Genomic DNA, 109,937 nt, shown 5'->3' with positions numbered 1-109,937 from the left:
CCTGGGCAGCTCCGCCAAGTACAGCCCCGTGCTTCCAATAAAGAGTTTGTTGCAAGTGCTGGCTTGTGCCTGCCTTCCTTCCAGCCAGGCCAGACTGTGTCTGGCATTTGCCTTGCAGTCATCCGTCCCCGTCCCTCCTGCAGTCTCTGTCATGCTATGACCCCATTTTACAGGGAATCTCATGTAGGGAGGTGAGAAGCAACCAGCATTTTCATCACACCTGTGCTCCAGCCCCTCACCAGCTCTGTTCCCTTCTCTGAACTCACTCCAGCATCTCAAGGACTCCTGTTGTGAGGGGCCCTAAACTGACCCAAGGATTCAAGGTTTGGCCTCCCCAGTGCCCAGGACAGTGGCACAATCACTTCTCTAGTCCTGCTGGCCACACTATTCCTGATACCAGCCAGGATGCTGGAGGCCTTTTTGGCCACCTGGGCACACTGTGGCTCATGTTCAGCCGCTGTCACCAACAGCCCCAGCTCCTTTTCCAGCCGCTCTTCCCCAGCCTGCAGCGTTCATGGGGTTGTTGTGACCCAAGTGCAGGACCCGGCCCTTGCCCTTGTTGAACCTCAGGCAATTGCCCTCGGCCCATGGATCCAGCATGATGAGACATACGTCGCTATTCCTCCAGTCGTTCTCCAGCACTTTCTATGCTAGAGTTCTCTGAGACAGCAACTCATTAAGCTTCGGGAACACCTGGCCAAATTAGAGGATGCTCCCAAACTGCAGGGGATGATCGACACTTCTCGCCTGCGAGAGTGGCTGCTGCAGGAGCAGAGCAAGAGTTTGCCAGGCGGAGAGAGGAAGAGGAGGCAGAAGTAAGAAAAGGCCAAGTGGCGCTTGCTCTAGAAGGGGCCTGTGCTCCAGGAGAGAAGTGCTGGAGCCGCATGTTCCGGGAAACAAACCAGGACCAGTGGTGGAAGGAGCTGGAGCCACCGCTGCAGAACACTGCGGATGTCACTGGTGTGTCGTGCGCTTGCTAAGAAGAGCAGCCAAACGGCCACAGATGTTGTTCCCAAGGCCTTGCTCGTGCCTGCAGCGATTCACGCCAGGCCCTGCTGTGTCTGGGCATTTGCCTGCAATGTTTTCCTGCCTCTTCCTCCCTCCTACAGCCTCGCTCAGGCTAAGACCCAGTTCTACAGGGAATCTTAAGTGGGGAAGAGAAAAGCAGCCCAGGCTTTTGCCTTGTTTGGAAAGCCTTGCGGCCGGGCTGTTGGAGGGGCAGGTCCAGCTCTGTAAAGCCGTGCTCGTGCCCTAGGACAGTCCCACATGGCGGTGCTGTTGAAGGCTGCGCCTTGTTCTGGCCATTGATTCTCTCGGCCCCTCAAGGCTCCTGATGGCCCTTTGGGTTCCCACCCAGGGCCCTCGCTGGGCCTTTCGCTGTCCCACCAAGGGACCGGCCTTCGGCTTGTCATCTTTCCCAGGGACTCCTCCTCTCGTCTCCTCAAGCCGTCTCTGTTTGCCTTTCCATGTCCCCAGGGATGGGCTTTTTGGGGCAACCAAGGGGCCACCAAACAGCCTTTTGGTGCCTCCCAAGGGCCTCCGTTTCTCTTCCTGTGCTTCCTGGGGCCCTCCGTTTGCCCTTTGGTGTGGCCCAGAGCCCTGCGTGTGCCCCTGGGTGTCCAGCCTGAGCCCTTTGCTGCCTCTGGGTACCCCCATGGCCCTGCGCGTGCCCACGGGTGCCACCCTTGTGAAGCACGGATTAAGCGTGAGGGGTTCTAAGTCAGGAGAGCTCCCGACCCGAGGGGTGAATAAGTGAATTCGTGCAACAGACCAGTCTGGCCAAGGGGACTGAGCCCCGTGTGTCATCTTTGGTTCTTGTATTTCTTCATGAGGTGATGAAGTGTAGTTCAGAGAGCACGTGGTGCTGTGACTTGTCCGTTTTCTCTGGCACCCAGGCTCTTCTCTACCTGCTTGCAGTCTGTCCCGTTCATGCTGCAAAACAGGGAGGAAAAGGTTCCCAAGTGCCACCCGTGTGCGTTTGGTTTGCGCCCCAGCCTGGAACTCCTGCGCCAGGGCCAGTCCCGGGCTCAAGTGTGAGCTTTAGCAGAAAGCTCCGGCTGCTCCGTCGGCTCCCCTGGCCCACGGAGCTTTTGCGCTGTCCCTGCGCTGCCCCCTCCCTGCCCCAGTGTCCCCACACCCCACGCTCTGCTCTCGGGACCGTTTCCTCGCTCCTTCTCTCCCGGGCTCCCGCGGCAGCGCGTGCTGCCCGCACCGTTCTCCGGGGCCGTTACCGGTCCCTGCGCAGGGCTCGGTGGAGCAAAGCGCTGCCCAGAGCAGCACCGCAGCCCGGCGGGCCCGGCCAGGAGCGAGCAGAGAGAACCGAGAGCCGAGGAGAGAGGAGACAGAAGCGAGAAGAGCAGCGGGGAGCGAAGCGCTGCCCCAGAGCGGCCCCGAGCCAGCCCGGCTCTCCCGCCCCGCGGCTCCCGGTCGCGCCCGGCGGGCAGGGGGAGCCGCTCCGCCCGCCCCGGAGGCGCCAGCCCGCGGCCCGGGGCCACCTGAGCGCGGTCCGCCGGGCAGGGCGCGGAGCAGCCCCCGCCGCGGGGCCCGGCAGGGAGCGGGGCCATGGCGGCGCCGAGCCAGGGCTCCCTGCGGCGCCGGCTGCAGAGCTCGCAGGAGGCGCAGCACCGGCAAGCGCTGGTGGTGCGGAAGCTGCAGGCGAAGGTGAGGAGCGGGGGCGCCTGCCCGGGGGGAGCTGTCCGGGGCCGGGCCGCGGTGCTGGGGCCGGGGTGTCCGGGCCGCCCAGAGAGGGCGCTGGGCCGCGGCGATGCCGGGGGCGAACGCGCGGCCCCAGCGGGTTCCTTCCCGGAGCTGCCGCGGGCGGGACGGTGCCCAGCGCGGAGCTCGGGGGAGGCGCCGGGAGCCGCCCCGCTCCGCCCGGCCCGCCCAGGCGTGCTGGGCGCTGCTTCCCCCGCCGGCAGCCCCGAGCCGCTCGGCAGCCCTTGGCCGCCTTCGCTGCCGCTGCCCGGCCGGCGAACGGGCCCGGGCGGCTCTTGTGCAGCTGCACAGAAACCGCGTTGTGCAGCGGCTGAGCGGGGCTGGGGCAGAGCTGACCTGCTCGGCGGGGCTTGAGAAGCGACGTGGAAACTCCCTCCTTGCCCTCCCTTCAGGGCCCGGGGGACCTTTCCCCCGTGGGAATCTCGAGTTGGGGTCCGGGTGCCCATGGGGCAGGTGCTGCTGGCCAGCGCTGCCTTAGCATGAGCAGACAGTGCTGTGTGCGACAGAAACCCTGGCTGGCTGGCCTGAAGATCAGAGGAGGTGAAGCTTCCCCGTATGGTCACGACTTCTCGTTGCTGTATCAGCAGCGCCGTGAAATGTTCCGTGCTTGGGCTGCAAAGACTGAGAGAAAAGGGGATGCGGGAGGAGCCGCGTCTGGGAGAAGCTGCATTCGCTCATCTTCCTTCTCTGTATCCTCCCAGGTCCTGCAGTACCGGACTCGGTGCCGAGAGCTGGAGCAGCAAGTGGAGGCAGCAGGGGTGAGTGTGCAGGCTGCTGACTACAGACAGTGCACACAGCATTCGTTAACACCGGCAAAAAACACCTCTCCAGAGTGACAGTGACAGGAAAACAGGCTTTTGCTACCGGAGGGTTTCGGGAAGCGCTGTAATTCTGCCCGTCAGTGTGTGTGCAGTTGCCGTTCTTGGAGCAGCCAGGAGTCCCAGAAATGCCAGTCCAGAAATCCCCACCAAGAAGGATTTTAGTTTTGTGAGAGAGCGCTTTCCTGCTGGGGTAACGCGCTGTCCTCGGTCTCAGGAGAGGGCCGTACTGCCTGTTACGTTGTGGGGCCGTCTCTGAAAGAGAACCGGCTGGAACACGGCATTTCGGCAGGCGGGAATGCTGGCGTTCAGCACACAGAGCTGGCTCTTCTGTGCTTTTCTTTCTGCTTCGCGGCTAAAGTAAACCCGGGAGAGGAAGAGTAGGAGAGCAGGAGAGCATTCCTGGGCTTCAAGTGCAAGTGAGCGCTTGTGGTGCTGAGCGGAGGATCCCGGGCTGTGAGAGTGCAACAGTGGGAGACTGAGCAGAGCTGTCCCCTGCAGTGACACCCTTCCCCTTCCTCTCTGCTGTCACGACACTGTTATGCCTGGAAGAAGCCACGAGCTGCAGAGATACCAGCAAATGGAGGGGAGAGCGATGGATGCTGACAGTAGTGAAGGGAACACAAGAATTTGACTAATCTTTTCCTTTCTGCCTTAGGGATCCCTCCCCGGCAGGCGGGAAGCCACAGAAGACCAGAGCCTGGAGAAAGCACTGCTGCGGCTGGAAGAGGAGCAGCAAAGGTACAAGGAAGAAGCGTTCCCTCATAGCCGGTACCCTGGATGCTCACGGAGGGGAGGGAAAACCTGCCAGTGCCGCCTGCTCTCCCCAAGGGAAGTGGCTGGACGAGCCGCTGTGACAGGAGAAAGGTCCACGATGTGTTTTCTGTGGTGCAGTGACAGTGTTGTGTGCCGAATGGCTCTGTTCTGAGCGGGGGGTTGTTCCGGGTGAGCTGCAAAGGTCCCTTTCCAGCCTCAGGTGCTCCAGGGTTCAGTAGGTGAGGGCTCAGGACAGTGGTAGAGAAAGGTGATGGATGATGCAGTGATCAGACAGCACGGCGGGGAGGCAAGACGTTCACTGTGGGCATCATCAGAGTTGAGAGGAAGGGAGAACCGAACCTGTGGATGGCAATGGAAGGCTTAAAGCCAGGAGAAGCAGCTGAGCTGGCCATCCCAGAGAGATCTTGGTTAATGCCAGGAAGCGCTTTTGCTGCCTCTGAGTCTGACAACAAAGCCAGTGTTGAGGGAGCTGGGAAATCCCGGGGCTGCTGCTTGTGGGCAGCAGTTGTTGAGCGACCTCTCTGCTGTTTCTCCCTCTCCCAGGTGTGAGAATCTGGCAGAAGTGAACGCTCTCCTGCGGGAGCAGCTCGATGAAGCCGGTGAGGTTAATTCAGCCCTCAAAGAAGATGTTGCAAAACTGACGGCGGATTGGATGAGGGCCCGGGAGGAGCTGGGGTTGAAGGAGAGTGAACGGCGCCGTGAGCGCGAGGTAAGGAAAGGCTACGGGCTCGTCAGCCGTGATGCCAGAGCGGCGTGAGAATGGATTTGATTTCTGGCCGAGAGGTCTTGCTGTGTGGCAGCGGTGGCTCTGCTGAGCTGTGCTGGTGCTGAGGAGCAGGAGACAGGGCTGGGAGATGGAAGAGACCTGGTGCTGGGGGTTGCGCTCTCTCCTCTCTGAAAGACTCGAGCAGTGTTGGCGAAGGCTGGACTGGCATTTCTTTTTGTCTTGGCACGTTTAGGTGTATGACAGCTACGTCAGGGGTGAACACCAGCGTCTCCTCAGCCTGTGGTGCCAGGTGGTGACCTTCCGCCGTCAGTTCCTGGAGATGAAGACTGCCACTGACCGGTGAGTACGAGGGAAGGCCAGAGCTCTTGCAGGAAAGCTGTAGCTTCCTTCACACCTGCTGGGTGAGCCTCCGTGTTACAGTAAGTGTGGCTCAAGCCATGATTTCTCCTTTGAGAGTCTGAAGCAATGAAGCCATGAAGCTGTTTAGCTGTCTTTGGAATGATTTGGTTTGATGCAGGTTTTCAAACCAGACTGAGGGGCTCGGGCTGTGGGCAATGCCGAGGCCCTGAGCGATGAACTTGCCTGTGGTGATGTTTGGGCACATTAACTCGGGCACGGGCACACATGGACATGCTGGAAGAGACTCCCCACAGCTGTGCGTGCAGCAAGTAGAGCAGTCCGTTTAATAGAACGGTGGAAATCTGCCGTACATCTCACTGAATGAGAGTATGTTAATAAGCTAGAGCAGCAGCAACAGTCAGTAAGAGTCAGTGGAGGTCCTTGAGGCCTTCTGGCCGTCCCACACATTTCTTCTCATCTCTGAGGAGAAAACAGACTCATCCTCGACGATCACGCAGACTCATTGCTCAACTGTCCAGATGCGTCCTGGTCCCAAAGTGCCAGATGAGCGGCTCGTCCCAGCCAAGGCGTCACCTTTCCTGCCAGCTGGGACTGGTGCACAATGATGCGCTTCAGAAGCGAGTGAGCTGATAGAGATGGTGCTGTGAACACGGTCTCTTTCTTGATTCCTCTTCAGAGATTTGTCTGAGCTGAAGGCAGAGCACATGAGGCTTTCTGGAGCTGTGCTTGTGAGCTGCTCCCGTCCAACCTCTGGCGACCTGGAGAAGAAGGAGCTTCAGGACAGGTGAAGCTGTTTTAAACTTTGCTGTTACCAACATGATCTTTTGTGGCTGCTGCTGTGATTCGTAGATGAGCTGTGTTCATGTTTTAAACACACCCATTCTGCACAGCCCTGTTTCTGTGCCTGGTCAGACTGTTGCCTTCAACAGGATGGACAGAAAAACCGTCAGACTGACAGAAGCTGTTCTGAGTAAGACCAGACTGGCAAAGAGATTGCATAGCACAGTGTTTTTGCTGTTAGCTGACTCTTGGTGAGAAATGGAGAGCAGCATAAAGAGAGCTCTGTATCTGTACAGCCCTTTTCCTCCCCAGGGCTGCATTAAAGCAGTTGGGAGGAATGTGAACAGGAGCATCATAAGCAGTGTAGCTCCTCTGTGCTGACGGTTCCTTGCAAGACTGAGTACAGAAGACCTTTGGGGCAAGAAGGGCCATTTGGCACCCTCAAGCTCATTACCCCATAGAGCTGGATGCTGCCTTTGCTGTATTTCCTGGCTTGAACTTTCTCTGCTGTGCCTCTGGGAGCTGCTCAGCTCTTTCCCAGGCGATGGTGTGCTGTGCTTTTGGAGTGGCACGTGGACCTTCTCTTCTCAGGGTGCTGGAGCTCTCGGCCTTGCTTGTACCCTCCCAGAAGAAGAATGAGGAGAAGGAGAAGCCCATGGAAACACCTGACGACACCGTGGAGATTCTGGTGTGTTTTCCCTTGATCTGGGGGACAGCCCAGTGTTTGCTCCCCAGCCGTAGCACACAGAGGTGCGGTTTCCTCAGCAGAAGGAGGGGTAGAGATGCCACCTGCAGGGGAACATCAGGGACATTGCCAGAATGTTCCTTGTGTGTTTGGCACAGGTGCAGTCAGTCCGGGTGCAGCAGCGGCAGGGGAGCTGCAGACAGCTCCGGTGTCTTCCTCAGGGGTTGCACCAAGGCTGTTGTGCCTGGGGTCAAAGTTCCTTGGCACTGGCAGCTTCCTGGCAGTCTATGGAAACGAGCTGTCGGTCTTTCCCTTCTTAGTTTTAGCGAGGATGAAGTGGAATAGATGTGGGAAGGAATGCACTGGAATGCCGAGGGCTGAGGCTTCTGGGCACGGCAGTGCCGCTGAGGATGGGAACGCTGCAGAGGGAGCAGCTCTGCCCTGCCCACCCTTTCCTCCTTCTGTTCTCAGGAAGCTGGTTGGTTAGAGAAAGAACATGAAGTTCTGTGGAGTAAAAGTGCCAAAGAGGAGAACCTGTCCCTGCAAAAGCTGATAAAAGATATAACTGAGGTGTGTGCAGAGCTGGGACCTTGATCTCCAACCCCCTCCCAGCTTTTGCCTCCAGCGGAGCCGTCTCTCTGCTCACTGCTTCTCCCGGCTGTCTGGAGCCGCCTTGGCCGCTCCTCACTGCTTCTTTGTGCTCTTTCCCTGCCCGTTGCTTGCAGGCCCTACAAGAAGAGCTTTCTGCCAGGCAGGACTCCATCGATTCCCTGCTGCAGCAGCACAGGCAGCAGGAAGAGAAGTGCAGGACGCTGCAGCAGAGGCTTGAGCAGCTGCAGGAGGAATGCGCCACGTCCAGCAGCCAGCGGCAGCACCTCCAGTCTCTGGTGCAAGCGCTCAGAAGGTGAGCGTTTCCTCCTTCTCCTGCGGTCCAGAGGCAATCTGCTTCCAGTTCGGGAGCCCAGAGCTGTTGTGGGCAGAGAACTTGCCTGCCCTGCCTCGCGCGTGCCTCTGTTTGGCACCACAGCATCCTCCTGTCGCTGCTTTTCCTGCTCGGCTGTGCCTCCCAAGGCTGTCTGGGCGATTCAGAGCGATGCTGGCATACAAGGCGCCTCTCCCTCGACATGCTGCGTCTGCTTCTGCTCTTTGGGTGCCCTTTCCCGGGCACCGCTTCTCGCTGGCTGAAGGCAGCAGCCTGCCCGCCTTTCTGCTTCCCTCTTCAGTTACCCTGGGAGGGGAAGAGCAAGTTCTTCCTCCCCGTGCTCCCCACAGCTCCATCCTGGGATGAGGAAAACGGGATCTGTGACTCTCCCGGCCTCTTCATTCTTGTAACGGAGCCTTGTCTCTGCAGTGACTGTGCCAACCTGGAGAGAACCAGGGACGAGCTACAGCAGCAGCTGGAAGTAACGGAGCAAGAAGCCTCGCGTCTGCGTCAAAGGAACACGGAGCTGCAGCTGAAGGAAGACTCAGCCCAGGGGGACAAGGTGGAGCAGCAAGAGGCGATGGAGAGAGCGCGTCGTGAGCAGGAGCTGCTGTGAGCGTTCGAGCTTTCTCGGGGCAGGGGTGGGCATGGCTGGACCTTAGGGGCCCAGCGCACAAGGCTGAGTTGTGCCTGCTCGTCATTTGCAGCACAGAAGGGCGAAGGGAGCCCGCGGGCAGGGCTGGCTGCCATATCTGGACATATTATGTACTCTTGGTTTGGAGATGACAATGCTTTTAGGTTAAGAACTTGTTTGTCTTTCCCCGTCTCCCAGGCTGAAGGACTTTGCTGCGCTCGAAGGAAAACATTCATTATTGCAGAGTGAGCTGGTAGTGGCGAGAGAGACGCTGGAGGAGTCGCAGCTTCAGAGGGATCTGCTGGAGCGAGAGAAACACGAGCTGACCATGGCCCTGGAGAAGGTACGGTCACCTTATTCCTAGGGAGCACCTGTGGGAGAGGGAGCTGTGACAGCAGGACCAGCACCGGTGCTGTTCCTGGCAGGAGAAGACAGGGAAACCGTTGCTGTCCTTCTTGGGAAATGGGGATCCGAGCATACAGGCTCTTTGGGTGTTCAGTCCCCACGTGCTCATTGGGAGCGTGAACTGGGAGCGTGTCGGAGACACCCAGGGGATGGGAGTTGCTGCTGGGAGTCAGGCATTTTCCTGCCCTTGTTGTCACGTTGTTCTTTTGTCTCTGCAGGCCGAGCAGTCGGTGGCAGAGTTGAGCAGGACTCAGAAGCAGCTGAGTGTAGAAATAGCTGATCTCCGTGCTGCAGCAGCCAACATGAGCAGTATCAATGAAGCTCTTGCAGTGGAGAAAGTGCAGCTGAACCACCTTGTGCTGCAGGTGAGCAGAGTTGCCACAGCTCTTGCCAGCTGTTTGTCTCCAGCTGCTGCTGCTTCTCAGCCTTCTTGCCTTCCAGCAGTAGGACTGGCTGGCTGTGCAAACGTTGTTCCTTGTCCTGTCCAAGCCAAAGCTCCTTCCTAGGAAATGTTCCTGTCTTTGATGTGCTCTCTGCTTCTGTGATTGTAGCTGGAGCAAGAGAATGAGGTTGTGTCAGAGAAAGTGGCCGGGCTGGAGAGAGCAAGAGTCTGTGAGCAGGAGCGGCTGAGCTGGTGTGAAAGAACCAAGGCAGAGCTCTGTGCGGAGAAAGCCCAGCTGGAGCAGCTGCTGCAGGAAGCAGAGGAGCAGCAGGAGGGGCTGCGGGTGCAGCTGAGGAGACTGGCAGAGGAGAAGGAAGAAACCCGAGAGCAGCTCAGTGAGGTGAGACCAAAAAGCTGGTGCTTGTGGGTGGGCGTTTGGCTGCTTGGCTGAGTGAAGCTGTGTCTGCTGGCTGCTGCAGGCTTTGTGTCAAGGAGACACTCGGTAGCCCTGCAGGGCAGGGGGTTTGTTCCCTTCTTTTTGGCACCACGTTGATGGCTTGCGGAGCAGCTCTGCAGTTCTCTGCGCTGTCCTCTGCTTCTCTGGGTTCTTCTAATCCACCGGTCCGTGTTGGGCTCTTCCGTGGCTTTTGCTGAGCTGCAAAGCGGTGATCGTGTTGTCCATGGATCAGAGCGGGGCGACTCCTGTCACCTGTGGCAAAAGAAACAAACTGTGTAGCTCTGAATCCTTTTTCTGAGGCAGAATCCGGTCGGCAGCGGCTGAACATGAGCCGGCGTGTGCCCAGGTGTCCCAGAAGGCCAAGAGCAGCCTGGCTTGTCCCAGCACTGGTGTGGCCAGCAGGAGCAGGGCAGTGACCGTCCCCTGCACTGGGCACTGGGGAGGCCACAGCTGGTCCCAGGCAGCCCAGGCTGGCCTTGCACATCACTCGCCGGTGAGCGGGGCCAGCGCCTTTTGGCAGCCCAGGCTCTCGGTGCGGGACCAGCAGCTGCTCTCACACTTGGAGCCCCCGGGACAGGAGCTCTTTCTCCTCCCGCCCCCTGGCCAGCGGCGCTGGCTGCTCTGCACACAGCTGCACAGAAAGGGCTCCAGCTGCGGTTTGTCCCGTTCCAGGTGTCCCGGCAGCAAGAGTCGGCCAGCACTGGTCTGGAGCAGTTGCGCCAGGAGTCCTCTCGCCAAGGGCTCGCCCTGGCCAAGGTGTCCGAAGAGAAGGAGGTGCTGGTGCAGGAGAAGGCTGCCCTGGAGCTGCGCCTGGCAGCCGTGGAGCGGGACAGACAAGGCCTTTCCGAGCAGCTGGCAGAGGCCAGGTAAAGGGCGAGGAACCCTGGGCACGACATGACTCGCTGTCGGGAATTACAGAGCTGGTCAGCATTGCACGGGGCTTTCTTGCGTCCCCTGTGCTTTGCGGATGTTCTCACCTTCCAGGGACAGAACAGGGAAGAATCTTGAGGGGAGAAATCCCCTCTTATTGTGTCCCCCTGCAGAGCAATTGGAAGTGCTGATGGGATGCACCTGTGAGCAGAGGTTGGGCTTTTGCTGGCTGGCACAGACGTTGTCAGGAAAACTGCTACCTGTGTGCCATCCAGCAGGCAGCAGCCATTTCAGATTTGGCTGTCGAGATGAAATTCGGCTGGGCTTGCTGTGTTACGCTGGGTCCTAAGGAAAGCCTGGGCGTTCCCTCAGAGGGGCCTGCATTGCTAATTTAAATGGCAGAAATATGTTTGCTGTACACGGGTGTCCATGCAGCCCCTTTTCCGTTCTCAGGGGCAGGGATCTTGAAGCACTTGTCACTGGGATCCCTCCCTGTGGGTGTCAGGAGCAAGAAGCTCATTTCTCTCCGTGTCCACAACCCGCAGGCCGGTGAAGGAGACCCTGGCGCGCAGCCTGTTTGAGGCTCAGCAGCGCGTATCTCAGCTGGAGATCGCCCGGAGTCACCTGGAGATGCGGCTTCACACCGTCACGCAGGCCAAGGACGTGATACAAGGTGAGGCCCCATGTGCTTTGTTTCTGGTGATGCCCTGCCTAGACAAGATGGTATAAAACCAGCTCTCTGTCCGCAGTGCTTGTGAGGAGTGAAGGAGCTGGAACAGACCCCTCCAGCACTGAAACTCCAAGGGCTGAAGGTCAGTAAGGCCAGAAGCAGGGTCTGGGTAGACTCTGACTCTTGCCACTTGTGGGGTTTGCAGGGGAAGTGAAGTGTCTTCAACGTGAGCTGGAAGCAGAGAGATCTCTCCTGAGGCAGGAGCGGGAGAACGCGGCACAACAGCTCTTGCGGAGAGAACGGCAGCATGACGATGCCCTCAGACTTCGGCAGAGCGACCACGAAGCAGAAACACAGAGGCTCCTGCAAGACCTGGTAGGAAACAAGAGGTGTTGAATTCCTCAAGCACGCTCGGTGGGCTGGCTTTAGCAGAGGAACGGCCCGGGGTGTGAAATGGCAGCAACCGCGTGTCGCAGGCCGCACGTTGCCGGGCCAGCAGCAGAGCCGATGGCTCGTACTCGAAGGCACGTGGAGCCCACAGGACTGTGCTGGGACAGGAAATGCAGCCACAGATGGAGCGTGGGCGTGAGATGAGCTCAAGGGCAGGTTGGGGGCCCCACCCAGAGCGTGGCAGCACAGGGGGGCTCTTACCAGCCTCCCGTCTCCCATGGGGCAGAGTCCTGACCCTCCTGCCAGCTGCAGTCACGGGAGCTTTGTTCCTTTCTTGCTGCCCTTTCTCGGTGGACAGAGGGGTTTTCTTTGGGCCTGAACCCCAAAGGAGGGTGAAGCTTCCCATGTTCTGAGGAGCTTGGCTGGGGCTCCATCCTGAAGCGTTTTCCTCCCGTTGACCACTCTAATGTAGGGAACTCGGTAGAGTTTTATACCGATGGCTGAACAGCAGCGACACCGATGGTGCTTAGAGGATGCTTTCAGAGATGGAGATCTCTGGGCAACAGCTTTTCCGCTGTATTAAAATAATGGAATTGGTACTGTTGCGTGATCCGGTTAAAGGCTTCATTGCCATTCCGCATGTACTTGTGCCACAGCCCCAAAAGCAGGAAGGCAAATGAGTATGGATTTCTCCCAGGTGATCTGCAGGGGGCCCCTGGGAAGAGAGTTTGGGGCTGTTTTGGGCTGTGGCCCAGGGGGAGAAGAAGGCACTTGGCCCTGTCCAGTCCTGAGCGCGCTCACTCTCCCCGGCTTGTTCATTCTGGCCCTTGTAACCTGCGTGTGGCACCAGCTCCACCATCTCCTCTCTGAATCCCCAGCAGGCTGCTGCAGAAGGGGAGCAGCTCTCCTGGCTCTCAGAGAAGAGACGCCTGTCGCAGCGGCTGGAATGTCTGCAGGGAGCAGTTGCAAGGCTGGAACTGGAGAAGACGGAGCTGAAGCAGTACAACGCTGAGCTCAGGAGGACCCTGGAGCAGGTGAAACAGGCTTTCCCTGCCTCTGCAAAGCCTCCCGGTGCCCTGGAACACCACACGTTTCCCAGACAGCACTTTGGAGCCCTCTGCTGCTTTCCTGCCCTCTCCCCGTCCCCCTGTGCACACTCGCTGTCTATTTTCTCTCCCTTCTGGCACCCGTTGCCTTCCCAAATGCACATTCACTGGGGTACCACCCTTCCTGCCCCAGTGTCCCCATCCACACACACTGGACTCTCTCTTGCCCTTTCTCCTCCATATTCTGCTTCAAGTGCGTTTTGCCCCAACGTTCTCAGGTGCAAGTGACAGTCTCTGAGCAGAAATCTCCTTGCCCTGATGTGCAGGGGTCCTTCTGCAACTCGTTTGGTGGCCCGAGTCTGTGACCCTTTCTCCTTCCCAACGTGCAGGTGGAACGTGAACGGAGGAGGCTGAAGAGATGTTGCCGTGGTCGGTCGCTGCCAGATGCGTGCGCATTGTCTCTCTCTGACCAGCGGAAGGTGCCGGCTTCCAGACAGGTGAGAACAGGATCGCACTGGGTGGCAGGAGGGTCTGGCCATAGGGAGGAACGATGGCAAATCCCAGTGGTCTTTTGCCTCTTTCAGGTGGCCCTCCTGGAGACACAGCTGGTGCAAGAACCAAAATAGAAGCAAGGACTCCAGGGGCAGTCACACCCTTGAAGATGAAGGAAGGGAATTTTAACCCCCAGCTACTGGGGGGGTTGGGGGGGGTGGGTGGGGAGATGGGGAGCAGGCGGATCGGAAAGGTTGTACCCTCCGAGTACCTCAGCCCATGGGGAAAGGAGGAGGGATCATTGCGGCCGGGAGCTAGGGCTGGGGAACTGGGGTCAATGGGGGCTGCGTTCCCCGCGTTTTGGAAGAGACCCCACAGGGAGATGCCCGGTGGACTCTTCCCTTTAGTTGAATAAAGTTTTTCTTTTGGTTTGACTCCTCTGTCTCTTTTTCTGAACACGGAGCTCTAGCGAAGTGAATTTCTGTGCAGCTGCCTCTGGGTACCCAGCACGGCGCTCCCTGTGCCCTGGGTGCCGGGCTCTGCGTTTCTCTGCCCCGGGAGCTCCTTTTCTCCTTTTTTCTGTCTCAGGCCAAGGGTGATGGTTTTAAACAAAAAGAGGGGAGAACTAGACTAGATACAAGGAAGGAATTTTTTTAGAATGAGGGTGGTAAAATACTGGCAAAGGGTTTCCCAGAGAGGTGGGATGTGGGGAAGCCCTGCTGAGGAGAGGGGAGAGAATTGGGTAGTCAAGTGGTGGGCTATGGAGATGATTAGGGGCCTAGAGCACCTTTCTTATGAGGAGAGAGCCGTGTCTGTTCAGCTGGAGAAGAGAAGCTGAGAGGGGATCTCATCAGTGTTTATAAATATCTCAGGGTGGGTGTCAGAGGACGGACCAGACTGCTTTCAGTGGGGCCCAGTGACAGAGGAGGGGTGACAGAGCACTGGAAGAGGCTGCCCAGAGAGGTTGTGGAGTCTCCTCCTATGGCTGGACTAGATGATCTGCAGAGGTCCCTTCCAACCCCAACCATTCTGTGACTCTGTGAAATCTGCCAGGATTGGCTATGATGCTCTTCTTGTGTGTGCCCAGGCAGTGGCCTGTTCCGTATCTCATGTCCCGCAGTGTGTCCTCAAGGCCTTGTGTCACAGTGGACACTTGCCCTTGCTGTCAGACCAAACGTGCAAAACCCCTGACGAATGCCAGGGCCACGTCCCCAGCAGCAGCCCAAGCTGGGCCGAGGGCCACTGTGCTGGGGAGGCTGTGGCCAGACACCACTTGCATTATTCCTGGGTGCTGGTCTCCTGTCCTGGGCTGCACTGCAAAATCCTGAAGAATGTGGCTGGGGCAGAAATCTGCTGTGCTGGGACCTTTGGAGAGCAGTACCTGTAGTTCCTGTGTTCCTGTCCCTGTCTCCTCTCTCCCCCGCTGCCACATGGGCAGATTCCTTGCTCCGTAAGCTGCTTCTGACTTCTCTGGAGTGTGCCAGCACCAGCGAGTGGGATAGTATTCTGGGGTACAGTCGATTTCTCCTTGTCAGATAATGATTTATATCGGAAAGGGACTTCTTGAGACCATCTACTGCAACCTCCTCCTCAAACAGGGACAGCTGGAGCAGGTTGCCCAGGACCACGTCCAGTTGGAGACTCTACCTGTGCCAGTGCTTGAGCACCTTCAGCCTGGTGCAAGAAACAGGCAAAGATCTGTTGAGACTGGAGAAGAAGGAGGCTGGGGAGGAGACCTGTCTTCTCTGATGGTCGGAGCTGGGTCCTGTGCAAGGGACAGCAGCCTTTGCTCTTCCAGGTCACCTGGCCATAGAGACAAGAGGTTCCTACGTGACGAGGGACATGAAAAGAGTCAAGGCTTATGGGGAGGACCCAACAGAACTTGGTGACTGTGACCCACGGATTGGAGTGGTCTGTTCTGGTTATTACAGGTGTAAGCCTTTGTTGCTACCTGGGAGGGTCGTGGTTGCTCATTTTCGGTCCTATCTAGCAAGTTACAAATTGGAGGTTGTTTTGCTGGCACAGGAGCACTTGAACAATGGAGAGTGGATAGAGCAGGTGATGGCAGAGTTTGATCCATCCCACTGCACACGCGCGTGCGGTTTTGATCTGGGCCTCTCTTGTGGCATTGTTGTCACTGAGCTCTCGACAAGCGTGAGGGCTACATGATCTGGTGCCTGTGTTTCCACAAAGAAAAATGAATGATTTGGGGTGTGCTGGGGTGTGGATTGTCAGCAGAGGTGGGTGTGCAGCTCTGTGCATAGAGGGTGAACCCAGGAGAGGTTCCCTCAGAGGCCATCCATCCACCCCTGAGCTCTTTTGAATCTCTTTTCCAAACTCTTTGTTAGCTTGCTCTTTCTTCCCTTCCCTTCCCTTCCCTTCCCTTCCCTTCCCTTCCCTTCCCTTCCCTTCCCTTCCCTTCCCTTCCCTTCCCTTCCCTTCCCTTCCCTTCCCTTCCCTTCCCTTCCCTTCCCTTCCCTTCCCTTCCCTTCCCTTCCCTTCCCTTCCCTTCCCTTCCCTTCCCTTCCCTTCCCTTCCCTTCCCTTCTCTTCCTTTCCCTTCCCTTCCCTTCCCTTCCCTTCCCTTCCCTTCCCTTCCCTTCCCTTCCCTTCCCTTCCCTTCCCTTCCCTTCCCTTCCCTTCCCTTCCAGGTGGATGAAGAAGCCTCGATGTGGAGTTCCAGATCATCCCCACCTACGCCATAGCCGGAGGAAAAAGCGGTATGCACTAACTGGACAGAAGTGGAGGCAGAAGCATATAACCTACAGGTATAGAGCCCTCCATGCGCCTTTTTTTTTGTGGGGAAAAAAGGTTCTGTATTTGTCTGGTAAGCAAATGTTGTAAGTACTTTTGAAAACGGGATTTTTGCTCCGCTGGCTGCGTGAGCCTTTAGATGCTCAGAACATGCTGGGGGGAAACACTTTGAGAGCACTGGAGTAACTGAAGAGTCTGTTCTCAATGGGAAAATGAATGATGAGTGAAGATGTGTGCTGGGTTCCATTTTAGCACAATGATTTCAGACAAAACCCAAAGTGATTTACATTTTTAAACTACCTTGTTTAGCTGTGTACACCAGGACTGAAAGGTTCTCAGGTTTTAAGGCAGGGATGCAAGATTAACCAAAGCGTTGGGAAGATTCTTGTTAGTAAATGCAAAACGTAGTTTTGTTTGTAACTTTATTTGTAACGGCAAAACTTTGCATGCACAAAGTAGTAGGTGCAAAAAAGAAAGACCCTTTGGAAATGGAAACCGTGTAGATGTGGCTGTGTACTGGAATTATAATAAGAAATCTTCAATGTGTTCTGCAAGTTTAAAGGACGCTTCTTTCTCACCCGCACAGCGTACACAACTATACCCCCAAGGCTGGAGAGGTCGGTACGAGGAGAGCCATCCGACAGGCGTTTGACGTTTGGCAGAGGGTGACGCCGCTGACCTTTGAAGAGGTCCCCTACCACGAAATTAAAAAGGACAGAAAGGAGGCAGATATTATGATATTTTTTGCTTCTGGTTTCCATGGAGACAGTTCTCCGTTTGATGGAGAAGGTGGATTCCTAGCTCACGCTTACTTTCCTGGACCAGGAATAGGAGGAGCTGCTCACTTTGATTCCGATAAGCCCTGGACCCTGGGAAATTCTAATCACGATGGTAAGAGCGCAGGTCATTTTTCAGAACAAGGATGAGTTCAATGTAGACGCATTGACAGGCTTTCACCTAGAAAATGTTTGGGTGGTGGAGCTTTCACCTCCCATACAGTGGTTCAAATGTTTTCTCAAACGTGGATTATATCTTCAATGGGTCAATAATTTTGTCAGTAGGTTTGTGACTCCGCACGCCTCTGTGCACGGGTGTGAATGTTGAGGTGTGGGCACAAGTGTGTGTCTGCTGGCTTTTTCCTTCTCTCAAGATTTGCACCATAGTTGCTACAGAAACCACAGCTCTGGGGGGCAAGGGTGAGCAAGAGAGAGTTGAGAAGTGAGCCCTGGATCTCCTGGAACGCTTACCAAGGGCCAATGGAGTTGTAACGGCGAACAGGGAGTTGAGAGAGTGAAGACCTTTGAACGTCAAGTTGTTTGGATCAATATTTGTCTTCCCACAGTCTGAGTGTGGTCCCAGTTCCTCCCGTCAGACACTGGGACTGGCTGATTTGTTAGGGAGGACTAATGTTTTCGTGATATTAAGCAGTTTCGGTGTCTTTCTAGCTTGATCTTGCTCTCTAATGGCAATGAGCACTTTCTCATCTATTTTCAAATCTTTGTTTGAGAATAGTGATGACTTGTGAACAGTTTAAGTTGGAAAACTAGAATTTTACAGTGACCTTGTAAGGTACCACTCAAATTTCCTCTAACCCTAGTGGTTTAGGAGGCGCAACGTGTCTTTAAACTTTTGAGGATTCAAAATCAGGTTTTGAAATGTTTTCTAAGGATTGAAAGTTTATTTTGGATGTAGATATGGCTTGATTTTTTTCAAGTATCTAGAAACACAGGAGCATTGCTGTGGCCGCGATGTCTAAGGACGCATGCAGAGGTGATGTCTGTCATTAGAGCGCACGGTCTGAAAAGTAGAAAAGCTTTCAGGCATGCAAGCCACCTTCAGGCCTGAGCTAAAAGTGCCAGCTTGCTTTCCGAATGGCATGGAAATGAGAAAATCCCTGGGAGTTTTGAGTCTGTATCCATCAGGTCCTATTTGAAAGGAAATGGAGCTGGCAAGTTCAGCATGGGAATGCTGATTTGTAGGGCAACAGGAATGATGTGATACTTGTCTTCTCAGGGGAAGAGAAGTGCTGTTTCCTGGCGTGGTTAAATGCCCGGATGAGCTGTAGGCAGAGAAAGAGAGAGGTGACAGCCCGTGGGGTGTGGGGTTGCGGTGTGGCAGAGCAGCACAGTTGCTGTCTGGAAGTGTCACGGATTTTTCTTTCTCGGTTTGTGGCTGGAGGGCAGTTTGTGGGTTTCCCTGAGGATCGGGGTTGACAATGGGACTGAGCGCCGACCTTGCCAGAGCTGCCTCTGCAGCAGTTCGGTGTGTTTGCCCTTCGCTAGCGATCTGTGCGGGCTCAGTCTGCTCTCGGGAGTTATTTCCTCCCATCTCTGGGGTGTGAGGGTCGTTCATGCACAGGATGTGACTTCCCAGGTGTGAGACCTGCGAGTGCTGGCTCTGGGACAGAAGGTCCTTACGGGAAGGTGGAAGGGGAGGGTTTGACAACATGTGCTTGGTTTTTCCTCTGTTTTCCTCACAAAAAGCTTCCTCTGATGACAAGCTTCAGCAAGATTGGGAGACAGCTTAAAGACTGGCAGGGATGACTCTGGGGAAAATTCTCCACTGGCCAGGATGTTCTAACATATATTATCACTTTTTTTTAATAGTTTTTAGGATGGTGTTTGAGAGCAGTGTATACAGTGAATAGAGCATCTCTTACTTTATAAAAGCACTTTGCATGTGGTTCTTTCAGAAACATAACGTGTTTCTCTGGTGTGCTGAGTGTCATGAGTAGTGTCCTCCAAGCGCATGTAATTGGTATTTGAGGAGCCGATGTGTGTGAAAATTGATAGAAGAGTTGGGATTTCCATTCCAGAGGATAAATGTCGTTTGTGTATTTGTTTTCAAAGAACCAGCTGGCACGCTCGTTTGAAAACTCTTCTAAAAAAGTCGCCAACGAGGATGTTGGGAGTGGCAGGGTCATATTTGTCCCCTCCACCTGTGGGAAGCACTGATGTTGGAAAGGGAATTTCGGGTGTTGAGGATGAGGGGGTAACCTGGAGTCAGAGCATTATCCATGTGAGTGTTAAATGTGAGGAATTTGGTTTTGCCCGTGTTCTTAGCCTTGGTTTGCGGATGTGAAGATGTCCTATTCCCTCGCTGGGTGATCCAGGCCTTTTTAGGATGGATTTTCCTTCTGTGTCACCAGATCCAGATTCTCACCTCTACCAGGTCTTAAAGAGTTTCTTCTTGGTCAGAAGTTTCCTGCACTGCTGGTTTTCATTGGCAAGAAGATGTTAGCAAGGGCAATACTGTCTTTTTAACAGGAGGTATTTCTTCAAATACGGTCTTTGCGTGTCCTTATGACGTGTGTTTTGGGGCAATGGGATTGTTCTGTCTGGAACTGAAGAAGTGTCTGAATGAAAGAACAAAAATACCCTACCAGTAGATCAATAACAAAACTCGCCTTTATTCAGATGCAAAAAGGAACTGTTCTGGCTGTTCAGCATCCATTCCGTGACTGTGTAAGTCTTAAAATAGCCATGAAGTAACAATAGTATCCTTATATCAACCCACAGAATATCAGCGTGTAAAACGTTCCCCTCCTGACAAGAACGTGTATTGGTTGGAGGCAAAATTTGAAGAGTCTGCCTCTAAGCTCTCTTAGCCTTGCAGTGATTGTGAAGATAAATGCTCTCCATCACGTGGCTCAGACAGACAGGTGACTCTTTGCCGACTCTTTGCCGAGGAGCTGTCTGCAGCCAACCTGGTGGTCACTGCTCATGTCCTTTTTTTTTGTTTTCCCGTGAGGGTGAAGCCAAGTGGGGCCTTACCTCAACTTTTTAACTTGTACTAGTTTGATTTGGGTTTGACCTTGAGGCCAGTGCCTGGGACACGCTGAACTCTGGCCAACCCTACCGTTGACTTTCTCCGCAGGTCATCATCGAACGCTCTAAAGGGGAGAAACAGCTCCCAGTGCTGGGCAAGACCAAGTTCCTTGTCCCAGACCATGTCAACATGAGTGAATTGGTGAAAATAATCCGGTGAGTGGGGTGGCCCCAGCTGGCATGCCGAGAACCTGGGCACAGAGTGGTGGGCGAGGGTGAGGCAGAGACAGCTGCTGAGGGTGGGGATGGGGACATGACAACCACAGCATCCTTGTGTTGTGGTACAGGGGGCTGGAGGGGGCAGGTTCTTCACATCTGGTGAAGGACTGTGACCTCTCCCTGCCAGGGACACTCCATGAGCCGATGGGGGGACCCCAGTGCCCTTCTCTCGTGCGTCAGCTCAGATGGAAGAGGCTCCTTGGCTTTGCCCTTGCCCGCCAGTACTTGGAGAAAGGGGCTTTGCAGAGTCCCAATTCAGGGGGCCACAGAACCCCGAGCAGCTCAGCTGGGCTCATAGACACCATGTCCTGGCTGTGCAGGCCTGGCCCCGCGTGAACAGTGTTGCTGGGGGAGGCAGAACTTGTTGTCGCGGTGCCTGCGCGGTGGGCTGACCCCAGTCCTCCTGCCCTTGTCCCCACAGGCGTCGCCTGCAGCTGAATCCCACCCAGGCGTTCTTCCTGCTGGTGAACCAGCACAGCATGGTGAGCGTGTCCACCCCCATCTCGGAGATCTACGAGCAGGAGAAGGATGAGGATGGCTTCCTCTACATGGTCTGTGCGTCCCAGGAGACCTTTGGCTACTGAGGCCTGCTGAGAGGTGGCGTGTGGAGACAGATGAACTGTGGCACACGGGCCCCGGCTTTGGAAGACGACACAGCCAGAGGCTCACGAGACGGGGGCTGTGCTGACCCCCCTTCCCTCCCTCCCCTTCCCATCACCAAGAGGCTCGTGGCGTGTGGTGGACCAGCACAGCCCTTCAGCTCTGTGTGCATTAGTCCCGCTCCCTCCACACACACGCACCCACGTGCAGACACCCAAGCGCGCACGTGGGGCCTCAGCTCCCTGTCCCGTCCCCTCCGTGTCACCCCCTGCTGCTCTCGCTGTGCTCCGCGGCTTTGTAACCCAGTGCCAAGACGGCCCGGCCGTGGCGGAGAGGGGACAGGACACTGTCGCCTTCGCTGGCAGCGCAGGGAGAGCCGCCTCTCCTCCGACCCACTAACAACGGGCAGGAGGTCTGCAAAAGCAGCAAACAGATGTTACCGTTGCTCCCGACTTTTAATTGATTTGAATTACACCCATATCAGATTCTTGGTGCTACTGATTAGATGTAGGCGTCTCTATAGTGCTGTGGATAGTGTATATCCTTTAGATTTATTTTATTGGGTTTTGGTTGGTTGTTTGGGTTGGTTTTTTTAGGGATAGATTGGAATGGGGAGAGGGGGTAATCTTTCCTGTATCTGTAGGTAAATAAATCAGGCTTCATTGCACTTTAAAGCACAGTAGATGTCAGAGTGGAACTTCATTTTAATTTATACAGGTCGCCATATAAAGTGCTGCTCCTCTGTTGACAGTTGTACCTAGATTGTCTCATTTTTGGGGGTTTTTTTAGTAAAATTGGTTTCCTTTCTGTCTCCCCATTGCATGCAACTTTACAGTCTCAGTGTGGCAAAGAGTTCACTCAAGGAACGTACTGGTTTATACTTGCTATGTTCCCTTTCCTGTTTCTCGTGTATTATACCAAAACAATGTATATGATAAAACCCCACCCAGTTTAATCTATACAAAGGTATATATATCTATAAATATATATATAAAATAAACATAAATTCAAGTCGTGGTTGGTCCCAGCTGTGGCAAAGGCGACTGGCTGGGGTTGAGGGGCTGCGGCAAAGGTGGAAGCCCAGTTTAGAGGACAGATCATTGGACAGTGATGCGGGAAACGTGGTTATCATTGCCCTACCCGTGACACAGGTAAGTCTCTTGTCCCACGACCAAGTTGCCTCACCTGGGAAAAAAGCCAAACCCTGCGGTGGGGGGCATTTGCAAAGTCTCTGCTTTTAAAGGAAACTTTGAGCAGTGCAGGAAACCTCCCCGAGCGCTCAGTCAAAACTGTTTTCCAACCAAAGGCAGGGGCCGATGGCCATTTAGCATCTCAGTGTGTTTTGCTGCCCCTCGGCTCAGGCCCTTTGCACTGCCCAGCAGAGGGGGGGTTAGATACCGTTTGCCTGAGTTGCAGCTGACCGTTGTGTTCATGTCCTACGCCTGCCGGGAATCATGGAATCATAGAACACCAGGTTGGAAGGGACCATGAGGATCATCTGGTCCAACCTTTCCTGGCAAAGCACAGTCTAGACAAGGTGGCCCAGCACCCTGTCCAGCTGAATCTTCTGTCCAGGGCAGGAGCTGCGGGTGTAAGGGACAGGGCCAGCAGAGCGCAAGCGGGTGGTAAGTGCTGAAGAAAGATGGTGGGAAGCCAGCTGGAAGCTCAGCATGCAGCAGCGGGTAGGTGAGAACAGTTGCCTCACTGGTCCTGGCATCTGGAGCAGCAATGCGGGTTGACCCTTGTTAAGCACCAGCCTCACGGTATTTAAACTGTGGTCCCTGAGCTCGGGACCTCTCTGAACCGCCTCCTTGCGGCATGGGTGATGGGCCTGTGCCTGCTGCACTGACCCCACAGCAGTGTCAGCCCTGCTGGGGCTTCTCCCTGTGGGAGCTGGCAAAGGAGCAGCAGATGTGCTCAGACACAGCGAGCTGGAGCCTCTGATGGGCTGTGGTGGTGGAGCCGAGGTGTCCTGTTGTCAGCACCGTGAACACAATCACTGGAGATGTGCTGATTGCCTTCACCACTGTAGCTCTCTGCTCCATGTGACCTCAGCCAGCAAAAGGATGCTTTCAAAAGGCAGAGCTACGGGAGAGGCAAACCAGGGCTGCCTGCGTTGGCGAATCTTCACAGAATAGTTTGGGCTGGAACCTTTGAAGATCATCTACTCCAAGCCCCCGAAATGAGCAGGGACACCTTCAGCATTTTAGAGCACAAGTCTTACGAGGAACAGCTGAGGGAACTGGAGTTGTTTGTGTGTGTGTGTTTGTTACCTATGGAAGAGCAGTAAGGGCAGACCAGCCGTCTGAGGGCCGTACCAAGGTCGGAAGTTTCATGGCAATGTCCTTGACCCCGGCCCCAGGGAGGCAGCAGACTTCTCTACGGGGAAGGTCTGTCTGGCATTTTGGACCTTCTGTTCCTGACAGAAGCGAGTCACCTACAACTGTAACCCATTTTTTCCTTCCTCGTGTAGCTGGTCTTGATACAGCAGGTATGCTTCCTGCCCCTGTCAACACCTCTGGTGTGGATGGGCCTTCGTCCTCATGATCCATTGACTGGTCTTCCACATCCAGAGCCTCATAGCTGTTGTACAGAGGCACCTGGGAGGGCGAGGTGGGCAAGGAGGGGTTTCACCTGCTGCCCCAAGTGTGGACTTGCTTCCATTCACTCCTTTCCCTTGAGCTACGGCCTCCAGCCCGGCAGGGTGAGGGTAAAGGGCCCCCTTGATCTTGGTGGGTTTGGTTGGGTTTTTTTTGGTGGCTGTTCCTGTCCCAGGGAAGCCAGAGCATAGTCCCACCAGTCTCCTCAGACTCCCTGATGCCTCTTAACCTTTCTGCTTCCTCTCTTAGCTCTGCCACCAGGCTGAGCAGATGGACGCCCGGTCACCCCTCCCACAGCTCTGGTCTCTACTGCCATCCCAGCCCAGGAAAGGCTCTGGCACTGCCGGCAGCCCCAGGCCTGCAGGGCTGCATGTTTCCCTGGCAGCTCTGCCTCGGTTGCTGCAGGACCTTCCTGGCAAGTGCCGAGGACACAACTTTCTGCTGGGTGGATACCATGGCCAAGCTCCTCCTAGGAGGGTGACAACCACCAGCTGAGCTCGGCTCTTGAGCCGGTGGGGTGACGGCGCCCTCCCCGCACGCACGGGCCGTGCCACACGCTGCGGGCTGGCGCTGCTGCTGACAGGTGGGGGCGAGAGCGGCGGTCAGCGTGGCTCCGGCCAGGCCCAACTCTCCTCGGCGCCTCTGGCCAGAGCTGCCGGCTCCGGGCGGCCTCTCTCGGCGTTTCCCGCCCAAGGAAACCCCTCAGCGTGGCAAGGTCTGCCGCTCCGCCGCCCGTCGGGTGCAGGAGCAGCTCCCTCAGCGAAGAAGGCAGGCACAAGCCAGCACTTGGCAACAAACTCTTTATGGGAAGCACGGGGCTGTACTTGGCGGAGCTGCCCAGGGCTCTACGCGTCTCTTGCCGCAGCCCTGCCCAGGACATGGCCCGCAAGCCTCCCAGCTAACGGCCTCGCTGCTGCCGCGGCTGCTGGGGCTCGCCTCCCACCAGCTGGCCGCGCGCTGCTCTGCGTCGTGCTGCTGTCTGGGCAGGGGCCCTCGGAGCTGCCGGAGGGACGGGCTGTCTGCAGAGCTGTGGGCCCGTGGAGGGGCGGGTGTCCTCAGCGGGACGGCTCTCCTCTCCGCCTGGAGGTCCGGGCGACTTTGCTCCCTCGCCGGCTTCCAGGCTCTGCTCTTGAGGTGCGCCGGGGAATCCTTGTCCTTCCTCCACGCCTGGGCTTGAGAAAGGCGCCCGGGGTGGCTGCGGCCGTCTGTTGGAGAGAGCTCCCCTGAAAAGCTCCAGCAGTCCAGAGCATGGGCAGCTACAGCCTCCTTCAGCCTGAGAGGCTCCGATGGCTTCCAAGGTGCTGCAGACAACGTTGACAACTTCTGTGGCCAGACGGTCAAGCGAAGCCCCTGAAGTTGCTCTGTCGGAAGCTGCTCTTTCCGCTTGCCCCGATTTCTCTTCCTCAAATTTGCCCGCTTCGGTGGTTCCTCCGGCAACAGGCCCTGGCTCAGGTGTGCCGGATGCAAAGTGCTTCCCCAGGCTCTCCGACACGGTCGCTGTAAGCTGCTCGGCCGCCAGTCCGATTTGCTGCCGATGGCGCAGAGAAGAGATCTCCGGAGGCTCTGCAGCTCTGAGCGCACCGGCTGCACCTTCGTGTCCCGGCTCGGGTTGGGAGGGGCTTTGGCCCTTGCCCAAAGCTGCATCCACTCTCAAGCGTCGCCCCCATTTCAGGGAGTTGCTTGCTCCTTTGGGTGGAGGTGGGCACGATGGTTTGTGAGGCAGCAGCAGCTGTTGTCCCAGACCAGATGGTATCTGAGGCAGCAGGAGCCGCTGTCCCAGAGAAGAAGTGTTGATGTTCCCCCGCAGTTTGGGAGCATGCTCTAACTTGGGCAGGTGTTCCCGAAGCTTCTCCTGCAAGGTGACAGCAGGTTGTGTCTGGCTGTGGGCTGGACAAGCGCTCCCGGCCCTGCGTGCTGAGGCGTCCCGCGGGCCCAGGACAGGGCTCTGCTCCAGCCCCGCGACGAGGGCGGAAGGGAAGGGCTTCCCTCGGGACCCTGCGTGTCTGGGAACACCCCGCTTTGCTGACCTGCTCTCGGATGAACGCTTTCTGGGCCTCCAGCTTGAGCATGGTCCGGTACTGCCTGTACTGGTTGAACTCCTTCAGCGAGCAAACCACCTGTGGAGAGCCGGGGGCAGAAATCCCCCAAGCGCTGTGAAGCCGGCTGCGCAGACTGCCTTCCCGAAACAGCCGCCCCGGCGGGAGGGGAGCTGCTCCCTGCACACCCTGCTCTGCGCTCAGGAACCCCGCTGGGAGGGAACCGTTTTGATCAGCCCCATCTCATCCAAACCTACGTTGCCATCGCTGGTGACGAAACCCTGTCTCTTCAGCCACTGCACGTTGACCTTGCGTTGGTGGTAGGCCTTCAGATGCGGGTCATGCAGGCTGTTGTACTCGTTGCTCATCCGGCGGCCCAGGGGATCCCCAAGGTCAAACGAGCCCGAGGGCCGGTGAAGCTGTGAGAGATGTTCCAGAGTGTGAACGGGGCAGGAAGGAGCAGCAGGGACGAACGCACCTCCCAGCTCCTCAGGCACACAGGCCGGCATTTCCAAACCTGCGAGGTCCAGACTGATTCCTGGCCCTCCCACCCCTTTCTTCTGCCTTTACCTTTTCCCCCAGCTTTCCCCTGCTGAACACAGGCTTGGAGCCGGGTGTCACGGGGATCTTGACACCGAGGGTGAGGTCCAGCAGCTCAGGGTCCATTGGGCCAGTAGCTACTTCTCCCAGGTGTTGTCTCCTGTGTCCGAGCTAGGAAGACAGAGACCCTCAGGCACAGCTCAATGAGCCTCCTGCCCAGCGGCTGCAAGAAAGGGCCCGTCCCAATGCCCCCGAGCAGCCCCGCCGTGTCCCAGGCTCCCCGGCTCAGCCCTCTCCATCGCCCCGCTGCTCACCTCTGCCTGTTTGACAGTGCACTGAGCACCGCGTCTGCCTTTGGGACAGCAGCGGTGAGACTGCGCTGCACAGCTCCTGCACTCAGCACCGCGTCTGCCTTTGGGACAGCAGCGGTGAGACTGCGCTGCACAGCTCCTGCACTCAGCACCGCGTCTGCCTTTGGGACAGCAGCGGTGAGACTGCGCTGCACAGCTCCTGCACTCAGCACTGTGTCTGCCTTTAGGACTCCAGCAGTCAGACTCCGCTCCACGGCTCCTTCCAAGAGCTCTCCTAGAGCTGCGTCCTGCGCTGGCTCCTGTCGCTCCAGAGGCACCCGGCAGCAGATGCCACGGCCGCTCTCCCGGCGAGCGGCTTTATAGAGCACTCGCCATTGTGGCATCACGGCGTTGCCGCATTGTCACATCACTGGTTTCCATGACGCTGCCCTGCTGCTGCCCACCGGCAGGGCACACCCCTTGATACCAAAAAGTCTATTCTGCTAATCTACTCTATTCTATATTGGTCAGATTGTCTCCAGCACCATGAAATCTCACCTTGAATGTTACCAGGGATGAGGCATCTACCACCTCTCTGGGCAACATGTGCCAGCATTTTACCACTCTCATTGTAAAAACAGTCCTCCCTTGTATCTAGTCTAGATCTCCCCTCTTTGGTTTAAAACCATCATCCCTTGCCCTGTGTCCTGGTTTTGTTAAAAAACAAGTTTCTCTTTTAGTGAATTTTGCCTCTCAGCTAAAGCTTCATATCAGCTGCATTTTCCTGGAGAACCAGACACATGTTTTGGCAAACCTCGCAATGGAATGCAAACTTATTGATAAGCACGGATGGACATCTCGCGAGAGGGGCAACGAGAAACTGGTGACCGAGAGACTGAGCAACGGTGAATAACATTCCATTCACGTGAATACTTCATATAAAAGTGGGAGATCACGAGGATCTCATCCCTTTTTCCTTCCCTTTTTCCTCATGGCTGACATTAGGAGAGGACCTTGCTGCTCGTCCCTGTGAACGGAGGCCTAGTGAGAGACTGAGTCCAGCTCCGGTTGGCTGCAGAGTCCAATCCAGGACTTTGCGTGCTGGCTCTGCAGTTGCTGAGACTTTCAAGATTGGTTTTGTATATTTTGTATTATTTTCTCTATTCTTATCAGTAGCATTAGTAAAACATCTTTAACTTTTCCAACTCTCTTCTCTCTGTCCTTCTTTCCCTCCCGATCGCCTGTCCTTGGTGGGAAGTGGGGAGAGGGAGGGGCAAATGGGGGAAGTGTGGGGGAGAGGAGGTGAACAACACATCTGCCAGGGTTTGATTGTCACCCCGCAATCTTAACCCTCGACACCCTGAGACAGAAAAGAGGAGAAAAGGAGCTCCCGGGGCAGAGAAACGCAGAGCCCGGCACCCAGGGCACAGGGAGCGCCGTGCTGGGTACCCAGAGGCAGCTGCACAGAAATTCACTTCGCTAGAGCTCCGTGTTCAGAAAAAGAGACAGAGGAGTCAAACCAAAAGAAAAACTTTATTCAACTAAAGGGAAGAGTCCACCGGGCATCTCCCTGTGGGGTCTCTTCCAAAACGCGGGGGACGCAGCCCCCATTGACCCCAGTTCCCCAGCCCTAGCTCCCGGCCGCAATGATCCCTCCTCCTTTCCCCATGGGCTGAGGTACTCGGAGGGTACAACCTTTCCGATCCGCCTGCTCCCCATCTCCCCACCCACCCCCCTCAAACCCCCCCAGTAGCTGGTGGTTAAAATTCCCTTCCTTCATCTTCAAGGGTGTGACTGCCCCTGGAGTCCTTGCTTCTATTTTGGTTCTTGCACCAGCTGTGTCTCCAGGAGGGCCACCTGAAAGAGGCAAAAGACCACTGGGATTTGCCATCGTTCCTCCCTATGGCCAGACCCTCCTGCCACCCAGTGTGATCCTGTTCTCACCTGTCTGGAAGCCGGCACCTTCCGCTGGTCAGAGAGAGACAATGCGCACGCATCTGGCAGCGACCGACCACGGCAACATCTCTTCAGCCTCCTCCGTTCACGTTCCACCTGCACGTTGGGAAGGAGAAAGGGTCACAGGCTCGGGCCACCAAACGAGTTGCAGAAGGACCCCTGCACATCAGGGCAAGGAGACTTCTGCTCAGAGACTGTCACTTGCACCTGAGAACGTTGGGGCAAAACGCACTCGAAGCAGAATATGGAGGAGAAAGGGCAAGAGAGAGTCCAGTGTGTGTGGATGCGGACACTGGGGCAGGAAGGGTGGTACCCCAGTGAATGTGCATTTGGGAAGGCAACGGGTGCCAGAAGGGAGAGAAAATAGACAGCGAGTGTGCACAGGGGGACGGGGAGAGGGCAGGAAAGCAGCAGAGGGCTCCAAAGTGCTGTCTGGGAAACGTGTGGTGTTCCAGAGCACCGGGAGGCTTTGCAGAGGCAGGGAAAGCCTGTTTCACCTGCTCCAGGGTCCTCCTGAGCTCAGCGTTGTACTGCTTCAGCTCCGTCTTCTCCAGTTCCAGCCTTGCAACTGCTCCCTGCAGACATTCCAGCCGCTGCGACAGGCGTCTCTTCTCTGAGAGCCAGGAGAGCTGCTCCCCTTCTGCAGCAGCCTGCTGGGGATTCAGAGAGGAGATGGTGGAGCTGGTGCCACACGCAGGTTACAAGGGCCAGAATGAACAAGCCGGGGAGAGTGAGCGCGCTCAGGACTGGACAGGGCCAAGTGCCTTCTTCTCCCCCTGGGCCACAGCCCAAAACAGCCCCAAACTCTCTTCCCAGGGGCCCCCTGCAGATCACCTGGGAGAAATCCATACTCATTTGCCTTCCTGCTTTTGGGGCTGTGGCACAAGTACATGCGGAATGGCAATGAAGCCTTTAACCGGATCACGCAACAGTACCAATTCCATTATTTTAGTACAGCGGAAAAGCTGTTGCCCAGAGATCTCCATCTCTGAAAGCATCCTCTAAGCACCATCGGTGTCGCTGCTGTTCAGCCATCGGTATAAAACTCTACCGAGTTCCCTACATTAGAGTGGTCAACGGGAGGAAAACGCTTCAGGATGGAGCCCCAGCCAAGCTCCTCAGAACATGGGAAGCTTCACCCTCCTTTGGGGTTCAGGCCCAAAGAAAACCCCTCTGTCCACCGAGAAAGGGCAGCAAGAAAGGAACAAAGCTCCCGTGACTGCAGCTGGCAGGAGGGTCAGGACTCTGCCCCATGGGAGACGGGAGGCTGGTAAGAGCCCCCCTGTGCTGCCACGCTCTGGGTGGGGCCCCCAACCTGCCCTTGAGCTCATCTCACGCCCACGCTCCATCTGTGGCTGCATTTCCTGTCCCAGCACAGTCCTGTGGGCTCCACATGCCTTCGAGTACGAGCCATCGGCTCTGCTGCTGGCCCGGCAACGTGCGGCCTGCAACACGCGGTTGCTGCCATTTCACACCCCGGGCCGTTCCTCTGCTAAAGCCAGCCCACCGAGCGTGCTTGAGGAATTCAACACCTCTTGTTTCCTACCAGGTCTTGCAGGAGCCTCTGTGTTTCTGCTTCGTGGTCGCTCTGCCGAAGTCTGAGGGCATCGTCATGCTGCCGTTCTCTCCGCAAGAGCTGTTGTGCCGCGTTCTCCCGCTCCTGCCTCAGGAGAGATCTCTCTGCTTCCAGCTCACGTTGAAGACACTTCACTTCCCCTGCAAACCCCACAAGTGGCAAGAGTCAGAGTCTACCCAGACCCTGCTTCTGGCCTTACTGACCTTCAGCCCTTGGAGTTTCAGTGCTGGAGGGGTCTGTTCCAGCTCCTTCACTCCTCACAAGCACTGCGGACAGAGAGCTGGTTTTATACCATCTTGTCTAGGCAGGGCATCACCAGAAACAAAGCACATGGGGCCTCACCTTGTATCACGTCCTTGGCCTGCGTGACGGTGTGAAGCCGCATCTCCAGGTGACTCCGGGCGATCTCCAGCTGAGATACGCGCTGCTGAGCCTCAAACAGGCTGCGCGCCAGGGTCTCCTTCACCGGCCTGCGGGTTGTGGACACGGAGAGAAATGAGCTTCTTGCTCCTGACACCCACAGGGAGGGATCCCAGTGACAAGTGCTTCAAGATCCCTGCCCCTGAGAACGGAAAAGGGGCTGCATGGACACCCGTGTACAGCAAACATATTTCTGCCATTTAAATTAGCAATGCAGGCCCCTCTGAGGGAACGCCCAGGCTTTCCTTAGGACCCAGCGTAACACAGCAAGCCCAGCCGAATTTCATCTCGACAGCCAAATCTGAAATGGCTGCTGCCTGGTGGATGGCACACAGGTAGCAGTTTTCCTGACAACGTCTGTGCCAGCCAGCAAAAGCCCAACCTCTGCTCACAGGTGCATCCCATCAGCACTTCCAACTGCTCTGCAGGGGGACACAATAAGCAGGTTTTTTTCCCCTCAAGATTCTTCCCTGTTCTGTCCCTGGAAGGTGAGAACATCCGCAAAGCACAGGGGACGCAAGAAAGCCCCGTGCAATGCTGACCAGCTCTGTAATTCCCGACAGCGAGTCATGTCGTGCCCAGGGTTCCTCGCCCTTTACCTGGCCTCTGCCAGCTGCTCGGAAAGGCCTTGTCTGTCCCGCTCCACGGCTGCCAGGCGCAGCTCCAGGGCAGCCTTCTCCTGCACCAGCACCTCCTTCTCTTCGGACACCTTGGCCAGGGCGAGCCCTTGGCGAGAGGACTCCTGGCGCAACTGCTCCAGACCAGTGCTGGCCGACTCTTGCTGCCGGGACACCTGGAACGGGACAAACCGCAGCTGGAGCCCTTTCTGTGCAGCTGTGTGCAGAGCAGCCAGCGCCGCTGGCCAGGGGGCGGGAGGAGAAAGAGCTCCTGTCCCGGGGGCTCCAAGTGTGAGAGCAGCTGCTGGTCCCGCACCGAGAGCCTGGGCTGCCAAAAGGCGCTGGCCCCGCTCACCGGCAAGTGATGTGCAAGGCCAGCCTGGGCTGCCTGGGACCAGCTGTGGCCTCCCCAGTGCCCAGTGCAGGGGACGGTCACTGCCCTGCTCCTGCTGGCCACACCAGTGCTGGGACAAGCCAGGCTGCTCTTGGCCTTCTGGGACACCTGGGCACACGCCGGCTCATGTTCAGCCGCTGCCGACCAGATTCTGCCTCAGAAAAAGGATTCAGAGCTACACAGTTTGTTTCTTTTGCCACAGGTGACAAGGAGTCGCCCCGCTCTGATCCATGGACAACACGATCACCGCTTTGCAGCTCAGCAAAAGCCACGGAAGAGGCCAACACGGACCGGTGGATTAGAAGAACCCAGAGAAGCAGAGGACAGCGCAGAGAACTGCAGAGCTGCTCCGCAAGCCATCAACGTGGTGCCAAAAAGAAGGGAACAAACCCCCTGCCCTGCAGGGCTACCGAGTGTCTCCTTGACACAAAGCCTGCAGCAGCCAGCAGACACAGCTTCACTCAGCCAAGCAGCCAAACGCCCACCCACAAGCACCAGCTTTTTGGTCTCACCTCACTGAGCTGCTCTCGGGTTTCTTCCTTCTCCTCTGCCAGTCTCCTCAGCTGCACCCGCAGCCCCTCCTGCTGCTCCTCTGCTTCCTGCAGCAGCTGCTCCAGCTGGGCTTTCTCTGCACAGAGCTCTGCCTTGGTTCTTTCACACCAGCTCAGCCGCTCCTGCTCACAGACTCTTGCTCTCTCCAGCCCGGCCACTTTCTCTGACACAACCTCATTCTCTTGCTCCAGCTACAATCACAGAAGCAGAGAGCACATCAAAGACAGGAACATTTCCTAGGAAGGAGCTTTGGCTTGGACAGGACAAGGAACAACATTTGCACAGCCAGCCAGTCCTACTGCTGGAGGGCAAGAAGGCTGAGAAGCAGCAGCAGCTGGAGACAAACAGCTGGCAAGAGCTGTGGCAACTCTGCTCACCTGCAGCACAAGGTGGTTCAGCTGCACTTTCTCCACTGCAAGAGCTTCATTGATACTGCTCATGTTGGCTGCTGCAGCACGGAGATCAGCTATTTCTACACTCAGCTGCTTCTGAGTCCTGCTCAACTCTGCCACCGACTGCTCGGCCTGCAGAGACAAAAGAACAACGTGACAACAAGGGCAGGAAAATGCCTGACTCCCAGCAGCAACTCCCATCCCCTGGGTGTCTCCGACACGCTCCCAGTTCACGCTCCCAATGAGCACGTGGGGACTGAACACCCAAAGAGCCTGTGTGCTCGGATCCCCATTTCCCCAGAAGGACAACAACGGTTTCCCTGTCTTCTCCTGCCAGGAACAGCACCGGTGCTGGTCCTGCTGTCACAGCTCCCTCTCCCACAGGTGCTCCCTAGGAATAAGGTGACCGTACCTTCTCCAGGGCCATGGTCAGCTCGTGTTTCTCTCGCTCCAGCAGATCCCTCTGAAGCTGCGACTCCTCCAGCGTCTCTCTCGCCACTACCAGCTCACTCTGCAATAATGAATGTTTTCCTTCGAGCGCAGCAAAGTCCTTCAGCCTGGGAGATGGGGAAAGACAAACAAGTTCTTAACCTAAAAGCATTGTCATCTCCAAACCAAGAGTACCTACTATGTCCAGATATGGCAGCCAGCCCTGCCCGCGGGCTCCCTTCGCCCTTCTGTGCTGCAAATGACGAGCAGGCACAACTCAGCCTTGTGCGCTGGGCCCCTAAGGTCCAGCCATGCCCACCCCTGCCCCGAGAAAGCTCGAACGCTCACAGCAGCTCCTGCTCACGACGCGCTCTCTCCATCGCCTCTTGCTGCTCCACCTTGTCCCCCTGGGCTGAGTCTTCCTTCAGCTGCAGCTCCGTGTTCCTTTGACGCAGACGCGAGGCTTCTTGCTCCGTTACTTCCAGCTGCTGCTGTAGCTCGTCCCTGGTTCTCTCCAGGTTGGCACAGTCACTGCAGAGACAAGGCTCCGTTACAAGAATGAAGAGGCCGGGAGAGTCACAGATCCCGTTTTCCTCATCCCAGGATGGAGCTGTGGGGAGCACGGGGAGGAAGAACTTGCTCTTCCCCTCCCAGGGTAACTGAAGAGGGAAGCAGAAAGGCGGGCAGGCTGCTGCCTTCAGCCAGCGAGAAGCGCTGCCCGGGAAAGGGCACCCAAAGAGCAGAAGCAGACGCAGCATGTCGAGGGAGAGGCGCCTTGTATGCCAGCATCGCTCTGAATCGCCCAGACAGCCTTGGGAGGCACAGCCGAGCAGGAAAAGCAGCGACAGGAGGATGCTGTGGTGCCAAACAGAGGCACGCGCGAGGCAGGGCAGGCAAGTTCTCTGCCCACAACAGCTCTGGGCTCCCGAACTGGAAGCAGATTGCCTCTGGACCGCAGGAGAAGGAGGAAACGCTCACCTTCTGAGCGCTTCCACCAGAGACTGGAGGTGCTGCCGCTGGCTGCTGGACGTGGCGCATTCCTCCTGCAGCTGCTCAAGCCTCTGCTGCAGCGTCCTGCACTTCTCTTCCTGCTGCCTGTGCTGCTGCAGCAGGGAATCGATGGAGTCCTGCCTGGCAGAAAGCTCTTCTTGTAGGGCCTGCAAGCAACGGGCAGGGAAAGAGCACAAAGAAGCAGTGAGGAGCGGCCAAGGCGGCTCCAGACAGCCGGGAGAAGCAGTGAGCAGAGAGACGGCTCCGCTGGAGGCAAAAGCTGGGAGGGGGTTGGAGATCAAGGTCCCAGCTCTGCACACACCTCAGTTATATCTTTTATCAGCTTTTGCAGGGACAGGTTCTCCTCTTTGGCACTTTTACTCCACAGAACTTCACGTTCTTTCTCTAACCGACCAGCTTCCTGAGAACAGAAGGAGGAAAGGGTGGGCAGGGCAGAGCTGCTCCCTCTGCAGCGTTCCCATCCTCAGCGGCACTGCCGTGCCCAGAAGCCTCAGCCCTCGGCATTCCAGTGCATTCCTTCCCACATCTATTCCACTTCTTCCTGGCTAAAACTAAGAAGGGAAAGACCGACAGCTCGTTTCCATAGACTGCCAGGAAGCTGCCAGTGCCAAGGAACTTTGACCCCAGGCACAACAGCCTTGGTGCAACCCCTGAGGAAGACACCGGAGCTGTCTGCAGCTCCCCTGCCGCTGCTGCACCCGGACTGACTGCACCTGTGCCAAACACACAAGGAACATTCTGGCAATGTCCCTGATGTTCCCCTGCAGGTGGCATCTCTACCCCTCCTTCTGCTGAGGAAACCGCACCTCTGTGTGCTACGGCTGGGGAGCAAACACTGGGCTGTCCCCCAGATCAAGGGAAAACACACCAGAATCTCCACGGTGTCGTCAGGTGTTTCCATGGGCTTCTCCTTCTCCTCATTCTTCTTCTGGGAGGGTACAAGCAAGGCCGAGAGCTCCAGCACCCTGAGAAGAGAAGGTCCACGTGCCACTCCAAAAGCACAGCACACCATCGCCTGGGAAAGAGCTGAGCAGCTCCCAGAGGCACAGCAGAGAAAGTCCAAGCCAGAAAATACAGCAAAGGCAGCATCCAGCTCTAAGGGGTAATGAGCTTGAGGGTGCCAAATGGCCCTTCTTGCCACAAAGGTCTTCTGCACTCAGTCTTGCAAGGAACCGTCAGCACAGAGGAGCTACACTGCTTATGATGCTCCTGTTCACATTCCTCCCAACTGCTTTAATGCAGCCCTGGGGAGGAAAAGGGCTGTACAGAGACAGAGCTCTCTTTATGCTGCTCTCCATTTCTCACCAAGAGTCAGCTAACAGCAAAAACACTGTGCTATGCAATCTCTTTGCCAGTCTGGTCTTACTCAGAACAGCTTCTGTCAGTCTGACGGTTTTTCTGTCCATCCCGTTGAAGGCAACAGTCTGACCAGGCACAGAAACAGGGCTGTGCAGGTCTGTTCATGTGTTTAAAACGTGAACACAGCTCATCTACGAATCACAGCAGCAGCCACAAAAGATCATGTTGGTAACTGCAAAGTTTAAAACAGCTTCACCTGTCCTGAAGCTCCTTCTTCTCCAGGTCGCCAGAGGTTGGACGGGAGCAGCTCACAAGCACAGCTCCAGAAAGCCTCATGTGCTCTGCCTTCAGCTCAGACAAATCTCTGAAGAGGAATCAAGAAAGAGACCGTGTTCACATCACCATCTCTATCAGCTCACTCGCTTCTGAAGCGCATCATTGTGCACCAGTCCCAGCTGGCAGGAAAGGTGACGCCTTGGCTGGGACGAGCCGCTCATCTGGCACTTTGGGACCAGGACGCATCTGGACAGTTGAGCAATGAGTCTGCGTGATCGTCGAGGATGAGTCTGTTTTCTCCTCAGAGATGAGAAGAAATGTGTGGGACGGCCAGAAGGCCTCAAGGACCTCCAGTGACTCTTACTGACTGTTGCTGCTGCTCTAGCTTATTAACATACTCTCATTCAGTGAGATGTACGGCAGATTTCCACCGTTCTATTAAACGGACTGCTCTACGTGCTGCACGCACAGCTGTGGGGAGTCTCTTCCAGCATGTCCATGTGTGCCCGTGCCCGAGTTAATGTGCCCAAACATCACCACAGGCAAGTTCATCGCTCAGGGCCTCGGCATTGCCCACAGCCCGAGCCCCTCAGTCTGGTTTGAAAACCTGCATCAAACCAAATCATTCCAAAGACAGCTAAACAGCTTCATGGCTTCATTGCTTCAGACTCTCAAAGGAGAAATCATGGCTTGAGCCACAATTACTGTAACACGGAGGCTCACCCAGCAGGTGTGAAGGAAGCTACAGCTTTCCTGCAAGAGCTCTGGCCTTCCCTCGTACTCACCGGTCAGTGGCAGCCTTCATCTCCAGGAACTGACGGCGGAAGGTCACCACCTGGCACCACAGGCTGAGGAGACGCTGGTGTTCACCCCTGACGTAGCTGTCATACACCTAAACGTGCCAAGACAAAAAGAAATGCCAGTCCAGCCTTCGCCAACACTGCTCGAGTCTTTCAGAGAGGAGAGAGCGCAACCCCCAGCACCAGGTCTCTTCCATCTCCCAGCCCTGTCTCCTGCTCCTCAGCACCAGCACAGCTCAGCAGAGCCACCGCTGCCACACAGCAAGACCTCTCGGCCAGAAATCAAATCCATTCTCACGCCGCTCTGGCATCACGGCTGACGAGCCCGTAGCCTTTCCTTACCTCGCGCTCACGGCGCCGTTCACTCTCCTTCAACCCCAGCTCCTCCCGGGCCCTCATCCAATCCGCCGTCAGTTTTGCAACATCTTCTTTGAGGGCTGAATTAACCTCACCGGCTTCATCGAGCTGCTCCCGCAGGAGAGCGTTCACTTCTGCCAGGTTCTCACACCTGGGAGAGGGAGAAACAGCAGAGAGGTCGCTCAACAACTGCTGCCCACAAGCAGCAGCCCCGGGATTTCCCAGCTCCCTCAACACTGGCTTTGTTGTCAGACTCAGAGGCAGCAAAAGCGCTTCCTGGCATTAACTAAGATCTCTCTGGGATGGCCAGCTCAGCTGCTTCTCCTGGCTTTAAGCCTTCCATTGCCATCCACAGGTTCGGTTCTCCCTTCCTCTCAACTCTGATGATGCCCACAGTGAACGTCTTGCCTCCCCGCCGTGCTGTCTGATCACTGCATCATCCATCACCTTTCTCTACCACTGTCCTGAGCCCTCACCTACTGAACCCTGGAGCACCTGAGGCTGGAAAGGGACCTTTGCAGCTCACCCGGAACAACCCCCCGCTCAGAACAGAGCCATTCGGCACACAACACTGTCACTGCACCACAGAAAACACATCGTGGACCTTTCTCCTGTCACAGCGGCTCGTCCAGCCGCTTCCCTTGGGGAGAGCAGGTGGCTCTGGCAGGTTTTCCCTCCCCTCCATGAGCATCCAGGGTACCGGCTATGAGGGAACGCTTCTTCCTTGTACCTTTGCTGCTCCTCTTCCAGCCGCAGCAGTGCTTTCTCCAGGCTCTGGTCTTCTGTGGCTTCCCGCCTGCCGGGGAGGGATCCCTAAGGCAGAAAGGAAAAGATTAGTCAAATTCTTGTGTTCCCTTCACTACTGTCAGCATCCATCGCTCTCCCCTCCATTTGCTGGTATCTCTGCAGCTCGTGGCTTCTTCCAGGCATAACAGTGTCGTGACAGCAGAGAGGAAGGGGAAGGGTGTCACTGCAGGGGACAGCTCTGCTCAGTCTCCCACTGTTGCACTCTCACAGCCCGGGATCCTCCGCTCAGCACCACAAGCGCTCACTTGCACTTGAAGCCCAGGAATGCTCTCCTGCTCTCCTACTCTTCCTCTCCCGGGTTTACTTTAGCCGCGAAGCAGAAAGGAAAGCACAGAAGAGCCAGCTCTGTGTGCTGAACGCCAGCATTCCCGCCTGCCGAAATGCCGTGTTCCAGCCGGTTCTCTTTCAGAGACGGCCCCACAACGTAACAGGCAGTACGGCCCTCTCCTGAGACCGAGGACAGCGCGTTACCCCAGCAGGAAAGCGCTCTCTCACAAAACTAAAATCCTTCTTGGTGGGGATTTCTGGACTGGCATTTCTGGGACTACTGGCTGCTCCAAGAACGGCAACTGCACACACACTGACGGGCAGAATTACAGCGCTTCCCGAAACCCTCCGGTAGCAAAAGCCTGTTTTCCTGTCACTGTCACTCTGGAGAGGTGTTTTTTGCCGGTGTTAACGAATGCTGTGTGCACTGTCTGTAGTCAGCAGCCTGCACACTCACCCCTGCTGCCTCCACTTGCTGCTCCAGCTCTCGGCACCGAGTCCGGTACTGCAGGACCTGGGTGGATAAAGAGAAGGAAGATGAGCGAATGCAGCTTCTCCCAGACGCGGCTCCTCCCGCATCCCCTTTTCTCTCAGTCTTTGCAGCCCAAGCACGGAACATTTCACGGCGCTGCTGATACAGCAACGAGAAGTCGTGACCATACGGGGAAGCTTCACCTCCTCTGATCTTCAGGCCAGCCAGCCAGGGTTTCTGTCGCACACAGCACTGTCTGCTCATGCTAAGGCAGCGCTGGCCAGCAGCACCTGCCCCATGGGCACCCGGACCCCAACTCGAGATTCCCACGGGGGAAAGGTCCCCCGGGCCCTGAAGGGAGGGCAAGGAGGGAGTTTCCACGTCGCTTCTCAAGCTCCGCCGAGCAGGTCAGCTCTGCCCCAGCCCCGCTCAGCCGCTGCACAACGCGGTTTCTGTGCAGCTGCACAAGAGCCGCCCGGGCCCGTTCGCCGGCCGGGCAGCGACAGCGAAGGCGGCCAAGGGCTGCCGAGCGGCTCGGGGCTGCCGGCGGGGGAAGCAGCGCCCAGCACGCCTGGGCGGGCCGGGCGGAGCGGGGCGGCTCCCGGCGCCTCCCCCGAGCTCCGCGCTGGGCACCGTCCCGCCCGCGGCAGCTCCGGGAAGGAACCCGCTGGGGCCGCGCGTTCGCCCCCGGCATCGCCGCGGCCCAGCGCCCTCTCTGGGCGGCCCGGACACCCCGGCCCCAGCACCGCGGCCCGGCCCCGGGCAGCTCCCCCCGGGCAGGCGCCCCCGCTCCTCACCTTCGCCTGCAGCTTCCGCACCACCAGCGCTTGCCGGTGCTGCGCCTCCTGCGAGCTCTGCAGCCGGCGCCGCAGGGAGCCCTGGCTCGGCGCCGCCATGGCCCCGCTCCCTGCCGGGCCCCGCGGCGGGGGCTGCTCCGCGCCCTGCCCGGCGGACCGCGCTCAGGCGGCCCCGGGCCGCGGGCTGGCGCCTCCGGGGCGGGCGGAGCGGCTCCCCCTGCCCGCCGGGCGCGACCGGGAGCCGCGGGGCGGGAGAGCCGGGCTGGCTCGGGGCCGCTCTGGGGCAGCGCTTCGCTCCCCGCTGCTCTTCTCGCTTCTGTCTCCTCTCTCCTCGGCTCTCGGTTCTCTCTGCTCGCTCCTGGCCGGGCCCGCCGGCCTGCGGTGCTGCTCTGGGCAGCGCTTTGCTCCACCGAGCCCTGCGCAGGGACCGGTAACGGCCCCGGAGAACGGTGCGGGCAGCACGCGCTGCCGCGGGAGCCCGGGAGAGAAGGAGCGAGGAAACGGTCCCGAGAGCAGAGCGTGGGGTGTGGGGACACTGGGGCAGGGAGGGGGCAGCGCAGGGACAGCGCAAAAGCTCCGTGGGCCAGGGGAGCCGACGGAGCAGCCGGAGCTTTCTGCTAAAGCTCACACTTGAGCCCGGGACTGGCCCTGGCGCAGGAGTTCCAGGCTGGGGCGCAAACCAAACGCACACGGGTGGCACTTGGGAACCTTTTCCTCCCTGTTTTGCAGCATGAACGGGACAGACTGCAAGCAGGTAGAGAAGAGCCTGGGTGCCAGAGAAAACGGACAAGTCACAGCACCACGTGCTCTCTGAACTACACTTCACTTCATCACCTCATGAAGAAATACAAGAACCAAAGATGACACACGGGGCTCAGTCCCCTTGGCCAGACTGGTCTGTTGCACGAATTCACTTATTCACCCCTCGGGTCGGGAGCTCTCCTGACTTAGAACCCCTCACGCTTAATCCGTGCTTCACAAGGGTGGCACCCGCGGGCACGCGCAGGGCCATGGGGGTACCCAGAGGCAGCAAAGGGCTCAGGCTGGACACCCAGGGGCACACGCAGGGCTCTGGGCCACACCAAAGGGCAAACGGAGGGCCCCAGGAAGCACAGGAAGAGAAACGGAGGCCCTTGGGAGGCACCAAAAGGCTGTTTGGTGGCCCCTTGGTTGCCCCAAAAAGCCCATCCCTGGGGACATGGAGAGGCAAACAGAGACGGCTTGAGGAGACGAGAGGAGGAGTCCCTGGGAAAGATGACAAGCCGAAGGCCGGTCCCTTGGTGGGACAGCGAAAGGCCCAGCGAGGGCCCTGGGCGTGGTGCCTCTGCTCCCGGGGAAACCAGCCCCACAGCCCTGTGCCCCCGACAGCAACAGGCGGCTGAGCCAGCACCTGGGGAACCCGCCTGACGAGGGCTGTTTTGACCAACCCGACATCCAAACCTACGTTGCCATTGCTGGTGATGAAACCCTCCCTCTTCAGCCTCCGCACGCTGTCCTTGCATTGGTGATAGGCCTGCAGATGCAGGTCATGCAGGCTGTTGTACTCGGTGCTCAGCAGGTGGCAGACGGGAGCCCCAACGTCAAAAAAGCAGGAGGGCCAGTGAAGCTGTGAGAGTGTGAACGGGGCAGGAAGGAGCAGCAGCAAAGAGGGGAAAAGCTGGACTTGTGAAAAGGCGATCTGAGGACCAGCACTCTTCTCCATCCTCCTGAAGCCACGCTGCAGGGCTGGGCTGGGCTGGGTTGGGGGCCAGAAGACAAACCCCACCACCAAAACAGGCATCTGAGGGCACCAGGAAGAACTGCAGACCTTGCCACAACAGCAATGAACCTTCACACTGACAAATTCAAGCCCTGCAGTTCAAAGGCAGCAAATGGACAACGCACTGCACGCAGTCTGCTCGGGGTTAGGCCGGCCCAAGGGCTGTCTCAACTAACTCTGCCTCCAGGAAGCCTCTGCCTTGGGAAAAACGCACCGCAGGCTGCAGGAGGAGGACACGTGTGCGTTCCTAAAGGGCCCCAGCCGCACCCTTGCACAGTGCCAGAAACCGGTCCAGAAAACGGACAAGTCCTCCTTTTTGTCTCCACACTGGGGAGCCAGGAGCTTCCCTGGAGTCCCCAGCCCTGGCTGACTCTGTTCCTGCAGAGCTGCTGGCAGAGATGGCTCTCAGGAGAAAGGGCCCTGGAAAAAGGATCAGGCCTAGGGGTGTCTACCTGACCACAGTCTCGGGGTCCATCAGTCCAGAAGTTTTTGGGTGTTTTGAGGAGGGGTTGGGGGGCAAGTGCACCTGCCACAGCCCTAATGTCAGTCTGTTGATCTCTAGGCCAAACACACTGATGCTGTGCTGCTGTGCAACAGACTTGGGTGAACCTTTGCGTCACACCAGGCCTGTGGCGATGCTTTGAGATAAACCGGAGTGCTGCAAGATCTGAATGTTCCACCAGACCCATCAGCAACTGGAGCCAGAGTCCAGAAAACGGACAAGTCCTCCTTTTTGTCTCCACACTGGGGAGCCAGGAGCTTCCCTCGAGTCCCCAGCCCCAGCCAACTCTGTTCCTGCAGAGCTGCTGGGGGAGATGGCTCTCAGGAGAAAGGGCCCTGGAAAAAGGACCTCGAGCAAAGACCAGCATTTTCCTCCACACGCTGTGAGAACCAGGCTTCCTGCAACTGGACCCATCCCTCCGCTAGCCCGGTAGCAAAACTTGTGAAACGAGATGAAAATGCTGGTCACTTTTCGCCTCCCTGCATGAGATTCCCTGTAAAATGGGGTCTTAGCATGACAGAGACTGCAGGAGGGACGGGGACGGATGACTGCAAGGCAAATGCCAGACACAGTCTGGCCTGGCTGGAAGGAAGGCAGGCACAAGCCAGCACTTGCAACAAACTCTTTATTGGAAGCACGGGGCTGTACTTGGCGGAGCTGCCCAGGGCTCTACGCGTCTCTTGCCGCAGCCCTGCCCAGGACATGGCCCGCAAGCCTCCCAGCTAACGGCCTCGCTGCTGCCGCGGCTGCTGGGGCTCGCCTCCCACCAGCTGGCCGCGCGCTGCTCTGCGTCGTGCTGCTGTCTGGGCAGGGGCCCTCGGAGCTGCCGGAGGGACGGGCTGTCTGCAGAGCTGTGGGCCCGTGGAGGGGCGGGTGTCCTCAGCGGGACGGCTCTCCTCTCCGCCTGGAGGTCCGGGCGACTTTGCTCCCTCGCCGGCTTCCAGGCTCTGCTCTTGAGGTGCGCCGGGGAATCCTTGTCCTTCCTCCACGCCTGGACTTGAGAAAGGCGCCCGGGGTGGCTGCGGCCGTCTGTTGGAGACAGCTCCCCTGAAAAGCTCCAGCAGTCCAGAGCATGGGCAGCTACAGCCTCCTTCAGCCTGAGAGGCTCCGATGGCTTCCAAGGTGGTGCAGACAACGTTGACAACTTCTGTGGCCAGACGGTCAAGTGAAGCCCCTGAAGTTGGTCTGTCGGAAGCTGCTGCTTCAGCTTGCCCCGATTTCTCTTTCTCAGATTTGCCCGCTTCGGTGGTTCCTCCGGCAACAGGCCCTGGCTCAGGTGTGCCGGATGCAAAGTGCTTCCCCAGGCTCTCCGACACGGTCGCTGTAAGCTGCTCGGCCGCCAGTCCGATTTGCTGCCGATGGCGCAGAGAAGAGATCTCCGGAGGCTCTGCAGCTCTGAGCACACCGGCTGCACCTTCGTGTCCCAGCTCAGGTTGGGAGGGGCTTTGGCCCTTGCCCAAAGCTGCATCCACTCTTAAGCGTCGCCCCCATTTCAGGGAGTTGCTTGCTCCTTTGGGTGGAGGTGGGCACGATGGTTTGTGAGGCTGCAGCAGCTGTTGTCCCAGACCAGATGGTATCTGAGGCAGCAGGAGCCGCTGTCCCAGAGAAGAAGTGTTGATGTTCCCCCGCAGTTTGGGAGCATGCTCTAACTTGGGCAGGTGTTCCCGAAGCTTCTCCTGCAAGGTGACAGCAGGTTGTGTCTGGCTGTGGGCTGGACAAGCGCTCCCGGCCCTGCGTGCTGAGGCGTCCCGCGGGCCCAGGACAGGGCTCTGCTCCAGCCCCGCGACGAGGGCGGAAGGGAAGGGCTTCCCTCGGGACCCTGCGTGTCTGGGAACACCCCGCTTTGCTGACCTGCTCTCGGATGAACGCTTTCTGGGCCTCCAGCTTGAGCATGGTCCGGTACTGCCTGTACTGGTTGAACTCCTTCAGCGAGCAAACCACCTGTGGAGAGCCGGGGGCAGAAATCCCCCAAGCGCTGTGAAGCCGGCTGCGCAGACTGCCTTCCCGAAACAGCCGCCCCGGCGGGAGGGGAGCTGCTCCCTGCACACCCGGCTCTGCGCTCGGGAACCCCGCTGGGAGGGAACCGTTTTGATCAGCCCCATCTCATCCAAACCTACGTTGCCATCGCTGGTGACGAAACCCTGTCTCTTCAGCCACTGCACGTTGACCTTGCGTTGGTGGTAGGCCTTCAGATGCGGGTCATGCAGGCTGTTGTACTCGTTGCTCATCCGGCGGCCCAGGGGATCCCCAAGGTCAAACGAGCCCGAGGGCCGGTGAAGCTGTGAGAGATGTTCCAGAGTGTGAACGGGGCAGGAAGGAGCAGCAGGGACGAACGCACCTCCCAGCTCCTCAGGCACACAGGCCGGCATTTCCAAACCTGCGAGGTCCAGACTGATTCCTGGCCCTCCCACCCCTTTCTTCTGCCTTTACCTTTTCCCCCAGCTTTCCCCTGCTGAACACAGGCTTGGAGCCGGGTGTCACGGGGATCTTGACACCGAGGGTGAGGTCCAGCAGCTCAGGGTCCATTGGGCCAGTAGCTACTTCTCCCAGGTGTTGTCTCCTGTGTCCGAGCTAGGAAGACAGAGACCCTCAGGCACAGCTCAATGAGCCTCCTGCCCAGAGGCTGCAAGAAAGGGCCCGTCCCAATGCCCCCGAGCAGCCCCGCCGTGTCCCAGGCTCCCCGGCTGAGCCCTCTCCATCGCCCCGCTGCTCACCTCTGCCTGTTTGACAGTGCACTGAGCACCGCGTCTGCCTTTGGGACAGCAGCGGTGAGACTGCGCTGCACAGCTCCTGCACTCAGCACTGTGTCTGCCTTTAGGACTCCAGCAGTCAGACTCCGCTCCACGGCTCCTTCCAAGAGCTCTCCTACAGCTGCGTCCTGCACTGGCTCCTGTCGCTCCAGAGGCACCCGGCAGCAGATGCCACGGCCGCTCTCCCGGCGAGCGGCTTTATAGAGCACTCGCCATTGTGGCATCACGGCGTTGTTGCATTGTCACATCACTGGTTTCCATGACGCTGCCCTGCTGCTGCCCACCGGCTCGTACTGGGGGCCCGTCTGGAGGCCCATTTGGACCGGCCTGTGGCCCCCGCCCTTCCTGGCCCGGTTTGGAGGGGTCATCTCCACAGCCCCCTTCTCACCTCAACTCTCCTGTGATGCTGTGAAGCAAAGCAGCATCCTCAGCAACCGGGAAGAAAGACAGGGCACACTCCTTGATACCAAAAAGTCTATTCTACTAATCTACTCTATTCTATATAGGTCATCCTTCTTTCCCTTTTTGAAGGCTGGAGTGTCACTGGCTTTCCCCCAGTCCTCAAGTACCTCTCCTGTTCTCCAAGACCTTTCAATGATGGAGAGTGGCTTTGCAATAACATCTGCCAACTCTCTCAGCACTCGTGGGTGCATCCCATCGGGGCCCATGGATTTGTGGATGTCCAGATTGTCTAAACTATCCCTAACCTGATCCTCCTCAGCCAAGCAAAAGTCTTCCTTCTACCAGACTTTCTCTCCTATCTCTAGGGTCTGGGATTCCTGAGGGCCTTTTTTAGCATTAAAGCATTAAAGATGGAAGCAAAGATGGCATTCAGTAACTCTGCCTTCTCTGTGCCATCTGTCACCGAGACACCCTCCTCATTCAGCAGCGCACCTAGGTTTTCCCTAACTGTCCTTTTGCTGCTGGTGTACTGGAAGAAGCCCTTCCTGTTGTCTTTGACATCCCTGGACGGATTTAATTCCAAGTGGAGCTTGGCCTTCCTCGCCACATCCCTGCCTATTCTAAAGGCCGCCTTATATTCCTCTCAGGTGGTCTGTTCCTTTTTACACATCACACAAACATCGTTCTTCCACCTGAGTTTTGACAGGAATATATATTCCCACGTCTTTATGGGAACCATCTTTAGAATCCTTGAGAGACATTTCAGTTGGCTGGTGGTCCCTCAAGTGCCTACCTGATGACGAAACAGGTCCGCGTCCCTCTCTGAAACCATATTCTGCAGGACGGCTGCCTCTGCCCTCAGAGTCCCAGTGGCCATTTCACTCCTGCTGAGGGCGAGAGTCAGTGCTCGTGCCTTCTCCTGCCATTCCAGTTCTCTGCTTTCCGTCTGCTTCAAAAGAGCAGCCACACGCTCCAGTTCTTCCCCCTTTGCTTTCCTCTCCTCTTCCAGCTGTTGGGTCAGCTCGTTCTGCCTTCTCAAGAGACCGTCTCTCTCCTGGACAACTTGCCTCTTCTCTGCCTCCTCTTCCTCCCACTTTTGGAGTCTATGGATTTGTTTCTTCAGGGTCTCCCCATCGTCTTTCCATCGCAGAGCTGATGTTAATTGTTTCAGGAGGTCACTCTGCATCCTAAGCTCTTCTTCCCTCCCTTTCCGAGTCTCCTCTAAATACCTGACCCTGTCTCTCTGGTGCTCGAGCTCGTCACGAAGATGCTGGAGTTCTTCCCGAAGAGCTCTTCTTTCCTCTAGTTCTCTTTGCTCACCTTGAACCTTGGTAAAGAGAGACAAGTTTGAAAATTACTTGGACTTAAGCTTTAAGGGCAGAAATCTTCAGAACTGAGGAAAATAAACACCCTGAATCATAACTGAGTTTTTATGACTAGGGCATCTTTTTCCACTTCTTCAGAAGAACACAATTGGAAAAGCGAAACCAAAAAACAACCACTGGTATAAACTATATTCTTCTGCCCTTTTCACGGTCTGTGGTGTCTCCACACAGTCTGTGACACTGGTCATCTTCATGACCTCTCCTTTATGACTGTTTTCTTTCCCAAGGTGATGACCCTGCTAGCTCAGCTCCAGGGCCTGGCAGGAAAGCAACAGTCTGGGAAACCAGGAATGATGAGTGGAAGGAAGGGGACAACGGAGGAAACTTGGTCAGCATCTGAGTACTCTGTAGCTTCTAAGATTTGGACAGAACCTGTACACGACCACCCAAAACAAGCTCTCCACTGGAAAAAGCTGCTCCTTAGGCTTATTAACAGAAGGCCAAAAAATGTGTAAGAAATGGCCCTTTACAGCATCTGCCAGCCTCACCAGGACATCCGTTCTTTGCTTCTCAGTGCTCTCGAGTTTCCTTTCCAGAGATGCCACCTCTTGATGTAGGGTCACAGCCGCCTCCTTTAGAGCAGCAGCCTCTTCCTGCAAGGCAGCTTCTAGAGAGTTCTTCTTGCGTTCTGCCATCTGTGTCTCTGAAGCAGTAAAGGTGAAGGAGAACGTGAAAAGCAAAGCAAAACCGAACTGATTTGCCTCCTACAGATAAAACACCGTTTTCTTAACAGTCTGTCTGTATTTTCCAGGCCCCAAGCCCACAATGACTCTCAGAGCAGACATAAATAAAGGAAACTTTCAGGCAGAGGAAAAAAGGAGAACGAAAGTGTTAGAAGAATACCTAAAACACGTTTGCTCTTCTGCCTGTTGAAAGACCAGGGCTAAGGGTGTGACAGCACATCACCCACAGTGTTAGAAGCAGGTTGAAGCGACATAGATGAAACCAGGACAGAGACAATAGGTGAGAGTCAGATCTGGTGTCCTAAAGGGAAATAAGCAAAAGTGAAGACTGACTATGACACCGTTAACTGACCAGGAAGACTCAAGAGATGTTAGAGGAAAGAACAGATGTCAACGTTGTGCTTGAAGATGCACTTTGGTATTTGTCCAATATAATGCTAGGGGAATACGTTGTGCACTGGCAGAAAAAAAGAAGAAAGGAAATATTCAGTGATATGAGGACAACAGCAAGGCAAGAACAATGGAGCATCATGCCAGACCTGAAACCAGAAGGACTACAGATAGACAGGATCTAAAACTAAACTAAGAGCTGAAACTAACTGACGGGGACTGAAGAGGGAAAGAACTAATTGGATAGGCACTGCACTGCACATCAGGACCATATTACAACGGCTTTGCTTAACAGCTGACCTCATCTGGCCAGAATACTGAGAATTCCCTGAGAAAAACAATGCAGAATGTTATTACTCCCCCCAAACCACATTCACTTTAAAATGAGATCACTGAGATGCATCAAGACCAGTACCTGTATGTTACTACTTGGCTCTAACATCTACCTTGAGCATGCAACACAGTAATGTTCAAGAATACTGTCCTAGAAGCATTTTTAAGAACATTTCCTAGTATATCTTTAAGGAACCAAAATACATGTTGTATGTAATAAAACCTCTGAAATCTAAAGGTACCCCTACACTTCTGTTTTCCAATGGAAAACACTTCAGATCCTGCCATGTATGATCAATGTGAACTATGAGCTGCAAGCAGAAGCACCGGAGGACTGTCCTGGTTAAACCACGACAAAGATTTCTGAAGGTGATCTGAGATTATGAAAATGCAAATTAAACAGGTTTGTTAATTTCATTTAGTTTTTAACCTTGGATACAAAATGAGTAGCTAGGAATACAACTACAGCCTTCAGTAACACCGCTTCCAGCAGTTGTATAATTTTCATTTTAGAACATCTCCAGCTTTTACATTTGCAAACATCTCGACACAAGTCAAGTATAGTCCACACTAAGTTTCTGCTCAAGACAAATTTCAGTGCCTCATGTGCCACATAAACCACGTTTCGAAATCCCAAACAAAGAACTGAAACTGTCTTTGCCAGTCCTGAGCCCTCTCCACAGGCCAATAATCCACATGAACCCTAGTGACTGCCCTTCTTCTTCAGGAGTCTGTCCCCAGTTCACTGAGACACACGGTTGGGAAGCTCCGCTCCCCTGATCCAAGGAAATTATTATGCTAGAAAAGCTCCACACTAATTTGAAACTCAGCTCTTAGAATTTACATTACCTTGTTACTTTTCACCACAGACTGATACACTGGTGCTAACCACGGTTTGACACGCTCCAGGATTTGGAAGACTGTTGTCCTCTTGTTTCTACAGAAAAGGAAAGGCAGAAGCTAAAGTAATGAGCCCCCAAGTCCTCCTGTCTGAACATGGGAGACTCACAAGCACGCCTGACACAGGAAGCACGAGTGGATTCTTCTCAGTTTGTAACTCCCACCTTCTCATCACCTCAGTATTCAAGCACAGAAACTCCTCTGGGTTTTCCAGACACAACAGCCTGACATTTGTCAGACCTTTCCTGTTCTCCAGAGAAAACACAGAATCCCAGACTGTCAGGGACTGGAAGGGACCTGGAAAGCTCATCCAGTGCAATCCCCCCATGGAGCAGGAACACCCAGCTGAGGTTCCACAGGAAGGGGTCCAGGCGGGTTTGAATGTCTGCAGAGAAGGAGACTCCACAACCTCCCTGGGCAGCCTGGGCCAGGCTCTGACACCCTCACCATCAAAAAGTTTCTTCTCATATATAAGCGGAAGCTCCTATGTTCCAGTTTGCACCCATTGCCCCTTGTCCTGTCACTGGTTGTCACCGAGAAGAGCCTGGCTCCATCCTCCTGATACTCCCCCTTTCCATATTGATCCCTATGAATCAGTCACCCCTCAGTCTCCTCTTCTCCAGCTCCAGAGCCCCAGCTCCCTCAGCCTTTCCTCACACGGGAGATGCTCCACTCCCTTCAGCATCTTGGTGGCTGCGCTGGACTCTCTCTGGGCCTGATCCAAGGCCTCACAGACTTCATTCCCACCTCCCTTTCCCCGGGAATTAGTCTGACTCCACAAAACACCCCAGTCCATCATCTCACTGCTGCTGTCTGGCTCTGAGAGTGTAAAAGACATGTTAGGACACAAAAACAAGCGATGGAGATGGATCTGGAGTGTTGGGTAAAGCTTCAGTTTGTCTTGTGGTCTCTATAGATCGACTTTGCAGGAGCAAATTATAACAAATATCTGCATGTGCACAAAAGAGACTCTCCCTCTGCAGCTGAGCTACACTCAGCGTAAGGTCTGGAGGAAGGAGCAAATAGGGTTTAGAGACACATTCTGCTGTCCAGATAGTTGGGCTGGCCAAAGGCAGGGACAAATGCCTGTTTTATGATTTTTCATGTGAAATAAAGGATATTCAATATAGCCGTCATTACATAACATTCCTTAACTACTCTAATATCTGCTAAAAAGTGCAAAGAGACAGAGAGGAAACTGAATGGCTTTGCAATAGGGCCAAAATCAGGATGGTGGTTCCTATTATTTGCTGCTTGCTGAGAGCTGCTTGGGAGGAGCCAGGGAGGGAAGTGTCACTCTTGCGCCATATTTCTTTCCCCCTCCCATAGCTCTGCCCCTTCAGTGTTTTGCAGGCAGTTGTCTTGTCAGTGCTCCCCTCCCCTGCTCAGGTTTCCCGAGTGAGCAGGAGCACGTCTCTAAACCTGGTGGCAGGGCAGTGTCTCTGCAGAGCCCCTGCTCCGTGCAGCCCACGGGAATGTGGCTGCCTGAGTCCCCCCGGATTGCACCACAGATGCTCCGGCTTCAAGCTCCGGTAGCTGTGCCGGCTGAGACGTGTCTGTGCAGCCCTGCTTGGGAACGGGAACTGATAAGATAGCAAGAAGGGGACTGCAGGCATCTCTTTTCCAGCTGTCTGGTGCGTCAGAGAAGGGTGTTGGTTGAGCCAAGTGGATGAAAGACAGTGCAGGCTCCGAGTTCTGCTCTTGGTCTGTCCCAGCTGGCCCTGTGGGTCCTTTCCTGCTTCTCACGGGTGGTGTGGATGCATCAGCTGGGAGGGTGGCTGCTGCCTGGGTCATGCTCGGTTGTCCTCGGGCTTGCTGTCTGCCTGCCACTGAGAGTGAAGAGCTCCGGAGGCCCCTCTGATGGGCAGGTGCCAGAGCCCGTCAGTCCTGGCCTGGCATCGGCTGCTCCATAGTGCTCCTAATGATGAGGACAGGAGTACCCGGGCAATGCAGCAAACCTCTTGGCAAGCAATGGCCAGTGCTGTTTTCCTGCAGCTGTCTTCAGGCAGATGCAGGCAGCCTTGCTCCTTTGGGAGTGATTCGTGTTTGTTTGCCAAGGCTGGTCCCTTACCTCCAGCACGCTGGTCCAGCTTGGCCCCACACGCTTCTGGTCTGTGTGCTGGTGCGAGGGGCGTTCCAGGCTGTGGAGTGGAGCACAGCATGAGATGCTGGTGCTTTCCTGTGGCTCTGACCATGCCAAGTACCAGGACTCTGGGAGTTCTGCTGGAGCAGCAGTATTAATGCCTCAGCTCTGCAAATGCCTCAAAAGCTTCACGTGATGGCTGACCCTGATAGAAAAATGACATGGCTCGGGGTCATCTCCGCATGGTAGGGACTGGCTGCTGACTGCTCTCCTCTTTCCTCAAGGCTGTAAGGTTCATTGTCAGGCATGAGACGCTGTGCTGTGATGACAGGAGGCGGTGGGAGCAGAGCAGCTCTCAGGCTGCCAGGACTGGGGCAGCACCTCTTCCCCCAAAGAGCGGCTTCTGCAGCTTCTGCGGGGCAGTGGGGATGTCCCTGCTGGCCCAGAACGCTGTGTGCACACAAGCACAGCTGCCAACACTGGCACAGGGGTTGGTGTGGGGCAACAGAAAGACCAGGACCCTTTACTTGTGCGACAGTCTTGTGAAAGCTCTTGGTAGCCCATTGTCTGACGCCCTTTGTTGCTGCCCTGTGTTTGGAAGGGCTGAGCAGGGCCCCAGGGGAAATACGGGGGCAACCCCTGACTGTGGATGTGCCTTACTGGTTTTGGGAACTATTCCCAGCTTTTGTGAACCATAGAAACATATTGCCTTAGAAAAGACCCTTAAGATCATTGAGTCCAGCTGTTAACCCAACACTGCCAAGTCCACCACAAAATAATGTCCCTAAGCACCACACCTACACATCTTGAACCTGTCCAGGGATGGTGACTCCAGCACTGCCCTGGGCAGCCTGTTCCAATGCTCCACAGCCCTTTGGGGAAGAAATTGTTCGCCAAATCCAACCTCAGCCTTCCCTGGCGCAACTTGAGGCCGTTTCCTCTGCTCCTGGCGCTTGTTCCTGGGGAGCTGAGCCCGACCCCCCCTGGCTCCAAGCTCCTTTCAGGCAGTTCAGAGATCAGAAGGTCTCCCCTCAGCTCTTGTTCTCCAGCTGAACCCCCCAGCTCCCTCAGCCGCTCCCATCACACTTGTGCTCCAGCCCCTCACCAGCTCCGTTCCCTTCTCTCCACTCGCTCCAGCACCTCAAGCTCTTTCTTGGCGTGAGGGGCCCACAACTGAACCAAAGCTTCATCCCCTGCACTGTTCCACCAAAGCGCTTGTCCTGTTGGGACCCCGAGAACTGGCCCTGTTTGGCTGATCCTCTCCTGTGTATGTATTATATTGCATGGAGGACACCTTGTTGCCGGGTGTCTTGGTGACCAATGAACTTCTATTAGCCCGGCCTTTTTTGGAGGATGCACTGCAAAATCTACTGGAGTTTCAGGTGTGAGAGCCCACCAGCAGCCTCCTAAAAGGTACAGAGGACGTCAGCTGAGAGCAACTTGGATGGCGCAGACTCATCCCGCTGCCTGCTCTTGGAATACATGACCTGTGGGCACAGTCCTCTTCTGCTTGTTAACACATGCCCTGTTTGCAGCTCGTTGGCTGTGGAGACCTTCAGACTTGTGGGCCAGTCTAATTACAGCTCGTTCCCGCAAGATACGCTTTAATGTAATTCGCTCTTAGGTGGTGGTGCTCTCTGCGATGAAGCTCCTCTGCGCAGTCGCAATAATCCTTGTCTAGCTCTCACTGCTTTGCAGTGCGAATCTTTGCAGTGCCTCGGGCGGCCTTTTTTGTAAGGTTTCAACGAGAACGGATGTTGTTTTTGATGAAGAGGTTACAGAAAAAGGCAAAATTTGATCTTTTACCTGTCCTTGTAAAAATTCAGCCAGCCTCAGCAAAGCACCAACCTCCGAAAATAAACACTTGATTGTTTAAAATGCCATTTATCACTTTGCTCCATTCCCTTTGCACCTGAATGACGGAGGGCAGAAGCCTGTTACCCTGACTTTGTGTTACCTTAAATGGAGAAATCCGCTTTCTCTCTAAGCTGGTCCTCATCCTGCTGCTGAGCCTTAGGCAGGAGCCCCCGGGTGCTGCACAGGTGAACATTTCTCCCGTCCCCAGTGTCCTGGCAGCCGGTTCCGCCCGCCGCGGGAGCTCCGTCCTGCAGCAGAGCATCCAGCTCCGTCCTGTGCTGCAGCCCAGCCCTCCTAGCGCTGCTCTCCTGACCGTTCCCGTTCGGCAGCCCCTTCCCAGCCCGCTCTCTCTGCAGCTCCAGCCTTTCTCTCAGCCCCGACTCTCCCTTTCCAGCGGAGCTGTAGAGAACCTGCTGAGCCGTTTTCCAGACCGAGGGTTTCTCCTCGCCCTGGTCTCTTTGGGGGCCATTTCCATCCCTGCTCCAGTTGCTTCTCTAGGCTTTCTCTTCAGTGTTACCCTGATTTTGCAGCTGAACCTTTTGACAAGACGTGCTGTACGGGAGATGATTCCCAGCCACGGTCTCTGGGCAACCTGAACCAACCTTTGGCAGCCCATTTCTAACCTTGTTCCAACTGAAACCCTAGGCTTTTGCTTTTTGTCAGCCTTAACCCTGGTTCTCATCTGATCCTGAGACATGGAAACCCAGCAGAAAGATTTCTGCCAGCCCTAACCCTGGCTCTGGCTCTCATTTTCCCGTGGAACAAAAGAAAAGGCCCCACAACCTTTCCCAGATGGGAACTTTGAGCCAGCCCAGCTCTCTCGGTAGCCCCTGCTCGGCTGCTGAGCCCAGCCAGGCTCAGCTCTAAGCTCTCCCACTCATCCCTATCTCCTGTTTTGTGTGAGAAGCTGTTGGGAAGACCCCAAACCCATGGCTCACTCCAAAGCTTTCTCTCAGCCCACGACTCTTGACAGCACCTTTCCAGCTTGGCTCCAGCAGCCAGACCAGGCTTTCTGCTTCACCGCCTGAACCCTCCTTTGCCTGCTGGGCCGTCAGGAAGGTTCTCCCAGCCCTGTCCTGGTGCAAGGTGTCTCCCACCCCCGGTCCCCATGCCCTTTCCAGCCTCAGCCCAGCTGCCAGTGTGCCCTCTCGGTTCAGCGCAGACCCGGCCTGGGGAGCTGTTTCCAGCTGGGCTCTGGGGAAGGCCCCTGCGCCATTTCCCAGCCCAGAGCCCTTGGCAGTCCCCCGGCAGTCCTTGGCCATCCCCACCTGAGCTCCGGCCTTCCTCTGAGCTCCAGCCCTGGCTTTCCAGCTGAGCCTAAGCCAAGCCCCAGCAGTTTCCCCAATGAGAACTTTCTCCCAGGTGAGGCCTCTCACAACCCGCTTTGCTCGGGCAAGCCCTCCCGCACCCCGCTGTCACCGCACCTCTGGCTTTGCTTTTTCTAAGCCAGATCCCTGATTCTCCTGGGAAGCTGTAGAGAAGTCTCCTATTGATTACCGGGACCAGTGATTCCTCCCAGCCCACACCTCTTGGCAGCTGCCAGGTACTTTTGCAGCCCCTTTCTTGCCCCATTCCAGCTGCAGCTCTGCACTTTGTCTCGGCATTCTCCCAACCCTAACCTTATGGCTGAACACTGGGCAAGATCATCCTTGGGGAAGGTTTCTGCCAGCCCAGGTCTTTTAGCAGCTGCCACTTTCATGTAGTCGTCTCCCCAGCCCCTCTTGAACTGCAGCTTTTATCTTTCTCTTAACTCTAACCTTAGTTTTACATCTGAACCCCAGACAGGGCTGTCGGATGAGCCTTCGCCTGGGCCAGGTGTTTTGGCAGCTCTCACTTTGCTTTGGCAGTGCTTGTGCAGCTCCCCTGCCTGGCCTATGCACCTGGAGCTTCCGTTCCCCAGGCTTGCTGGTAACGGGGCTCCTTTGCTGATACCTTCAGATTTTATGTGCAGATTTCTGAAATTATATTTTTTAAAGTCAGAAAACTGCTATCTCAAAGTTGAGCGGTCAGACAGGGATGTGCAACATTAGCTTGCTTCCCTTTCCCCTTCCTCTCCTGCCGGGCCGGTTGGGGACGCGGCTGCCGGCACACACAGGCTGCTCCTGCCCGGCGTTGGATGCGGCTTTGGTTTGGCTGCTGGTATTGCTGCTGCCGTGCAGCATCGGTGGGCAAGGCTTTTCCCATGGAACAGCTGCCTACAGAAGTTCAATTAATAGTGCTTGTGCTTTTGAGGGCTTCCACTGCTGTCCTTTAAATATCCTCTTGAGACGTGAGGAGGTGTGGTTGAGATGCAGCCCAGGCCCGTGAGCATCGTGGACCGCGGGATCCTGGAGCGGGGAGAGGTGCTGGCCTGCGGGGTGGCAGCAGCGGTGCTGGCGTCGCTGCCTGCCGCAGAGAGCAGCTTTATGGGCACAGCTCAGTTTGCAGCCTGTAAAGAAGTTCCAAGGCTCTCTTGTGGCTTCTAAAGGTGACCTGCAAAGATTTCATGGAAAAGGAGCCACCAGCAGGTTGCTGAGCGCCTGTGATGGGGGGTACAGGTGCTGACCCCGGCTGGCCCCTCAGCGTGCGGTCAGCAGTGCTGCCCGCCCATCACACTGCCCCTCTGCTGCCTGCCCCTCTGCCTGCCCCTCTGCCTGCCCCTCTGCTGCCTGCCCCTCTGCTGCCTGCCCCTCTGCCTGCCCCTCTGCTGCCTGCCCCTCTGCTGCCTGCCCCTCTGCCTGCCCCTCTGCTGCCTGCCCCTCTGCTGCCTGCCCCTCTGCCTGCCCCTCTGCTGCCTGCCCCTCTGCCTGCCCCTCTGCCTGCCCCTCTGCTGCCTGCCCCTCTCCCTGCCCATCACACTGCCTGCCCCTCTGCCTGCCCCTTTCCCCCGGGTGCTGCTCCCTGCTGCTCTGAGAGGGTTGGTGGAGATGTCAGGATTGTGCCTCTGCTGGGAAATCTGCATATTTTGTGTTTTCCTGCCTCCGAGTCTGGAAAATTGTTTCAAAGAAGCGAGCCTGAGGGTTAAACCCTCTTCGAAACCCTTTCCTTCTTTTGGATAAAACAAGACCTTGAAAGAGCGTAACGAGTTGCCAGCTGTCCTGCCGGGGTGGGTGGCCAGCACTCCGCCGCACCCCTGCCTGCTCTCCCAGCCCAGCAGCGCTCCCAGGAAGCTGGAAATAGTTGGTGCTTCCCATCCCTGGGGCAATTATTTGATCCTGTGCAGCTGATCTGAGCTGTTCTCGGAGCTAACAGCTGGCCTGGGCCAGGTCCCGGGTTGGGGGCTGAGCACCCCCAGGACCGGGGCTGGGGTCTGGAGGGAGCAGACAGGAGCCCGGGCTGTGAGCTGCCCCCGGTCCCGTGAGCAGCCGGGGGTGCTCCTGCCACACGTCCCCACCAGCGCAGCCTTGTCCCTGGTGCGTGAAGACCCGCAGTCCCCAAAGTGAGCTGGATGTACGAGCGAACTTCACACAGAGCTCGCTGTCACACAGGGTGATGAGAGGAGTATTAGAAATCATGTATTCTTCTGCGGTGGTATTAAACACCATCAGTTTTGGAAGCAAGGTCAGTGGGGGCTGACGCGCGGTTTGTAGCTGTCTGGGAGCTTTGTGCACCCCTGGCCGCTGCATTGTTTGTCCTCCTGGCTGCTGGTTTGTCCTCCTGGCTGCTGGTTTGTCCTCCTGGCCGCGGGTTTGTCCTCCTGGCCGTGGGTTTGTCCTCCTGGCCACTCTTCGGAGGGAGGTGGGTGTTCAACCATCTTCCGGACAGACAGGAGCAGCAGAACAATGCTGCTTGCTGCGGTTACAGACCACTGGCTCTGTGCTCCGTAAATGAAATTAATGTTACAGAACTATGTCTGAAACTTTGTTGTCTTTAAAGTTTCAAAACCTGGCTTATCCCATTAAATTGTGGACTTCTTTGGGTCATGACTTGAGACTGTGATGGGGTATGTCTGAGGTTATCTGAGACCTGATTGGTGGGTAAGCGGGGAAGTGCGGAGCTGCTTGTTGTAACACTGCTTACTGGTTGCTAACATTGTAACTATTTTTGCAAACCACATACTGGGAATTCTGTGGTGTCCTGTGGCAGTTTGTCTTCTGGATTTCCTGCTTCCAGCTGTGACTTGCAACGTTTCTTACAGCCCCGCAGACCCAGCGGTGTCGCAGCGTCTCTGTAGGGGCCTCGCAATGCACCGCGATGGCCGCGCCCGGACGCTGCGGGTGGATGTGCGTGGGGACATGGGGGCACGCTCGGAGCACCCAGCCCTGCTGGTGGCCCGAGGACTTCTCAGACTGGATGGTCATGGTGATATTCAGGATGTGTTCAGCTCTTTGCACAGATGTGGAGCTGAGCGGGTCAGCCTGACCTTGCAGTAACTGCGGGTGGGTCAGGCTCGCGGAGGGGCTGGGACATGTTCTGCTGGGCTGGCCCCTGCCCTGGGCAGCAGCGTGGCCGGGGCGGCGCTTCCAGAGGCTCAGTGAAATGCTGGGATGCTGTCTCGCCGGGGGATGGCTCAGCACAGTTGGAGAAAAAAAGGGCTATTCTTGGTGGGGCTGGCTGCAGGGGACCTCCTGTGGGCAGCGTGCTCTGAAGTGAGATGTGGTGGCACACGGGACAGGGTCCCAGCGTCCCCTGGGCTGGAGAGGAGCTGTGCCTTGCTGTCTGTCTGGCACAGGCTGCTCCGAGCCTTCCCCAGCCCCAGTGGCTCTCAGCCACGCCAGCTCTTGGGAGCATCGGATGTGCTGTGAAATTGCTGATGACTCCAGGCTGAGCTTTGTCTTGGATTTTCCTGGGGGCTGAGTGCAGAAAGGGCGAGTGCCGCGTTATTTTCAGCTTCAGTCCTCTCTGACTTCAGGCCGGCCTTCCTCAGAGCACAGCCCCAGGCATGTGGAGCAGCGGCAGGGAGCGGGGTCCAGCCGCGCACGGCATTCCTCCTGGTTTTACAGTGGGGGGCTGCCTGTATGCTCGTTTTAGTCCCCTGTAGAGGATATAAATATAGTAAATAGTAGGAAGAGACAAGCAAGACAGGTGCGGAAAGCCAAGTGTCCTTTTCCAGCGCCGGCCGTGGCGGGAGCTCTGGGGAGAGCTGCGAGAGGAGGCTCTCCGAAGCACACGGGAGCAGGGACATGCTGTGTGACATATGGATGGCCCTGACAGCGGCTTTGCTGCTGAACGGTGCTGTAGCTTGGCTGTTGGAAGTTGCCTGGGGAGAGGGAATGCACAGCCAGGCTGGGCTGTCAGCTGAGCAGTGAATTTTAAGTGAACGTGGTGGTTTAAAACAATGGAGGAAGGTGCGGGGAGAACTGCGGCCCATGTGAACTTACCTCTCCAAGGTGGTTTGGTCCTGTCTGAGCACCTGCTGCTTCGCTTCAGAGCTTTGTATGAGCCGGGAAGGATGTGTTGCCTGTGTAGCTGTAAAATCCTTGCCTGGCACGTGGGAGGCTGTGCCGAGGGTGCTCTGAACAGCCTCAGCTCGCCACTGTGTTTGCAGAAGTGCTCTCAACCGTGGGGTGCTGGGAGGGACGTGTGGGGTGCCCAGAGAGGAGCAGGGAGGTGCTGCAGGCGGCTGGGCAGAGCGAGCCCTGGGGAGCTGGTGGGGATGGCTCTCTGGAGCGAGCTGGTCCTGCCGGCCCCGAGTCCTGCGCGCCAGGATCCTGCGCTTGGTCTTTGCATTCGTACCTTTTCTGCTGGGCTCAGGGGTGGATCCAGCTACTCTTTGGGCGCTGTACACTTGGTACTTGCTCCCACCACGTACAGAGGGGTGTGCCTGCTGCTCAGAACATCTCCTGGCTCTGCTTCATCCAAATGCTTCTCGTGCTCCTCGGGGTCTCTCTGCAGGCCGGGTGCAGGGGTGCATGTTCTTGGTCTGATGGTGCTGCAGCAGCTGCAGGTACAAATGGAGCCCTCAGTGTTCTGCTTATGTTGCCCGGCTCGTGCATCAGTCGCCGATTGCACTTGAGGGTTAGTACACAAGTGTGCGTTTTGTTTGCTCGGAGCTGTGTTTTCAGCAGATGGTGTTGAGCAAGCAAGAAACCGGATGCTTTGGTGTGGAGACATGTTGTATGGTGGAAGGTTTGGAAAGGCGCTTTGACTTTTGTGCCAGGCCCCTCCTCTCCTTCTGACGTGCAGCAGTATGTAGGAATCCACAGCCTGTCTTTCCATCAGGTGCAATCTTGAAAAGCATCCTGGGCTGCTCAGGGCTGTCTGTGGCACTGCTGAGAGGCAGCCCGAGCACCCGGCCTCTCCTGAGTGCTGCGCTCTCAAAATGTTGTTTTCCTTCGTCTCTGCCAACATGAATGAGTTAATGTGCCACATGGGTGCTGGGAGGCTCAGGATGGTCAAGGCTCCAGCCCTGCGAGTGCTGGGGCTGATCCAGGCCAAGCTCACACGTGCCTTTGGGAATATCCCTGTTACTGCTTTATTGGTTTTCCTTCACACGTTGACCTCCTCCCCGAAAGGTGTTTCTGGAACACGTGTTAAAAGTTCTCCTCTAGCCCTAGAGAAGGTCTGTCTCTTCACAGGTTACTGCAGCTTCTCCTTCCCTTTGCTCTCAGCTCATTTTCAACGCCCCTCCAGTTGAAGATCATCCTGAGAAGGTCTCCCACTTCTGAGGGAAAACAGGGGTGAACCACTCCCTGGGGATGTGTGCTGATGGGTAGATGATTGCTCCCCCAATTAGCTGTGGTTGCTCTCACAGGGTGTTTGTGTGTTTGTGCTGCAGGACCGGTGTCCAGGGCTGCGTGGTGGGAGTGCGGTGCGTGTCTGCAGGGTTCTGGTGGCACAGGAGCCACATGTTAACGAGCCTCAGCCTCTGAACTGGGAAAATCCGTCCTCCAGCTGCAGCGGAGAGCTTGGCCACTGGTGCGGGAAGGCTGGGAGAGGGGGAGAGCACACGGTCACTGCTTGGGCTGGGGTTGGTGTGGGCTCAGGGGTGGAATTTCTGATGATGTGTTTGACTTGTGCAGAGATGCTGCAGCTCCTGGAGGAGCCAAGGCAGGAGCCACAGGAAATTCTGACATGATGTGGGCTCGGTCGGTCGTAGGGATGTCTTGTGCTTTCAGAACAATAAAAATAAATCCAAGGGAGGAGGGTAGTAACCTGATGTGCCCCAAATTGTGTAACTGAAAACGTCATTGCTAGCAGCAGATGCTTGGTAGAGGCTGTGCCACAGCGAGCTGGTCTGCTCATGTGGAGGGACAAAACACAGCTTTCAGCACTGCTTCGCTCGTCTCCTCAAATGCACCGAGACAGCTCGCGAGCGCACGGCCAGCCAGGCAGCGCGGGTGCCGGGTCCCTGTGCTCGGCGGTGCGGGGTGCGGGGGATACAGCGCCACGGCCTCAGGAGGGAGGACTTGTGGGGCTGGACTAGATGATCTTTTGAGGTCCCTTCCAATCCCTAACATTCTGTGACCTCCCGTTAGGCGCGAGCGCCTGGTGCTGGGAGCGTTGCAGGCTGGCAGTGCTGGTGTGGGATGTGCATCAATTATCTTGGGTTAAAAAAGCATAAAAACTTGGGCATGGAGAATAAAAACTCCCCACTTGTGACAGTGGCAGTAAAGCTGAATCTAGCAGCCTGGAGCGCTTGCATGATGTGCTAGTAAGAACATGTTGATCTCCATATGAAAACCATAAGCTCATTTAGAAAACTGGGTTGTCTCATTTGAGATTAGAGTTTCTCTTTAATCTGCAAATGCTTAATTAGCATGGAAATGGCTAGTTAAATAGAGTTCTCAATGTATATATCCACATGCCAGTGTGGTGGTGCTCCCTGGCAGGTGGTGTTTCCCTCCAGGATGCTGGACAAGTTCCTGGCTCTGAGGCCAGGAGAGATGCTCTGGATGCAGCAGGCAGACCACAGCACGTGCAGCCATTAATGTGTTCCTTTGCTCCTCTCCAGCTTGTCCCCTAAGAGGCGATGGCAGGACAGGATTTTGAACAATGGGATGTATTAAATGCCCCGAGTTCCCTGGATTCACAACCAGCCGCAGGGGCTCTGCTCCCTGGCCAGCACAGCGTCTCACACTGCCTTGTACACCCCAGGATGGCGCCTCACCCCGGGAGCTGCAGGGGACGCTGGGGACTCGGGTGCTGTGTCCTCTGTGTGCGGGGAGACCAGCTCCTGACACCCGCACGGGCTGTGCTGGGCCTCTCCTTGCACTCAGTGACTTGGCGCATGGTCAGAGTAGGTGACTCTGTTAAACCATCTCCTCGGGGTCTAACTGGTATCCCAGCCTTGTTTCATCACAACAGATGCACACACCGGCCTCAGTGCTATGGAAATACATGGGTGTATGGTGGGGTGATACTGTTGTGTGGCTGTTGCCAGCTGCAACAGAGGACGGAGCGTAGAGGAGACCTGTCTGCTGGTGGTTTGTGCCGCTGCTGAGCGAGGGACGGCCCTGCCTTGGGGCTGGCCTGGCCCTGGCACCGCTCGCTGTGCCAAGCAGCTGGGCTCCAGTGGTGGGACCTGAACAGAGCCGGTGATGCCTGCGTAGAGCTTGGCGTGTTCAGCTGCTGTATGTGAGGACAGACAGAAGGAGAACCTGTACATGTTTCCTCTTGGTGCTTTGGGAGGGAGCTGGGTGAGTGTCTGCCCGTTCCGTTCCTGTCTGTCCTGGGCTGTGGCCCGTGCTGAGGGCTCCTGCGCCCTTTCCCTGCCAAGGGCTGGAGTGGCTCCGTTTGCAGCTGCGGGCAGCCCTTGCTGCCTAGAGAGGGGACAGAGCCGGTTCGCTGCCCGCTGCGGGCAGCGGTGCGGGCGCTGTGCGGGACACCTCCCCAGCCCAGCTCCGGCCTCCCACCCTTCACCCGTGGGTGCAAATCTGAGTAGAGGTGTGTGCTGAGAGGTGACCACTCTGCTTCGGTCACGGAGAAACCTCATGCTGTGCTCTCCCATGTCCTCTCTTGAACCTGTGCCCTCGTCCCCTGTTGCCCCAGTGCTCCTTCGGAGCGTGCCAGCGGGCTGGCCAGCAGCTCCTTCTCGGTTGCTGTGTGCCAGCACTGCCAGCCGTGGCTGGGCCAGCCCGGTGACTGCACTGCTGTGCCTCTTGCAAAGTGCTGGAGCCATGGGCTCTTCCACCCGCGTGCTCCGGGAACTGCAGCAGCCCTTCCCCAGTACTAACTTGAACCTGGGCAGAGTTGTTCATGAGCCATGTGTGTGCAGGTGAGTCCTTGTGTGCTCCCTGGGAAATATGGATTTTAGGAACGTGCAGCCTAGCCCACCGCAGCCTGGTGCAGGGGCGTCCCGGGAAGGAGAACAGCAGGCTGCAGGAGAGGGCTCTGGGGCAGCAGCACCCGGCTCTCCATCCTCTGGGGAGCCCAGGAACATCCCAGCTCTGCACGGCCCCTCCACGGAGCACCGGGCCTGCGGCACAAACCTGCTGCCGGCTGCTGTCCATGCACAGCCTGCCTCTGCCTGCCTTCCTTCTTGCTGGTCATGAAGCAAGGTCTGAAGCTCCTTCCCTGTGCAACTTGCTGGTAGCACTGGCTGCCCTTCCCTGCCTGCAGGCACCGTCCTGCCCAGTGCCTGCTCTGAACCCACCTTCGCCTGAGGGCTGGGTGCCTGTGCAGTGCCAGGCAGGGTGGTGCTGGCGCAGCAGCGGATGCTGGGGCTGTGGGGCTGAGCCACCAAGGCTGATGGCAGCGGGTCCCCAGCCCTTGCCTGGGCTCTGCAGAGGCAGCAGGGCTGGGCCACTTGCTCACTGTCACATTGGGCTTCCTAGCACCCCTCAGCCCTCTTACTCAGCTGCTGTGCTACCACCGTGCACGGGTGGGGAGCGTGTGGGACCTAGGCCACTAAATGTGTGTGATCCACAATGTCTGAGGTTTGTTTCATTTTGACAAACAAAAACCTGAAAACCCAGAGCTGAGTGACAGAAGGAAGCCCTTGTAAGCCATGGGATAAGACTTCTAGCCTGGGCTAGCGTGGTACTGAGAGACTTGTAACAAGGGATTTAAAGTTACTTACTTGCCAGAAGTGGTGCTGAACTGCTGCCTTGCAGACCACATCCTTTCTCCTTCTCAGGATCCATCCTCTGGGTTACTCCAGAAGAAAATCCATGAGTGAAAGGATGGGAAGCAGAGGCAGGGCAAGAACATCTCCCACCTGGGAGCCGAGGGGCTGGCTGGGCCCTGGCAGGACCTGCTGGGCACAGGAGGGGCTGGTGAGCCAAGGCCAGTGTGCTCCTGTGCTGCTGGTGGGGAGGGTGAGTGAGCATCTTGGAGTCTCCTGTAGCCCAGAGGCCTCTGTGAAAGCTGAACCAAACCCAGATCTCCAACGCTTCTGGCTCTGAGCAAACCCTTGGGATGGGGCTGCTCTCTGCTGGAGCCCGGCAGGATTGTGAGCCGCGGCAGCCGCTCGGGCTGGAATTGCCTCCCGGTCCTTCCTGGAGAGCAGCACTGGTGCAGCTGCACACACCTTCCTGCCTGGCTTAGCCCCGTGTCCTGCAGCCCTTCTGGGGCACGTTTGGGGGTACAGGAGGGGCTGGCAGGAGCGGTCATGAGAAAGAAATTCTGTGTCATCCTGTCCACAGATGCCATCAAACTCCTCCCCAGTCAGCTGGTGGCACTGGGTGCCTTGCCTTACTGCCACCGAGCTTGACCTGTATGTGAGACATCTGGGCTGGCCCGTTCCATGTAGCTGGGATCAGAGTAAGAAGGCTTTGCCTCTTCTCCGTGGTGCGGTGGGCATGAGCCATGGACCAGCACTGACATGCAGAATTCATCCCCTCTTTGCCCGCCGGTAGGACCCGCTGGGCTCTCCCCTTTGGTCAGGGGAGAAATGGCTCTGGGTTTTGGTGAGGTCTGGGCCCAGCAGGTGCTGCTGTCGGGGAGGGAGACATGATGGGGGTGCTGGGGGTCGCTGGGCCTCACCTGCAGACCGGCGGCGGTGCGAGCTTGCCCTTGTGCCGAGCGAGTCCGGCAGCTGCGTGGGAGGCTCCTGTGTTGCTGTGGCTTGTGGCGTGAGGTTTGTGTGGTACGGGAGGGGAGCAAGAGGCAGGTGTTTGTGGGATTTGTATCTAAATCCCTTGTAAAATGCTCTGGGCTCTTTAGCGCCCGTTGCTCGCACTGTGGGAGCAGACAACTGCTTGGGCTCGGCTCCCCAAAAAGCGTCTACTGCCTGGAGCAGGGTGCTCTGGGCAAACCCCAGCAGCTCCGTCAAGTGTACTGTGGCTGGGCCTGCTGCGGGGAGCACACGGGGCTGTCACCTCACTGTGTCACCTTGAGTGTGGCTGGTGAGCGTGTTCATCCCGGGGAACTGCAGCAACGCCCCATCCACCCGGGATCGGTGCCGACCGCCCCATGTGTGGCGGGGCTGCTCCTGGCTTTCCTACCAACACAGCAGCGGCAGGAGGGAAGTGCTGGGCCCGGCGTTCTCCTGCGTCTGGCAGTGTCCGCTCTACGCCCAGTCCAGAGGAATCGGGCCTGGGCAGCTGCGTGTCCGCTCGCCCGCCAGCCGCACGCTGGGGTGGGTGTCAGTGCACAGAGGTGCGCTGGGTGCTGTGTGGGTGCAGCTGCTGGGGCAGCACCTGCAGGGAGCTGTGGCCATGGGGAGAGGCCAGCCAAAAGGTGCCACGGGGGGCAGGGTGCTGAGCCGTGGAGCGGGGAACTTGCGGAACAGTCTTCGCCCCAGAGAGCTCTTGGATTTCTGTATCACCATAGATCCCTCCTTGGTCCCCTCCACTAGTGGGGGACAGTGTGGGGACCCGTTTGCACAGGCAGTTCTGCCTCTGGCACTAAGGTGCTGCTAAGAGCTGGACTTGCAACTGCAGCCCCTCGGGGCAGGCTGGGGAAGGGGGGCTGCTTGGGAATCACCCCACCTGCAGCTCCCCCTCCTGCGCTGGGGACACAGGCTGCGGGACAGCCGGCCCCTGGCCCTGCCCCGGCGCTGCTCCGGGGCTGCTGCGGCTTCTGGGGAGATGGTGTCTGCCAGCACAGCTCTGCTCCCTCCTTGCCCTGTCCTTGTCCCCTGGCAGCTCTTCCTTGGCAGGAGGGCTCGCAGTCCGCCCCAAGCTCCTGCATCCTCTCCACGTCTCTCCCTGCTGTCTTTGCTGCTTGGCAGAGCCGGGTTTGTTTACTGCGCTCCTCTGCTGCAGCGGGGCTGGCAGCAGCCGACACGTCTGTCAGGGGTGCCGGGGTGGCTCTGGGGCTCTGGGGAGGTGACGCGCGTCTCCGCTGGCCCCGGCTGCGCCGCTTCACGCTGGACTGCGGCTGCGAGGTGGGTCCTGCCCGGCGGGGTTCAGGTAGCACCGAGCTGCAGAGATGTGTGCTCGGGCTCCTTGCCATGGCTCAGCAGAGCAGGTGTCCCCAAGCTTGTCCCCGAGAGCGTTTCAGTCCTGCAGCTCTGTTGCTCTGAGTGGCACTGGGGTTGGCTCGGCCTCTTGGAGGGGTGATGTGGAAGGATGGAGCACCTCAGGTTCTCCAGTCTCTTTATTGTGAATTTTTTTTTGTGTTGTGTCTTGCAGAAATAACATTCATCCCAGATTTGATGATAATGAGAATACAGAAAAAAGAAAAGCAGGTTTGTGACCCTCTCTCCTTCTCCCAACTGAGCTGACAAGGCCTGGGGACCTTGTCCTGTGTGTGAATTGTTGCAGATGATGTGTGGTGGAAGTGGGGGGGGCTGCATTTCCAGACGAGGCTGCAGCTGAGCAGGTCAGAATTTGACCTGAGCTGCAACCTGGAGCAGATGAGTCTGATGTGGGCAGTTGAACAAGGTGGGGGTTATCTTCAGTAGTGGAAATGCTCTTGATTTGGTTCTGTTCCCTGTGCAGGAGCAACCCTTCATTCCCTCAACATCCCTAGTATTGGTTCTCCTTTGAATCTCATCACAATAATCTCACAAAACCGCATGTTTGCTGCGATTGCTGCTGATAACATGATCCTCCAGGACCAACACGGGCGGGGAGGCTGGGGAAGGTCGTGGCTGCGGGGCTGTGAGAGCTTGGCCAGGGAATCTTCCCTTGCTCAGAAATAGTCTCAGCCCACCAAGCTGCCATTCCTGAATTGCCACATTGGCTCATATCTACCTGCTGCTACTGGAGGAGATTTATGAGCCAGTGGTATTAACTGTGTGCCGAGGAAGAACCTGAGCGTCAGCACTCCGATCAAGGGAAAGGACCTGTTACGTGCGTGGAGAGTTGCTCTGCGTGCCCGGGTGAAATACGGCTGGAGGTATAAAACAAACCGGTCCACCCTGCGCTGATTTGTGTCTGTGCTGCTTTTAATAGGAAACCATTAAATTGCACACTGATCTAAGGGATAAATCTGCTGGAGAGCACGAGCTGGTGCCATTTCTAGCCAGCCCTGAAGCAGCATTTTCGTGCTGCTGGGGGCAGCTGCAGATGGCACCGTCACGGCAGGTTCATGGCGAGGAGGAAGGGGAGGAAAGGTTTGGAAAAGCCGAGTGTGCTGTTGTGAGCTTGCAGCAAGCCAGCCGCTGTGCATACAGGAAGGTGTGTGTCCGGAGCACCGATGCTGTAGGGAGTTTGTCAGTGTGTCCTAAAGACGCTGTGAAGGAGCAGAGCCAGGCTCAGGGGAGGAGGAGGGGAGCGCGGCAGGTCCTGCGTGCCAGCCCTGCCAGTTGGCCCGGCCGGGCACCCAGGGCACGGGCCAGGCCGCTCTCTGCTCCAGGAGCCAAACCCAGGTAAGGAGTTCCCACCACTCCTTTGGACTGGTGTAGTGGGTTATCCGCTCTGGAAATGGGATTGCTGAAATCACGTGGGTTTTAAGCACAGCAAAACCGTCCTCCCCCAGCATTTGGAGATTTTAGAGGGCTCAGCTGCCAAAGGGTTTTGTGTGATTGCCCTGGCAGATAAAGTCTGGGATGGAGATAAAGGCGTGTGGGTGTGAACCAGGAGGGGTAGGAGTGGAGCTGCTCATCCCCTGAGCTCTCTGAACTGGTAGCAGCATAGGACAATCCTTGCAGCATGTCACAGAGTGAGCTGCAGCGTTCCTGGGGTCACCAGCTGTGCAGGGGCTGTGCTGGGATGTCCCCAGAAGGGTCTGGGCAGCAGTCAGAAGTGCTGCTGTGAGTTCAGTGCTTGGATGAACTGGCCAAGCAGGGCTCCTGGGGGTGCTCTGGGTTCCTGATGGATGTGGTGGAGGGGCTGGCTGGGTCCCTGCCCTGCTCTGCAGAGCCTGCTGAGTGGCCTTGGAGCCAAAACGAGCAAGAGGTGCCATTCCACATCCCCCCGGACACCTGAGCGCAGGACCTCCCACACCTTATGAACAGACTCCTCATGGCACCAAGACTGTTGCCTTCACAAGTCCATTGAGCAGTCTCTCTGGAGAAGACAAGATGCTCATGTGCTTTCCAGGGCTCTGAAGGGCCACGCGTTTCCGTGCGAGTCTCCCTGCCAGCCTCTCACCTGCAGAAGCTCCACCTTGGTCGTGAGGTAGGTGTAGGTTCAGACCCGTGGGTACAAAGGCTTGCAAAATGCCGGCACCCTTCACATGGGCCAGGGATGGCAGGAGAGCTGCCAACTTCCTTTGGGAATGGGTTCTGGATGTGCTCTCCCCTTCACCCTGCCCCTGGCTCACTGAGCAAGTGCCTTGTCCTGGCCATGGCCCCCGCCGGTGGATTGTGAAGCCTGCGGTGTCGCAGGGACCTGACCTGGGAGCAGCTCCTGTCTGTGTCCCCTTGGAGTCCCCCGCAGCAGTGCCGCCCTTCCTGCACGCGTTAGGATGGCTTGGCACGCAGGGCATTGCCAGCTGGTGCACCAGATGAGGGGCTGTTGTTAGTGCAGGCAGGGTCTGTGTTTGCACGACTCGTCTTAGTAATGCATGAGAATCTGGTGGATTTGTCACCAAGCTGTGACTAACTCATGAAACCTGTCGCTTCCCTCGTGACTTACGAGGCTTCATGCCAGGGTCCTTGTCTGCTGGCACTGGTGGGACGGGGGTTTCTTGCTGCCTCGGAGAGCAACAACAAGCCATGGATTTTCTTTGGGGGCTTCAGCAGCACCATTGCTCCTGGGCTGCCTCTCCCGTCTGTGTCCTGCTCCTCTCTGGGCACTGAAGGGTCTTCTGCACATTTCTGCCAAGCTCTGACTTGTTGAATAACCTGAGAAATATTGAACTAAAATAAATGCAGTTATCCCACCGTGCCTGTAAATGCCGTTGTTCTAGACCCATGGAAGTGCTCCCATCCGTTCAGGCTGTCGGAGCAGAGCAGCACTGGTTGCCTCTTGGAGAGGGAGGGGATGGGAAGCCTGTGACCCCCTGGCTCCTGCCTACTCCTCGAGGGCTCTTCTGATTTCCATGGAGCATGGAGGAGTTCTGCTCTGCTGAGCAGCATGTGGGCACCTGTGGCTGTAAGGACAAAGGGGAGCGGTGAGCTGCCAGGGTGCCCTGCTTCTCCACCCACAGCCAGGAGCACTGGTCCTGGTCCTCCCCCGTGGTCCCGAGGGCTCCTCACCCTGCTGCTGCACAGACCCTCCTCTTTCCATGCTCCTTCCTGCCTTCCCCCCTGACCAGAGAGGACTGAGCAGGGAGGACGGCCTGGCCAGCCCTGGGCAGCCCCGGCTCCCGCTGCCCCTGCCGTGCCCTGTGCCAGGGCGGTGAGGACGTGCGCGCCAGGGCTGGCTCGGCCACAGGACGGAGCTTCCCGGCTGTAGTTGCTGAGGACTGTGTCTCAGTGGAGCGTTTCGGGAATGGAGCCAGGCCCCACCTCCATCACACACATCCCATGGCGACTGCAGAGCCTGCTCGGAGACATGACGGAGGGTGGCACTTGTGTATTTTTAGCTTCTGCTGCATTGCATTAAGAGCTGGAAATGAGGGGTGTGGACACCCAGTGACTAGAATACACCAGCCCATGCTGTGCACACCAGAGAGGACGGCTCAACAGCCTGCTGAAACGCTGTGTGTGGAAGGAGCTGCCTTTTCCACTCCTGTCATGGGGCTCTGCAGCCGGCTGTGCAGACAGACTGGGCCGGTGGTGGCCAGTGTGACCATCTGGGGACGGCAGAGCTGTGTGGTGGTGCCACCTCCAGCTGCTGGTGGCTTCAGTCAGTGCCCTGGGGGAAGGCGAGCAGGCCCTGGACGTCGGCCTCTGTGTGAAGAGCGTGGAAACCTTTGGTGAGCCCTGCAGGCAGGGTCCCCATGGACACTCCACATATAGCACAGATGCTGTGTGCAGTGAGCTGTGCCCTAGACCCAAATGCAGGGCTTCTTTGGGGGAGTCCTGCTTCTCCTGGGGGGCTGCAGGAAGGCCTGGCCCAGCCTGCAGTGAGCGGGGATTGAATGACGCTGGCACTCGTGCAAGATGGCACGTGGGGTGGCCACTGCTGCTGGCTCTGGTCACACCGCCCGGCAAGAACGTGTTGTGTGGATGTTGTCTGAGCCCGGCGGCCGGCGGAGCTGGCTTTGCTCTTGGCGATGACTGCGAAAAGGGCTCAGCTGTGGCCTCCTCGCAGGATGGAGCTGCTGTTGAGACCCTGAGGCTGTGGCAGGGTCGTGCAATTGTAAGTGCTCTCTGTTAGCCTTCACGGCTCTCTGGGGAGGTTTCAAACATTTTTGTCCCTCTGACCTTCTCTTTGATAGTAGTTACACACATGGAACAAGACTTTGTGCTCCAGCTGCTGCCGAGGGACTTGTTTTCCTGTATGAAATGTAATTTAGAGAAGATTCCTCGGGGAATAAAAAAATGTACAGAAGTTACATAAAAGCTTATTCCAAAAATGTAAAGTGCCAGTTGAGAGGCAGCGCAAAGGCACAGCTTTACTGATAGAAGTGGCGCTGGGCGTGCGGAGGCTGCCTGGGTACCAGAGGTGGGCATCACCTCCCAAAACCTGCAGGTCAGGGTTTCGCTTCCCCTGCCTCCCAAATACCCCAGAAACAACAAACCTGCATGGTTAGGCAGGCACGTGAGAGACACGCAGAAGAGGCTGTTCAATGTAAAATACTGGTTTCCTTTAGTGTAAAAAGTTGTAGTAAGAAAAAGGACACATACTCAGGGAATTTAAAAGTAAAACAAGGCGGGACTGAAAAGATTTTTGGGAACCACTTGCTAAAGACCCAGAGTCTAATAATAGGGTTTTTTTCTGAATATCTTAGGACTAAAAAGCCTTGAAGAGGAGTCAGAGGGTAAATAAGCACTGAGGTGTCAAGTGAGTGCTCATGGAAACGGGGTGTTGGCAGAACGGCTCCCAGCCCAGACCCAGCGCCAGTGCCAGGCCCATCGGAGTCGCCCGTAAATTAAAGGCTTTGATAAAGACATTGGTAGCAAAGTAACACAGGCCACCTGGATTTGATGGTGTTTGCTCTAGAATTGTGATGAGATGTTGGGAATCGCTAATAAATAGTGTTGGGGGCCGTCACCCATCAGGGCCTCGTCCATGGAAGGGGAGGTGCAGCAAGTGTGAAACTAAAGGACAGTAGGTTTAGTTGGGTATTGGATAAATCATTAGGAACTAGAATTAACACTTTGTCTATGAAAATACTACACTGGTGAATAGTCAGCATGGCTTTTGTAAATCAAAGTCAGTCCTTGCGGTCTGCCCGGGGTTTTGGAGATGGCCACATCGCAGGCTGGGATTGCTCTGGGCTGTTCAGTGCTCAGGGGCTCCCACACCACTGCCGAGAAAGTTTGTCACCAAATGCTTTTACATTGTCCTAATCAGAGGTGATCCTGTAAATTAGTTAAAGAATAGGAGGCAAATCACAGGAAGAATGTCTCTGTTTTCATGGTACAGAGCAGGGGACAAGGTACCAGCTGATTCCTGCGGTCATCAGAGGTGCTGAAATGGAAACGGAGTCTGAAGAGTTGAAGAAGAATCTTACGATGTGCCAGGTAATGCACATGGGGGAACCAGCCTTGTGTGTCTTTGCTCGGGGTGTCCCCGCTTCTGGAGGGGTCTATAAAACACTGGCAGAGAGTTTGTGGTCTGCCTGCAGGTTGTCCCAGAGGCACATCCAGCGGTTGGGAAGGGGAGAACGATGAGTCAGAATGATGTCTGAGAGCTGGCCCGGCCCGAGGAGAAGGGGACTTGTCACCTGTCCCTTAGCTGGGCCGAGAGCTCTGCAGGGGGAGGATGTGATGGGGAACAGCAAAACAGGGAACGGAACAGAGCAGGTGACAAGGTGCTCTCACACCTTGAGAACTAAAAGCCACTTAGGAGGGCAGCATGATTTAAACAACATTAGCAGGTTTTTCCCATACCTTGTCAGCTGGTAGTACAGAATGTCACCGGGTGCTTTGGTGCTCGTGGTTACGGTTGGGTTCATGCAGCTGTGGTCTGGATGCTGTCCTGCTGCTGGAGCTCCGAGCTGCAGTCAGGCTGGGCAGACAGGGAGGCAGAGCTCGCTGCCCATGCTGCCCACCCTGCCCACACTGCCCGTGCTGCCCACCCTGCCCACACTGCCCGTGCTGCGCACCCTGCCTGTCCTGCCCACCCTGCCCACACTGCCTGCGCTGCCCACCCTGCCTGTCCTGCCCACCCTGCCCACACTGCCTGCGCTGCCCGCCTGCTGCAGCAAGCATCCTGGGGCTGCGATGTGCCAGGTTTAGGCTCCTGAAGCTTCCTGTGTTTCTCCCCTGCGAAGGGAAGTGTTGGCGTGTCACTGCTGGCTGTTCCTGCAGACGTGGTGGCCGGTAGCCCAGGCAAAGCCATGGGCAGCCTGATGGCTCGTGCGGATGTGTGTCTCAAGCCACTCAGTGTGCTGCAGCAGTGTCGGAGTGACACGGCCCTGTGGAAGCAGAGGTGGTGGTTCCCGGTGGCACCAGGGCCGCGGCTGGTCGGGGACAGTGCTCCTGCGGCTGTGAGCGTGCTTTGGAGCCACGCAGGAGCACAGATAACGCTGGCACTGCGTTCTCAGGCTCTTCCTGTTGACGAGAAGCCAGGATAAACTGAACCTCATCAAGGGAAGTAGGAAAAGCCCATTCCTGGCTCACAGCAGTGTGCCGAGCTCTGGCTGCAGGTTTGTGCTTATGTGGATGGCGGGAGCTTGCCATGGACTTGTAAGAACATGACATGGAGCCTTTTGCCCTCAAGAGAAACGAAGCAGCCTTGGGTGCTGGAGGGTTTCTGAGGCTGGCAGTACCTTGCGTGGTTTCCCTGTGCCTGCTCAAGCCCTGGCCATGAGCTGCTCGGTCCCACAGGCTGGTGTTTGGTGGCCCTTCCATGGCAGGACATGCACCAGACCTTCTGGCTGCTCCAGCTGGAGGCAGGTGCTGCTGCCCGGTGCCACAGCAGCTGTGACGGTGATGCCCACGGGACATCCCGTGGCACAGTGCCGGCACTGCTGGCGCTGGGGCCGCAGCGCTGCCTGGGAGGTGGCCGAGGTGGACGCTGAGGCACGGAAATTGCTTTACAACCTGTGAGGTTATGAAGAGGTGTGTTTATTCAGCGCTGGACACACGGGATAGCTCTGTTCAAGACGTGTGTAAATTTCCAGCAGCTGCGAGCTGGGTTAAATGCGGTAAAGTATTACATATTCATGAAAGTTCTAGGAATGCCTGTACATATTCGTAACCAGTCCCCGAGACGGTGGTTCTTATCACAATGAGTTCCGGGAAATCATTTCCATAGTCTCCACCTCCGGTCCCTCCTGGTTGCGCCTGTGCAGTGGTCGTGGGCCGGGGTCTCCGCTGTGCGCTCTCAGCTCTGGCCTGTGTGCTGAGTTGGCTGGGACTCAGACTGATGAGGTTAGAACTGGCTGATCTCCTGTCCTGTGCCCAGGATTCTGTTATCTAGTTCACCCAAGGATGCAGATAGGGGTTTTTTATCTTTGCAAGGCCTGTGAAGTCATCAGCGATCTCCTGTTTCTCATACAATAAGTTACACAAAACTCTAAGCTAGGCAATTCTATGTGGGTTAAGGGTTGGCTCTTTAAGGGTTAGCTCCTTAAGCGTTAGTTTTTTAGGTGTCAGTTAGTTCCCTGTATCAACACGTCTGTGCTGCCCCTGTGGTGTGCTCACCCAGCGGCTGGGGGCCGTTGGCAGCCCGGAGGAGATGCAGGAGGAGCAGCAGGATTGTTGCATTGCCGCAGCCAGACCGTTGCCCGTTGGGTGGTCTGCCTGGAAGCCAGCGGCCCCTTGCGAGACTCAGGGCTACAAGCTGTGGCTGGGAAGAAGTAGCTGACCCTCCTGCTGTGCAGCCATGCTGAAGATTTGCTTTCTGTCTGGTGTCTGCACTTGGCTGCTGTTTAGTGCAGAAGCAGAAGGAGATCCGTGCTCTTGGGGGTCTGTGAGCTTTGTAGCTAATCCAGTGAATTGTTCCAGCTGATCCCGAGCTTGCAAGATCTGAGGAATGCAAAGGCTGGGACTGATCCTGTTGCTCAGCCCATGGGCTCAGAGGCAGCATGTCTAGTGCTGATTTTTTCCCAGTCCAGAATAGGTTCCTCTCAATTGCTTGGGTGCACTTTGGTGGCTTGTCCGTGTGACAGGGTGGCCATCTCCCCGTCGCAGGTCGCTGGAGCAGCCGCAGCCAGGGCAGAGGGCCAGGGGTGGCCGCGGGTGGGCAGGGGTGCCGGAGCAGCCGGCCCGGCTGGTGCCAGACGTGCCAGCAGCCCCACTTGTGGGTACCTGCAGGTGCCTCGGGGGCTGGAGGTGCCTCGGGTGTCTTTTCCCCTTTGTTTCATTTAATGCTTCCCTCTAATGCAAATCAGAAATCTGAGCACACACAGTGGCCCGTGCCTTGACCACTCCAGTTCTCAGCCATGGGATGCAGACATTTACATTCTCTCCTGCAGCTTGGGGATGTCTGAAGAGCTGGATGGTGCTGGGGCTCCGTGGGGCCAGGCATTGCTGACACAGGCACCGGCACCTCAGCACCAGGGAAGTGGCTCATGAAGGAACCCGCACCCCTGGCCCGGGGCAGCTGTGGGCGCTGGGGCCAGCGCTGCCACCATCCCTGCGGGCACGACACTGCCCAGCACCACCAGGGCCGCTCACCACAGCCCCACAGCTTCCCTGCGAGGGGCTGCCACCCCCAGGCTGGCAGGACAGGCCTGGCAGGGGCTCAGACTCATGGGACAGCCACCAAACACCCATCTGCAGACCAGCTTCCAGCCCTGGTCACGCTGCTGGGCCCGGGCTGGTGCTGACCTGCAGCCCTGCGGCGCTGAGCCAGGCCGGGGTGGCCGCAGCTCCGCTGGGACATGGCTGGGTGTGAGTTAGAAGGAGTGGACTGGGTGGCTGTGGGTGAGAAGTTTGCCCTCTCCTGTGGAGGATGTGGGGTTGGCTCTCCCGCTGGGCTCCATGCTGGTGCTGCCGGGGCAGAGCGCAGGGACAGGCTCAGCCGTGCCCCAGGGATGGGTGCGGCCGTGGCCCCGGCCGCAGGCAGAGAGCAGAGGGAGCCGTGGGCCGGCCGAGCGTGCAGGCAGGGCCAGGCGCTGCCTGTGCCGGGGCACTGGGGATGGGAGCTCACTGCACAGCAGCTGGGCTGGAGCCTGACGTGTTCCTTTCCCCATCCTTGTGCACAGCTACTCCTCTGCCCGGCCCTTTGTGCCCCTCTGGCAGCTGCTGGAAGGGATGTCTCTGGTCCCTGCTGTGAACCCTCACCCACAGCTCCCTTCCTCCAGCTGTCCCCTGCCTGCCCCGCTGGCCCGGGCTGCTCCTGAGGAGCCGGGATCGCTGCTGACAGTCCCGGGCTCCTGGTGGCAGACACTCCTGCTGCTGCTTGAGCACACCTGGGCCTTTTCAGGCTGTTTCTGGTTGGGCTGCCATGGCAGAGCGTGCCAAGAGACAGCTGAATTCCCGTCAGTGTCCAGCACTGGAAAGTTCATGGGACATGAAGGAAGAGCTGGAGCAGGAAGAGCAGCTCTGGCTCCCGAGCACCCAGCAGCTCCCAGGAAAGGTGCAGGTCTAACCCCCCTGAATGGACCTGGGGGCCTGTTTCTTGTTGTAGAGACTACAAGGCATCCTTAATGCCCTCTCGTGCCCTGCTGGGACAGTCCCTGGCTCTGTGCAATGGGCAGGAGGTGGCCTGGGCGCGTGGGTCGCTCTGGGGCTCAGCAGGTGGGGTGTGATCAGAGGCAGGACGGTGCCGGGGGCACAGCAGAGGGGCCAGCACTGGACCTGCATGGGCTGGGGGGAACTGAGAGGCCTTTCCAGCCTGTGAGCCCCTGTTGGGCAGGGAAGAGGTTTCCTCCCCCGTGAGCTGCCTCTGTATGCGGTGGCCATTAGCCATAGACCCCCGCAGGTTGAGGGATGTTGCTCGCGCTGCGCCCAGGTGATTAGAGCCTGTCTGGGGCTGCAGGTCCCCCTAAAGCACTTGCTATTTCTATATGTGGCATTTGCTTCACACGCCGCCTTTCTGTTCTCTCTGCAGCCGCCAAGCTTCAGAGCACTGAGCTGCTCCCCGATGTCGGATGCCTGGGAGTGCGAGGCGCAGGACCCCTTTGGCAGCAGCAAGGAGCAGGACCAGGTGCCCGGCCAGGTGACGGTGACAGCCATGGACACGGGTGGCCAGTGCCAGTGCCCAGAGGAGGAGCCTGACGAGGCTCCGCAGAAGCGGACGAGCACCCAGAACGGGATGCAGGACAGTGGGGGTGGGGGCACGGGGGTGAAGAAGAAACGGAAGAAAAAGGATCTGGGAGAGCAGGAAGGGGGAGAAAAAGCATCTGTGGAGGTGAAACCAAAGAGGAGGAGAGAGCCTAAAGAACCAAAAGAGCCTAAAAAGGCCAAGGAACCCAAGAAGCCGAAGGAGCCCAAGCAGAGGGAGGTGGCCAAGAAGCCCCGGAAACCTCGGGAACCCAAAGCCCCCAAGGAGCCTAAAGACAAGAAGAGCGGCTCTGAGCCTGCCCCCAGAGCAAGATCCAGGAAGAGCAGGTGGGTGGTGGTGTGACCTGGTCTCTGTGCCCGGTGTGGATGGGGCTCTGGGCTTGCAGGAGCTTCGACCGAGAGATCCGCGCTGGGCCACCACGTTGCAGGTGCGCTGGCTGGACGTGGTGGTCGGGAGGCCAGGATGAGCCCTCTAGCCACACAGAGACAGGACATGTGAGTGCCCTTTTGGGGGATGAGGCCCTTGAGACCCCAGGTCCAGAAGAGACCAAAAAGCCTTGGCTCCTCCTTGGCCTGATCCTGTGCTGAGTGTCCTGAGGGGCAGAGGGACCGCAGGGAGGTGTCTCACCAGGCCAGCGAGGTACACGGTGCCTGTCACGCCTGTTTGGGGATGCAGGCAGTGGGTATGTGAGTGAGCCGAACCTGACCCCGGGCTGCCTGTGCAGGCGAGGGTCCCCGCACGCCCGGGGCTCGGCAGCCTGGCCTTCCCTCGGCTCAGCTTTGGGGATGCTGGAGCTCATCCTGTCTCTTCTCCCCATCCTGGCCAGCAGGACCTGTCCTTCCCTCGCGGCTGCGGGGCTGTGCCGGCAGACGAGGTTGGCAGCACGGGGAGGCCTGAGGACTCCCTTGTACTGCACAGCCCATGCATTAGCCTCCGGTAATTCCTCATCCTTTTAATTAACAGGCTGATTGGCCAGAAGCTCTCATTTCTTAGCTCTGGCTGCTTTTTAATTGGGAATGTGTGCAGATAGCAGAGCAGGTCTCAGCAGCACCAGCGTCATTTGGTTTACTGTCGTGGACTGGCGAGAATAAGTGGTTTTGGAGAGGCCTGTGCAAAGCAGGCCTATCGGTTGGAGCTGGGCCCCCCTCCTGTACTGTGAATAATCCATAGGGTGGATATATTTCTGCTGTAAATGGGATTAGTGTAGGAGCCAGCTGGGAATTGTTCAACAAAACCTGCCTTTCTTGGAAAACATCAGTTTGGTTGAGCTTTTTGAGGGCACTTTCCTGGAAGTGGTCACCAGAATGGGCGTCCCAGGATCAGCAGGATCTGCCCACCTCGCTCCCATCGTGCCTGCCCGCAGGACACGTGTGCAGCGCGAGGACCGAGCCCGGGGTCTTCCACAGCCCGGCTCTTTTGGAGCTCGCTGACCGCAGATGTGGAGCTGGCGCCAGGGGGGCCGGTGGTGCCATCGGTGTGGGCTGGTGGGCAAGAGAAGCTGTGGGGAAGGGGAGGAGTGGGGCAGCATCGCTCCCATGCCAGGCTGGCACGGAGCTCCGCAGGGCGAGGGCTGGGTGCTGTGTCCCCAGCAGGTCCCAGGGCTGTGCAGCGCTGTCACTTCTGGTGTCCCTGCAGCCTGGGGCTCTGCATGTGGGGGAACCCTGAGCTGTCGTGGGCCAGTGAGCTGGAGCAGATGGGGATGGACAGACGAGCGGACAGTGCCGGCAGGGCGAGGGAAGGGCTCTCAAGGCCCCGAGGAGGCCTGAGGAGGGAAGGAGAGGGGCTGCAGGCAGGGAAGGGAAGGGCGAAGCCCATGTAAAGGCAGCATTGGGCACCGAGGAGGATCCTGGGGTGAGGAACACAGCTAGAAGCTTTTCCTGATGACATCTCTGCTCCACCAGTGAGAAACTGCCATATACAGGAGTCCACCCCCATGGTGAGACCTCTGGGACCAGACTAAATCAGGGGAAACCTGGGGAGGAGCAGACTGTGGATGCCTGGGCTCCTGGAGGCACTCAGGGCTCCAGTCCTGGAGGCACTCAGGGCTCCAGTCCAGGAGCCACCTGGCAGGTCCCTGGGCTGCCAGCGGTGCCTTCACAGGGCGCTAAAGCAGATGGTGACAGTGTGACCTGCCGTGGGGAGCTGGGGTCAGGCCCTGGTGCTGGATGTGGGGCTTGTGGCAGTGGAACCCCGGCTGCAGAGCTGGACACCCTGGTCCCTCCTGCGAAGGCACGGCGCGGTTTGGGGGTACCAGGAGGGCACTGAAGGGGGATCCACTTGCTGTGCTGGGTGTCAGTGTAACTCCATAACATATCATGCAGCCAAACGTGGGAGTGTGGGGGTGCCACAGAGCTCTGTGCTTTCCTGATGCCCCGTCCCAGTGGAGCCTGGGCCTGTGGAGCTTCGTCCCGCTCACCCCCACCTTCCAGGAGGATCAGGTCCACCCTGCCGCTTGGGAAGTCCAGCCCGTGGGTCCTCCTGGCAGCTTCCCCCTCCGCAGCCGCTCTGCCAGCCTCCTGTGGGACTGTCACCTTGGCTCTGGCTCAGCCACCAGCAAACCACCCACGGGAGGCACGGCTGTGGGGCGGAGGCACCCATGGGTGTCAGCTCTGCAGGGACAGGGCCGTGTCCCCTGTGCCCGCTGGCTGGGCCCGGCAGCGCAGGGAGGGAGAGGCGAGCGGCAGGCGGGGGAAGCCTCGGCGCAGATGGGATGATTGCTGGGAGTCCTCTAAGTGGCGGATAATGGTAGCATAATTTCTTCTAAATTATTTCTAATCATAGCCAACTACTGGTTCATGAATGAAGCAGTTGTTAATTGTGACTTACAAATCAATATCTCGGGAGTTATTGCTCGGGTGGCAGCAATGCTCGCAGTGCACTTTCAGGGCCTCTAATTGAAGTGTGAGTGCATGGCCGGGGCGTTTTTGGCCTGAACGGCGGATTTTTAAGTGCTTGTTTTTTGCTGGCCCCAGGCGAGCAGTGATCTTTCTCATGTGATGTGGGTAAAACCTCGACACGGCTTTGTAAGAAACTGTTCCTCTGCCGCTGTGCCGGTCTGGGCTGTGGAGCGGGCAGATGGCGGGGCCACGAGTGAGGAAGGGGACATTGCTCAGCCTGGGGACAGGCACCAGCTCTTTGAGATCTTTCCCTTAGCTGAGTTCCCTGCAGAGAGTGAGGGTGGACGGGCACGTTGAGACGTTGTTTTACGCTGGTGCTTCCTGGGCACTTCTCTTGCGTGGGCAGGTTGTGGTGGGTGCTGGGTGCCACACGGGGACGGGTGGCCCTGACCCCAGAGCGTGCCACGGGGCTGGGTGCGTCTGCATGTTCTGTATTCACAGGAAGGGGGTGGGATGCACAGGGAGCATGGAGGACAGTTTCCTGGTGGGACGGAGCCTCCCGGGCAGCCCTAGGAGGTGGTGGTGACCAACGTGTTGGCCATTGCACCGGTGGGACTCTGGGACCTGCATCCTCCCCGTGTTCATAGCGATCATGGGCCTTATCTCCCTCCGGCTGAAGGCACAGGCCAGCGGCTGCTCAGCTGCTGTCCCGGGAGGGGACTCGGTGCTGTGGGTCAGGGACGACAAACCACGAACTGGAGCAGCGTCTGCCTCAACGCTGCTGTAAGCTTTACCGAGGTCTGGCAGGGCTGGGCAGCACACTTGGGAGGTTGCCGGCTGGATGGCCAGTCCTTCTCAAACTGGGCTAGAAGGTTTGTCTCGGGGGTGCCAGGACACGGGTTGCCCCTGGAGCTGCTGAGCTGTATCCCTGATTTCGTTGGAGCAGGATGTGTCTGTGGGTGCCTTGTTGCCCTGGCCTGCTGGGGTTGCTGGTGGGGAGAACCTCTTCGCACCCGCGCTGGACGCGGGTCTGAGTCTCGGTCTCCAGCTGGGGCAGATGCTGCTGTGCTCTGTGCAGGACCTGCCTTTGCTCTGGAGACTTGGTGGTCGCAGAAGGGGCCACCCTGCCTGGAAGGGGGAAGCTGGCCTGGTTCCTCATCACCTGAGACGCTATCCAGAGCGTCCTGCCCTCACACGTCTGGGCTGCCCATGCCAAAGGAGCTGGCCATGAGCTGGACCCCATCTCATGTAGCCCTGTGGGGCTGTTCCCCTGGCTGGGGGGAGCCCCCAGCCCCTTCCTGCCCCACACCAGAGATGGCCAGGTGGACACTTTCATCCCAGTGTACTGGAGCTGGATGCAGAAATACTCGATGGTGACGAATGAGCATCACTGATTGGGGATCCCAATGCTGAGGGTGCCCCAGGAGCCTTGAGCGGCCTCTGGGTGATCCGGTGGGAGCAGAGCCCTGTGTGGGTGCCTGCTGGCTCTCCCCGGGATCCCTAGGACAAGATCTAACTGTCAGTCTGTCTTGGCAGCAAGGACACCCCTGTGGAGAAGAAGAAGAAAGGGAAGAGGAAAAATGAGATACCAGTGGACAGTTCGGATTTGGATCAGGGTCTCCTGAGCCCATCCGTGCAGAGCCCAGAGGAGTCTGCAGAGTCAGCCGACAGCCAGGTACGTCCAGAGGCCTTGGCTGGCTCTGAGTGGGGGGAGATCTGGGTCCTGGGGTGCAGCAATCAGAGAGCACTTTCAGCAGCAGGGCTGGTAGACCCTGGACCCAAAGATCTGCCAGCCACCCTGCTTAACGGCAGCTGGCGGCCTTGGGTTGGGTGCACGCTGCTGCCCTGGGTGCTGCTTGTCCTTCACCCTGGAGTTTCCCTCTCCTCCATGGCTCCGGGCAGCTGCTCTTTGCTCCCACAGCGCAGAGAGGCAGGTCAGCCCTGCAGGGCTGGGGAGCTGCACGTGTCCCGCAGGGCTGCTCTGCCTCGGGGCTCTGGGGCTGGTGGAGCTGTGTGGGTCAGGCAGTGCTGGAGACATCAGTTTGCCCCCAAGGGCTGCCTGTTCTTCCCACCACCTCCATCCCACTGGGGCAGGGGTTGGGCTGGAGGTCAGGCAGCCCTGGGGTTTTCTTTCCTCTGCTCAAGCAAGGAGGAGGTGCCTGGTCTGCCCACCCCCCCATGAATGCCTTTTTCATCCCGTACACAGAAACGCCGCTCAGGACGGCAAGTGAAGAGGAGGAAATACAACGAGGACCTGGATTTCAAGGTGGTGGATGATGATGGCGAGACAATAGCTGTGCTGGGAGCTGAGCGAACCTCCGCGCTCTCCGCCTCTACCCTGGCATGGCAGGCAGAGGTAGGGCTGGATGTGGGGCTGGGGTGACAGGGCCGCCTGCCCCACACAGAGCATCCTGAGGGTGTCAGTGCTGAGGATCAAGAAAGTGGGGGATCCCAGCACACGTATGGGGTGAGAATGTGCCTGCCTGGGAGGCTGTGCAGGGACTGTGAGTGCACAAAGGGATGGGCAAGAGGCGTCCACATCCAGTTGTCCCCCTCCTGCTTGGAGGCTAAGGCCTCTGGAACATGCCATGTAGCTGGACATGTCCCTGGAGGCATGACCCACCATTGCCCGTGCCCACCTTTGGCTCTTGTCTCTGTAGCTCCTGTCTGTGAGGTTGGTCTGTTATTTTGGCTCTGCCAGCCGAAGGTTTTGTAGGTGCCAGGTCATCATTTTCTGCCCACACCGCTGCTCTCCATCAGTGCCTCAAAGTGTAGAGATGCCCAGCCTGACACCTGCCAGCCAAGCTGATGTGCTGGGCAGCGTGGCAGAGCTCTGGACAGCGTGGCAGGGCTCTGGGCAGCGTGGCAGGGCTCTGGGCAGCGTGGCAGAGCTCTGGACAGCGTGGCAGAGCTCTGGGCAGCGTGGCAGGGCTCTGGGCAGCGTGGCAGGGCTATGGACAGCGTGGCAGAGCTCTGGGCAGCGTGGCAGGGCTCTGGGCAGCGTGGCAGAGCTCTGGGCAGCATGGCAGGGCTCTGGGCAGCGTGGCAGAGCTATGGACAGCGTGGCAGAGCTCTGGGCAGCATGGCAGGGCTCTGGGCAGCGTGGCAGAGCTCTGGACAGTGTGGCAGGGCTCTGGGCAGCATGGCAGAGCTCTGGGCAGCGTGGCAGAGCTATGGACAGCGTGGCAGAGCTATGGACAGCGTGGCAGGGCTCTGGGCAGCGTGGCAGAGCTCTGGACAGCGTGGCAGGGCTATGGACAGCGTGACAGAGCTCTGGGCAGTGTGGCAGGGCTCTGGGCAGCGTGGCAGAGCTCTGGGCAGCGTGGCAGGGCTCTGGGCAGCATGGCAGAGCTATGGACAGTGTGGCAGGGCTCTGGACAGCGTGGCAGGGCTATGGACAGCGTGGCAGAGCTATGGACAGTGTGGCAGGGCTCTGGACAGCGTGGCAGGGCTATGGACAGTGTGGCAGGGCTCTGGACAGCGTGGCAGGGGCCAGTCGATGTCACTGCAGGTCAGGTTCTGCAGCCCTGCCGCCTTTGCCCGCTGGTTCAGCGCTTGCTCCCAGCGGTGCTGGCAGCTCCTTCCTGCTGGTCAGTGTGTCAGATCCTGCAGCTCATTCCCTCCCTTTGTTTCTAACAAAGCTGCCAGATACTAATAATGGTCACTGATTGTTTTCATAGTGTTCCCATGTCCCTCTCTAGTTCCCTCTTCACAAGGCTGCTCCGGGGTCAGGGCTGACCTGGCAGGGCAACGTGGGTGTGCTGAGGCCCCAGGGCTGCTCCCCCATGGCTTGGACTTGCAGGCTTCCCCGCTGGATCCCGGCCATGTTCCTCAGCAGCTCTCTGGGGCGGCGCAGGGCTCCTCTGGCAGCCAGCACTGAGCCACAGGCCTGTGTGAGCCGTCTGGGCTGCAGGTCAGCGTGGGAGCTCCCAGCACGGAGCGCTGGATGTGGCTGCGATGGCAGCGCTGTGCCCCGGCCATGCTCACGCCAGCCTTTGTGGCCAGGGTCAGGTTGGAGCTCGGTAGTACCAGGGTGGATGCCCAGGTGTGGGAAATGAGCGCTGCATGAGCTGTCCTGCTCCCGCAGTGCCGGCTCCGCTGGCTCGTGGGCTGGGAGAGGAGCCCACGCTGTTCTGTGCTGGAGGGTGCCAGAGCCAAACCACACCATGAGCCGGTGAAACAGTGCTGTGCTCTCCTGTCCCCAGGAGCCTCCTGAGGATGATGCCAACATCGTTGAGAAGATCCTTGCCTCCAGGATGGTGCAGAAGGAGGTGAGTGGCAGAGGTGTCAGTGGGGCTGGAAGTCCCTGGGCAGAGGGAGGAGACGGGATCTGGCTGCCTTCAGCAGCAGGGACATGAGACGTAGCAGCATTGGTGCTGCTGTGCTGTTCCTTGCGCTCGCTCATCGCAGGGTGCTGCTGCGGTGTGCCCAGACTGGCACCGTTCTGGGTGGGGGATCAAAGTGGTACCTCTCCTGCCACGGGCACCAGAAAGCCCCTGGAGATGAGCCTGATGCCCAGGAGGTGTCTGAGTCCCCCTTGTGGTCTCACTCCATGTTTTCTGAGGCCACCGAGCCTGTGGGGCCGGCAGCGTGCTGGGTGCCTGGCCACCCTCCCTGGCCGTGGGGCTCAGCCCATGGCCAGACAGGGGACACTGTCTGCCCAAGACACAGAGGATGCCCCCATGGTTCTGCACAGGCTCCGACTGTCACTAACTCTCCTTCCCTTGGTTACAGGCTCATCCCGGAGGCCTGGCATTTGAGATGGAGGAGTTCTACGTCAAGTACAGGAACTTGTACGTGCAGCGTTGTGGTGCCACGGCAGTGGGCCCTGTGCGTGCAGGAGCGAGGGCTGTGCGCTCCCGGCTCCCCGTCTCGCTGCCCCTGTCCTCCTGAGCCAGCCCCGGCAGTGCGAAGCAGCAAAGCTGCTGCAGCCCCAGTGCTCAGTTCTGGCCGGTACCTGGGCCACAGCTTCCCCCAGTTTGGGGTTTCACATGGCGAGGCGCAGGCTGGGTGTTCTCCAGGCTGCTGCGAGGTCCCTGCTGGTCTGCGTGGTGGATGGGATTGGGTCCAACAGCCTCTTTGGTCGTGTTTTGTTGATTTTTTTTCCTCCACAGCTCCTACCTTCACTGTAAGTGGGCAACGCTGGAGGAGCTGGAGAAGGACCCCAGGATCTCCCAGAAGATAAAGCGCTTCCGGAACAAGCAGGCTCAGATGAAACATATTTTTACAGAGGTGAGAGCTGAGCGTGACAACCAGCTGCGCCCAAGCCCAGCCCTCCAGGGCCCCGTGTGGGGCTGAGCGGGCCAAGAGCTGCGCGCTGCCTCTGGCGCCTCCAGCGCCGAAATTCCAGGCTGGGGATGGGCAGGCAGGGCGCACTGTGCCGTAGCTCAGCGATGTCGGGGTGCTGCCCAGAGCCCTGCCCGTGCCCCCTCGCTGGCACCGCCGCAGTGCCCGGGCAGCAGCCTGGCACCCTGAGCTTCCAGGCTGGTTTGAACCAGGGCACAGCAGAGGAGGGTGAGCGGGTGGGGGTGCTGGAGCCAAGGGGCTGTGACAGTGCCCTCAACACCCACAGTGTCACTGGCAGAGGTGTGGGCAGGGTGACAAATGTCACTTGCAAGGCACTGCCAACCCTGGAAGCCCTGCTCAGTGCGAGGGAGGGCAGCGTGCAGCGCTGGAGGTGCTTTCATGGTGGAGCAGAGATGCTGTGGGAGAGAGGGAGCTATAAATACTTGGGCTTAGGGCAGCTCCTGCCTGCTCTGCTCTGTAAGCAGATTAATCTTGTTTAATATGCAAGGTGTACTATAATTTATCTTGCTGCTTTGGAGACAGTTGTTGGATCTCCTCAAACTGCCCCTTACAAGTATAAATCAGGCCAGTAGGCTATGGAAATTTCTCCATGAATGTAGTTGGAATGCTGGGGGTGTGGGACACATTTCTGAGTCCTGACTCTGTTTGGGGTCTTTCCCAGGATGCAGAGGAAAAGCATGTGTTGGAATGCACTGTACCACTAACAATTTAGCAAGGAGCAAATGCTTTTTCCTGTGACTAACTGGGACTGGAGGAGCTGTGAACATAGAATCCTGTCCTTCCTCCTGCCCAAGCCCTAGGCAGTGTGTCTCTCGAGGACAACTGCTAGTCTAGAGCCCGCTGCACCCCAGGTACTCCTGGCAGGAAGATGAGCCTCAGGAGCAGTTGTGCTGGTGGCAGCCGAGCTGAAGGTGGGGAGGAGAGGCAGAAACAGGGAACACAGCGCTGTCCCTTGCAGAGGAGTTCAGCGGGTGCTGTGTGTGGCTCTGCTGTGGCAATTACAGCTCTGGGTGCTGCACGTAAGCTGGAGCGTGCAGCTCAGGGCTTTGTACCTTGGGGCCAGATGGGCTGCAGAGGACGTTCCTGCCTCCCAGCAAGGGCAGCGTGGAGCCCGCAGCTGCTCTAAAGCAAGAGCTTTGTGTTCTGCAGGGCTCCTGCGTCCTCCTTGCCCAGAGACAGATGTCACGTACCTGTGCCCAGGGCACTTGGTGTGCTGCGCACAGCGAGCAGCGTCCTGGGGACAGGTGTCCTGCAGCTGTTTGCTCATGCTTGCCATCTGGTTAACCCTGGAATCACCTTGAACTTACCTCTCTTTTTACTCTTTGCTATCACAGCCTGATGAAGATTTGTTCAACCCAGACTATGTGGAGGTAGATCGAATTCTGGAGGTGGCTCACACGAAGGACCCTGACACCAGGGAGGTACGTGGCTGTGTCGTTTCCTCCGTGGAGGGAGGGAAGGAGGCTGGACAGGAGGCCCAGACCCACAACCTGCATCGCGTGTCATCTCTGAGCACCCTGAGGCCTTCCCAGCCCTGCACATCCCCGGGGACCCCTTGGCACAGGGGTGAATGGAGGACTGCGCCCAGACACAGGGGGTGAGCGGCCGGAGCCCTGCGCTGACCCCCAGCCTCTCTCCGCGCTGCAGGAGGTCACTCACTACCTGGTGAAGTGGTGCTCGCTGCCCTACGAGGAGAGCACCTGGGAGCTGGAGGAGGATGTCGACCCAGGGAAGATTAAAGAGTCCGAAGCCCTCCAAATCCCTCCAGAAATCAAGCACATGGTAACGTACCCAGAGGTAACGTACCCGGCTGGCAGCTCGCTGCCCTGGGCAGGCAGGGGCCTTCTTGTCCCCACTGCTGCAGTGCAAGCCCCGTATCCTCCCCTCCAGACGGGTTAGTTAGCAGGACCTGAGGGTGGGATCTGATGGCCCAGACCTTGCTGTGAATCAGCTGTCAGTGACTGTTGTGAGGGGTTGTCCCGATGCGCAGCCCCAGAAGCAGGGCCTGCCCTCACTGAGCATCAGCCTCTTCCCCCCACGGACCTTGCTCCTGCTCTCTCCTCCTAGGAGCGCCCAGCATCTGACTCCTGGCAGAAACTGGAGAAGTCCCGGGAGTATAAGAACAGCAACCAGCTGCGGGAGTATCAGCTGGAGGGAATGAACTGGCTGCTCTTTAACTGGTGTAACAGGTGAGGAGGGGCTGGAGCCCTGTGCTCCCACGAGGGGTCCTGCTGTGTGCAGTCACGGGAGTACCAGTGCAGCCACCCGGCCCCGCTGCACTCCCGCAACCTGCACTCCATGATCGTTGCCGCCTTCCAGTGCCTCTGCGTCTGGCTCACCGAGCACCCCGACAAGCTGGACGAGAAGGTCGGCGTCTGCCCGATAGATTGTGGTGCTTTTTGTGCCCAACCTGTCCTTGATGCAGTTGGTTAGTTCTCAAAAGTTTATAGGAAGTTCAAAACCAGGCTCCGTGCAAAGTAGTTTTGAATTTTGATTTCTACTCTTTATTCGCCAAGAACACTTTTGGCTTTAAAATGGCCTTTCATGCTGCTAAGAATGTCTCAATCTTTCTTTTTGCTTTGTGAAACTGGAAAAAGGAGAAAACCAGAAAAAAAAAAACCCAAGAAATTGAAAAGAGAAATATGGGAACCAATGGCCTATGTATATTATAGTTTGCCAAAAGTAATGTCTCTTCTTATTCCTCAGCTCTTACCTGACTAAAACATTTCCTAGACGTAACAGAATTCCTTTGATGCAAATATCTTTATAATCGCAGCGTTTCACCAAGAAACCAGAGCTCTAGAAACCGAGCAAGGCTCAGTTCAGTAGCTGAGCCCAAGATGGAGTTTGCCGGGAAGCTTGAACAGCGCAGGAAGTGAGAGATGCGTGTTTCCAACAGCCTTCTGTGCTCTGTTCAACACCCGAACACAGTGCTTCTCTTCATTGTTGGCCTCCTGGAGACAGCTCAGAGATCTTTCCCTATTTTGATATACAATGCATATTAATATATATTATAGAATATTTTAACATAGTTTTATATAGAACATATGTTTTCAGTATCTGTATATTTTGTTTATGTCTTTTCGATGGCGTAGATAAAAATATGTGTTTTTTTTAAAACGCAAATTGCAAACCCTCAGTGTGGACTTTCAGTAAAGGTGCTTTCTGCGTGCACTTTGGGGCGCGGGCGTGGCAGCAGGTGACCAGGACAAGGTGCTTTCCCTGGATGTGGCACCGCATGGCTTTACTCAGTTCCATAATGCTTTATTTCCTTCCGTTAGTTTCTTTTAATTTGACTATCGCTGCATGTCGAGATAGTGTTGCACGCTGTGTGTAGTGCATACTGGACACTTAGTAGCTCATTCCAAGTTGTGATAGCCAGCTGGGAACCTTTCAGTGCATTCACAGGTATGAGAATTGCAATTTTCCAGGGGTGTCACCTGATATTTGCTTTGAATTTCAGCTGCTGTTTCAGTAGCCAGTGCTGTGAACTCCTGTAATTCTTCACAGTTGGTGTTTGCATCTCAACTTTAATCTTCCTCTTCACCAATTTTCTGCATCAATTCTGAATTTAAGGAAGGACACAGGCCAAGATGTAGAACCCTGCCTGGTGTCTGGTGGTAAAAACCAACCCCTTGTGCTCCAATTTTAGCCAGTTATTTATTCATGAGAACGCTTTCCTTGTTCTTCTATAGCTCAAGTGTAAAATTTGAACCTTTGCTATTGCAATCCAGGTATTTTCAGCAAATGGTTTAGTGAGGAGCAACGTTTGTGAGTCACAGCTGCAGCTGTGCTGAGCGCCGGCCTCTCCTGGAACAGATCTGCTGTTGCTGTGTGCTTTTAGAATTACCATTATTGTTTCTCTTGATGAAGTAGATACCATGATATATTTTACTTCTGGCAGCTGTTGGCAAGCAAAAGATTTGGAAAAGGATTTCTTGCGATTTTCCAGATGAGTTCATTCTTAATGCGCTTAATTAAAAGTTCTGCAGAGAGTCTCAGAATTGCATTTACCATCTCTTTAAATATGTTTGTTTTTCAGTTGCATTCTCAGTCCTCTTGGCAATTTTGTACATATGTAATCATATGTAATGGAATATGCAGTCTGTATGTATTTATTCAGAGCACTTTGGACCATTAGAATACAAACATAAGTAGACATCTATAGATGGAGAAAATATTGCTCCTACAGCAAACGTGATCTTGTTCTAACACTGTCTATTAGAATGATCTTCTGCATTTATTTCCGACCTCATATTACCAGCAGTCCTTTGTTTCAATCCATGGTGTATCACTCTCCAGCTGAGGTCTTGAAGACATTTATCAAAGTGCTTCTGCTTTAAGGTGGTTCCTCTTGTGTTTTAGGATTGTTTGAAAGAGGTGCTGGAGATTGTGGAGCTGGGCATTTCAGGAAGTAAATCCAAGAACAGCGAACAGGAGGTCAAGTACAAAGGAGATAAGGAGCCCAACCCCGCATCCATGAGAGTGAAGGATGCTGCTGAAGCTACCCTAACATGGTATGGGATTTGTCAGAGTGCGTTAACTGCTTGGCATTGCCTTGTCTGAGCGTTTTAATTAGGGGTTCCCAGCTGGTGAGATCTCTGTGCTGTAGCAAGAGCATTTGAAAAGTCAGCCAGAGGCTCCCTGCGTTGTGCCCGTTGGGCAGGGTTGCTGTGTGCTCTGCCTGAGCTGCCTCCCCCTGCTGTCCCAGGTGTTCACAGATCACAGGGTGCCAGGGGTTGGAAGGGACCTGGAAAGCTCATCCAGTGCAATCCCCCCATGGAGCAGGAACACCCAGCTGAGGTTCCACAGCAAGGGGTCCAGGCGGGTTTGAATGTCTGCAGAGAAGGAGACTCCACAACCTCCCTGGGCAGCCTGGGCCAGGCTCTACCACCCTCACCAGGAAGAAGGTTCTTCTCATATTTAAGTGGAAGCTCCTGTGTTCCAGTTTGCACCCATTGCCCCTTGTCCTGTCGCTGGTTGTCACCGAGAAGAGCCTGGCTCCATCCTCCTGACACTGCCCCTTTCCATATTGATCCCCATGAATGAGTCACCCCTCAGCCTCCTCCAGCTCCAGAGCCCCAGCTCCCTCAGCCTTTCCTCACACGGGAGATGCTCCACTGACAAAAGAAAAAAGATCCCTGTGATTGCATTGTCCCCCCACCAGCATCTTCCCTGGGGCGCACAGCCCAGCGCTCTGCAGCCCCGCTGCTCTGCTCTGAGCCCCCTGCACACAGCAGCTCCCTCCCGCTGCCCCTTGACCTGCTCATCCTCTCTCTCCATTCCCTTGATCCTCAGCCCCACAAGTTGTCCCATCCCCGCCTTGCTGGGGGGACCGATAGTCACCGTCTCCCATGTGGTGCAGCAGGGAGAAGCTGCTGCAGGATGGGGTGTTGTTCTGCCCACAGCGTTGGGTTTGCTTAACATATTGGAGAGGTTCTGCAGGAAATGCAGTAACAGATAATGTGTGGGTTGGGAGGGGAAACAGAGAAGAAAATGGAGATTTGCTCCAGAGAAGCTGCAGAGCACTGTTTATAGATGAACAGCATGGTGGTAGACAGGACAGATTGAGGATGGGCAGGATAAATATGTTTTGCAAAAGGCAGTAGCTGCTTTCTTTTTTGCTCTGCTTTACAATAAAATCGTTATAATCTTTACCGTTAGTAAAAACAACTGTGTGATTTCCAGGGTGAAAACAACTACTTGTTGGAACTTTTGGACAAACCTTTTTTGTTGCCTAAAAGTGCCTGTTTTCATTTAGAGAGATGAAATTATCTGTTCTCAGGGTAAAGCGGAAAAGTGCGTGAGGAGGACTTCAACCCTTATTTGTGATCTGGATGGTGGTGTTTAGGGTGAAGTCCCGAGTTAGATCGTGTGATCCTCACTCTGACACCGGACAAGTCTCATTGTTTCCTGCCATAGAAAAGTTCAGTTTCTAATAGTATTGGGTGGATCCCGTACAATGTGGGATGATCTAAATCGGTACGTGCAGGAGCCCCCCGAGGCCGTGGCTCCGAGCAGGTTGGTGCTGTTGGGCCACCCCTGGAGTATTCCCAGTTCCTATCCGTGGTGGTCACGCTGCTCTGACCCTGGGTCTGTCTTAAATGGTTTTAAGTTACCGTAATCTGTGCTTGGAGAACATAAGGACAATCATAACCAGCTCATCTGCCATGTCTGCTTTGCTTGCTGATAGAAGAGTGGGCTAAAACTATGGGTGATTGTCTCCAATCATCCATAATCTTACAAGAATGAACATTAAAAAAGCTGTGGAAGGGTACAGATTTTCATGCTTTAAAGCATCTATATATCTTTATGTATCATTCTGTAGACAGAGTGCTCTTCTTTGTAGATTTTCATGTCTGTTATTCTGGAGTTACTGGTTTTAACACAAACTGCTGGTAGGGTAACTGCTACATCAAGACAGAAATGAAGAGCATGAGTGAAGGTCTGTGCTAGGGTGGAACAGTTTGTCTTCTTAACCTGTCCTAACTCCAACGTTTTTCTCACTGCAGTATTATGCAGTTACTTGGAGCATTTCCCTCTCCCAGTGGCCCCGCGTCTCCTTGCAGCTTGGTGAATGAAACCACGTTAATTAAATACTCTCGTCTACCTACCATAAACAAGCATAGCTTCCGTTACTTCATTTTGGATAACAGTGTCATCCTGGCAATGTTGGAGCAGCCTCTAGGGAATGAGCAGAGTAAGTTCATACTTCTCAATTCCTTCTTCCTCTGGTTAGAAAGATAAATATAAATGATTTGAAAAGAAGAACTGTAGAGGTGTGATGATCCCTCTTCTAAGGTGGCTGATATCAGTGGCCTTTTCAGTCTCAAGACTGCAGTGTTAAAACCCTCATTGTGCAGGTTAAAGCAGCTCAGGAGCCTGCAGCTGACCCTCCTGGTGTGAACAAGGTCAGCACGGAATTCAGACCAGGACAGCACAGCCTGACGTTGTCTGAGGAGGCCTCGAAAACCTGTGAGGGCAGCTGCTGTGTCCCTGCTCCTTGCAGGGAAAAACTTGCCACGATACGAAGTCAGAACCTTCCCCTGTCTTAGCTTGGCCATTATCTCTTGTCCTTCCGCTGTTGTGTCTGTTATTGTGTGGGACCTTTACAGAAGGTCGTGGAAGGATCATGGAAAGTGTGTCCCCATGTGGTCTTACCAGAACACGCAGTGGCCAGACGATCTTTTTTTATTTCCTGGAGATAAATTGGAGAGAAACTGCATGAATTTAGATGAAAGTTACGTTTAATGGTGAAACTAAGTTGGCGGTTAGCGAACAGAGCCCAGAGCAGCAGCTCCTGCTGCAGAGAGCAGCGTTACTTGCTCCACACCAGGAGTTGTCTTTGGGGTCAGGGAGGAATTAACCTTGAGAACAACACCTCTGCCATCATGCCTGCGTTCTTTCTGGTTAAATTATTGCACAGTGAACTGTTTGCAATTTATGACGATGTGTTATTCTCTTCACCCATGTGCTTTGCAGATGACTCTTTCCCCTCGGTCACGGTTTTGATCCGTGGGACATCTGGAAGATTTGCATGGGCCCAGCAACTCTGTCTTTTACCAAGAGGAGCTAAAGCAAATCAAAAGGTCTCTATCAAAGCCCGTAAAGAAATCTTTAACTTAGAGATGTTCAGCAGAAATTCCACTCATGTGAGACAGCCCCACAGAGCTGGTGATTTTACATTAAGGCTGAGCCACGGGGCCGTTAGCTGTAGGTAATGTGACACATCTCTGGTGACTCTTTACAACTTGTGATTAATATGAAATACAGGCTGTGAAAGTGCTGTTCTCTCCTAGACTTGTTTAAGGGGAGGGGGCATTCTCCTTTTTTTCTGAAAGCATCTTCTGAGGTGCAGGGGCCATGGCCGGTGCATTTGGTGAGTAGGCACGAGTGGTGACGCTGATTTTAGGACGTCAGACAAAGCCCTTGCAGCAGAGGGAGCGCAGTCTGGAGGTGCAGAGTGAGATGCTGCAGAGGGAACAGCGATTCAAGCTGGAAAGCCCAACGTTGCAAAGAAGGCTGCAAACCTGCTGTGAAAAAATGGTTATCTAAGTGAGCTCTGGAGAGGAACAGTGGAGGAGAAATATCCCGATCTCATTTTATAGTGAAATCTCTTATTGCAGTTGTCTAGTGGAGCATGTCCTTGTGTTATCAACATTTCTGTCTGTATGTGAACTTCTGCAAATCTTTGAACTCTTCACGTGCCCCTCGGTACAATAAAGGGAATAATCCTGTGTCTGCAGTGAGGGCCCGTGAGCCTCAGCTGTGCTGCTCCCGCTGAGTGAAGTGGTCTCTGGGCAGCCCGGGAGCCGTGCTGACCAGCTTTATGGGGACTTCTCCAATTTAAAAGCATTCTATACCTTTAACAGATTTGCCCTTTTGAAGCATGATTGTTAGTAAAGACATTTATAAAGCAGCACTCAAGATGTCATTAAAGGTCTTGCTTGGTTGGACCTTCTGCACCTGCAAACATGCACCTAGATCTTTTGTGGCTTTCATTGGTAACTTCAAGTGTTGAATTACAGACTAACAATTTCGAACATAATGTAGTAACAACATCCAAATTACATTACAATACATTACATGAGCCCTTTCCGTATTCCCTGGGTTCATCTCGCTCCTGACCCGCGGCATCGCTGCTGTTCTGTTCCAGGGCTCCTCACCTTGGCTTCTTGTGGCCATCGTAGTCAGCAGGGTTAAAACCGAGGCTTCTCGAGCACTTGGGAGCTTTTGCTCGGTACCATTAGAATGGGCAGAAAATAAGATGTAGCCGTGTTAGCTTGCCATTGTATTGCAATTTGCAGCTGCCTCGATGGTAAGCAGGGTTCATATATTCAGGAGTGCAGCCACCAAAATGGGCAGAACTGTGTCTCTCTTAAAATTTACAGGCACGTTTTTAATACAAGTCTATTAGTTTAAAGTCCTTAGTGAATGTTTTTTAATGATGGATTGGTGTACTTCTGGTGGTGAAGGGGGAGGGAGTGTGTTCAGTCTGTCATTGTCTAGTGCCGTGATGCCTTGAATTTAAAAGCTATCCCTCTTTTTCATCAGACTTTCGTGCCAGAACCTCGACCGGCCCCTAAAAATGACGTTGGGCTGAAATACAGTGTGAAGCATCGCCCTTTCCCTGAAGAAGTGGACAAGATCCTATTTGTGAAAGCTGACTTGAGCATCCCTGATTTACATGAAATTGTGAACGAGGAAGTAAGTAGCTATCAGTCTCTGACTGAATTTTGTTCTGGGGGTCTTTGTCAGTCCATGAATCATACACTAATGTAAATAATTTTACTCTTCAGCTTTACTAGTTTCATATTAATGCAATAATAACCTCTGCAGACTAATGCAAGCTGTGCACTCCTCCTGGAAGAGGACGATGCCTTGGATGTGTTTGATGGGAGGTGCTGCTCAGCGTGTTTTGTCAGGGATCTTGGTGTTGCTAGGAAGCAACGACTTGCGTTTTGTTGCTGCTTCTGGGGAAATGGAAGGGAAGGGTTTTTTGAGACCTTCTGGGGAGGAGGGGGGTTCGTGTCTCAAACATATTTTAAAGTTTCACAGTGCCAAGTGTGGTTTAGTTTCTGTTCACTTAAAGGGAGAAGCTGCAGCTGATACTGCATACACAAGTTGGCAACAGCTCTCCCGTGCAGACGGGGTGTTCAGACGTTCGCTCTGTAACGTTGCAAGGCCCTGTTGCCGGTGCTTTAGCAAACCATGGGGACATGGTGAAGGTGCAGCTGCTGCTGCACGTGTGACTTACAGCTTCCCTAAACACCAAAGCTGTTCTCTTAGCGTATCTCGATGGAATCAGCATGTCACGCTATGTTTTTCAGCTCGAAGAGCGACACGAGATGCTGAGGAATGGCATGGCCCAGCAGATCCTTTTCGAGGCCTCCATCGATCAGAAGAGTGAAGAGGAGTGGCGGAAGAAGAGCTTTCCCGACCCGGTCACGGAGTGCAAGCCCCCGCCGCCGGCACAGGAGTTCCAGACAGCGCGCCTGTTCCTCTCTCACTTCGGGTTTCTCTCACTAGAGGCATTGAAGGTGACCTGATACTTCTTAGTGTTGTGCGAATCTCCTGTGTAATTCCAGCTACCGTTAAGCTGCAGTCTAATCAAGTGAAGGGCTGGATTCCCCTCTTCCAGGGCTGTGAGAGGCCATGCCTGGAGCTGAACACGCTCTGAATAGGTGGCTGTATCTTTATTTTTGCAGTGGGTACGTGAGCTGTCGCATTCACATGTTCACACTTGAAATCATTCCCCCAAATTCAATTAGGTTTTGGGTGGTATTTTGTTTCTGAAACACGGCTGCCTGAGAAGTTTTGCTCCAGCTATGATTGTGCTGAAGTGGTTTAATCATATATAAACACTCAGGAGTAGCCATTGGTTGTATCACAGTATCACACAGTATCACAATATGTTTCGGATTGGAAGGGACCTCAGAAGATCATTCAGTCCAATCCCCCTAGCGGAGCAGGAACCCCTAGATGAGGTCGCACAGGAACATGTCCAGGCGGGCTTTGAATGTCTCCAGGGAAGGAGACTCCACAACCTCCCTGGGCAGCCTGGACCAGGCTCTGCCACCCTCACTGAGAAGTTCTTTCTCAAATTTAAGTGGAACCTCTTGTGTTCCAGCTTGATCCCATTACCCCTTGTCCTATCATTGTTTGCCACTGAGAAGAGCCTGGCTCCATCCTCGTGGCAGTCACCCTTTATATATTTATAAACACTAATAAGGTCACCCCTCAGTCTTCTCTTCTCCAAACTAAAGAGACCCAGCTTCCGCAGCCTTTCTTCATAAGGGAGATGCTCCACTCCCTTAATCATCTTTGTTGCCCTACGCTGGACCCTCTCCAGCAGTTCCCTGTCCTTCTTGAACTGAGGGGCCCAGAACTGGACACAATATTCCAGATGGGGTCTCATCAGGGCAGAGTAGAGGGGAAGGAGGACCTCTCTTGATCTACTGACCACCCCCCTTGTAATACACCCGAGGATGCCATTGGCCTTCCTGGCCACAAGGGCCCAGTGCTGGCTCATGGTCATCCTGTTGTCCACCAGGACCCCCAGGTCCCTTTCCCCTACTCTGCTCTCTAATATGTAATTTCCCAACCTATACTGGAACCTGGGGTTGTTCCTGCCCAGATGCAGGACTCTACACTTTTCCCTAGTTAAATTCCATCAGGTTATTCCCCACCCAACTCTCCAGCCTGTCCAGGTCCCGCTGGATGGCAGCACAGCCTTCTGGCGTGTCAGCCACTCCTCCCAGCTTGGTGTCATCAGCAAACTTGCTGATAGTACATTCAATTCCCTCGTCCAAATTGTTAATGAATATATTGAATAATATCGGCCCCAGTACTGACCCCTGAGGCACTCCACTAGATACTGGCCTCCAACTGGACTCCGCACCATTGACCACCACTCTCTGGCTTCTCTCTTTAAACCAGTTTGCAACCCACCTCACTACTCTACTGTCCAGACCACACCTCCTCAATTTAACTGCGAGGATGCTATGGGAGACTGTGTCAAAGGCTTTACTGAAGTCAAGGTAGACCACATCCACCGCTCTGCCATCATCCATCCACCTTGTTACATTCTCATAAAAGGCTATGAGGTTTTTAAAGTTAAAATAACAACAGTTTATAGAGGTGATCCATATTCTTAATTTGAAATATGACATCTTACGTGTGGGTTCTTCCTTGTATTTGTTGCATTTCCTCCCAGAAAACCATCAACAAAGACAATGGAGCTTTTGCAAAAATGATGTCTAAAAAGTACTTAATATTGGTATATAAGTTAATATGAAACTACGCATGTGGCTGTGTATAGCTGTGGTATTTGGAAAGTGGCTGCTGCTTTTGTTGTGGCAGCTGGCACTGCTTTTAAGCAAAATGTCATGTCTGTTTTGCTGGCAAAATACCATTTTTATTTAATGAGGAGAGGAGAATGCAACAAATTGTCAAACTGTTGCACTCACTGTTACTCATTTACAGTAACAGGGTTACATTGCATCAGGAATTTGTGTGTGATTTTGCTCTTAGGAGAAAAGGGAGATTGTTTATATTGTAATGGCTTATTGTTGAAGCTACAGCGACCTTTTCAGTTAGGAAAGATGTTTAAGCTGTTGAACTCTGTGTATTGCGTAGGAACCTGCTAACAGTCGTCTACCTCCTCACCTGATTGCACTTGACTCTGCTCTTCCTGGGTTTTTTGATGACCTTGGCTACTTGGATTTACTGCCGTGCCGTCCTTTTGATACCGTGTTCATTTTCTACATGAAGGCGGGCCAGAAAACGAGCCAGGAGGTGAGTGCGAGTGGAGGGTGCCAAGCAGCCTGTATTGTCTTGTGTTCAGTGATCCTCACGTGAATAAAGCACCGTTGCTCATGAGTGGAGCGTCAGAACCGGGGGGCCCGGGCTTTGTGTTCATTCTCAGTGTGAGCTGTAACACGTCACCGCAAACTCTTTTCTGTAGGTTGAAGTACATTACTCACATTTAGGATTTTTATCACATCTTTTTAATATATACTTTTAGAGAGAGAGTATGTATTAAAGATATCTGTTCTGTCCTTATTGTTCTTATTTGTAGAGCTCAAAGATTCGTATCAGAAATGCCATTCAGCTTTGTTGGCTGAGCTTGCAGGGAAGGTTGCAGTTGGTTCCAGGTCGTTTGGTTTGATTCTAATATTAAACACGTGTTAAAGGAGCTTGGAGAAAGCAAGTAAGAAAGTATTATCGCACTGTAAGTCTTTACATGATACTGCTTACATTCAAACGCAGTTAGGTTAATCAGGTTAATTTGTGCAAATCTAAATCATGACTTCTTTAGACTGTGACCTAGAGAGAAACTCACTAAGACAGCTTGCGGGCTCGTTAGCAAAGGTTGTTTCTATGGTACCTTCTCCTCATTCCATTCACAACTCTCATAGCGAAGTCCACAAGTGTAGCTTCCATAATAAATTATTGTTCCATCTCCTGGTGTCACTGTGAACGTGCAGTCGACAGAACACCGCAGCGCCTTCTGCTTCTGCGTGGAATTCGCTGGTTCTTGACACCAGGATCGTTCCGTTGGACTCTTCAAGCTGCCGTTCAGAGCAGCCGGTGCACGGTCCGTCCATCTCCAAAGTCGCTGCACAACAAGATCCACCAGTTTGCCCTCCAGCTGGGCTGTGCCCTCGCTGAGCCAGCAGGATGCTTTTTTCCCATCTGATGCTCAAATGTTCTTATGGATTTAGACAGCTGAGATTACTTAGTCCTGCAGAACTTGCTTGCCTTTGGAAACCCGATTAGCATGGGCTTTGCCGTGTAGATTTAATAAAATCTTTTAGCCTTTCAGCTCGTGTCTCCATGGACCTGAGCTGAGGGAGATACTGATAGTGCTCCCGCCCGTGGAAGGACTGGTGGCTCATTTCTGTCCTGTTTGGTCTTCAGTATTGACGGGAGAGGAGATGGAAGTGCAGCTGTGACGGGCTCTGCTCTGGGCAGGGCCGTGCCCGCGTGTGCCGGTTCGCGCCACATCAGCTCGCAGAGGTGACCCCGCGCTCCTGTCCCGGGCAGAGGTGACAGCTGCTGTATCTGCTGCTGCACAGCCCACGGTAGTGGCGTCTGGCCTGCTGGGGATTGCGTTAGACCGCCTTTTGAGAAGGGTCTCATGGCATTTATTTATACAGGGTAATGAAACCGCCCAAATGCTTTTTGCATCATTATACTTCACATCATTAACTGTCCTTTAAGAATACCCCCTTGTCCTTGTTTTACCATAAATTCTTATTTTGAATGGTCTCAGGTATAAAACCATATAGTTGAATAAAGCCTGAGCTTGCCTATTTTCTGAAATTGCCTTCCGAACTGCACTCGATCCATTCGGAAGCACAGCTGTGACTTCTGCGTGCTCAGTAATGAGGATAATAGTAATATGTCAGTGCAGCATGTCTGGTCACTGCTGAATATTGCACGAGGCATTAGGACGGGGTGCTGGGGCCACGTGGATATGAGGAGCCTCCTGTCTGGCAGCTTTTCCTCCCAGCACGTGTTGCTGCAGTTTCTGCCCCGCTGGAGCCCGTGTCCCCGCGTCCTGCTCCCCACAAACCAAGACCAAAGACGCCCCTGCCACAGAACAAATTCCCTCGTGGTCCAGAAAGGAGGGATGTGTTGCACAGCACTGACTGTTCCACGAGTCCCGGTGGTTCTACTGGGCCAAATCACAAACCATCCCTGTCACCTTCGTGCCATCTGGTGAAGGTCTCAGGTTGGCCACGATGGGATAAAAGTCGTCTTTGGATGTGGAAACATCCCAGATCTTTATAAGAAGTAGGATTAAGGTTCAAAGTGAACAGCGCAGTGTGACATCTGATTAAAGTGCGTGCTCAATCCTGCTGGACGTGGTTTTGCAAAATCTGTTTTGTAATTTAACGTGTGGTGAGACCTGACTTTAAATCACTGCGTGTCGTGTACAGGTGAGTAGTGATAAAATACCTTTCTCCTAAAATTTCACCCCAATTTAGTAGTGAAAATTGCCTATAAAATTCTCATGTTACATTTGGTGCTAATGCAGATTCTGCACTGAACAGTTCTGTGTTTTATCCCTGATGAGTAGATAAATCTAGTTTCTAATTTCTAGCAGTTTGATAACTATTTTACAGGCTTTGGCAACGACAAGGTGATCGAATAGGACATTGCCAGGCAGAATGGGAGGATGCAGGGAGGAGCGTCCGTGTAGAAAGTCTGGGGTTCCAGGCTTGTTGATGAGCTGTATTTGGGCAAAACCACAAAATTTGGATTTAAAAAAGTGGGGGAGGAAGAGAGCTGCTTCCTGGAGTCTCCTGTACCCACCGGGTTGCTGCTGGTTGTTTCAGATCCTGAAGAACATGGAGTCTTCCAGAATTGTGCAGCCGCACTTCCTGGAGTTCCTGCTGTCCCTGGGCTGGTCGGTTGACGTGGGGAAGCACCCGGGCTGGACTGGCCACGTCTCGACCAGCTGGTCCATCAACAACTGCGGTGACGATGGGGGACCTGAACAAGGTGAGGCACAGTAACTGGTGTAATATTAAATTCAAATGTTTAGCTCCTTTAGGAGACAATTTGAAATTTCTTGCTCCTGGTTACCTTTCTAAGCATTTGCTTGGGTTTTTTTTGATAAATGCCAGTGTTTACTAGAAAGGAATGTGTAAATATTAAGCTTCAAGTCAAAGCGAGCAAATCTAATGTCTGTGTGTTATTGGAAGGAGCCTCAGCAAGAAACCCCTGTGCTACGTTTTTAGCAGACTTGGTGAGTCTCTAATATATTATCCAAAACCAGCATTCAGGTGAAAATGGGTACAGATTGTGCTGCATATTGGCAAATAGACTTAAAATACTGTGTGATTTTTAGTGTCCTGTAAGTAGATGAAATGAGATGTTGGCTAATAAGTGAACCTTGTGCTCGTGCTTGGTGGGAAGGAATGAAAACAAGCTGCTGTTTGTAGGTCACGGTGCTTGGAGCCCACACACACTCTTCTGTCCTGCTTAATTTACTCTGCTTTTTTCCACTAGAGCAACTCCTCTTCCGGGCTTGTCGTACCCCGCGCTCTCCCCATTCTGTCAACCAAAATGATCCTCAGGGCAGGGAACGCTGCCCCAGGGCGCTGAGCTGGAGCTCGGCTGCGTTTCTGCCTTGAACAACTTAATGGGATTACCTGAGATGAGGGTTCAGTGCGGTGCGTGGTCACTGCTGCAAGGGTCAGGCCTTTCTTGGTGAGCTTCAGAGCCCCTGCTGTGGGCACACGGAGGCGTTGGACAGGCCGGTCCAGCTTCTCCATTGTCTGTGGTGTGGTGCTGGCATCAGGCGCAGCACCGTTCGTGCTGCAGTTGCTGGAGCAGCGATCTCACTCTTGCCCTTCCCTGTGCTTCAGAAACGCTCTTCAGTGTGGCCAGCTGAAGGCTTCTGTGTTCATGTGTAGAATAAAACTGGAAATGCTGGGAAGAGGTGAAGAGAACAGAGCCAGGGCTTTCTCTGAACATGTCAGGGCAGGTTAGGAACGGGCCAGGTCTTGGTTTGGTTTTCCTGTGAGGACGGGGTCAGACTGGGAGCAGAGCCCTCCCCTTCCCGGGCCGTGTCCGTGCGGCGGTGTGCAAGGCCGTGCTCTGAATTAGTGAAGCAACTTGTTTAAATGTGGGCTTTTTGTTAGCCATTTGGGTTAGATTGTATCCACCAAATAGTTGAATTAATTCAGCAAGTTTGGGGAAGAAAGAACAGAAGCATTCAGGGATGGGGGGGCTACTTCTAATCTGGTTCTGCTGGTGGAAAAATCCATGAGTGGGGTTGTACCTTTAGCAAGCAATGGCTAAAAACCTGAAATTGTAGATTTGAAGTGGGCTTGGACCAACTGGTGGAGATTGCTGGCTTTGTCTTCTCCTCCAATCTTCGCTATGACTAGAGCTATTTATTTTGTTAAATGCGTTTTCTCCTTGTGGACGGCTCTGATGATTTAAAACCTATTCATGAGCCTGGTGTCCTGGCTGGTACCAGCACTGGTGTGGCCAGCGGGCCCAGGGCAGTGACCGTCCCTGTGCTGGGACCTGGGGAGGCCAAACCGCGAATCCTGGGGGCAGTTGTGGGCCCCTCACGCCAAGAAAGAGCTTGAGGTGCTGGAGCGAGTGGAGAGAAGGGAACGGAGCTGGTGAGGGGCTGGAGCACAAGTGTGATGGGAGCGGCTGAGGGACCTGGGGGGTTCAGCTGGAGAACAGGAGCTGAGGGGAGACCTTCTGATCTCTGAACTGCCTGAAAGGAGCTTGGAGCCAGGGGGGTCGGGCTCTGCTCCCCAGGAACAAGCGCCAGGAGCAGAGGAAACGGCCTCAAGTTGTGCCAGGGGAGGTTGAGGTTGGATGTGGGGAACAATTTCTTCCCCAAAGGGCTGTGGGGCATCGGAACAGGCTGCCCAGGGCAGTGCTGGAGTCACCATCCCCGGAGGGCCGGACAGACGGACATGAGGTTCTTGGGGACAGGGGTTAGAGGTGCACTTGGCACTGTTGGGTTAATGGTTGGACTCAATGATCTTGAAGGTCTTTTCCAACCCGAATAACTCTATGATTCTAGAGTAGCTTTCACTGCGACATGATGAAGATAAATTCACAGGCACGTACTTTGGTTTTGTTCACCTGCACGCCTCCAAAAGCACAGAAGTTCTTGAACAGCTGGGTTGGGCCGTGGTGCTGCTCCCCGAGAGCCGTGGGCTGGGTGCAGAGCGCTCCCGGGGGTGGCGCACGGCTCAGGGGCTCCTGTGAGCTGGATTTCACTGCTCCGCTGGCTTTGCTGAGGCAGCCATCCCAGGATCCCTTCTGTAAACTGGATCAGAGAAATCATTTGGCTTACAGCCCTTGCTCGTGTTTCCGGCGGTGGTTTGGGGAAGGACAGTGTGTGTGTGTGGGGAGGGGGTGTTTGTACTTCATTTGCAGCATTGCTGCACCAGATAATTGTTTTTCCTCTGTACTGCGAAGGCCTGATGCACTGACCAGCTGTGCCGAGGGAATGAATGGGGTGAGAACAAGGCACTTTGGGTTGGATTCAAAAAGCCTTTTTCTAACTGTCCTTGGCAGAAGTAAATTCATAGAGGAGAGTCTGCAGAAACTGGCTCGGATGCTGGAATCGACTGAAATGTTAGAATCCTCTGGGTATCGATGACTCACTGAATGAAGTCCGCTGGAGGGAATGGTTAGAAATAGCTCCTGGATGAATTCTTGCGGCAGACGTGCGTACTAGGCTGCTCAGTCCGAGGGAAATAGGGTGTGCAGCACGATGGATATATGTTCAACATAAATCTTCTCCCAAGCCACAATGCTGTTTCCTTGCAGATAACAAAGTTTATCTGAGAATGGTTGTTAGCCAGGAGGTTTGACTGTGAATCTTCTGATTTTACAATGAGATTTGTGTGATTGATTGCACCTTGTCTATGGAAGTCTTCCCCCGAGGCAGTGTGGAAAGGGGTAGAGCTTCCTTTTGACTAAACTCTCCTTTTATGTCCATTGCAGATGATCTAATTATTTCAGAAGATGTCGGGGCCAGCATCTTCAACGGGCAGAAGAAGGTGTTGTATTATGCGGATGCCCTGACGGAAATAGCTTTCGTTGTCCCGTCACCAGTGGAGTCCCTCAGTAAGATCACTTTGTACAAGCTGTTTACAAAAACCAAAGCAACTTTATTTTTTGTGTTGGAGAGCTTTTTCAGCAGCAGAACCTAAACAAGCTAACCAGTTATGTGTTTAGCAAGACCCTTGTCAGAAAGATGTTGACTTCGCAGCATCATTTCTGTATCTGACATTGGCCCAGAGGGTGTTCCTGAGCTCCGGGAGCCCCTCGGCCGCTTCAGCTACCAAACTGGTGTCCCTGACCCGTTTCGTTCATGGGTGGTAGCTAAGGCAGCTCACTGCGGAGCCAGCACCTGTGCTACACATGCGTGTTTCTGCTTGGCTGCTTCTTTCAGCAGCCAGAGGAACCTCCCGGAGCTCTGGGCCTGCAGCTAAAGAGATGTGTTTGTGAGCCTCAGTAAGCACAGCAGCTGAGTTTGGGGGTGGGTGGCTCTTGCAAGTGGCTCCTAGGCCAGAGGCTTTGCCTTATGCTCTTTGTGTTCTTGGCTTTTGCCTCATGCTTCTGGAACATCTGTGAATCCAGACAGTGGAAAAGCTGTCACTGCAGTCCGGGCTCTCGCCCTGTCCAGCTGCCCACGCTCCATCTCCAGGGACTCCCCTGCTGCTCCGTGCTCTCTGCCAGCTCCAGCTTTTGTGTGCTCTTGGCATCCCAGCTCCAACGGCAAAAGGTGTTTATGGGCCTTATACTCTTTCTGTTGGAAGAGGTGTTGGCACCATCCTCCTGTCTGAACTGCACTTTGTGAATGACCCTCAACATCTCGGTTCCTGCCCCTAGACAAGGTCGTGGGAAGTGCCACATCCCCTCCAGGGGGCTGAGTTCTTCTCTTTCTGCACCCTCATGATCCAGTCACTGGTTACCAAGCACGTGGCAGCAGAGTTGTAGTTCATGGTGAGGATCTCCCCAGCCTGGATGTGAGGAATGGTGCCACGTTTGGTGGAGCAGGGCTCAGCACCATCCATGTGAGCGCTGGTGTCAGCTGACATTCCCAGCACTGCTCTTGGGCTGGTTACAGGTGGATAGCCAGGATGCTTGTGGAATAATAACTTGAAAGCTCTTTTTGTGATTGAAGTGCTTCACCTCCTTCCTGCTTTCCCTGTTCCTCTGGAGATTTTGACCTTTGGGATTGAGAGAATTGGGGTCTGGGGTGTGTTACCTCATGTGTAGAGAGCAGGATGACTGAGGTGTCTGTGCACCCCATGAGTGCTTAAGCTTAAAACCAAACACTGTGTATCACTAGCACTGCCAGAACATCCATGGTGTAAGTGCCTGAGGACCGCTTGGTTTTGACTGATAAATAACCTTTCTTTGTGCCAAACCAAACAAACAAAGGAGCCCCAGAAACCTGGTTACATCAACTTTATTCAGTGCATCCTCTTCTTACAGAAAACTTTCCCCTCCCTGACCTGGTGTCTGAGACGAGCACTGGTGTGGAAACCACAGCCAATAGCAGCGCTTCCCTAAGGTAAGGCCGCTCTTATTTTAGTTCCTTCCCTTGGCTCTCGTGGACAGCAGTTTAGGCTGCACTTCAGGGGTCAGGACTGGGATTATTTGCATTCTTCAGCTCTCAAGGCAACCCTGGAAACTCCAGGCAGTCTTGTTAAAGACAGATGAGCTCCCTCAGTAGATCTATTTTTAGTTGAAAAAATGAAGGGTTTTTCACATCACCGCAGTTTAAAGATGAATTAAAGCACAGAGGATGTGATTTTTCTCTGCGGTCTGTGATTGGCCGCCCCCCCGTTTGCTCCCTGTGAGGTGGGTGATGCCGCGTGCGTTGGGAGGTGGCAGATCACAGAAACAGCAGGTGGCATAGCCCTGCACACGGCCAGAGGGTGCGCACAGGAGCCCCGCTGGTTCAGCCACAAGACGTTTTTTAATGTGCTTTTAACACTCAGAGCGGTCATTTTTCACCTATATATTAATTAAAACAGTGCTATAAAACTGATCTAACAGTTGTGTTTTTTCTCTTAAGATCCACCACTCCTGAGAAGGAAGTTCCTGTGATCTTCATCCATCCTTTAAACACTGGCTTATTCAGAGTAAAACTACAGGGAGCAACTGGGAAATTCAACATGGTCATCCCGCTGGTGGATGGGATGATAGTCAGTAGGAGAGCTCTTGGTAAGCTGAAGGTTTTTAGGAACACTCATGCTTTGATTTTTTAGTGATAACAATAATGTATCTGCGAAATACGCGGTCTGGGATCTTTCACTGGGAAAACTATTGGGCATGGCAGAACAAATATAATAAAAAGATGCCTTTTGCAGCTCCAGTGGTAGCAGGAACAGCAGAGGGAGCAGGTGGTCAACACTGAGCACCGCACGGCAGGGTCCATTGCAATAGGTGTAGGAAGGGTTGGAACTTGTAATGGTGGAAGAAAAAGGTAAATGCCCATTAATTTACATAAGATAAATCAGAAATGTGACCCTAACATTTAGCTCTGGGAGCCAAGGTGCTGGTGCTGGGTGCCTGCCAGAGGGTACTGCTGAATTTTTGGACTGTGCTGGCACGCTACGCTTGTTCCTTGTGTTTTGGAGAGCAATTAAAAGCCACAGCAATTGAGGATTTTCTGCTGTGTTCAATGAAAATACTGAACCTGCCATGCAGGCGTGTGCTGACAGGGTCCGGTGTGCTCTGTGCCTGTGCTCCTGGATGGGTTCCTGGGTCTGTCGGTGTCTGTGCTGCCAGCGCCTCGGGAACTGGAAATCTCACTCCAGTGCGAGCGATTCACAGGACAGAGCTGATGTTCATTTGTTCGCTTTGGATCTTGTACATAACCATAAAACCAACATCGTAGGGGTCTGTTGGGGGTGGCTTTCCAGTCCTGGGTTTTGCACATGTAATTCGGTGGTGGGGAATCTGAAGCCGGACTGGGCCTTCAGGTAACATTTGTGAATTCAGCTGATGGCAATGGCTTGTAGGGAAAATGGATCAGGTGTGTTTTCCTAGAGTTAGGCTCGGTTTTCAGCTGCGTCAGGACTATTCATGTAATGAATCTCAGTCTCTAAGTTCAGCAGATGTGGTTTATGTGCAGGCAGGAATCAAGTCCTGTAAATGAGGAAGATGCTGTTCCTGTGAGAAAGTGCTTGTGAAACAGCAAAGGGTTAACGGGCACTTCATTAGAGGCACATGCATTTCATTTTGGAATGGATGGGATAAAGCCCATCACCCCGGGTTTCTGGATGGGACAGAACCCAAAATTGTCTGTAGCTGCGAAGCCAGCAAAGGGCTGCAAACCTGCGTTTATTGAAACGTGATTCAAATGTGATTTCTCTTTCAGGTTTTTTAGTGAGGCAGACGGTAATAAACATCTGTCGCAGAAAGAGGCTGGAAAGTGATTCATACAACCCCCCGCACGTCCGCCGAAAACAGAAAATAGCAGACATTGTCAATAAATACCGGAACAGGCAGCTGGAGCCGGAATTTTATACCTCGCTTTTCCAGGAGGTTGGGCTCAAGAACTGCAACCCCTAGGTCGTTATCCCCCCAGGACAATTAGATCAGAGCTTGGTGGCTACAGTAATGAAAACAGTGAAATAACAACAACAAATCTCCTCAGCCCTCCGGAATTCAGGAAATCCCATTCTAGCGCAAGTCAGCAGATACCGTGTGGGAGGAATGAGGAACGAATCCAAAACATTGCAGCTGGGATATTGACTTAAGTCACCTACCCGCACAAGATGACTGAATTCCAGGCTTCCTGGATGCCAACAGCATCATCTCTTCACCCAGTCATCTACTCCAGGCTAATTAGGAACTGTAAGTGTCTCATTCTGTGAGAGGAAAACAATCAAAACAAAGCCATCTCTGCGTATGAGGATGGAAAACCAAACACAAACAAACCTGCCTTCAGACATCGTGCTGTGTGGAAGGAGAGGGAGCAGGATCTCCTGTTCCAGAGCGCTGACCATCCCTGCAGGACCTCAGAGGACATCTCCAGGCCCCCTTCAGAGCTCAACAGAAGATCCTTCACCGCTTGGAACCAAAAACAAGAGGAGGGAAATTGCTTGGAAACATCAGGCCATGAATTCATAGCCAAGAGGCTGTGTTTTCCAGCTCCCACGTGGCTGGGAGTGGGTCCCTCTGCGTACGAGATCTGTCCCGCTGGCAGCAAACAACACCTGAGATTACCTGACTTTCTGACACAAGTTGGTGCTGGATCAGCGCTCTCGGTTGTATGAAAATAAGGTGAGGAGTTTCAGGTCTGTTGCAAAGTGTCACATTTGATTTTAGTAGCTTGATTATTTAAAGAAAAACTTATGTGACTGTTTAATTTAATTTATTTTGAAGTGTCTGTATCACCTACTCACCGTTTCCATCAAAAGCATCAACATAACTTGCTTTCCTTCCATTGGATTGAAATCTGAGATTCTGGGGCTGCTTCTTGCCTGGTATTTATAGCTTAAGCAGTTTTTGCAGCTTCTACAACACTTTCCAGAAGCTCCTGTTAAACAGAATAAAACAACTCAAAAAGCCAAGTTTTGGTTTTCCTGCCAGTTCCCTCTTCGGTACCTTCAGCGGGTGCCTCCTGCTCCTGGCCTCGTCGCTTCCAGGGAAGGTTGGGACAGGTCCCACACTGATCTATGAAGAATCACCGAAATTAGCGATACTTAAATCTCTCTGCAGTCCAAAAACGCAGGGCCGGTAGCAGAGAGGGTTTGCTGGGGTTGGTTTTGGAGGCCTAATGCTTTCTTCTTCCCTACAAGGGAGGCAGAGGGCACTGGACAGAGCGGTCCATCCCTTTCCCGGGGGGCTGGGAAACCTCGGCTGTCCTGCCCGGGGGGAGATCCCCGCAGGATCTGGGGCTGGTGGGGGGCTGAGGGTGCCCTCCCAGCCCAGGGTCCCCCGGAGGAGGGTGTTGAGGGGGTCCAGCCTCTCTCGGGGGAGCGGAGAGCTCAAGGGTCCTGGGTTGCAAGTGCCTCTTCATCAGCAGAGCCCCGGGGGTGTGTGGGGGTGACCAGAACGGCTGTCAGCCAACCCAGGAGCTCAGAGGCTCCTCCGGCTCCTCCGCCACCGGCTGCCCTGGGGGCAACAGCCCGGCTGGGACCAGAGCTCACAGCCCTTTGGGTGCCGTTTTTGTTATTTAAGCTCCTCCCAGGCACCAAAGAGAGTCATGGAACTGCTGTAACACACCAGGTGATTGCTGTAAAAGCAGGAGTAACAAATCCAGGGCTGGAGACAGGAGTGGCCGCAACATGGAGCAGCCCAGGGACGGTCAGTCGCACCCTCTGCCATGGCCAGAAACTGGAATTGAATTTCCAGTTTGCTGCTAATTGAGAGGAGCTGCTCCACGCGGTGCACAGCAGCGGCAGCACCCCGTACATGTCCCCCACGCTCATAGACGTCCCCCATGCTCATAGACGTCCCCCACACTCACAGACGTCCCCCACACTGACAGACGTCCCACAGCCCGCGTCCTGCCCAGCCTGGGTGAGCAGAGGGCCCGGGAGCTTTGCCATGGCGGGTGCAGAGGAGACATCTCATCCCCAGTGCCCTTCACCCCGCTCTTCATCAGCTCAGCTCCTATGCATGAGCTGAGCAGAAGCAGGAGAAAGTCCTCATGCCGGTGCCCAAAACACCCATTTTTCTTGCCGCAGCACGGCTAATTTTGACAACAAATGGAGGCAAATTGCATTACAAATAATTTTCCAGGGTAAAATGCAATTTAGTTACTGCTTTAAGCCGAGAAAATACTATTTGGCCTCTGGCAGTGAACAAGTGTGTCAGGAGGGGCTGAGAGGCTGAAGGTGGAGCTGGGCTGAGCCGCAGCTGCGGTGTCCTCCAGCGCACCCACCTTGGCAATGGGTGCCCACACGGTGTCCCTGGGCTGTGGGTGCTGGTGGGGTGTCCCCAAGCCAGGCCAATGCTGATGGGGTGTCCCTGGGCTGTGGGTGCTGATGGGGTGTGCCTGGGCTGTGCTGGTGTTGCCAGAGTATCCCTGGACCAGGTCGGTGCCACTGCACTGTCCCAGGCCACATCACTGCTGCTGGGATGTCCCTGGGCTGTGCCGGTGGCCCTGCGGTGTCTATGGGACATATTGTCAGGACACCTCAGGGCTGTGGGGACAACTGAGGCATCCCAGGGTTGTGGGCTGGGTCATGGCTGTGACAACAGGCCCCATCACAGCATCAGGGAGGAGGGCAGCACGTTGCCATGGACACCAGGAGCATCCCGGGGGTCTCAGCGCTGGTTTTCGGCCGGGGCGATGCTGTGGCTTTGCCCCTCATTCACCACAGTGGCAGAGGGGATGGTTTGCTGGGCTGCCCCGGAGCCGGTGCCATCGGGACTGGAGGAGCCACGGTGCATCGGCACCGCCACCACCTTCCCCGGCTGCAGGGAACAGCTGCTTTGGGGAGGTTGTAAGGGACGTTTAACGAAAAACTGTTGTTTTTACATCACTGAGGACCTGGCGCTGGACCCCAGGAGCGGGGAAGGACTAAGAGACATCGGACTATGAATCCTTAATATAAAACATCGTCTCTTCCTGGAATATATACTGATACTTGTATACATACTGACACCTGTATTTACAAATTAATTTTTGGGGGAAGTGTAGCCAAAATACCAGGAATTCATATCTTAAATAGACTGATAAGGGGAAGGGTATTGTGTGTGTCGGGATAGCCTGTAAACCCTGAAGCACCAACCAGGGGGGAATAGGGGAGGGACATTGTGGCTGGGATGTTGGGGGGATATAAGCAGGGTCTTTTTGCCCTATTCGGTGTGCCTGCTTCAGGTAGAACACCCGGTCTTGCAAAATCATTATTAAAACACGCTTTGCTGAGAGATCCTGCCTGGGCCTATTCTATTTGTAAAATACTTGTTTCCTACAGAGGTCAAAGCGCTCCCCGGGCAGAGCCCCAGCAGGGAACGGGGTAACGGGGCCGGCACGGGGTCTGACAGGCACCGGGACAGGGGTCCTGGCTCCCTCCCCGGCTCCTCTCGACCCCAGCCCCGCAATGGGCTTTGATACCTGTCACACAGGCCACCTGTGCCACCTATGCCGTCTGTGCCACCTGCGCCACCTGCGCCACCCGTGTCACCTCCAACATCCCCAGCAGCTCACGCTCTTCCTCCCGGCTCGTGCTGGGCCACCCTGCAGCCCCGGCCCCTCGGCGCAGGCCGCGGGGGGAGCAGAGGGGCCCAGGGTAGCCCCCGGCCGGCCCGGGGAGGGAGGTTTGTCCCCTGCGCCCCCAGCCCCGTGTCCTGTCCAGGCCCTGGTGTGGGCAGGCCCAGCCTGGGCGCCGGGTGCAGCCCCCGCAGCCCCACAGAGGCTCCCCGGTCCGGCACGGGGACACGCGTCCCGTCAGGGACAAGGGCTGAGCGCCCCCGCGATCCCCCAACAGCCCGTGATGGAAGCTCGTTATTAAATGATTCAGTGCATTTTCTGCCTCTTAAAGTACTTAATATACATACCCATGTGATTCATTATTATTATTATTATCATCTAATAAAAGATTATCTGACTCACTTTCATGTTTCTTCCAATTACAAATTGAAATTGTTCCCACTGTGACCTTGCAGTTGCTAGATTTTCTAAAATTAGCCATAATGATGCATTTTACTAAGATAATTAATTAGCTAAACTGAGAAAATTGAGTAGTAGAACTGCTTCACATACTGTTAATTATCTTTTATTATGTCATCTTTACATGCAAATAAAGAAATATTGTGATTATTTTAAGTGCTGTTTTCATTAGCTAATACACTTGTTAGCATAGCAATGGCTCCAGTCTTCCCCAGCAGCAGGAGCCCGTGGGGACTCTGCTGCTTATTGACTGCAGAACTCTTCCTCTCGGATTAAGAAAATATAGTTACAGTCCAAATTAGGTTTATTTGGTCGATTTGTTTTAAAGGCAGCGAGGGCCAGCAGGCGGGAGGTGTCGGAGGTGGCAGGAGAACCAGGGGCACCAAGGGCTCCTGCGGAAGGTGGGGGTCCTGGCCAGGGCAAGGGGGACCCCAGACTCCTGTTCCCTGCTCAGGATGTGACCCCGCAGCAGCTCCTGGCACCTGGCGGGATCTGGGTGGGCGCTGGGCAGGGTGCTGGGTCGAGACCCTTCCCAGCGGCGCCGGTCACAGGCGCGTGGAGCAGCAGAACTGGGGCGGTGGGAGAACCGTGTCCCCGCTTCCAGGGGGTTCCAGCTCCGGGAGCAGCTGCTCGACAGGAGCCGGGGTGGGATGCTGAGCCCCCTGCTGTTCCCCAGCACCCCTGCGCGGCCTCTGCCGGCTCTGCTGCCCCCAGTTTTATTTTGGCCTCTCCTGTCACCAGCATCCAACTGGCGTCTTGTCCCCACGGGCATGGGGCTGTGTGGAAAACCCCGGCTGCCTTTGGCAGAGCCCCTGGGGCTTTCCTGCTGCCCGCTGCCTGCTGCCCGCTGCCTGCTGCCCGCTGCCTGCCGCCAGCCTTGCTGTGGTGCAAGCCGTGCCAAGCTGGGTGTTGGCAGGGGCAGGAGTTGCTGTTTTTGGGGACCCCCATCTCACCATCACCACTGGTTTGCAAGCGGACGCTGTTGGGGGTTTGGTGCTCTCAGCCTCGGCTTTGGCACCTGGGCTTCTGATGCAAAAAAATGGATAGAAAAATTCTAGGAAAGGAGATATGATAGTAAGGAGAAAGCCACCCGATGAATCCAGCTTTCTCTGTACTCCAAACAAGCTCCGTCCAGCTGCATCAGTCACAGCCCCAGACAAGCAAACGCTGCTCCCACCTCCTGCTCATCCTGACCCTGCACGGCCCGAGTACCTGCGCATCTCCACTATTTTTATTCTGTCACAGAATCACAGAATGGTTTGGGGTGGAAGGGACCTGCAAAGCTCATCCAGTCCAGCCCCATGCCATGAGCTTAGAAACAAAGAAACAAACGTCCAGGTTCTGGAGGATCCAAGTATATTAGTTCTATGGAACAGGATAAAAAGGGCGAAAAACATGAAAACCAAAACTAGGTTTCATGCCGGTGTGGATGAACAGCAGGAAGCAAGGCTCTCATTCAAGTCACATCTACACAGCTGTGGAAAACCTTCTGGAAAATTCTGGCTCCCAAGGCCTCTGCGATGTCACCGCGTATTGCCATGACGACCCCACGCTGTCCCCAAGCCCATCTGGCCACTGACAGCCCGCCTGTCCGGCCAGATTTCCTGCGCTCTCCAGTGATTCCCACTGTGAGCAGAGCACTCGAAGGCGAACTCACCTGATTTCTTCCCATCCTCATCCACCTTGATCCTCGTCCATCCCGATCCTCATCCATCCTCCTCCTCATCCGACCCCGTCCTCGCCTGTTCGTCTCGTCATCCTGATCCTCGCCCTTCCTTCTCCTCGTCCGTCCTCCTCCTCGCCCTTGACTGTCATTCCTCGCCAACCCCCATCCTCATCCGGTTTGTTCGCTGCAGCTGAGCCAGGTGATGGACCAGGACTCATTCTGGGAGAGGTGTCAGAGCTTCCCTGCCACAGTTTAGCACCAGTGAAGGGCTCCACAGGCTGCGATGGGAGATTCATCACCAGGCTCAAAGCACTTTGGGCACCAGGAGAAATTCTGTCAGGCTGCTCTTCATGAGGAGCCAGAACCTCCGTGCTGGCAATCCTCCTCCTGTCTGCCCGCTTGCAGGGAAAGCAGCACGTGGGGTGCACAGGGCAAATGACCGTGTGGGACTGAGGAGAACATGAGCCAATTAGCCCCTAGAGACTACTCCTGATGCCAAAAACTGGATAGAAAAAATTCTAGGTGATGAAAAAGAAACAATTTTCCTTCCTGGTCTGCTTCACTCCAACTAATTGGGCTGAAGAAATCCACCTACCCCCAAACATC

At 55.6% G+C, this 109,937-nt stretch overlaps 5 protein-coding genes and 1 long non-coding RNA gene across 11 annotated transcripts; 5 read left to right on the top strand and 1 right to left on the bottom strand.

The window, feature by feature from the left end:
* The first annotated feature begins 2,528 nt into the window (after window positions 1–2,528).
* On the top strand, window positions 2,529–13,339 carry LOC136108075 (centrosome-associated protein CEP250-like). Of its 5 annotated transcripts, none has more exons than XM_071815476.1 (19): window positions 2,530–2,661; window positions 3,417–3,473; window positions 4,192–4,274; window positions 4,854–5,019; window positions 5,270–5,376; window positions 6,074–6,181; window positions 6,769–6,865; window positions 7,334–7,432; window positions 7,588–7,766; window positions 8,214–8,396; window positions 8,617–8,761; window positions 9,042–9,188; window positions 9,375–9,605; window positions 10,335–10,528; window positions 11,078–11,205; window positions 11,408–11,577; window positions 12,471–12,626; window positions 13,028–13,135; window positions 13,223–13,339. In XM_071815476.1, exons 1-19 carry the CDS (start codon window positions 2,563–2,565, stop codon window positions 13,262–13,264), a joined length of 2,499 nt encoding a protein of 832 aa, XP_071671577.1. In that variant the 5' UTR covers window positions 2,530–2,562; the 3' UTR covers window positions 13,265–13,339. The 5 variants fall into 5 exon arrangements, with proteins under 5 accessions (XP_071671579.1, XP_071671577.1, XP_071671578.1 ...); XM_071815479.1 differs by lacking the exon at window positions 2,530–2,661 and adding an exon at window positions 2,890–3,255; XM_071815478.1 differs by lacking the exon at window positions 6,074–6,181 and having other exon boundaries at window positions 2,529–2,661.
* Window positions 13,340–15,746: 2,407 nt separating this feature from the next.
* LOC139829204 (microtubule-associated protein 1 light chain 3 alpha-like) lies at window positions 15,747–21,545 on the top strand. The gene is made up of 4 exons (XM_071815606.1): window positions 15,747–15,897; window positions 16,470–16,774; window positions 19,760–19,866; window positions 20,351–21,545. The coding sequence occupies exons 2-4, from the start codon at window positions 16,772–16,774 to the stop codon at window positions 20,511–20,513; spliced, it is 273 nt and encodes a 90-aa protein (XP_071671707.1). The 5' UTR covers window positions 15,747–15,897; window positions 16,470–16,771; the 3' UTR covers window positions 20,514–21,545.
* Window positions 21,546–27,509: 5,964 nt separating this feature from the next.
* On the bottom strand, window positions 27,510–38,781 carry LOC136108301 (centrosome-associated protein CEP250-like). Of its 2 annotated transcripts, XM_071815491.1 has the most exons (19): window positions 38,418–38,781; window positions 37,606–37,662; window positions 36,805–36,887; window positions 36,060–36,225; window positions 35,703–35,809; window positions 34,898–35,005; window positions 34,211–34,307; window positions 33,644–33,742; window positions 33,310–33,488; window positions 32,680–32,862; window positions 32,315–32,459; window positions 31,888–32,034; window positions 31,471–31,701; window positions 30,547–30,740; window positions 29,870–29,997; window positions 29,498–29,667; window positions 28,449–28,604; window positions 27,940–28,047; window positions 27,510–27,852 (listed from the first exon to the last, which is right to left on the bottom strand). In XM_071815491.1, the coding sequence occupies exons 1-19, from the start codon at window positions 38,514–38,516 to the stop codon at window positions 27,811–27,813; spliced, it is 2,499 nt and encodes an 832-aa protein (XP_071671592.1). In that variant the 5' UTR covers window positions 38,517–38,781; the 3' UTR covers window positions 27,510–27,810. The 2 variants fall into 2 exon arrangements, with proteins under 2 accessions (XP_071671592.1, XP_071671593.1); XM_071815492.1 differs by lacking the exons at window positions 27,510–27,852; window positions 27,940–28,047; window positions 28,449–28,604 and having other exon boundaries at window positions 29,525–29,793.
* An 18,445-nt stretch (window positions 38,782–57,226) lies between these two features.
* Window positions 57,227–84,219, top strand: LOC136108071 (chromodomain-helicase-DNA-binding protein 6-like). The gene is made up of 11 exons (XM_065849562.2): window positions 57,227–57,398; window positions 63,899–63,954; window positions 73,709–74,208; window positions 78,256–78,394; window positions 78,926–79,075; window positions 80,925–80,990; window positions 81,454–81,512; window positions 81,834–81,951; window positions 83,361–83,447; window positions 83,674–83,823; window positions 84,094–84,219. Exons 2-11 carry the CDS (start codon window positions 63,922–63,924, stop codon window positions 84,217–84,219), a joined length of 1,428 nt encoding a protein of 475 aa, XP_065705634.2. The 5' UTR covers window positions 57,227–57,398; window positions 63,899–63,921.
* Window positions 84,220–84,281: 62 nt separating this feature from the next.
* Window positions 84,282–100,514, top strand: LOC136108248 (ral GTPase-activating protein subunit beta-like). Its single transcript, XM_071815535.1, has 10 exons — window positions 84,282–84,393; window positions 86,392–86,543; window positions 88,539–88,726; window positions 89,509–89,615; window positions 91,081–91,233; window positions 91,857–92,066; window positions 94,165–94,323; window positions 96,873–97,038; window positions 100,024–100,146; window positions 100,321–100,514. Exons 1-10 carry the CDS (start codon window positions 84,325–84,327, stop codon window positions 100,512–100,514), a joined length of 1,521 nt encoding a protein of 506 aa, XP_071671636.1. The 5' UTR covers window positions 84,282–84,324.
* A 470-nt stretch (window positions 100,515–100,984) lies between these two features.
* LOC139829223 (uncharacterized) lies at window positions 100,985–104,648 on the top strand. The gene is made up of 3 exons (XR_011741615.1): window positions 100,985–101,602; window positions 102,110–102,258; window positions 103,418–104,648. It is a non-coding gene; the product is annotated as an uncharacterized lncRNA (long non-coding RNA).
* The last annotated feature ends 5,289 nt before the right edge of the window (window positions 104,649–109,937 follow it).

The sequence above is a fragment of the Patagioenas fasciata genome, chromosome 16 (genome assembly GCF_037038585.1).
Source record: "Patagioenas fasciata isolate bPatFas1 chromosome 16, bPatFas1.hap1, whole genome shotgun sequence".
Taxonomy (NCBI): domain Eukaryota; kingdom Metazoa; phylum Chordata; class Aves; order Columbiformes; family Columbidae; genus Patagioenas; species Patagioenas fasciata.
This window is presented reverse-complemented; position numbering and strand designations above follow the sequence as displayed.

Excerpts from the sequence above, each read along its gene's own strand:
- LOC139829204 (XM_071815606.1), top strand. Across the intron at positions 19,867-20,350 it reads GAATTGGTGAAAATAATCCG|GCGTCGCCTGCAGCTGAATC; the intron begins GTGAGTGGGGTG and ends TTGTCCCCACAG.
- LOC136108301 (XM_071815491.1), bottom strand. The coding sequence starts at position 38,516 with ATGGCGGCGCCGAGCCAGGGCTCCCTGCGGCGCCGGCTGCAGAGCTCG. Across the intron at positions 36,888-37,605 it reads AGCAAGTGGAGGCAGCAGGG|GGATCCCTCCCCGGCAGGCG; the intron begins GTGAGTGTGCAG and ends TTTCTGCCTTAG. Across the intron at positions 30,741-31,470 it reads CCCGAGAGCAGCTCAGTGAG|GTGTCCCGGCAGCAAGAGTC; the intron begins GTGAGACCAAAA and ends GTCCCGTTCCAG.
- LOC136108075 (XM_071815476.1), top strand. The coding sequence starts at position 2,563 with ATGGCGGCGCCGAGCCAGGGCTCCCTGCGGCGCCGGCTGCAGAGCTCG. Across the intron at positions 4,275-4,853 it reads CTGGAAGAGGAGCAGCAAAG|GTGTGAGAATCTGGCAGAAG; the intron begins GTACAAGGAAGA and ends TCCCTCTCCCAG. Across the intron at positions 10,529-11,077 it reads GAGCAGCTGGCAGAGGCCAG|GCCGGTGAAGGAGACCCTGG; the intron begins GTAAAGGGCGAG and ends CACAACCCGCAG.
- LOC136108071 (XM_065849562.2), top strand. The coding sequence starts at position 63,922 with ATGATAATGAGAATACAGAAAAAAGAAAAGCAG. Across the intron at positions 78,395-78,925 it reads CAGAGTCAGCCGACAGCCAG|AAACGCCGCTCAGGACGGCA; the intron begins GTACGTCCAGAG and ends TCCCGTACACAG. Across the intron at positions 80,991-81,453 it reads CCAGGATGGTGCAGAAGGAG|GCTCATCCCGGAGGCCTGGC; the intron begins GTGAGTGGCAGA and ends CCTTGGTTACAG.
- LOC136108248 (XM_071815535.1), top strand. The coding sequence starts at position 84,325 with ATGATCGTTGCCGCCTTCCAGTGCCTCTGCGTCTGGCTCACCGAGCAC. Across the intron at positions 86,544-88,538 it reads GCTGAAGCTACCCTAACATG|TATTATGCAGTTACTTGGAG; the intron begins GTATGGGATTTG and ends TTCTCACTGCAG. Across the intron at positions 89,616-91,080 it reads GAGCTAAAGCAAATCAAAAG|ACTTTCGTGCCAGAACCTCG; the intron begins GTCTCTATCAAA and ends CTTTTTCATCAG.